General features: G+C 37.3%; 5 protein-coding genes and 1 long non-coding RNA gene across 7 annotated transcripts; 3 read left to right on the top strand and 3 right to left on the bottom strand.

Moving 5' to 3' along the window:
* Positions 1–9,277: 9,277 nt before the first annotated feature.
* On the bottom strand, positions 9,278–23,591 carry LOC115919147. The gene is made up of 3 exons (XR_004061719.1): positions 23,463–23,591; positions 12,574–12,745; positions 9,278–11,574 (listed from the first exon to the last, which is right to left on the bottom strand). It is a non-coding gene; the product is annotated as an uncharacterized LOC115919147 (long non-coding RNA).
* Positions 23,592–26,253: 2,662 nt separating this feature from the next.
* LOC115918235 (cathepsin L1-like) lies at positions 26,254–36,034 on the top strand. The gene is made up of 7 exons (XM_031000553.1): positions 26,254–26,414; positions 28,955–29,233; positions 31,923–32,075; positions 32,556–32,780; positions 33,313–33,478; positions 33,739–33,844; positions 34,299–36,034. The coding sequence occupies exons 2-7, from the start codon at positions 28,973–28,975 to the stop codon at positions 34,396–34,398; spliced, it is 1,011 nt and encodes a 336-aa protein (XP_030856413.1). The 5' UTR covers positions 26,254–26,414; positions 28,955–28,972; the 3' UTR covers positions 34,399–36,034.
* Positions 36,035–41,848: 5,814 nt separating this feature from the next.
* LOC115919311 lies at positions 41,849–46,958 on the top strand. The gene is made up of 2 exons (XM_030972781.1): positions 41,849–41,875; positions 44,616–46,958. Exon 2 carries the CDS (start codon positions 44,647–44,649, stop codon positions 46,504–46,506), a length of 1,860 nt encoding a protein of 619 aa, XP_030828641.1. The 5' UTR covers positions 41,849–41,875; positions 44,616–44,646; the 3' UTR covers positions 46,507–46,958.
* A 2,146-nt stretch (positions 46,959–49,104) lies between these two features.
* LOC591101 (sodium-dependent multivitamin transporter-like) lies at positions 49,105–68,286 on the bottom strand. Its single transcript, XM_031000063.1, has 13 exons — positions 68,132–68,286; positions 66,676–66,895; positions 59,237–59,354; positions 58,473–58,540; positions 57,361–57,515; positions 56,805–56,882; positions 54,181–54,266; positions 53,170–53,216; positions 51,825–51,913; positions 51,095–51,252; positions 50,501–50,654; positions 49,593–49,689; positions 49,105–49,265 (listed from the first exon to the last, which is right to left on the bottom strand). Exons 1-13 carry the CDS (start codon positions 68,284–68,286, stop codon positions 49,122–49,124), a joined length of 1,569 nt encoding a protein of 522 aa, XP_030855923.1. The 3' UTR covers positions 49,105–49,121.
* A 3,683-nt stretch (positions 68,287–71,969) lies between these two features.
* LOC584092 (cold shock domain-containing protein E1) lies at positions 71,970–97,497 on the top strand. Of its 2 annotated transcripts, XM_783972.5 has the most exons (22): positions 71,970–72,051; positions 74,899–75,218; positions 77,813–77,939; positions 79,786–79,834; positions 80,209–80,305; positions 80,993–81,153; positions 81,565–81,612; positions 82,180–82,277; positions 83,155–83,281; positions 83,831–83,917; positions 84,341–84,513; positions 85,071–85,245; positions 85,947–86,042; positions 87,077–87,121; positions 87,823–87,948; positions 88,193–88,333; positions 88,801–88,973; positions 89,499–89,625; positions 89,935–90,037; positions 90,545–90,732; positions 91,462–91,622; positions 92,017–97,497. In XM_783972.5, exons 4-22 carry the CDS (start codon positions 79,829–79,831, stop codon positions 92,147–92,149), a joined length of 2,265 nt encoding a protein of 754 aa, XP_789065.4. In that variant the 5' UTR covers positions 71,970–72,051; positions 74,899–75,218; positions 77,813–77,939; positions 79,786–79,828; the 3' UTR covers positions 92,150–97,497. The 2 variants fall into 2 exon arrangements, with proteins under 2 accessions (XP_789065.4, XP_030856207.1); XM_031000347.1 differs by lacking the exons at positions 71,970–72,051; positions 74,899–75,218 and adding an exon at positions 80,910–80,926 and having other exon boundaries at positions 77,902–77,939; positions 81,010–81,153.
* Positions 97,498–98,899: 1,402 nt separating this feature from the next.
* LOC593945 (tax1-binding protein 1 homolog B) lies at positions 98,900–120,354 on the bottom strand. Its single transcript, XM_031000425.1, has 18 exons — positions 120,211–120,354; positions 118,210–118,436; positions 115,185–115,364; positions 112,874–113,043; positions 112,124–112,276; positions 111,413–111,652; positions 110,350–110,526; positions 109,715–109,831; positions 109,146–109,316; positions 108,358–108,501; positions 107,616–107,856; positions 106,786–106,947; positions 105,790–106,058; positions 105,197–105,259; positions 104,606–104,796; positions 103,798–104,027; positions 103,234–103,303; positions 98,900–102,812 (listed from the first exon to the last, which is right to left on the bottom strand). Exons 2-18 carry the CDS (start codon positions 118,388–118,390, stop codon positions 102,512–102,514), a joined length of 3,060 nt encoding a protein of 1,019 aa, XP_030856285.1. The 5' UTR covers positions 118,391–118,436; positions 120,211–120,354; the 3' UTR covers positions 98,900–102,511.
* Positions 120,355–144,179: the final 23,825 nt, after the last annotated feature.

The raw sequence follows: 144,179 nt of genomic DNA, 5'->3' as shown, positions 1-144,179 counted from the left end.
CTATAAGGAGAATGCAGCCAAGGCTAAGCAGCAGGAACCAGTTTGGGCTTCACTCAAGACACAATATAGTTTTTGCAATGAGCTGTTAAATACTGGGTCTTTTCCTTGCAGAGTAATAAGGGAGCAAGAGAAAGACCATCACCATGTATACACGTAGCAGAAACACAAAGCAAATAAATTTGAGACATTTTATGATTAATTATGTAGGAAGCCAAATCTAATTTCAAACGTCACTTGTCATCTTTTATGTGATAGATCTACAATTATCATAACAGTAATGTTTGTAGCCTTAAAAAGAAATTGCAAGAGGAATGTCAATAAATAAAGTCTACACCATTCACAAGATGCTAATTTGCATTTAACACCATTCCAACAACTTTCAAATCAACTCCGGCAATTATGTTCTGATTCTATAATACATCTTTGTAAATACATCTTTGTAATGTTTGCAAGTTTCAGAAGATGAACCCTGCAAGGCCATCAAAATTACGACAAGAGTTCCATATGTACACGTAACCACCACTAAAATTGAAGGAAAAAATATGGGTATGCTGGGTTAGGATTAGGATGAGAGTGAGGGTAGGCTATACAGCTGTGCATCGATTTTAGTGGGGTTATATATATGGAACTCTTTCCGAAATTGCCTGTAGTTGATTTTTTTTCCTTTCTCTTTAGGTAGTTGCAGACATGTTGTTTTGGTCATTGAGTTTTTTGTCTGTAGTTTTTCTGCTTTTCTCAAAACCATCATTATATCAAGGTAGACTTCCCCTTTGATAACCAAGTTTCATCAGTGTGTGTAGTGAACATTCCCTCTTTTTCCAATACACTTTCGCAATATAATTAAATAGTTATAGATTAATTGTAATGCATCTTTGCAAGTTCATATTTTCATGTTTTCATGATTTGATTTATAACTGTTTTAATGCTAACCCTGATGAACAGTACTGTAATTATTATGTACCTACATGTAATATACACTCACCCATAAACTTTATCATATTCAGGAGGATATCCTGCAAATCTATGATCATGGTTCTATTAAACTATACAATTTTCAATTAAACCTCCTTTACAGAAAGGGGAAATCAACAAGTGGCACCATTCATGTTTTTTTTATAACTTATATGTGTAGATAGAAAAAATGCCTCACAAGGCTTTTCAAGATGATGTGGTCATTACCTCTTAATAGATTATATGTCAAAGTGGTTACAGTATGAGAGAACCTTTTCCACGTATGTAGGAGGATAGCCTTTAGATATATATTTAAAATTGAATTTCCAATCATTCTCTCTATAGATAAATGTACAGTATATAAAGAATGATATCTAGGGACTTGATAATGACATGTTCGATAATAATCAGTTTGTGTTCTTAATTAGATGCATTCATTCATTCCTAAAAGAAAGGCTTTGGAGCATACATGAATTTAAAAAAGAAGTCTATCCCACTTTATTTGTTACATGGAGGTTAAAGAATTGATATGATTTTAAATTTTTTTATTAGAGACCTTTTGTAAAACCCTGATAGAATCAATTTTGATTTGTTTACGCGATTGTTGTATTTTTACCATTCACGCTATCATTTTCTTCTTTTTCTATGCAGGCTGGAAGTAACACACATGTGCAGTGTTTCAGTCGAAAACGAATACCACCCATCCCATTCAAAATCGGTTATAGGATCTTGTCCATATGTCCATATTTTTGTATGCATGTGAAACATGGACCATGACAGCAGACATTAAAAGAAGGATACAGGCACTGGAGATGAAATGTTTCCGCAAACTCCTCAGTATCTGGTATAGAGATCACATAACCAACGAGGTAGTGAAAATCAGAATTGGAAACACCATAGGGCCGTATGAAGACCTCCTGACTTCAGTGAAAAGATGCAAAGTAAAGTGGTATGGGTATGTCACATGATCATTTGGACTGGCCAAGACTATTCTACATGGAACAGTACAAGGAGGGAGACGAAAAGGCAGGCAGAGGAAACGATGGGAAGACAACATTAACGAGTGACCTTGACTGAAACATCATACTTCGTAAAGCCAAGAACCACGAGGAGTGGAGGAAGCTGGTAGTATAAATCTTCAGTGGTGCCCCAAGGGTCAGCCAGACTGTGGGATAGGTGAAGGTGAAGGTGAAGGAAGCTAAGAATCAGATAGTTAGACATTATATTGGATCATTTATCCTTTCCTTCAAAAGGAATGTTGCTTTATACTGTAGCACATAAACAATGCTTTTTAATTGGCAATATTTCAGTTCAGTACGCTTGTTATTAATTTCATCAAACATTAAAATGTAAAAGGGAGAAACACTGTCATTTGAAAATCAAAATGTAAGTCATAAAAATTTCACTGTCTAACTATCTGAATCTTGTCAGGATCCATGTACGAGTTAGTGCAATTCTTTTCTCTTCACTACAACCGCATTGATTTACTTTAATAGCATGTTACTAGGTACATCAATTGATGAGAAAAAGCAGCAAAACGCTTTAAATTTGTTGTAGTCTTAAAATTAAAGTTGGAAGTTTCCTAAAAAGGGAATTTTAGAACACTCCTTCAACTGACATGCACGGATGTTATACTTATGAATTTCCATACATTAATGTCTTTGTAATGCATGTTACCAAAAAAAAAAAGTATCATCAACCATTCTTGTCATTTCCTGTGCAATTATTTTCACATCCTGGCTTAACAGTACATAAACAGTGCTCTTTTATTTTCAATATTTCAGAAAAATGCATTTGCATTATGATACATGCAGGTATAGTTGGTCAAGTAAGAATATATTTACAGCATGCTCACTATGAATTGATTAAATCGCCATTGAATCTAAAAGGTATGTTATACCTCATTGTATATTCAGAAGGAAAAAGTGTGAGGATAGCTTTAAAAAAAAAAAAATCATGAGTATCCATAATGATGTGAATATGTACATGTTTGTTTGTTGCATATGATTCTTCCTTGGTATCAAAGCTGTAATAATTGCATATTTATGATTCAGCATAATACTTTGTTCATTACAAAAAAAAAATGTCATAATTTTCCAAAACGGTAGTGTAAAGAATAATGTAAGATTGAGGTAAGATTGTTACATATATTCTCTATACGTATCAACTAAAATGTAAGTTTTCAAATGAGATACTATTTTGTCCCCAGATGAAATAAGTAATGGATCTTTTTTGTTAAATGTCAGCAAATGATCTAAATGAACATGTGTTCGGGTATATCAAATCTTGTACATGTAGTTTCTATAGCTAATATAGTTTGGAGGACTTAAAGATAGAAAAACTGCTGATTGATTAATTACCATTGTTTGTATTGTTCACTATAACCAGCAAGTAAAGGGACATTTAGTAGATGCCAAGAAAGTATTTCCAAAGCAATTACATTTCTCTTATCCTGTAATGTATTTTTTGCGTCAATAAAAGCAAATGTGAGGGTTGTCCACATAACATCACAACTACAGAACAGTTTAATTGAAATTAACATACATATTACATGTATATATGTGTATTATGGAATAACTTAGAATATTTCATAATTTGTTATTATTATCCAGTTCATTACATTTTTACCAATGTATTTCTTCAATATTTCTACTTTTCCTCAGAGCATATGCTGTGAACTAATGGATATTCCTTGTCAGTTCCATCATGTTATGTCAATGGGCTTACACTGTATGCGTGTACATGTCCTTTTTGCAATGTACATGTGCTACGAAAATGTCAACAATATTGTTTGAGATATAAAATATAGAGTTAACAAGTGAATTATTCATACTCCTTGTAAATGTGATTTTTGGGGATGCATTTTTTTGTAACTTAAGAATGAAAGGTTGACTGGGTGAATTAGGGCCCTTTTAGAAATAAATGTACATGTAGTTGTAACGTTTTCAAATGGATGAAAGTTTTACGGTGTAATTGTTGAAATCAAGAATTTTAAATTCTGTTTTCATGTTCTCACAATAGTTGTGTTAAAATTACAATAAGAAAGTTAAAACTTGTAAAAATATGCCACCTTGAAAATGGACTAGACTGAATAATTTTGAATTTGTAATATCTATGACAATTATCAACTGCTTCAAATTATGAACCACAGCATTAAGGGTGGTTTGCAGTGGAACTTACATGATTTGCATATTTAATATCAAAATTTAAACTGTAAGCTAACTTTGGCAGACAACACCGAATTCATTGAAAACTTTACTGTGAATAGATGAAGATGATGATGATAATAGTGACGATGTTGGTGGTGATGATGATGATGGGGATAATGATGGTAGTAGTGGGATAATGATGGTAGTAGTGGGGATAATGATGGTAGTAGTGACGACGACGATGATGATGGTGGTGATGATGGTATAGTAATGATGATGGTGGTGGTAATGGTGGTAGTAGTGATGATGATGATAATGATGGTAGTAATGATGGTGGTGATGATGGTGATAATGAAAGTTGTAATGCTGGTGGTGATGATTGTAGTAGTGATGATGATGGTGATGATGATGGTAGTAGTGGTGATGATGATGGTAGTAGTGGTGATGATGATGGTAGTAGTGACGACGATGATGATGGTAGTGATGATAGTATAGTAGTGATGATGGTGGTAGTAGTGATGATAATGATGGTAGTAATGATGGTGGTGATAATGATGATAGTGATCGTAGTAGTGGTGATGATGATGGTAGTAGTGATGATGGTGGTGGTGAAAATGATGGTAGTAGTGATGATGATGGCACCAAGGGTGATGGTGATGATACATGTATAATAATGATATTTATACAATAATATTAAAGCATGTACTAATAATATCCCACTCCTTAAAGCAATTTCCTTTATCAAAAACAAGTAAACTTATACCTTTTAATTGTGCATTTTAAATTCAAATGTTTTGTATGACTAAATCGAAATAAGTACATGTAACTACAGAAAAAAATAAACCTTGTCGTGCAATTCAACAGGGAGAGTCATCATTGTCATCACCAATGTCATCATCACCCCTCCCCTCTTTCTCTCTCTCTCTCTCTCTCCCTCCCCCTCTCTCTCTCTCTCTCTCTCTCTCTCTCCCAAGGCGGTATAAATCACATGAAGATAAATGTTTGTCACATTTTAACAATAAGTTGATCGGCATTGATGACCAAATAATAATCACCATAGTTGTTCAAGCAATCAATGTACGAGAAATTTTGTGAAAAAATAGCTTAATATTCAGGTGGCTTAGTGAAATTACCGTTACTTGCCAGATCAAAAGCACCATTTTTGGTATAGTGCTTCCTTAGGACCTACTGAACGATAGTAGGGTAGGAGCCTCGGCAAAAATATCATTTAAGGGTGTGGGCGGGGGCGTCGCCTCGTAGACCACATAAAATTCATAAGGTATTATAACATTGAGATTTGTAGTACAGTCATCCTTTTTGGTACAGGGCTTCATTAGGACCTGCTGAATCAGTGGTGGATCCAGGGAGTGGGGCCCGGGAGCCCGAACCCCCCCCCTCCCCCTTGAGGTGAAAATTTTTAAATTTTCGACACTCCACCCCCCCCCCCCCCCCCCCCCCCCCACTGAGCGAATTTTCGGCCGGCGCGATTTTCTAATTTTGGGGAGCAAAACAAATTTAAAAATAGTGCTCACTACCCCCCCCCCCCCCCCCCCCTGGATCCGCGCCTGTGCTGAATGATGGTAGGGTAGAAGCCCCCGGCATAATTATTCATATATGTGCGATTGGGGGCCCCATGGGTTTCACAAAAACCCAATGTTATATTATCTTATAAAATATTTGGGGGCTACGAGGCGACGCCCCCACCCACACCCTTATATGATATTTTTGCCGGGGCTCCTTCCCTAATATAGTTCAGAAGGTCCTAAGGGAGCCCTGTACCAAAAATGGCATTTGTACAGCAACAAATCAATGTTGTAAAATTATTTGGGGGCTCCAAAAAGACGCTCCCGCCCCCACACCCTTTAATCGATTTTGTTGCCGGGGGCTCTTAGCCTAATATCGTTTAGTAAGTCCTAACGAAGCCCTGTACCAAAAATTGTGCTTTTATCCAGCAAATAACGATAATCGATAAATTTGACTATATTCGGGTATAGCGGCGACTAAACAGCTTTGTAAAAACTTCTTCCTTTCATTTTGTTGTTGTTTTTCTTGTTCTTTCTTTTCTACACTTTACAATGAATATGTCAAATAACGCTTCATATAGTAAATGAGCCTGAAGAAAGAGACTATGAGCCACTTGCGTAGTTCAATTTCTTTATTTGCGTCGATTGCAAAAGAGTCAATAGAGGGCTTTTTCCACTTTAAACAACGGTACGTAGTCTCATAATTCTGTCGCTGTAAAATTGGAAGTAAAATATCCGAAGTAACTGAGACAAACCCCTATTTTTTTTCTTCAAATTTATCTTTAATTTTGTTTTGCAGATGAAAAATTTCGGGATGGGTCGCATATCATGATTGTTGAATAATAACAACACTCTCTATCATGATATTTCAAAGTGCATGTGTATTTACGTTTTTAATACCAATGGTTTAAAAAAAGGGTACTTTTCCGCTTTTTCTTGTTAGTGTCATAAACTTATCAATTGGCTTCATTTAAAAGAATTTTTTAACAGTTTTGTTTGTTGCATGATGCCTAATCTGCAAATTATTCATCAGGATAATCTTCCATTTAAAGAAAATATTTGTTCTTCTTGTTTTGACATTTGATCGATGGTCGTCTAATCGGACATATACAAAAGGAGCGGGGGTTCATTAATTTTTATTAATAACATCAGCTAAAACGGCCTATAGGGCTTAACTGCAGAATTATCCACCATCCATGATAATGAATTAGGGTTAGGATTAGGGTCAGTGACAGGGGCTGGGTTAGAAGTAGGGTTAAGCTAGGATTGGGGTAAGGTTAAGTGTTATGACAAGGGTTAGGGGTATGACTAGGGTTAGGGCAATTTTAGGACTACGGTTGAGGTTACAATTAGTGTTGCTCTGTTCAACCCATGCAGCTCATTTTGGATTACCTAGAAATCCTTTTTTTAAGCAGGTTAAATTTAAGATTAAATATTTAAAATATTAATTTTGTTTTCCCTGATTATCAAAATTAACTATTTTTCAATCAAAATGCAATTGTTGATGAAAAATTCAAAAAAATATCCATACTGCCCCCCCCCCCCCCCGTAACACGCATCCAACACAAATTATCCCCCCTTCTGAATTTGATCGCCGTAAAGTCGATCGATCGACACAAATAAGGAAGTGGCGGGTAGCATTTTATTTAAAACATCAGGCAAACTGCAGAATAATCCACCATCAATAATAATGATTTTAGGGTTGAGGTTATGGTCAGGGAGAGGGTTGTTACTGGGGTGAGGTTCAGGGTTTAGAGTTAGGGTTAGGACAAGGGTTAGGACTAGGGTAAGGTTACGGGTTAGATCTAGGGTTAAGGATTATATCTAGGTTTAGGACTAGGGTTAATGTTACAATTAGTGTTACAAATTGGTTTACGTTCAACCCGTTCAGCTCGTTTCGGATGATTTATAAATTCAGTTTTTAAATAGGTTCAGCAAGGATGAATTAATTTGCAAATAGTAATCAATGAAGATTGACCGATCTTGTTTCCCCGATTATCAAAATTAACCATCTTTAATTAAATCTATCATCTTTACTTAAATCTAATTGCAACTTTTAATAAAAAAAAGCATACCCACCGTGCCCCCCGTTAATACACATCCAAGCCCATCCAAGCTCATCCAAGACACATAAACGGACACCAATCCCCCCCCCCCCCGAGGCCAACTAGCTATAATGACCATTATTCATAAAGACCGCTATTTATTAGGACCATTATTATAAGAACCGCTATTTATAATTTGAGAAAAGGGTAATTATTCATAAGGATAGCTAATCTTAATCGAAGAGTGTCGATATTTATCATTTGAGAAGAGAGTAGCTATTCATAAAACAGAATGAAGGTCGCTCTTTATAATGCGGAATGGGGGTCGCTATTCATAAAAAAAAATGAATAAGCAACAAAATGACAAGAGAGTTAATTGTTGGCTAGGAGCACCCCTATGGCTGTGGCGTATTTATTATGGAAAGCAACGCTTTTTTCGGATTATGAATATCGACCCTCTTCTCATATTATGAATAGCGACCCTCATTCTGCATTAATTATAAATAGTGCCCCTAAATTTATCTTATGAATAGCGGTCCTAGTGACCCCCAATATAAATTATGAAAAGCGACCCTCATCTCACATTATGAATAACGGTCCTCATGCTTTTATCAATAGTTACCGCCTTCGTGTTTTATATATGCAGTTCGACGTTATGAATAGCGAGATTACCCCCACACCCTCTGGTGTTGAAGATTGGAGGCCTAACCAAATATTGAAAGGGGAAAAGACGGGGGAAAGGGAAAAATCAGAAAATCAAGGAAGATAAGAAGTGGAAGAGAAAGTAAAAAGGAGATGATACGACACCCTACGGGCCCCGTCCGACGCCCTGCAACTCACTCCTACACCCCAAACTCTCACTTTTGCTATGCTACATCATCGCATGCCCTCATTACAACATACAGAGCCACAAACTGACTTATACACACAATCGCTTTCCCTCTGTCGTCTTACTTCCATCATTATTCTTCTTCTCCATGTCTTCACAGTTCATCTGTTCCATTCTTCTCCACCCCCTCCCTCTCTCTCTCTCTCTCTCTCTCTCATGCATTTCTTCCTTCTTTTTTTTTTTCTAACTTAACCCTCTCTCTTTAAATTGTTCTCTCCCTGACACTTTCTCTCTCTTTCAGTATTGTTCAATTATGTTTCTATGATAGATCCTCATATATTGTGTGTGACTGTCATGAATTACATTATAGAATATGAATAGGCAATAAATTTGCATTTTAATATGGTTCAAAATCAAACAAATCTTCACACACTCAATTAATCAGTCTCGATTTCTATTTAAAATATGAATATTCCTCACTTAACAATAATTATAAAAAATAATACTAATGACGAATCTATTCTATTTTTATCATCAATTTGTTTGCAAGTATGGAATAAGTAATAAGTTGTCACCTATTGTACTGTGTATTATTTGTACTTGTCTATATTAAGTTTTGTTGAGAGGCTTTTTAAAACTGAGCTTGTAAAACTAATTCTACTACTACCACTACTACTACTACTACTACTACTACTACTACTACTACTACTACTACTACTACTACAGTCAGAAATATCAACATGCACACCAAACAAAAAATAAAGCACATACAAAACAGACTTTGTTTGGGTATTCCATGATGAATACTTAAGTATAATACCTCCTACAAAATGTGAGGAAAAATTGAGTTTTGTGACACATGCTCCTACTAAAATTGCTTCACAATAGTTCCCAACATTAAATGAATTACTAACTTTAATCCTGGACCAATACTATACCTAACCCTAAATCTTGCTTAAATATTAATCTAACCTTAACCCTAACCCTACAATTTTGTTAAACTAAAGCCCGGAACAATTGTCAACACAGCAATTCTCGAATTGCAGCAAACCAACATCGTGTTCCTGAAATCATATTTACTACATGGTAATTTTTCTTCATTTACACTATTATATTTCAGCATGACCTATGTACAATAAAACCGGTCTGTTTGTATATTTTGAATGGAATGTATAGCACTATTATCCCCACAAAAAATAGCAAATGTTATTGAAATAATGTATATATTTACACAGGTGATATATCAATAGCCTCATACAGAAGCTATGCCGTAAACATGTTTACAACTTTACAATGCTTTCATTTGTTACATATTTAATGTACAAAGAGCAATAGCTGCAGTCAGGTTTAATACGCCCACACAAATATGGATGTGTTGCCCACACCTGAAACATAGCACAAGAGATAATAAGGCCAGTCAAAGTAAATAATAAGAATGAAGTACCGGTAGGCACTTGGTCACCTTTGAATTCAGAAAACTTATGGAGCTTTTAATAACTAGTTTGTGATATTTAACATGGTTACAGAAAAGAAAAGAAGCCATATAGGAATTTAGATGATGACAGGGGACTAATAATTGTCACCTCTTATGTTTTAGTACAGTATTCAACTTTTGCAAGAAATAATTTCAAGGAGCTTGTAGAATGGTAATCATCTTGCTATCTAGCAACACATATCAGAAAAACCTGAACAAATAGTTAGGCAGGGGGTTACCAACTTTTGCATGAGCTATAAGACACTACATGTAATATATGCCTCCGTGGCGCCTTAAAGTGATCTCATTTGGTTCTTGTGTACATACACATCTTTAAAAAATAGTATGGTTGAATGCTCAATATTTTTGCTTGTTTGGGTTTATTTTTTATGTTGAAATCATCTTGTAATACAAGCTTATAAGTGGTATACCATAACCATTCTCATATCCTTTTATCATTATTCTAATCATTTTACAAACTATTTAAATCACATATAAGGTTTATTAGTTGCAAGATGATTGTACACCTGAAGTTGACTTTTCCTGAATGCCATTACGATAATACCATCAAATAAATATTATCTAATGGACTTTACATAAAGTGCTAAATTATTAATGCAGTTTTGGCAGAGATAAGGTGCTCAAAGGATATCTTTCGGCACCCATTTCCTTCATCTGAGGCCTAAAATAAAATAATAATAATAATGATTCCGCTTTTATATAGCGTATGATGTCTCTAAGTGCTTTACAGATATATTATTACCCCGGTCATCAGATTCAGGCTTACCCGCACACTATGTATGCACATTCTCTACTTCCTGGGGATCATTCCAGCCAGGTGTCATTTTTACAAGTGCACACTTGCTCATCTAACCACATTAACTTTCGCATCCTACATACCGGTAGCTCTTTTCCATTTTCGTAAGGAATTTTGTACATCATAGGGCCGGCAGAAATACATCTCACTTTTCAGAATACCTACGCTTATTCTTTAGGGTGAGGTTTTGTGAGGTTTCCTCTAACAATAGTGGATGATCGACCTTTCACAAAAATTTGTAGTATAATGAAACAAATGGATATCCCACATTTATCAAACTACACACCCTATTTGTTTAACTTGTATAATCTTAAATTGTTTGCTCTAATTCAAACCCAAATTAAATATCATCAAAATACAGTGATATTGAGTTCTGTAAACTCTTACAAATTACACTTTTTCAAATTTGTGTAACCTCCAAGAAACTTGCAAATTATTTTAAATAATTAAACCCTTTAGATATAAAGTGTGAAATTTTATAGTCATAGGTTCTGAAACTTCTTTGTAAGAAATCAAAATATAGCGCTCTTTTCGATTGCCACAGCAGGAGCTTTTTTTTCAAATCAACACTAGTGAACACATATTTTTTTACTTGAGACAATTAAATATCTGGAATTAAACATTAAAAAAATATTCACTGAAAAATCTCCATTTAATGTCTCGTTGAATCAACCTTAACCTTAGGCTGATCATACCAAGGGCCATGCTATTAGCCTCTGCCAGGTCCCTCTCAGTGCGTGTGTGAAGCTGCGTAGACCTTGTACTTAAAGGGATCCCATATGAAATCTGTTGGTTTGAAAAAAAAGAACAGAGCTTCCATTTATTTTTTGGTCTCAAGAACAGTGTGAACAGTGCTAACAATAATATATCTTGGAGTACAATTCATTCAAATGTCTACAATTTCTTCCGAGATGAATTTTTTCCCTATCATACCATACCATACTATCATATCATATAATATAATATACAAATATTGTCTAGTATTAAGTATTCTACAATTGTTGTAATCTTGTACCTGTACACTGTATTGCCAATACTAACAAATGGAAAGGTTCACATTGTTTTTCCCCAATAATTATCTATAACATAACAATCTATAAATTGTATTATATGCAATGCTCTACAATTTCTATGTGGATAAGTCACAGTACAGCATATATCAAATGAAATGACTTTCAGGAACAAAACAATAACAAAGTTGAGTTATTATCATATACTAGTATATATTCTAAGTAAAGACAAATATACTCAAGAGTTTGGTTTGATCGGTCATTTTCATACCGTAAATACATTTCATGCAAAAACATCTTCTTTACCTGCCTCTTAATAAATCATTTCATTCTCCTGCTTTGAAAAATTGTATTTCAATAATAAACACTTTCAGAATACCAATACCACACATTACGTGTTGTTAGGTCAGGCAGGCCATAATGTTTACCCAACCTACATGTAGCAACAACTAATCCTCACAATTTGCATTCTGACTACCGGTATTGAGGTACAATAATAGAAAACAGGTGAATGTACATGTACATGTAATAGCTCATCGCAAGGTACACCTACTATTTGAAAATTGTCTACTACATGGGCATATTAGTCAATTATGATCCAAAAGCATCAATTTTTACATCCATTCATTGAAAAACTACATTGTACATGCATGCAGCACTTAATAGCCATCAATAAAAAAAATTGTGAAAAAATGGGGTAGGAGTCTTAAATACATGTACCTTGATCATTGAACACCCCTAAGTTTTTGTTACAATCCATCTACATTGTACATACCTCATAGATTTGCTGCTACTGTTACACTGGATCAACTTGATCTACCACTTTTTTCAAAGGATAATCAAGAGCCCCTTCTCACAATCGGTGGAGTACACATGCCATTTCTCCTTTATCTTGACAGTGACCTTGTGCCTTTGCGTTGATTGTCATCAAGTGTCTACCTGCCCCTCTGAAAAATGAATAAGCATTTTAAGAATTATAAAATTATATCAAATATCTAACATATCATACAGATTACATTACAGGATCAAAAGAAAGTATTCTTATAATATTTCAGTACACTACATACATGTACAGTACTGTATGTGTAGGTGATAGATCAATATGTCTACATGTGTACATGCTAAACCAATTAGAAATTTATTTGACAAAGCCAAAGAAATCCATGTTATGTAAGCAAAGGATATACAAATCTTCCAATAAATATTTGCGAAAAGCATCTCAAGTATACAAAACAGTGATAATTACACAAATCTTGTGTATGTGAATATTGTTGAAGATGTACAGTACATGTACATGTACACCCTGTATAGGAGGCAATTCAAATTTCATAACAATGTGATTCAATCTCTGTATGACCATAGGATTGAATGTACATGTACATGTACAGAGTACTACAAAAAATTGCCACATTAAAGCTAATGTCAAAAGGACTTCACAGAGGATTTGAAAAGACTAAAATGTGATTTAAGTTTCATGAGCTGCTATGTAAAATGATTCAGCAGTGTACTGGAGTACTAGCACTATTCTAAAGGATTTTCTCAGTGTCACATTATAAGACATTATACAAAGCAATATTTTTGAATTTTTAACTAACAATTTCCTACTCGATTTGGTTTTCCTACATTCTTGTATGGCTGGTAGTTTGTCTATCCACAACATGTACTCTCTAGGTGAAATTTTACAGGAACCAGTAGTGAATTTGATCTTTGTTTGCTTTATTACCTTCATGTATACAGTAGCAGGTAATTTTACATGTACATGTACCATGCATTAAAATGCATATTTGCCCGGTCCGCAAACTAACAGTTTTGAGCGGGCAATATTTCCTGATAGTTTCTCTCTTTCGGGTTTCACCATTCACTTTGAGTACAAAGATTGTGTTCCATATTGGACCTTTCAAACAGCTAAAATCGCCGCAAAGTTTGAGCAGACTATCATGCGGCGCGGTAGTAGGGTATAGTGACCGTACGTGATTCACAAATGAATAGGTAATAATTATAATCTTTTGGGAGATACAGTGATATGCATTTATATGTACATGTATTGCCCTTACTGAATCAGTGAAGGCAATACAGGGTGTATTACCTTGTTTCTCCCTCAAGGCCAGTAATATTATGTAAATGACAATCATGTTAAGCTCCAATTAATGACAGGTTATGCCAAACTATACCATTTGAGAACCCTTCATCCCAAATCTTCTACATAGGTGAATTTCACATATCTTGGGGGCAAAGAATGTGATCCATAATAGCTATTCATAACCATGTACAGTATCATCATGATATTCAAACTACATGTATCACATCAAATGTAATACATACCAACATATTTGATTTAGAGAGGCTGTGTTGTTGTGAGGAAAAGTTTTTGCCCTGAATTTTTGTTAACATTTTTATTTACATAAGGGTGGTGTTGATATGCTTACTATTATTTACATAAATAGAAAATGAATTAATGTGACACCTACATGTACAGGGTGTATATCAAGATTTTTTTCTCAAAACTATTGCAGCTACAATGTACCATTTAAAAAAAAGGTAGGCTATTTGCTTAGAAGTCAGGGTCAGCAAGACAACCATTATTGGAAGACATTGGAAGATCACATTACCAAAACAAAGTATTCAGAATTTTGAACCACATTGCTCACTTCATCACTGTATGGAAAGAGAATGACTACCGGTAGTCTGATTTGATTTACATTTCTTTAAATATAGCCCAAAAGAATACTGGTACTATTTACATGTTCAGTGAGATGGAGAAAGGGAATGGCCCATAAATCGTAACTGATACCACTTAAATCTATAATGCAGCCTCACAGCTCACTGAACATTGTATAATAAATTGAAACAGGATTTTCCAAAGATTAGAATTTTATACTACTCAAAATAGTAGGCTTTTGACCACTTCTATTGCAGGTACAGGCCATAGTTCATCCATACTTCAGAGTTGAAGCTGCCAGGAGAGGAATTTAATCTATTTCTTTTTATTAGTATACAAATGTTTTAATTTTCTAATTATACCTCAGATCAAAACCTGTTTTGCTTTAAAAAGTGATTTGAAGAAAGACACTCGCAACCAATTTCAACCAAACTACCCGGTAGTAAATGGAGCTTCAAATTTAGATTGCATGTAAATGTCACAGATATTAAATATTTGAAGGAAATATGCATTTCTGAAACAATCCACCCTGTTTAGAAAGTTGGTTTTTGTTAATATCACTTATGAGAATATAATACTATCCTTTTTTATTCTGTAATACGTGTAGACCTATTTCTCTATGCAATGATACCCAATTGATTGTGGTGCTATTATTGAGAGTTATCATTTTGAGAGTTTCACCAGTTCTTTTGGATAACAAGACATCTGTTTAGGTGCAGAAATCTACAATCACTATGGAAATTAAGGACAAAGAAAGCGGACAAAATATACAGTTCCTCATTCTACCCTCAACAATTGCTATATATGGTAGACAAAGGAACATCCCTTCACTGCTATTATGTAAAAATGTGTAGAACAAAATGCATGTGACACCCGTTCTACAGATTTTTACATAATAGCAGTGAAAGGATGTTCCTTTGTCTACCATAGCAATTGTTGAGGGTAGAATGAGGAAATGTATATTTTGTCCGCTTTCTTTGTCCGTCATGTTCATTGTGAATTTCATTAATGTACATGTATGTATTTTAGAATCAACATTAATATTAAGAGTCACTATTTGTTTTGCAACATTGTCACTTACATGTATCATGTTTCCCATTCAGCAGTATACTGCACATATCAAAGTTACAAAATCCATATTATTTAGGCACCAATGTAAACAGAAATTCATTGGTTAAAGAATGTTATGCAATGCTATGCAAATGATGAATTAACAAACAACAAACTTTTAAAAGTACTCATACAATCATGTTGACAGAAAATTAAAATTAAAATTGCAGAATAGGCAAGGTCCTGAAGTTGGATGTCTTTTGATATTCTTGTCTACTGAAAATAAAGCTACAGGTATTTAAATTCTGTAATACAGCTTTTTGACAAAGCTTTCACAATAAGAGATAACATCATTTCCTACACTGCAAGACATAAACAATAAGGTGTCTTCATTTTTGTTGCCATGCATTAACAAATTGTGTTATGTTTTGAGCCTGAACTCATATCACAGAATGTTTGTTGTATGATTGCTAAATGTTGGTATTTTTATACACTCTACATGTAAAATGGATATTCATTATTCAACATTTGAAAAGTTCTTTAATACAATAATATCTCTAGGGTTGATAAAATGTTACACTTCTATTCAACATTAACCACAAAAACATTTTTAGCTGTTGGGTGAAATATTTGCTCACTGTGTTAAAAAAATTTCTACTAAGAGTTGTTCAGTAATTGAAGTTATGAAAATAATACAGGTAATCACTATTCATTCCATATTGTTGTTTAACCAATTGACCTAGCCAATGACTTTGACTCACTCCATATTTAAAAACATCATTACAATTTTTAAATATTGACTTTTGGATGATGAATGAAGTTTATAATGATGAATTTCATGGCTGTTTGATGAACAACACATCAGCAACAACATCAAAATATAGAGTTGTTATATTCAGTGTACAACTGCATGCTTCTGCTGCAAAGTATCAATAATGTTGTTGGATCATATAATATACCAACCTTTATAACAAGTTGAATCCGTAAATAAAGAAAGATCAGAGAAAAAATTGGTGAGAGTTTAAAAGAAAGAAAAAAAAAGAGAGAAAAGTTCAAAGAAATTGATTTAAAACAAGAAGAACAAAAATTTTAGAAAGTTGTAATCACTTAACATTCACAACCAGCAATGTACAATACCCTGTAAGTCATTCTACTGGGACATAATTGTAAATCTCCATTCGTTTCACACTTTTAAAACAAAGTTTACAGTATACCAGTCCCTTTTCTCTCAGAGCTGTACTAAAAAATATTCAGAGAGCTCAATAGGTCCTCCAAAAATGAAGAGGTTCTATCATAGTCATATTACATGTGCAAGTGTTGAATGATATTGGTCCAACATTACATCACTATACATGCCCAATCATCAATTCAAAAAATTGAAATTCATATACAGACTACAAATTTCAAACATTAAAACCTTACTTATTACTTGTCTGAGTTTGTTCAAACTTTCACCAGCCTGCTTCTAAATTTTTTCTGTTTCCTTCAGAGCATCTTACTTTTAGGGTTACATTTCCCATAAAAAAACTATTACTATCAATACTTGTTAATGGCTCTCATTACCTTTAATATCTTTACTAATTAGATAAAAAAGGGTCACAAAATAAGCATTAAAATTGTAACTTCAAATACTCTTTTGGTGTTGAATAACTTGAACACCAAGTGTCATGTGATGGTTTAAAGGCTTTAACCTTTTTACCAGGCAAGTCTTCAATAATATTCCAATTACCGGTATTTATACAATATCTTTTATTGTCATTAAATTGTTTCTGGAATTAGTGCTGTGAGTTTAGTGTGTAATTTCCATTCAGTGCACACAGCCAGTTTATCTTTGCGTGTACACAGTTATGACATTTACCAAAAACAAAAGCAGTATTTCAGCTAGGTACATTTGTACATGTATAGTATGTTGTACAGTACATTTAAGACCAGCAATCCAGCGCGCATTCACAACAACCATTTTCTCTGTAAAGTTGTTACAGTAGTAACAGTACTGCACACAAAATCATCATGCTCATGGAATAGTCAGACCGCAATGATTGACATATTAGCGAGTTTTCGCTCAGCAACATACAGACCTTCGCGGACGCAGAGCACTCAGGTTTACGGCCGTCGCATACAGACTGCCCTCAATACAATATGTGGTTTTGCTTTTCGGTGAATGCGTACGTATTTCTACGGAGGTATTGCATTTGCAATGCCATTAGGCAATTTTCGTAATGTAACCAAATTTAATGCAAACGTCTTTGTGAAGTGCCTCGATACAAAATATTTCTTTCACCTGATAAGGATAATAGTATTTCAATAGACAGAATCCAAACTGCATACATTAGTTGTTGCCAGTTCGACAAACATTAGGGGTATTTCGCAAGCTAATTGCGGACAGAGAATCTGCGGTTCGTGTGCAAAATCAAGAAGCTACTATAGTAACAGCAGGGTGATCGCTGAGGTACTGAAATCAAGAACGGGTTTTGGCCAAATCTATGGGCGTTCTCAATGACGCCCCAAGTGAATAAACAGCCAATCAGCGAGCTTGTACCAAAGATGGTTATGAGAATTTTGTCGTCTAATAACGAAGGATGACGAATTTTAACGGGCGGATCTAGCTTCTTTTCTATGTTTGGTACAAGCTCGCTGGCGGGGTTGACATTTGAAAAATCGCACCAACCAATATTTTGCTTAGTGGGGGGTAGGGAGCACTAAAATTTGTTTTCAATTTGAAAAAAGTGCCAACCAATATTTCGGGGGGGGGGGAGGTAGAAAGCACCTTGGCCAGCCAAAGGGGGGATTTAAACCTCCTAACCCCCCTAGATCCGCCCCTGGCACAAAGGACTCTTCGGTGAATTTTGTTTCTTCCGATTATTGTTTCTGAACAGTAACAACATGAATATGGATATGAATTGTTTTAAAACTTGATGATAAATTATTGTTGAAATTTGATAAAAAGCCGTTTTGTGGCTTGGTTGAGACAAGTTGTGCTAGTCGTGTAGTCCCGTCTGTACTGTATTGCGTTGAAGGGAACAGGCCATTTTCGTAATGTAATCAAATTTAATACATACTGTACGTCTTTGTGAAGTTCCTCAATACAAATTATTTCATTCACCTGTCTAGGATTCGCAATAGTCAGAATGCAAACTGCATGTATTAAGTGTGGCAACAACTAATGTATGCAGATTGGATTCTGTCTATTTAAATACTATTATTATTATCAGGTGAATGAAATGGTTTGTATCGAGGCACTTGATTCACTTGGGGCGTCATTGAGAACGCCCGTAGATTTGGCCAAAACCCGTTCTAGATTTCAGGGCCTCAGTGGTCATCCAACTGTTACTATAGTATCTTCTCGATTTTGCACACGAACCGCAGATTCTAATTCCGCAATGAGTTTGAAAAAAATTGCCTATTATTATTACCATGACGGCAAGAGAAAAGACTCAATGGCATTGGAAAAGTTGTAACTGTACAGGTGTAGTAACCATACTGCACACAAAACCATTGCGCTCGCTGGAAAGTTAGATCACAATGATTGGCATTGTTTGCATGATGACAAGAGAAGAGACTCAACGGCATTGAATCAAAATCGTACAGTGTATGGAAATGATTATTCAAGGAAGTAGCAGTGGAACTTAAACTTTATTTTTAGACTGATGACATTTTTGTGAAATATTGACTTCAGACTCTTATAATGCTGAAAAACAGGTGATTATTTGTTCTTCGTTTATCTGTTGTGTAGTGGTGGTTCGTGCCTATACACGGTCGCAGCACTATTCTGGATAATAATTTAGTCTGGTTCTGCATAATAATTTATCAAATATCTTCTACACATTCTTACTTTTTTTAAATTATCTTCAGAAGCATTCATAGAATTCATTGCGTATCAACTATCAACCAAACTACATGTAAAGTAACTCAAATGTCATCCAAGAATGGTGGTGTTGTTGTATTTTACAGCTATTTTCAGTTCATTCCTTTTTTCTTTTCAGGAGATTTTTGTACATTGTACAGTACATCAACCTTTAGGGCCAATTAAGTGTCATCATTGATTTGACGGTATTGAAGGACTCAGATGGAGGAGTTATTATGTGGTTACTTAATTGGAAAATTGGAAGTGATCAGTTGCATCACAATAAAGAATACCAGGAGTTATACTGGCACATACATGTACATCATTACATATTAGTAAAGATTTGTTCAATCAGAGATGCAGTCTTGTTTAAAAGTTACCCTGGTATAGAAAATGTGAGTAACTCATACCAACAAAATCATTACCACTATTTGGCATACATGTACATGTACATGTACAAATATAAATATGGTCAATGTTAACATTAATCCTTACCGGTAATCATCTAGTGTATAAGTAAATGTTTGCATGTTTGATTTGGGTTTCTGAATATTTAACTACTATCAGCTTGCCAATTTTATTATTTCAGTAAAAAGAGATTCAATATCATCTGAGTTGAGGAGGCGCAATAGCTCAGTCGGTAGAGCAGTGGTCTCGTAATCCGGTGACCCGGGTTTGAAACCAAGGCGATGTGCTAGTTTGGTAAGGCATTAATCCTCACTACCAGGTTCCTCGGAGAGGACCTAAATCCGTCGGCCGTCTGGTTGCTTACTTACAAACATTTATGCATTCTTAGCAGTCAGATAAAATAACCATCACATTGACCGAGTCATGATGTCATCTCTAACAGTAATGTCAAGAGAATCTGAAATACCGTAAACATGGCATAGTGTAACCTTGTTTATTGAACAATAATGAAGTACTTTCATGAATCCATGTTTCAGAGAAAGCTAGAGAATGAAACCTCAAATACTACCAATATATTCACCAATCTCATTAATTTCTATGGAGGTTCCTTGAGTGAAATAAGGTTATACATGTATGTTAATTTGTCCTAATTAGGAATTAAAAACATCTAAATTAGTAATACAAAATGTATGTTTTCTGCATGCAACAGAAAAACAAAATTAAGTATTCTTTTTTTTATCAAAATTTATCCTCAAACACAACTTTTTTGAAAATCCTTGCAGAAATGTGTTTTAAATGACATCCTTGTCTTTCACATTATGATACAATTTAAGTGAAATTTTGTCATCAAATTTTTGGCAAATTTGGGGCTCCCAACACTTTAGAGGGGCTTTAAACTGCAAGGGAAATGTTCACTATGGTTCATTGTACAAGATATGTACCAGCCAAATATGTAGTTGGGGGTATGTATCTAAATTATCCATTGCAGGCAAATGATCAAGATCTTCTTTGCATGAGATTAGCATTTTTACATTTTTGTTACAATTTATTAAGGGGATGAGTTCAATAACTCATCCTGACTTGTCCTCCCAGTGGTTTAGGATGGGATCTTGTTGCGGATAGCAGACCAGCATTTTTCTTTTGATAGGGTCTTCTTGGATTGATTTTTTCCAGTAAGTTTTCTTCCACTCAAAGACCAATGCACTTTGTATACAAGTTGAATTTAGCTGTAATTGGGCAAGATTTTGTCTCTATACGTACGGGTTAGTGAGGGGAGGCTATGCAATGCAGTTTGTGTGTGATCACCCATCTTAACTCGCACAGAAGCTTCAAGAAAAGCATCAGATAAGCTGAAAGTACATGTAAGTCCTTCTATTTCGATGTTCTACAATTAATGTTATTTTCATAGTACCGGTATAAGAAAATTAGATTCATTTTGTTTTCAATCATTTTTTTTCTATATCATTTTGTCTAGATTCTGGAGTAAATCTCTAATTGACCCCCCCCCCCCCCACCCCCAACCCCCTCCATTGTGCATATGCCAAGGATAACCGTAAATGTGTCGGTGTATGGGGAAGTTTGACAAATGTCAGTTTTATTTCAAAATTCCCCATACCAGACAGTTATTTCTGTCTATTGGCGAGAGAGATGCCAAGGCCAAAGGTCTCAATGACTGCTTTGAGGATGATTGCATCTGTGCCATATTGTTAGCACTTACAATTACATGTACACTGAATTCAGTTCCGTCGTGAGTAATTCTCCTGCTCGTTTGCTTGGAGTGACAAGATTTTGCGTGTATTTGTAGTATCACGTTCTTCAATGGCAGTTTGCATTCTTTCCATTTGTATTTTTTTCATTTGTAGAGGTGTAGATCTATGGACTTATTTTCAGCTTACTGTATCTGTCCAGCTCCAGTTTGTGAAGCTACTGAACTGTGCAGGATGGGTACGGCGCTCATGCACACACAAACTGCATTGCATAACCCAGGGCCGCCAACCCTCCCGCATTTGGAGGGAGTCATATGCCACCACACTCCTTTTCCCGCCGTCCCACCAGCTCGTAGCAGGAGACTCTCGCCAACACGCCCTTCCTCCTGCTCTCCCGCAAGCTCCTGGTTTATGAAAAAACCTCACGCCAGACGTGTAAAATAAACCAGCGTACTTGTATCATATGGATTTTGTTTGCTCATGGGGGGGGGGGGGGGGGTAGTGGGCACTTCTTACCCTTCCCTGTTGAGCTCCCCACAGCCACACTCAGTCAGCTCTGTATAGAGGCAGTCAGTGAATATGGAGGAGCCTGACGTAGTTATTTATCATGTTTAGATCTAGATCTATAGTATAGGCTACATGTAGCTAAGCCGAGTCTAGGCCTAGGCCTAGGCCTACACTGTAGTAATTAGTAGGTCTAGGTCCTATAGCAGAACAACCAGGCAAACCCGGACTTTAGTGCCCCAGCTGAAAATCTCAGTTTATTATGGATTTAATATCAATAATATTAATTATGCTAATATATGCAAATATAAACATACCAAAACTTGATGATTTTTAATCATTTGACGTCATAAAAAGCAATTTTAAGCCAAAAATAGCAGCGAAGTAGGGGATCTCCTCTTTGCTTGATGCGAGATACTAGCGAACTGAAATAACCGAATAAAAACTATGGTGAACTAAAAAAAGAAAAGAAAAAATCAAACCACCTCTGAAATTACCTTTGAAATGTTTATTAATTTTTTCTTCCGATATGCGCACATGATAGGGGCAGGTTGGGATGGGATGGGGGGGGGTGCTCAATAGTCGCCAAATTTGGGGTAAAAGGGCAACTGGCCTTGGGGGCAGAATAAAGAAAAGAGCCACCCCGGAAAAAAATTAGAAAAATGATTACAAAGAAAAATAAGTAAATAATAAATTTAGCCCCCCCCCCAAGGCCAGTTGCCCTTTTACCCCAAATTTGGCGACTATTGAGCACCCCCCCCATCCCATCCCAACCTGCCCCTATCATGTGCGCATATCGGAAGAAAAAATTAATAAACATTTCAAAGGTAATTTCAGAGGTGGTTTGATTTTTTCTTTTCTTTTTTTAGTTCACCATAGTTTTTATTCGGTTATTTCAGTTCGCTAGTATCTCGCATCAAGCAAAGAGGAGATCCCCTACTTCGCTGCTATTTTTGGCTTAAAATTGCTTTTTATGACGTCAAATGATTAAAAATCATCAAGTTTTGGTATGTTTATATTTGCATATATTAGCATAATTAATATTATTGATATTAAATCCATAATAAACTGAGATTTTCAGCTGGGGCACTAAAGTCCGGGTTTGCCGAACAACCATAACCATTGATATCAGACTTTTCAGAGACCAAAGGCAAAGCAAAGGCAAGGCTTTCATCGGTCCAACATCAGGAACATGCAGGCTAGGTTCGCGCTCATCGATTGACGAGTACTTGTACTAAAATGCATTAATTAACTGACTAACGAAGTTATAGTCTCATCTTCTTAGGCCACCGCCGGCAGGCGGCCTGGCAGGCGGCCTGGCGGGCGCAGCCGGGCTCAATTCATTCAACCAATGGTGGTGATTTGGGGCTTTCCCTAGCTCTAGTCTGGATACTGCGTTAGAAGCACACAGTTTCAACTAATGAAGCTATGATAAGATATATATAATCTACTACTCTTATTGACAATTAAGGAAAAACCAAAACAAACCTTACCTTAAAACATCTCGAAAACACCATTTTAGCGGCTTCTGTGGCGTGGTCTGTCTCTGAGGAGGGCATGGGACGACGGATCGACGATGAACTAATAGTAATAGACTAGTCTAGTTCTAAGCACACGCAGACCGCTATTTGTTACATTAAGCTGATCAAGTGTGTCTCATGACTCTCATCTCGACTCCAACTGACCGTCGACCCTACGGCTATCCCCAGTGGCATATCTAAGGGTGGGAGGGGGGGAGAGGGGGTCCCTCCCCCTGGCCAAAAACTGTTTTCAAATCAAAATGAAGACGGGCGTCCTCCCCTGGGGTGGGCACAAAAAAAAGGGGGTGGGGTGTTGATTTAAAAAAAAAAAAAGCAGTGCTCAATACCCCCCCCCCCCCCCCCCCCCCCCTCGTTGCTCGTGTGTCAATCACGGAACTTCCGTGGTGTCCATCAGAAAGATCACATAATGTTGTTGTTTTATAGTTTTTATTGGCGTGTATATTTAGACTGCAATAGTCTTTTCACAAGCTTGACGCAAACATTATTTCCTATAATTTCATCGTCATTTCTCTCCATCATAAACTTTAATAATGTTATATTCCAATCCAACGTCTATTCTGATTAAGAGTATAGCAATTTAGAACAACAGTCTTAGAAAAACATAAAAATTGACCGGTATAATAATAGGCCCAAATTATCCTATTAAAAAAAAAAAGTTTATGGTAATGTTAAGACTTTGGAACTGTTCCTTAGTCTATTTTAGCAGTGTTGAAACCGTCGATACCCATGTACATGTGGCTGTGTTTTAGATGAATGGTCGAAACTAAAATTTATGCTGAACAAATAAAGCGACCAAATAAATGAAATGTTAAGCTTTGCTTATGATTGCGGTCTCCTGCACTTTTCCAACAGAATAGTTCAGATAATACTTTAAATTTATGATAATATGTTATGGAAGTAATAAGTTTCGTTATTATATGTACATATATTATGTACAAAAAACATTTTGACATTAAGAAATTATTGTTTGTTTATGTTGTATTATACCTTACATGTATATTATGTTCTTTGTTATTCAGTTATATTTTATTTGGAAAATATGCAGAAATAAAATCAAATAAAAAATATACGAAATAAAACGGGTGATAATAGTGAGATGCGCCTACAATTTCACATTATTTTATTCTGTTCACCCCACGATCCAATTTGATGTCTGAGAAAATTAGACTAACTTCCGGCAACATGGAAAAAAAAAAATCATTACTGCGTATACTATAGTAGGTAGTCTTTAATAATGAACAGGTTACGACGTTACATGGTTGAATGTTGAAACGAGATGTTGTATATGGTCAATTTCTCTCTCTGACAAAATATACTGCCACATCTTTAGACACACGCAAATATTCCTCATGCTCCCTAGGCCCTGCCGAGGGCTAAGTCAATCAGAGATTATTGAGACTTAATATAATATTTAATTATTTCTGTTTTCAAGACTAGTACCATTTATCAATACATGTGTAGGCCATTTCACAATTATATACTTTCCACTTGAATAGCAACAATAAGCATTATCATAATTTAAGACTAACAAAATATATATTATTACATTAGCAAACCAAGGAATTTGTTTTTTCCAATAAAAATATCCTTATTCCTGTACATGAACTTCAAATTGGCTACTTGCCTGGTTGCTGCAGAAAGAATAGATACGTATGTGGCTAAACGTCATCATAAAGCTTGGCCTTTTCTAAAAACATACTTATAATTGTACTTTGATGATTGTGAATAAGCAAAGAATCAATAACAATAAATAACAAAAGATTGTTATTGATATGTATATTATCAAACAGTATTTATGTCAGTATTTTGAAGGGTACGACATTTAAAACGTGTACCAATATCTAAACAAAAATATAAGATTTACATCAAATTGGCCACATTTAACACCCTTCTGTACACATATAATTACGACTCAATGCTATTGATACAATACCTATCACAAGCTGGATATTTTGTAAAAGCAGTACGATATGCATTGTGCAATTATTCCACAATAGCTCAATATGTCATTGAGAACGCGGATCATATCGCCTGAATTGACGGAAATTCGACTTTGGCAAGACTGTTGGCCACTGTTCATACTTTCATTGTTTTAACATTAAAAAAAGAAGGAAAGAATTGAGGCAAGTGGTGCAAAACACCCAGTCATCTTAGATCCCCCCCCCCCCCCGTTTAGGCATCCCGACCCCTCTCATCATTAGTTCTCTCGCTTTCTCTCCATCCTCTCCCCCTTTCTCTTTCGAAATTCCCCTTCTTTTTCTATTTTAATATTTTTTAGAGATGTTCCCCTGCTTCCAGTAAAAGAATTCTGGACCCGCCACTGTAACGTATAACTCATTCTTATCTTTCTATCGGTCACGACAGTGAATCATAATATATCTTTTTTGTCTGATAGTTGAGACTAGGTATCGAAGAAAAACATACAACGTAGGCCTACGTAGTCTTTATCCATTTATTCGTAATTCATAATTACTCCTGAAGTGGAAAACACTAATACTTCCAGTGATTAAAAAAACATTGAAATATATCTCATATATTATGTTTGGGTTTTTATGCATACCACGCTATTTTTTCACTTTTACATTTCGTCATTATGAGGAAAAGAACATAATGTTATTAACCCGAGTGGTGTAACAAATGTGTCTATATTTAAAGACTACTAGTATTGGTGACGTCACCTGTTTGGTCACATGCTGATGAAAAGTCACGAGACCTCGGCCCCCTTGCTTGCATCATCATGCTTTGCATTGTATTTCTGTGTATCACGGACTTTGAAGCCCAGTCGCTCCACAATTACGGAAGTCACGAGACCATCAACATCGCTTATAAAAACCAGCAGAACAGTGATCATCTCTAGTACTCTTGAAAGTAATTTACAGACGGATTCCTCTTTTCAGCCAGCTGGTGAGTTACGAGTTTCTTTCCTGAAATCATCCGTAGCATTTACGATTAAGTTAGTCAACGTTATTCGTTAATTGTTGTCATCAAATTGAAATTGCTCAACTGTTCAAGAGTCAATAGACAATTCAACAGTCAACAGAATTTAAATGCAACTGCAAGTTAGGTCTATTAGTATCAGTATCATTCATGATAATTAAATTTATTCTAGATCTACAAACAGAAGTGTTCCGAAACTTCAGCCATAATTAAGTCAAAACATAAGTTCAGCCTTTGGCGGTAATTAGGCTAAGTAGACTACTACGTAAGCAGGTAGACTCTTAGACCGAAAGCTTCAGTCTCTATAATCGTCGGTTGTTCCACTGAGACTACGTCTGGCTCCACTAGACCTCCGGTTATAGAGACAGAACGACTGCCTATGCCAGCCTGTGTTGAACTTATTCCGCTAGATTTTAGCCGCTAGGCCCCTCCCACAAACTTGCCACGGCCGTATTGTTATGCCCCCAAAATCCCCCAAAATGTCATTTTACCTCGTCCATATCCAATTTTAAATTAGGCCTAGGCTATAATACATCGGTTCCACTTACTAATTTGATGTAAATAATCCGTTTAATGGTCCCTTTTAAGGAAATTATGGGTCAAAATCGACATCCATGTTGAAAATCTTGCAAGCCGTGTTAAACACTCGTTGCCGTCAATCTCATCCCTTCTAGTCTACGCCGAAGGCAAAATGATTATGAAGGAAAAAACTGTGATAACGCCATTACGAACGTGTAGATGGCGCACAGTTTTTCCTTCATTATCATTTTGCCTTCGGCGTAGACTAGAAGGGATGAGATTGACGGCAGCGAGAGTTTAACGGACGGCTTGCAAGATTTTCAACATGGATGTCGATTTTGACCCATAATTTCCTTAAAAGGGACCATTAAACGGATTATTTACATCAAATTAGTAAGTGGAACCGATGTATTATAGCCTAGGCCTAATTTAAAATTGGATATGGACGAGGTAAAATGACATTTTGGGGGATTTTGGGGGCATCACAATACGGCCGTGGCAAGTTTGTGGGAGGGGCCTAGCGGCTAAAATCTAGCGGAATAAGTTCAACACAGGCTGGCATAGGCAGTCGTTCAGTCTCTATAACCGGAGGTCTAGTGGAGCCAGACGTAGTCTCAGTGGAACAACCGACGGTATAGAGACTGAAGCTTTCGGTCTAGTAGACTCTAAGTTCAGTTTAACTTTAATTTGCTTGGAGTTGGATTTGATTTCTACCAGTATAGTCTAGATCTAGCACAAAATCATGTCTACTTTTTCTAGTTCTTGTTGACTTGATCCATGACCCTCGCTCACATTGTACATTGGCAAACAGTCTGTCAATTTCCGTACCATAACCTTGCCGTGTGAAGTTCACCTAGATTCTAGACTAATTTGTTGAGCATCTACATTGCATTGTACTGTAGTGACGGGGCGGTTATTAGACAGCAGGGCCTACTATTTAACTACGCAATATGCTTAATTACAATACTAAGGGTCAATCCTACCATAGGCTGTAGAAGTAACTGCTTGAAGTAAGTCTCAAGAAGCACCGATGAGTGGAGCTCCACGAAGCTACGTTGAGATCCGAGACTCGGAGGAACACAGCAAACGGCATGTCGCACGGTTACAGTTCCAGTCCAAATCTAACGTTCCCAGTGATAAGCACGCCCGAGGAAACTACCGCGGGTGTCGCCTAATGCGGGACTTACGCGCATATGCCGCCAGAGCCGTAGTGGCTCAGGCTGAATCACTACATTATTCCCCACTTAATGAGTTTAAAGCCTACTTCTAACTAAAACTAAACTAAAACTAACTTAAAAAGATTGGAAATCTATTGGGGTTTCCCCGCGCAGGTTCGAATCCTGCCGATTACGCCATTGTAGTGACGGGGCGGTTATTAGACAGCAGGGCCTACTATTTAACTACGCAATATGCTTAATTACAATACTAAGGGTCAATCCTACCATAGGCTGTAGAAGTAACTGCTTGAAGTAAGTCTCAAGAAGCACCGATGAGTGGAGCTCCACGAAGCTACGTTGAGATCCGAGACTCAGAGGAACACAGCAAACGGCATGTCGCACGGTTACAGTTCCAGTCCAAATCTAACGTTCCCAGTGATAAGCACGCCCGCGGAAACTACCGCGGGTGTCGCCTAATGCGGGACTTACGCGCATATGCCGCCAGAGCCGTAGTGGCTCAGGCTGAATCACTACAGTACTATTTGTACTTGTAGTCCTACTTATCTGTAGGCCTACATCAATAGTCATCATGTCCTTTCCTGTATTCCTGAGGCTGAGGAATGAATGAAGAATTTTAAATTCTTGTGAGAATTCATGTAAACTAGATCTAGATCTGGTCATAATATTAATGTTAGATCGATTGTTTAGGCAGGCCATGTGTATTGCCGTGGCTGAGCTGAGGTACAGTAGTCTACAGTCATTTGATTTGAATGTCAATTTTAATTATGAAATCTTGTTGATTAACTTTTTCTCTTCTTTTCTGTCTTGCAGAAAGCTTCTGTTATCATCATGTCCAATCTAACATTCCTTGTCGCAATGGGCCTTGTTGCCTGTGCCGCTGCTGCCTTCGTGAAGCCCACCAGCCCAGACCTAGACTCCAGGTGGTTGGAGTGGAAGATAGCCCACACCAAGAGCTACACAAATGATATGAATGAGCTGGAGAGGAGACTCGTCTGGGAGGAGAATGTGAAGATGATCAACATGCACAACCTGGACCACAGTCTACACAAGAAGGGATTCAGGCTAGGAATGAACGAATATGGTGATATGGTAAGACACTCCTTGCTCTAGATCTTCGTTCACTAACTATGACTATCATTATCCATTCTAAATTATTATGTCTTAGAGTTTAGTCTACTTCTCGTTCAATCAATGCTCTAGTTCTGAATCATCTTTTGCCTTTTCTGCAGTACGTATTTCATTGGCTACTATGTATAAGTTGCTTTCTAGTTTTTTCCCTCTTCTGAAAATTGAAACGTGTCCAACATTCTATTTTGCCATAAGGACATTAATGCTGCAGTAGGCCTCCATGATCTTTGCATTTTATTTATTGTAATCAGTTTCCTGCTCAGAATATAAAAAGGAAGAGGAAGAAGAAAATTCTGTTCAGAAAAAAAGGGAATTATCAACTTGAACATGTTTGACTGAATAGAAACTCAAGAGTGTGATGTGCATATACATCACAGTGCATGTTGTGGAATGACTAAGCTAAAAAAACCAGTACCTGTAACCCTCGTTTCTTTGTTTGCAGTTATTCCTGTTATCTATAAACTTGATGCAAACTCACGTGCTTATGCTCTTTGTGTGGGTTGTTTAGACGCCCATTGTTCATTTCCAAAGATAAGAGATATGGATGGATAGGTCTTTTCAACTTCTGCCCACACAATATGCTTCATACTCAGTAGTTTTAACCTCAGCCCTTATGCCCCCTCTTTTCCAAATCTGAATGAAATTTAAAAATGATTTAGAAATGTTATGATGATAGTGCATTTTTCTTTTTCATACCCCTCTTGGTTTCTTGCTTCATACTTCCTTTTTATCTGTGAACATTAATTTATTTATTATCTTACCAAGCAATATTAGACCTACATATAAGATTTGTAAATAAAAATACACATACACCTTATTCCCACCCTGCTTTCATTATCTTTTATGTTGTGTAATACAATACATATAACACTGACTAAGTCTCATTTTAGTGAGGGTAGAACCATATCAGGAACCTGATCTACATTGTAGTTGGTACATGTTACAAACCACTGCACTCCACAAAACATTTGATATGTTTTATTGTCTTGAACATTATTTTTGATTTCCTTGAACCAATTATTTTTGATTTCCTTTAACTAATTATTTTTGATTTCCTTATATCAAGGCCTTTCCAATGTAAAATACCAGGATGACTTCTTGATCCTGGGTCCAGTTTTAGTTTCATTTTCAATTGTATTATTCACATCAAACTCCAATGCCCAGGCTAAAGTGTGTAATTCCCCAACACCAACTTACAATGACTTCCTGATCCTCCCATATCCTTTCCGCTATTATCAATATGAGTTTAGGTTTCGGTCACAAGACCTTGCTTTGCCAATTGTTTGTTGAGGCAGTGTCAGGTGATTCTGAACTACCGGTACGTAAATGATCATGTGATGCCTGTAAAATCCATCAGTTTGACGGGTACTGGTATGCCAGTAGGGTGTAAGACAAAGCCTCTTAAAGGAGTTTTATAGGACTGTATTATTAGTCTATCCTATCTTATCATTTGTAAAGACCTGTATCTTATCAAATTGTATCTACACCATATTTTCTTTTCTTGGCATAGATCTAAGGCTTGTTTACAAAGTCTGATAGTGAAATCTCTATTATATAGATATCCTGATACTAATACCCAAGGCCAAGCTGTTGTGTGTCATATTAGATTAGTTTCACAAATATTTACTCTCCAAATAGTACACTATTTTGTGATGAACTAAGACAATCTAACTTGTGACAAAGTCAAATAAGAGATAAGTCACATGATTGGTATCTTCAGAAGGGCATGTAAACTTGTATTGTCTTCCAAATTATTATACGACTATGTCTAGGCCTACATAAGCTTATTGTAAAAATCTGTCAGTCTTGTGACAAAGTTTGACAGCGGCTAAGTCACATGGTTGCGGTAATACTTGATAATCTAAGAATTTGAAATAAAGAGGACCTGGTAGTCTGTATCAACATTGTCTTCTATTCAACAATAAATTTCCAAGATTGATGACTGTAATGGCATCACCTGACTTCCATATACCCTGTGATTATCTGATAGTTTATCTTTCGAGACTGTCAAGACTTGCTATTAGGCTACATCACACAAGTGTCTGAATTAAATAATGGGTCATTTAATGGCAATCAATCATTATTGGTGCTCCTTTATCATTTTACCTTTTCATGTCATTGTCTATTAATTTCAATTCAATTTTCCATCCTCTTTTACAACAATATCAGTTGTAATCTTTTTGTATGCCATGTGAATTACCCCAGATATGAATGGACATCATATATATTTATTTTATTATTTTTATGGATTTTACTGCAGCATAAGAGTCTCTCGAGTGTCCTCTCCTTTTACTTGGCTTTTATCCACACTTGAGGTCAAACTGCTCATTGAATCTTTTTAAGTTTTCCACTGTTTTGTACCTTAAAAGGCCCACATGCTTCCTAATCCCGTGAATGATTGCATTATCTCCAGTGAATATGCAACAGAATGTGGTTCCATGCCAAGATTGTTTATCACAGATTGAAACTAGTCATGGATCCTGATGATTATCTATTTCATTATCCTGCATGTATTGGATTCACAATGTAGGGCATTGATTAGTTTTCAATGACTTTTAAATGGTAGATGCACACATTTGATTTATGTTTTGTTTAGTTCTCGAATTCACAGCTTCCCTTTTCTTTGCATGTTGTTCTCTCTTCTGTGCAGAGACTGCATGAGGTCCGTTCCACCATGAACGGCTACAAGAGCTCCAACGTGACCAAGGTTCAAGGAAGCACCTTCCTGACCCCATCTAACATCCAGGTACCAGACACCGTCGACTGGAGGACCAAGGGATACGTCACTCCCGTCAAGAATCAGGTAATCAGAACCTTCTTTTTAAGATATGAAAAGGGCATTTTTGTGACATTTTCTCACTTGTCAGATCCTAATTCAGTTTAATCTTTTTCTGCTTTATTCAACTAATGGAACAAACAGTGGTTAGCCTTTCCTGAATTATGTCACATATACAATGGACATGCATCGCCACACACTCTAAAACAAAGTGGCAGTCTAGGAATGTGATTTGTAGCAGATATATAGTTAATGTCATGTCATATCTGCCGATCATGGAGGAAAATTGTATTATTTGTTATCAACTTTCTTACAATGTGTGTAGTCATATGTGTCAAACAATTTCTTTACACATTGCAATTGTACATGTTGATGAAGTATTGTCGTTCCATTGTATAACCAGTGCAAATCAGCAATACAGTAATAGAAACTTTGCCTATCACAAAGTACATTTTAGAAAGGTCTGACACCACTTTCCCTTGCTTTTGTTACTGTTGACCATGATAGGGCCAATGCGGATCTTGCTGGGCCTTCAGTACCACTGGATCCCTCGAAGGACAGACCTTCAAGAAGACCTCCAAACTGGTCAGCCTCAGCGAACAGAACCTGGTGGACTGCTCTAGGACTGAAGGAAACATGGGCTGCGAGGGCGGTCTCATGGATCAAGGATTCCAGTACGTCATCGACAATCATGGTATCGACTCTGAGGATTGCTACCCCTACGATGCTGAGGTAAGACATTCCAAGCATACTATAGTCACTGATAAGGATACTTTAATGTCAAATCAGAAGAGGTATACATGTGGCTTGTGTTCCCAATTGCTCAAGTTAAATTTGAGGGGCACGTTTTTCTATCTTTTGTGCCTGTCTGTTTGTCCTCTTTGTTTGGGTAGCCACACCACTAGTTACTAAGATTTTATAACAAAAGAAAAGAAAAAATCTTTCCTACTGAAATATGGGAAAACGCAAGAAAGATCCATTCTCTCCTTTAATAATGCCCACAGGTAATTTGTGAGCTGTTGACTCTGTTGTTGCACCTGAACCCCACTATACCCCACAACATGAACATTTCAAACAGTGGATCTCTCCTGACTGCCCATGGGGTTGGTGGGGATGTTCATTGTGGGATGTTGTTCATTTGATGATGTTGTATTGTTATAGTTTATGTATGCTTTATTTATTTGCTACACAGCAGTGGGCTTCACTTTTCTACATTTGACAAGAATTAATTGTGATATTGTCTCTCCCTCTCTTCTCAATGTAGGACGAGACTTGCCACTACAAAGCATCATGCGATTCTGCCGAGGTCACTGGATTCACCGATGTCACCAGCGGGGATGAACAAGCCTTGATGGAAGCCGTTGCTTCAGTTGGACCCGTCTCTGTTGCCATTGATGCTAGCCACCAGTCATTCCAGCTGTACGAGTCTGGTGAGTCTTGAAATGCCATGCCTAGCTTTACTTCAGCTTGCTGACTAATCAATTCTCTCATTGTCACAGGCTTTTGTTTGGAACAAAAATTCTGTTGACTCATATACTTAAAGTTTTTAAAAGAAAGTTATCGCACTTCTGGCTCTCAACAGACGATTTTGTAACCTTGCATTATTCCATTGGTGTACTAGTACCTTTAACACAGAACCTTATGCCAGCTTCTGTATTTGACTTTCACTCTTGTATTTGATCATTGATAGGTGTGTATGATGAGCCTGAATGCAGTAGCAGTGAGCTTGACCATGGAGTACTCGTTGTTGGCTATGGAACCGATGGAGGAAAGGACTACTGGCTTGTTAAGAACAGGTAAATACTTCTCCTTACTCAAAAAGAAGGTTGATTTGTAAATATGAAACAATTTGGTAGATTTCTTTTTCTTTTTTCCCTTCCATGTTAGTGAATCTCATTAAAGCAATGCCCCACATAGTGTTTTGCTTTTGAAATGCTCTTGAAATGCTTTCATATTCAAAACGGTTTACAATTTGCCACTTTTTCATGTTTTCCCATATACACAATTCTATAACTAGTACTTGACCATGTTTGTGATTTTCCATATAAAAATGGAGGATTAGTTCTAGGAATCCTAGTGTGGAATCATAATGTTAAATATAATATGACAAAATTCACTACTCTTTAGTAAACTCTGTTGATTTCCTAATAAGATAGTTCTCCACAATACAGCAAAAGATATCTCACATCTTTACTTATATGCTAAAATTTGAATCCTCAACGTTTACCTCCTTCCTTTTTACCTTCACAGCTGGGGAGAGACCTGGGGACTCAGCGGTTACATCAAGATGTCTCGAAACAAGAGCAACCAGTGTGGTATCGCTACCTCAGCCAGCTATCCTCTAGTCTAAACACACCCCTCACTACCTGCTGCTTTCACTTTTGATGTTAGTGATCACTTTCACACTAGGACTCAAATAGACATTTTCAGACCGGGCGTAAGAACCAATCGACCTTCTGTGCTTCATGCCTGTAATTTATCACCAAATTATATGTAGTAAGCTACTAGATGTGCTTGGTCTTGTTCATACTTGAAAATCTCTCTGGTTAGATTGGAAATGGATAAGATGCCTCTCCTGTTAATATGAACAATAGTCAGACAAAGCTAAGACTTTCAATGCCCCCCCCCCCCTTTTTACCTTACCACAAATCAAGAGAGCATTTCACTTTCTACATGGCATTACTACATGTGGCATTGACACCTTTCATTTGCATATCGTCTGTTTGTCGCCAGAAGGACGTTAACTCAATGTAAAATCATTTGAGTCAATGCCCTCCTGGCTCCAAACAAGACTGTATTTGTAAATCAGCTTCGAGTTGCGCCTTGTACTTAAACTGAGTCGCATATCAATCGTGCTATAACAATACTTATAAATATTCAAGTGGAACGTGATAATCATAGTTTAAGTTTTCTTCTACATGTATTTCAGAACCCCTCATAAATTAATTTTTAATTGGAAGGCTATGTAAAGTTGAGTATGTTAAAATGTCATGATTTCCAAACTTTTATCAGAACATGCAGATGCATGTATTCAGGTATGTAAACCATATCATTAATTGGACATATTGAAGATATTTATATTCATACTATCATTCATACATGTATTGCACATGACTTCATGTCTCAACCTCTTGTGTCATTGACTGCCTTTTGTTGACTTTCTTTCTTACATTATTGACCAGCTGATGCTAAGAAATGTGTGTGCTGCATGTATGTATTTCTCAACAGTCCTCAAGTACACAAAAACATTGTAAAAGATGGTAGAAAACATTGCTCTAGACATAGATCTATTTTATCTTTATGACTAATTTATTTTCTGCTATCTATGTACTTAGTTCCCTTTATCTATAGTGCCTTGTGTATTTATGATATCTCTTTTTAGCACCAATCTCAGATATCTCAAGACATTCTATTATTGACTATTACCTAATACTTGCTAAAAGCAGCGCAGGCAATGTTTGGTTGAAAGATCCATAAAATAAGAGCTAGATAATAGATATCATACACAGTAACACTGAAGTTTGAAAAACTGAATGTCCTTTGGCAAACACTTCCATTTTTAGTACAGATGTGTATCGTGCAATGGGATTAGGATATTTGCAACTTTGTACCAGTTCATCACTTGAACTTATATTTCAAAGGCTTCCATTTCTTCTGTTGATACTTTTGCTTGCCTTTTACTTTTGTTTGCTTAGGGTCCTAGGTTTTTATTCTTTATTGGGAGAGGGAATAGGTCAATTTTTCTTTTCTCTTTGTGTGGGTTGTTTAGTGATAGATGCAGTTTTATTTATTTAGCTTGAAAGATACATTTAACTTTATTCTAGTTGTGGGAGGGGCCTCTTTGGTTTAAGATTAAAACAGTAGAAGTAGATTTCTGTATCTGTGAATATGTGTAATTTCAGATTTAATGTTTATATAACTTGTTGTTCTGTAAATGACTTTTTATACTGAAAATAATTGAAATAAAGATCATGAATGTTATTGTACAAAGTGGTGTGATGATTATGTACTTTTATCAATTCGTATAGAATAACCGCGACCATGGAATCACTGTGTGTCCTATCAAAGACAGAGAAGGATAAGGAGTGTAAGAAGGGACGAGAGAGAGACGAGAGAGAGAGAGAGAGAGAGAGAGAGAGAGAGAGAGAGAGAGAGAGAGGGAGGGGGAGAGAGAGAGATAGAGAAATAAAGAAATAAAAAAAGAGAGAGATGAATCCATGTAGTGTATATTGGTCTTTGTTGTTTTTTAAAACAAGTGGACAGATAATCGGGAGTAATCTTAACTGGCCTTGAGGAGGAAGGACAGAAAACGATAGACGGCAACAAGCAGATAGTTTTTACATGTATGTTTACTTTGTACAGTAAAGCAAGGGAATTCGCATAGCAATAAAGAGAATATATAGACTTCATTTATTCAAAAAGTATACAAGTAGAACCTGTATATTTCACAATACTATTGCTACAGGTATGATCATCTCTTGGATCCATGACGAATTCTTCATATATTATACATTGAACGTACATGAAACAAAGGATAGGGAGAATGAAATGTACATGTTTTTTATTGAATACAAGATAAAATTGTGACCCCGGCGGCAAAGTTAGACCCCCAAAATCAGCTGAAAATGCAATAACCCCCTTTTTCCATTTTGGATATCAGATTATTTTTTTGACCAACCATTTCCTCAAAAGTTCATATGGAATGTACATGCAATTTAAGTGGGTAGTACATGTCAGAATAACAAGTTTAATAAAATGCAATAACAATGTTGAGAATCGAAATGGACGTAACTGATTGATATATTTTGCAAGGATGTTTTTCTTATACAGTCTAAAAATAAATGAAGTATTCTACATACGGTACTACGTTATACTACCAATTCAATTAGTTCATGATTACAAAATGTTGAGAATACACCAATCAACTACGCCCGCCTCTCTCCACTTCGCTCTCTCTTTCTCCTTCCCTCCTCTTTCTCGTTTTCCGTACCATATCTTCTCTATCTTACTCCTCCCCATCACCACCCACCCCCTCTTGCTCATTTTCTTCTAATTATAATTAGAACAATATGACATCAAACTGATAATACTCAAAAAAATACAAAAACTGTATAAAAAGGAAAAATAGTACAAAAGCTCGACTTTACAGTTCGCCCTAGCAACAAATTTTGCTGCAGAGGTTTCTCAAAACCCACTTAATAGATTTTTTGTAAAATATAAAAAAAGTTCAAGAAATTGCTGTTTAACATTGATATTAGAGGCGTCTGAGAATATTGTACTGATGGTAACAATTACACATATCTGTTAGTTTATTATTCAGTCTCTTGATCCTACCCTCCAACTTCGCCTCCCCATTTTTGTTAACCTACATAGGACCTCCACTTTTAAAGCCCCAGTGGTGCTATTGATTATTTAAGATTTAATTTTTAAACTAGACTCCTTTTTTAACACTATCTCCTTTGTATTCGATCTCATCTGTAATGTCGATGTGTCCTTCTCTTCCATGTTTCTCCTCCTTGGCCTCCAACTCAAATGATGACGCACTATCTGCATGAAACGATTTAGGTCTAGAAAAATAAAGAAAAGAAAAAAAAAATAAGGGGGGGAATATATACATTAATTATCTAGACAGGATGAGCAATAAATTTACAAAGTTTATTATTATTCGTTCTGACCATACATAGAGGCGGCCAGGAAAATATAAGTTCTAGTTTTATAATTAGACCACAACACCGTCACCGTCAGGCGCGGATCCAGGAATTTCTTAGGGGGGGGGGGCCTCAAGTTTGAAATTATGCGAGCCAAATATTGGGACGTTATGGTGACCAGCAGTGGCGTAATGAGCAAAAACGTTTGGCGGGAGGGTGGGGGGGGGGAACTAAAAATCCGCACCACCCCCACTCTTACATGCAGGTCCCACTGAACGTTTTTCAAAGTGCGTGGGGTGGGGGGGGGGGAGGCTATAGAGTATTTATGATCAGATAGAGCGTAGAGTTTAGAGTCATAGCCCGGGGTGGGGGGGGGGGGGTGTGTCAAGAAGCGAAGCGCCCGGAAGCTCAGGGGGTATGGGCATTTAATTACAGTCAGATGAGCATATTTGATACCTTATTCATGACACTGGCAGGTCACTAATTGATGAGGGGTCAAGGGGGCGGAGCCCCAGAAGCTCAGTGGCTTAAGGCATTTATAAAGGTCAGATACGCATACAAGGGCCTGCCTTTAATAGGGCCAGAGCCCCCGGAAGCTCAGGGGTTTTAGGCGTTTAATTACGGTCAGATGAGCATATGTCAATACCTTATTTGTGACACAAGCAGCACACTAATTGGCGTTAGGTCCAAGAGGGCGGAGCCCCCAGAAGCTCAGGGGTTTTAGGCATTTTATAATGGTCAGATGAGCGTGTTTTGATACCTTATTTGTGACACTGGCAGGACACTAATTGGAAGTGAGGTCCAGGGGCGGAGCCCCCAGAAGCTCAGGGGTTGGAGGCATTTTATAACTGTTAATGGAGCATATTCTGACACTAATTAGTGACACTGGCAGGTCACTAATTGGCGTGGGGTCTAGGGGGCAGAGCCACCGGAAGCTCAGGGATTTTAGGCATTTAATTACGGTCAGATGAGCATATTTTGATACCTCATTATTTTGTGACACAGGCATAGGTCACTATTCTTTCTGTCTTTCTATTTCTCTTTATTATACTTTTTCAAAAAAAAAATTATAGGGGGGGGGGGGGGCTCGAGGCCCCCTAGCCCCGCCATTCCGTGGGCCCTGCCATGTAGGCCTCTTAATAAGCATATTTCTTGCCTGACTGTAAATTTAGGAATTTGTCATTTTCCAGCAAACGCATACAAAAAATTATGTCATTTCATGCAGGAACACTTGTAAATCACCGGTATCGGTTGGCGGGAAAAATCGCAACCGACCTCCCCTACCTTCCTTCTTTCTTTCTTTTTTCTTTCCCTTTCTCTTCTTTTTCCCTTTCTCTTTCCTTCCTTCTTTCTCTTTGAGGTTTGCTAGGGGGAGACAAGCGTCTCCCCCCCCCCGATTCACACATTGTTTGCGGGATTAAGAGCAACTGATCTCTCCTTCTTTTCACTCTTTTCTTTCCTACTTCCTCTGTTTTTTCCCCCTTTTAACTCTCCTCTTTCCCTTTTACTTCCTTCGCTCTTTTTTTTTTTGGGCGGTGGGAAAATTTCAACTGATATACTTTTCTTCTTCCTCTTTTTTTCCTTCCCTTAATCTCCTCTTTTCCTTTTTCTTTCCCTTTCATTCCTTTTATCTTATTGTTTTGACGGTGGGGGAGGGAGGGGGGCAGAATACTGGGAGGCAAGGCCCTTTCGTTCCCCCCGATCTCCTTCTTTTCCCCGTTTTCTTTTCTTCTCCTCCTCTTCTTTCTTTCCCTTTCTCTCCACTTTCCCTTTCCCTTCTTTTCCTTCTCTCTCTCTCTCTCCTGTTTTGCGAGGGGGGGGGGGGGGGAGGGGCAAGGCCCACTCGGCCCCCATGGATCCGCGCCTGGTGTCATTATTATGAAGAGGCAGAAAAAGAACTTTCTGGAAATATGATTTTATCTATGAAATAAATTCAGATATTGTTCGCCAATTTTTTTTTTTTGGTACCCTCTCTTCAAATTGTTTTCAATCACTCATGCGTGAAATATGCATGATATAGTGAGTTGCATTAAATGAAAGAAGAGGATTATAAGCTTTACAAATAATTATGTGTCCTCTATTAATTACAATTGTGATTAAGTTATGATAATGCATCGATAATTCTCGGTTTCGTGTTTCTCGGACGCACTCATCTCATTTTGTAATAAAATAAAAATATCCATGTTTTGGTAATTGACGTTAATATAATATTCCGCGTTTAGGGCTTAATACAATGTCTCTAAGCGCTTTACCGATATACTATCTTCCATGGTAAATCTAATCAAGATTTTGGTCAGATTCATTAATGAAACATTATTTTTTGTCCCCATGTAATTTGGTTTTTATCTCGTAACTTCATCCATGTGATTGAAATAATTCGGCAGCCATTTTGAATATATAAAGGGCCGCCATTTTGTACAAAATATGACAATTCTCAAAACTCTAATTCTGTAACTATATGAGGTATTTGAATCAAGTATTTTAAATTTATGACATCTTTGTCCCTTATGTCGTGGAATTGTCCATATTTATTAACATCAATCACATATTCAAAGCGTTATGAATTGCATCACATTACAACTATAATATGCTTCTAATTTGGATTAAATTATACAACAACAAAATCTTAATTAAAACATACACACACAAAAAAGATAATAGTAGCAATATCTATATATCCCTTTAAACCCCTTCTTCCCCGCTTAGCCCCTAACCAACCAGGCTTCATCGCTATGCCCATCCTATTTTCATCATCCAAAAACAATCCTATCCACTGTTACACCAGTGGCGGATCCAGCCGGCGGCGAGCAGGGGGGGGGGGGGGGGGGGGGAGGGTGGGGGGGGGGGGCTCAATTCGTGAAAAAATATTTTGCGATGAATCAGCCGATCAACCGGCCGAGAATAAGCAGGGGGGGGGGGTGGGTAAAGAGCAATACTTTTTTTTTTCATTTGCGGCGAATAAGCGGGGGGGGGGGGGGGAGCACTTAATTTGTTTGTTTTTGAAGGTCATATGGTGGTTAACATCTCCCCCCCCCCCCTTTGGCCAGGGGTGGGGCCTGTCTTTTTTTAACACTTTTTTTTGCCAGTGCTTGTACCCCCTTGTATCACTATGCCCGCCCCCTTCTCATCTACCTCAAACTATCCTATCCACTGTTCATAATTAATAATAAAATTAAAAAAACGAAGTATAGGTATCCCATTAATGCTCCTTCCCGGCACCCCATCACCCTGCCCCTCCACTTCCTTTATATCACATTATTTCTTTATATTCCACTCCTTTATATTACATTACATTATTACTGGAGGAGTTCATCTAACTAATTCTTTAAAAGCTTTACAAGTTGAATGTGGGGGAAATGCCATTGCAACTGGAGAAATATGTTTATTGAACTAGCCCACTACGGCCTAGCAGGAAACGAACGAGCTAATTTGTTGGCAAAACAAGCTTTAAAAAAAACCAAACACAGATATAATAGTAAACCAAAGCAAAAGTGAGTTCATAAGAGAATCAGACATTTACTATAAATCCATGTGATAATTAAAGCAGCTAGAGAAAGGAAGACACCTGTATAATATATAGCATCAATAAAAATGTAAATAATATGTTTTTTCAAATCAAAGGTTTGAACCGAAAGGATGAAAGATTAATCCACCAATTCAGGCTTGGTAAATGTAACCTGAATTACTATAAATATTTAATTAGAAAACACGACACTGGACTATATGTGTAGAATGCCAGACGATAGAAACAATTTAGTTTTATTATCATGCCCAAAATATGAAAGACAAAGAAGGAAAAAAGAAGGGAAATAAGAGGACATATTTTTTTTGTATTTTTGGTCTCAAAAATTTCGCAACGACTCAGCCAGCCGCTGAATAGGGAGGGGGGAGGGGGGGGGGGGGGGGGGGCTGGCGAAAATCATCCAATGACGATGGAAACCTTGGAAACGCCATTAATCGCAACAACAACAATAAGCATTGACCCTCAGAGTCAGAAGTGTCTCCAAAAGGATACCTTGATCCATGTGTCAGTCTGTTGAGTGGGGAAAAGTAAGTTCCAGACTACGGAATCCTGTCCACAAATCTCTCCCCGGAGCTCTAGAGTCTAAACTAGCCCAAATCTGACGCCGAACTGGAGTGTTTCAAGCCGGGGTTTCAAGACACAGTGAGCTGGTATTGGTAAGTGCAGGTTCGCGTTCGGTCCCACATACTGATTTTGAGGAGTGCTCGTACATATATCGATGCTGCGATGCCGATGGCGATGGCGTCGAGTGAGAAACGAGTCTAGCTCACACATGCTTAGATCTAGCCTAGCTGTATTAGTTTATTACTATTAGTATTAGGGTGTCTGAACGATTTTTCAATCTTCAATTTGGGGTCTTTTTTCACCATTTTTGTTTGATAATTGAATAAAAATTGTAATCAGAATAGATCTAGTACATTTCAAATTTCAAGTCTCACTGATGTTTCTATCAAAAGATACAGCCCCTCCAAAACGCTGCAATATTCATAAAATTTTGGTCAGAATCGATGAAAAAGACGTACACACAGAATTATGTTTTTTTTTTAAATTTAGGCAAACGGCTGTATCGCGCGATATGCAAGCGTGTGCAAAGCGTACGCATATGTTGCTAAGCAGAATGCGTAACTTCAGCCACGTTGTCTCTGCGATAGGAGGCCTAGGGGCTTTTCGTTTGTGTGGACGAGGACGGCGTTCCCATCCTCTAATGATGCGAATTAGCGTCAGACACCTGTCCTGTTCACTACCTTATAACCCTTTTCATTTTTTAGTCGACGCCCATTCTCTACACGATGACGTAATGGCCCCCGCACGCGCCTATTCCATTTCTCCTTCTGATCACTTCTTATGTTATTCTCCGTTTATTATTCTATTATTTTCTCTCTCTATTTTCCTTATGATATTCTTTGTTTCTTCCTTCTATCATCTTCTCTTATGTTATTCTTTGTTTCTATCATTCTATCACTTTCACTTTCTCTTTCTGTCTTTCCTTATGTTATTCTTTGTTTTTTTACTATTCATCTTCTCTTCTATCTTTCCATTTTCTTCTATTTTGTATCACTTTCTCTTTCTGTCTTTCCCTATGTTATTCTTTGTTTCTTCCTTCTATCATCTTCTCTTATGTTATTCTTTGTTTTTATCATTCTATCACTTTCTCTTTCTGTCTTTCCTTATATGTTATCCTTTGTTTCGTCCTTCTATCACCTTCTCTTACCTTCTCTTTTGTTATTCTTTGTTCTTTTTTTTTATCATTCTATCACTTTCTCTTTCTGTCTTTCCTTATTGTATTCTTTGTTTCTTTCTTCTAACATCTACTCTTGTGTATTTTTTAATTTTTTTTATTATTCTTTTATTATTCTATTATCTATTATTCTATAACCTTCTCTTTCTGTCAGGGTAGCTAGTTAGGAGGGAGGGGGGCGCGGCAAAACTGTGTTTTGCCACCCCCACTTTTGTAGGACCCCCCCCCCCCCCACTTCCGGCGCCTATGCTACCAATGACGTCATTTAAAGGTAATACAAAGTTTTGGTATGGAGTCATGAATTTGGTTCGAATGAACATGTTGGAAGCATATGCGATCTTACAATATTCAGTGATCGTTGTCGCGGTTAAAATCGAGTCTAAAGTGATGAAATTGTAAATAATTAACTCTTTATGTTGTATAGCTCCCTCTCAAGGTCAAAATATGAATTTAACTATAACACAATGTTTCTTGACTATAATCGACCGATTGGCTATTCCCGTTTGGAAATTATATATCACAACTACATATTCTGAGATTTTCATGGTCGCAGCCACCATTGTATGGCCGTAGGCGCCATTTTGATGCATATGTCACACATGCATGAAGTCTTTCGTCTACGGCTGATTGTCAACGAAACGGAGTTAAGTCTTTTATTAATTCCATTTGTTGCTACGGCAGGCAGCCAGTGAAAATGAATTCGTTTAACAAAATTATGGAAATGCAAGCAAAACTTTAGACAAACAGAACTTTGTTATTCCTGGCTCATTTTTCCTGATTGAGGTGTCATATGAAAGGGCAGAAAATGAACTTTCTAGAAATATTATTTTTTCTTTGAAATTTAGATACCGCCCGCCAAAAGAATTTTTGGTTTGCTCTCTTCAAATTCATTGTTATCATACATGCGTGAAATATGCATTATATGAGTTTCATCAAATGAAAGAGGAGGATCTAAGCTTTAAAAATATGTGTCATTTATCAATTATAATTGTGATTAAGTTATGAAAAAACATCAATAATTCTCGGTTTCGTTTTCCTGGGACGCACTGTATATATATATATATATATATATATAGAATATAAAGATCTATAGTTAATACCTAAATATATGAATACAAGTCATATTTTTAGCTATAGGTCATAGATTTTATAACTAAAAAAAAAAATTCTAAATATAAATTGATGAATATAAATTGATGAATATAAATTTGTAAATCTACAACTACTGGTATCTGTAATCATAATGATCCTTGAAAAGGTAATGGTTGACATGGTTGACTTTGCATATTGTGCGAAGATAGATAGTCTTCAAAACTTGAAAGAGAATTGGATTTGAAAGATGATAGATGAGTAAAGAGAGAGGAAGGGAGAAGTATTCTTTGTTTCATCCTATTAACATAATTAAGGACTACCTGAATTTGTTTATAGAGAGAAGTAGACCTGCAAAGATTTAGAATGAAATGTATTCTGTCATGTATGGGTGATTAAGCCCTGGAGAGAACTTGTAAATCAGATTTAAACTGCTCTTATCAGGTTTACTAGTACTATTCAGGACTACCACTTCTTACATGGTAAATGTAGAACAAAAAATCTAGTAAATGTCTGTACGGTAATCAATTATATTGTGTTTTTTGGTCTGTTATTGTTTTCCATTGTAGATTTGCTGTCGAGTGAAACTTTTGACGGAAAATGGCATCAGTCAACCAGGACCAGCAACCATTCAACTTGGCTTCAAGAATGGAATTGCCTAATCCAGTGAGTCTTAATGACATGAAAGGAATATTTGCGTCCCAAAATGTTGATCTGGATGCTAGAGACGAACGTGGTTGGTCGCCTCTGATGATCGCTTGTGGTAAAAATAAGAAGAAAATGGTCCAGTTCCTCCTTGATCATGGAGCTGACCCCAATGCAAAAGGCTCCAAAGATGGAAACACACCAATGCACTTTGCTTCCATTGGCAACAACTGTACGAAACTTCCACCATTAGATTATTTTTATTCCCGTCAGGGCTGGGACATGCAGTCAAGAAAGGAGATCCTTGGACTTCTCATCAATCATGGCGCAACACTGACCTGTAACTTAAATGGACTCGATCCTCCTTGCATGGCAGCAATTTACAATTTCCAAGACATCGTTGAATTTTTTGTGCAGGGAAAAACCCATGAATTGCGATTGTCCAATGCAGAAAAGGCAAGAGTTTATGAAATTCTTGGAGTGGCAGTGGGCCTTAATGCTAACCTCAACGCACCCACTTGCAGAGGTGAGGAGCACCCATGTACACATTTCTGCAGAGCTCTGTCTATTCACAAGGAAAATAGTATTAAACCCTATGGGAATCATGGAAAGTCTGAAGTAGCTGCTTCTTTCTCTCTTTTCTCTGAAACAAAGGAATGTAAGACTCAAGAAGACTGGGAAAACATCAAGTCAGATCAGTGGTCTTTAAAGAACCAGTGCTTCTTGGTTGCAGAAAGAGTGCTCCCAGAAGAAATAAAAGATAGCTACATCTTTCGAAGAGTTTTCGAGCATGGGCTTGATGGCGTGATGTTTCACAAGGGAAGGAACCAGGAAACACTGTCACAATGCTCTCAGATCTGTAGAGAATCAATACAGTTGGAGCTGGAATCAAAACTTGAGCTTGGATCAGTCCTTGTCTACCTAATGACAGGTATCCGTTACGGAGGAGAACTTGAAGATGAAGAAGTTGATGAGTGTTACAAGTTGCTAGACCTTTGTCTGCAGGTGTTTAGTAAAGACTCCCAGGACCTTAAACTCGACGTTAAATTGGTGGATGAAGTTGGCGATTTATTGTTCGATTTTGCTCTAGTTTTTGACTCTGCCAAGTCTAAGAAAATGTTTGAACCACTGCTTCAGTTTGGTGAAGGAATGGTAAGAGTTATAAGAATGCAAATTGGTGAAAAATCTTGTGTATCAATCTCTCACCGTATCTTGGAACGCGTTAAGGAATTGTATTGGGGGTTTTCCGAAGATAGGGTAAAAAAGGATGAGTACCGTCGAAGGCAACTGAAAGAGAATCGTATGAGGCGTTTGATCTTAAGGATGATGCGATGTGAAGATGCAACTCAAATTGACTCTAACGGGAACTCAATGTTGCATTCGTTACTCTGTCTTGATGGCCATGCCAGACATCAGTTCACAAAGGAAATTGCTCTGATCCTTATCCGCAATGGGTGTGATATTGAAGCACGAGATGCTGATGGTTTGACAGTGAAAGAGAATATCTGTAACAGTAGACGTTATGAATTTGATCCAGATGCACCAGAAAATGAAGAGCTAATGACCCTGCTGTCCCCACCAAGAACAACGTTACCTCTTCAAGAAATAGCAGCAAGAACAATCCTTCGCTGCAAGATCCCGCATGAGGGCATAGTACCAAGACATCTGTCTGTTCTTCTTACAGGGGAAGTTGAATATTCAGACTCAGAACTTTATCTATCTCCTAGTGACTGTGAGTCAAGTGCAAGTGAGCAAGGTGAATGGGGTTATTCCAGTCCTGATGGTAGTGTATCTGATGGTGTTATGTCTGATTGACATGATACTCCCTGGTCTCATTAAACTTAAACTAAACGCTCTGTCACTAGTAATACACTTGCCCTCCAGGACCAGTACCAGACCCAGTAAACAAATAGGTGATAGGGCTTTTTAAGTTATTGCCCCAAAACCCTGAATGCCTAACCCCCTGTCTTGCAATGCGTGTCTTCAAACACATCTTTTCCAATTTCTGTAAATATTCATTTGTTCTTTATCAATTTATGCTTTGTATAATAATGTTCTCTTGCTTTGTTTGTAATTATTTTCTTTTTATGCGCTTTGTATTTTATGAAAAGGCACTTTATAAATGAAGTTGAAATTTTAATAACTCTTCCACTGTATTTTATTATTATGGTACTATTTTGTGATATCATTTTCATGAAAGATAAATTAAGTCTGTTTTCTGTTCTCAAATTATACTGGTGTATACTGGACGCTAATTATGATTTAGATTTTCATTGTATTTGTGATCTTGTTTGTGTATTTGTCATTATTCATACCGAAATCACAACTTATACAATAAAGAGAAAAAGAGAGGGGATGAGAGAGAGAGAGAGAAATGTAAACATAAAGTTGTGATGAGAGAGAAAGGGAGAAGAGGGAAGATGGAAAAAAGGGAGAAAGACGATATAGTGAAAGGCGAGGAGGGGGGGGGGGGGGGGGGGCAATATACATTACTGAAAGAAGCGAAAGTGGACATAGAAGAGGAGAATGAGAGGGGAAAAAAGTGAAGGTGAGATAAGAAAGAGAGGGGATTACGAAAGAAGAGAAGGTGAGAAAAGAAAGAGAGAGTTAGAAACGTAAGGTCAGATAGAGACGGTGAAAAGGGGGATGATTCTATAAAGAAAGTCAGATTTTCGTTAGCTTAAACAAAAATTATAATAGTGATTTAGAATCATTGAGAAGTAGCCCCAACAGAACACAAACATATAGCCTAAATTTATAAGAAGGCATAAACTCTTACAAGAAAATAATTGCGCTCTCAATCCTGCCTTCTTTACACAGAACGCAGAAGGAAATAACGGAAACTAGCATAAACAGCATTTAGGAGCACTGTCCTGTTCGTAATGAGAAACAGACTAGCGCCATCTATCAGAAATCGGTGACATTCGCTGTCATTTAAAAAAAAAAATGGTGTATAGCGCCATCTCTGTAACGGTACAGAACAGCAATAACTCGTATTATTATAGTCGGTTGGTGGGTGACCAAATTGATAAAGAGTAAGAACTAGGAAAGAATAGACAATCGTAATGCAATCAAATTTAATGCACAAATCTTTGTTCCATGACTCGTTACATCTTACCTCAATCACTTGTTACACACTTGCTACGAATGATTGCATTTCAATACTTAGTTTGTGAATTGCATACACTAATAGTTGCTAGGTAAGTAAAATATGATGGTTTGTCTTGTGTAAAAACACGTAATAAATATGCAATTCGGATTCTGAATATTTAAATAAAATTTTAAATAACCCACTCTTACATACAGGCCCCGCTGAACGTTTTTCTAAGTAGTTGGGGGGGGGGGTATTAACGATCAGGTATAGAGCGTTGCGTAAATTGGCGTGGGGTCTAGGGGCGAAGCCCCTGCGAGGGTCCAGGGGTGGGGACCCCAGAAGCTCAGGGGGTATAGGCATTTAATTAGGGTTATATGAGCATATGTTGATACCTTATTTGTGACACTGGCAGGACACAAATTGGTGTGGGATCCAAGGGCGGAGCCCCAGAAGCTCAAGGGTTTTATACATTAAATTACCGTCAGATGAGCATCCAGTTGCCGCCCTAGGTGGAATCCAGGGGGCAGAGCCCCCGGAAGTTCAGGGGTTTTAGGCATTTAATCACGGTCAGATGAGCAAATTTTGACACCTTATTATTTTGTGACAAAGGCAGGTCACTATTCTTTCTTTTATTACGAATTTGCCATTTTCCATCAAACGCATAAAAAAAGTATAATTTACTAAAACATTGAGGAAAAATCTCAGAAAATGATCTAATTTCAGCGACATTTGTGAATCACCAGTATCGAATTAGAAATAAACCACGTTTGAATTATATTTGGGGGCATCTGTCACCCCCCCCCCCTCCCCCCCCCCCCCCCCCCCCCCCCCCCCCCCCCCCCTCCCCCTCAATCTAAACCTTGTTGGCGGGGAAAATCGTAACTGATCTCCCCTACCTTTCTTCTTTCTCTTTTTTCTTTCCCCTTCTCTCCTCTTTTCCTTTCATTTCCCTTCCTTCTCTCTGTCTTAGGTTTGCTTGGGGGAGGCAAGGACCCCCCCCCCCCCCGATCCACAATTTGTTGGCGAGAAAATTGTAACTGATATCCCCTTCTTTTCTTTTCTTCTTCCTCTCTTTTCCTTCCCCTTGTCTCCTCTTTTCCTTTTTCTTTCTCTTTCCTTCCTTGTCTCTTATTTTTTGATGGGGGGGGGGGGGGGGGGAGGGGAGCTAACAGCTGGGAGGCAAGGCCCGCTCGCCCCCCCCCCCCCTAGATCCGCGCCTGCACACCGTCGTGTTGAAAAATCTAATTGGATTCAAAGACGAATCTTTGGGTCACCAAATACTGGCACAAGAAGGCACTATGCACGTTTATATCACATACCGTTTATGTACATGTACTCACCGGAGAAATGTCGCCAACAGTAGCGGGTCAACCTGACGACTCCTCTCCTTGTCGCTGAACAGACGTACGACCTCGCTGACAAGAACGGCGACGATGATCGTTGTGAAACAGGATATCATGGTGTACCACATGAATGATACCTGCATAATAAATGTTTTGAGAGCAAGGGATGATCAGCCTATGATTCAGAAGCGGTGCGACTCTATTATAGAGGCCTATATATTTTTTTAAATATTTATTTATTTATTTATTTATTTATTTATTTATTTATTTATTTATTTATTTATTTATTTATATATATATAATATATATATATATATAGGCCTCTATATATATATATATATATATATATTTTTTTTTGGGGGGGGGGGGGGTGTCTTGTGGGTTCCTGCATTATTTTTCTACATGTGCCTCGCGAAAAAAAAATGGGGAGGGGACTGTTTTCCCTTAAGCTTCTAATTTCTTACTTTTAAGATCCACAAGTCCGAGTCCGGGTTAACAGCTGATCCAACGGACATCCCGATACCAAAGACAGATCCCACAACTAGACCGGCGATGGCTCCTCTAAAAGGGAGAAAGAATGAAAGAAAGAAAGAAAGAAAGAAAAAAGGAAAGAAAGAAAGAAAGAAAGAAAGAAAGAAATAATGAAAGAAAGAATGAAATAAAGAAAGAAATTAAAGATGTTTGTAGTGGTAATAAGGTTGTACAACACTTTCTCATGCGACAAATTATTATAGATCCTGTCATCATCGTAACTGGCCCGTGTTCCCCCTTGTTGTCTCGTGATTTAGAGGGGTGCGGGAAATGTCGATTTAATTTGCTTTTGTGCAATACTGAAAGGGAAACTGATATAAAGTTGTATTTTCATCGGACAGGGTCTTAATAGACTTCATTCTTGTGGAGTCAACACCAGACCAAACATTATACACAACTCTTACATTAAATCTAACCTAAACCAAATTTCAGCCCTGGTGTTTACCTGTTATAATTTTGACAAAATAGAGCACGGAGCAGTTGTTACCAGAGTAAATATTAAACCACCTTCGGCACGATTTTTATTTTTTCCAATTTAGAAACTCTCAGTAGTTCAAGATATTCGGTATATGAGACCAAAATAATCACAGCCTCCATTGTTTGTTCCTTACCATTTCCTTAACCTCCTAACATAATATCATGTAATATATACATGCTAAAATCATCTCAAAGTTAAAGAATCAAAGTCCTTTTGTATTATCGTATTTACATCAAAAACCGTTAATAAGCACTTTCTGATTTTATGCTGTCCTTCATCAGCCTAACAGGCCATTGTTGTGTAAAATATCCTACCCCGTTTTTAAAAGTCAAACAGAAAGGAAATTAAATACTACGGATTTACCCTGAGTTTGCTCTCTTGTAGAGCATACCGACCGAGAAGACACCGACAATTGGTCCACCGATTGGCCCCAATACGGAGTTTGACATCTGTATCAGTGACCCCAACTTGGTGGCGACGAAAGCCAGGCCGAGCGTAATACAACCGTAGACAACGGCTACATGAGAGAATAAACAGAAAGAGACATTGAATAGATAACTTTCTTCTCTATATTTTATCATTATGATCAAGAAAAATGTCCAAATATTCTCTAAGAATCAAGGGGAAATAAATACATTTTACCGGTAGTAACAAATTAAACGATTTACAGTTACTGGATTACTTGATGGGCGCATTTTGAGATATCAAATATCGATTCAATATTGAAATACGATGTTTGTTTTCTTTTCACATTTTCAGTATCTTTCTCTTTCTAAATTCTGCTTCTCTCCTTCTGTCTCTGTCTCTCTCTCTCTCTCTCTCTCTCTCTCTCTCTCTTTCTCTTAATATATATCCCTCTCTTTCTCTTTCTCTCCACCATCCCCATCTCTCTCTCTCTCTCTCTCTCTCACTAATCTCTCTCTCTCTCTCTCTCCCCTTTCTTCCCCAATTCCTTACTGTATATTTTGGAGAACCATGTATCGCGATGATCTTGCTCTACCGTCTCTTCGGGCTCTACGACCTCCCCTCGACGTCTTGACCTCCACCTCCTCCATGGTTTTACGATGTCGACAAGGGTCACGGCAGCCAGTGAATTTAACCCCGAGGTCACCGTGCTGTCAAACGTATGTGTGCAGATCAGATATGAAGATAGATAGATAGATAGATAGATTTTCAAGCCCTTTCGTTTTGAGGGAAGTTCTAAGTTAGTATTGTCTTTCAAAATGTCGTTGGAATTTAACCTTTTCATTGTTTTGCCCTGCAAATGGGGCATAGTATGCCTACCTTTAATGAGATGCTTGTAGCAAGCATTGCTTTCGCGCGTTTTGGCGGGAATTCGTAAAGGCCTGGAAAAACTGTCTCTGGAACATGCCATCGTGATGATTAGCAGTTAACTTTGATAGACTCGAGAGAAGGATAGACAGACAGACAGACATGCCCATGCACGCATTACCAATTAGAAAAAGAGATGGCGATAGACAGAGATTAAGATAATAAAGAGGTGTAGACAAAATTCTTTTTCCAGCTTCGAAAAGAAGATGAGCAAATCTTATGTATTATAAATAAGGAGACAAATAATTCATCCTATCGTAATTGCATACGCGATGCGTATATTTTCCTTTATAATATTCATCTTATAACGCGCAACCAAACATATCCACAACATCTGTCTTAATGTTTGTTATACCTAATCGTTCCAGCATACAGCGCTGCGATAAAGAGCCCTTGAATCCCCGGAATCTTTCCAAACTCTTGACTTACAAAGTATATCAAGATCTGTTGAAGGAAGAAAAAAAAATCGAATATTAAAGCGTACACTTACTCATCCTTGACTTTCTAGATAAATTGTGTCCAGTTCTAGCGGCAGATGACTGATCAAACAGCGACCTCTATCTTAATCACGTTTTATACATACCGAAAACGCTCCATCCACTCGATGTACAGCAGGGTATCTTCCCCTTTTTTCAGATCCCCTTTCGTCATACTGGTCTTCCTACTCAATTGTTGCCCATAGTTTCAGTATTATATATCGGCGGAGCGTCTCTCAAAGTGTGGGGGAGGGAAGGGGGTGGGGATGAGGGCACCAACAAGAAAGGGTTTTTTTTTTTTTTAAAGGGGCACCTACAAAGCGAAACCTTAAAGCGAAAATATACAATTTTTAGACATTGGTATATACCCCTACATTGTGATAACATTATCAGGGATGATTTCAATGTTTGTTTCTCTCTTTACATGGTCCAAGATACCACTTAAGCATCATTATTGTGCAGCTGGGTGTGATGTCTGAATATTTATTTGCGAGCAAGCGAAGCGAGTGAGCAAAAATTTAAGATTTGTGGGGTTGCAGTGTGAACAATTACATCTTGCAAAGAGAAATACAAACAATCCTGATGGGGTTTTCAGCACAACCTTATCATGAAAGACTGAAAAGATCTCATTTATGAAACATAATCATATCAACTTTAAATGCGAGAGAGCTTTGGGTGAAATTAAAGAAAAATTTGCTCTTAGTAGCTTTAAATTAGGAGCACATTTTACGGTGAAAGAAAAAGGGGGCACATATCCAAAGGGAAAAGATGAAAAGGGGCACTTATCAGAATGGGAAAAGGTACTTATCAGAATGGGAAAAAGCACTTTTACAAAAGAAAAGGGCACTTGTTAAAATAAAATCAGCACCTCTCAGATTAGAATTATCATCGGTGAAGGGGGCACTTATCAGAGGTGGCAAGAGGTACTTATAAGAATGGGAAGGGTGCTGTGCTCCTCCCCCCCCCCCACTCCCTGCTCCACCGCCTCTGGTGATGGATTATGTTTAATTCAAAGGTATTTATATAACCCTCAAACATTAATTTTTAACCATAATCATAAGAACTAGTCATGCCACTAGAAGGATTTAAAAAGTAAAGATCATGCATTATCATTGATTTTCGTCAATATATCTTTGTGTACGCCAGTAAATGATCACTATCGACCCATACTGCCATACATTGTAAAACAATGTTATTCTAAATAATCCATGTCGGGCCCATTACCTGATCAGACTTTGGGAAATTCGGTTCACCTCTCCCATTTTCGTCATCTAAAATAATTGGATAAGTAAAAGTCAGTCAAAAGAAAAGAAAATAAATATATAAGGCATATATTGTTCAAGTTCAGAAATAGCCTGATGGTGTAATCAAACTCTCAAGAGGCATCAGCATTTTATGTTCAGTGATGTCTTCTTCTTTTTTCCGTTATAGATGATTCTCTACATTCCTTTAAATTATAGTATATTTTCTGATCACGCGCCCTTTTAACATGCCACTGCAGTAGACATTAATATGAGTGCAGTGTCTCTAAAATCCTCAGGCATTTTGCTTAGAATAACTTTGACACAAATTGATGAGGTACGTTTTAGTCGGCCTCTCATTACTGATATTTTGAAAGTACCGATTTTAAGATTCATTTTGATATATTAACCATAATTCCGTTTTAATATAATGTTGTCATAATATAAACGAATAGGCTACATACGAAAAGTGAACCACGAAGAGAAATAAATGAAATATCAAATAAAATTGAAAAACGATCGGAAACCAATAATAGTGCTGAAGTATTCTTTTTTTTTTTTCCTTCTGCCTTATTTTCTACATTATTCCATTTGGTGTATATGTTCTGGTCATATGGACATAAGCATCGACATAAGCACTGTTTCTATCTTCGGGTATTTTAATCCTCGGGTATTTGCATAGAACAATTTTTGAGACGAATGGAGTTTACTGATATTTGAAAGCACTTATTTTATGCATAAATGATTGAGTGCCGTCATACCGATGAGATCAAAAACAGATTGAAAAATAAGATGTTGTAGGTTACCGATCGGTTTGGAGTCGGTCAGACGAGTATGACAGATACCTCTGTCACACAACCAAAACGATTTCAAACAGAATCCGAAACCGACAGATTCTTTGCCATTCGCGGTAATGTAGATTTATCGGTCGGTCTATTTTCGGTTTGATATCGGTCTCGACGGTGTGTCTGGGGTATGAGGTATTAATACTTACTGTTGTAGTAAGCATATATGACAAGGCCGCTGAGTGACACCAACGTTACCATGAACCAGGAACATGGTATACCATACAATAGTGACCTGTAAGAACAGAGATGATATAGGGATAGCTCCATTTATGTCCTGATCTTTCAGAAACTTCAGTGAGCGACATCAATCCCCAAACTTCTAGTATTATTTGTATTTTATACAAAACATAACTATAGCAATATACACTGGTGAAAAATCGTCACCGTAATTACAGCTAGAACCACAATCGACACTGTAATGATAAACTAATATCACTTATGCATACATTTTACCATCAATATATATACGATCGTCACCATCATCACCACCAACTGTTATCATCTTCAACATTATCACAACCAATATGACCGTTATCACCGTCATTTTGTACCAATCATTGGCATTATCGTAATCATTAATAGGAATAGCCCAATAATTTCCATAGTCACCATCGTTACCACAAATTTCCACCATCGTCACATTCATTACCACTAGTTATTGTATCGTCATCGTCATTACCAACAATTATCACCGTCGTCACCATCTTCACCATCATTACATTACTATCGTCACTACTATTACCGAAATATTCATCGTCATCATTACCACCAATTATTGGTATTGGGGTCGCCATTACAAGCAATATCACATCGTCATCGTCGTCGCCATCAGTTATTATCATCTATAAACAATATTATCCCCGCCAATATAACTATCGTCACCCGATTTTTACCACCGGAGTAACCCTAATTGCAGTGACATTCATAACAGCCAGTATTACCATCGTCACCCTATTTTTACCACCGGAATCACCCTAACTGCTGTGACATTCGTCACCACCAATATTACCATCGTCACGCTATTTTTTAACCCCGGAATCACCCTAACTGCTGTGACATTCATCACTGCCAATATTACCATCACCAGTTCCAGCAACTCTACAGTGTAACGTCAATAACCATCATTAACACCCAGGCGCGGATCCAGGATTTCTTAGGGGAGGGGGCCCACCTTTTTTTTATTTTTTGCTCCCGAAAATTTGAAAATCGCGCCGGCCGAAAAGTCGCTCAGTGGGGGGGGGGGGGGGGGGGGGGGGGGGGGGGGGGGGGGGGGTAGTGAGCACATTTTTTTTTTTTTTTTTGGTCCTCGAAAATTTTAAAATTTGCACCCCCCCCCTTGAGCGCCAGGGGGGGGCCCAACCCCCAAAAAGGTAAAAATCGCGTGATTTTACATGATTTTTTTCTCAAGGGGGGGGGGGGGGGCCGGGCCCCCGGGCCCCGCCCCCCCTGGATCCGCCACTGTTAACACCATACTCGAAGGGATCGTTGCCTTTTCCAATACTACCTTTATAAGCATCCCAACACTACCATGTCAACATCCCACAACAGTCAATCAAATCAAGGTTTACATGGAAGTTATCATTAATGGTAAAGTGACAATCAATGCCACCAATATTCATCCAACGGAGCACAGTGGCGGATCATGTCGGGGCGGAAATTTATAAAACCGCGCAGACAGTTAATTTCGCTCAATAATATTGAGGGGGTAGTGAGCACTAAAAATATATTTTTTCCCCCAAATATTTGTTACCCCTTAAACGAAAAAAAAGACAAAGGTTAATTTGTGGTTAACATCTTTTAAACAACTTCTTTTTTTGGCAGGGGGCTCGTTGCCCCCCCCCCCCCATGGATCCGCGCCTGACGAAGCTCAGGAGCGGCAATAAAAGTTGCCTATAAAAGAAAATTGCCAACAAAGATTTTCTATTTCAAACGAGACAAATGCAAGTTTACAGACAGAAACAGTGATTGCAGTTAGGGGTATCAGCGAGTTATTTACGGATGCTTGCGATTGACTACGAGTTGGCGATCCATGAGGACTCGTAAGATACGTGTATGTGAAGGGGCTATTAAGGAGTTCAAAGGTGATAGAACACAGTACAAACATAGCAGCTTGCCACCTGTCTTTGATTGCCATTTTATACTGAACTCTTTTATTCATTCATGTGCTACAATAAATGCAAGTAGTTTCCATATACCCATAGCTAAGACTTTTTTTTTTTTTTACAAAAAACGGATACCCTTCAATGGACTTATGTTATGGAGTCATCATCCACCTGACTTCAAAAATTGTTCTTCATTGTATTCATTTAAGGCTAAGTTAAGATTATTCCTTATAAGTAATCAATCCTACAACATTCACATAAAGGTAGATGCACCCCCCCCCCTGTCTTTGATATTTTCTCCCTCTTCTTTCTCGTTATTGGTACCACCTCATCATTTTACCTTATATTTACTTTTAAGTTTTAATTGTATAATTTTTTTTGTATTATTGGGGGTAGTCCTCGACAAATCATTTTTGATTTTTGACTACCCCTTCCACATTTGCTGATTTTTTTCTTCTTTTTAAAACATACATTGCTCCAAACGGAGTCGTTTTATATATGATGTACATGTTCTATTATTGTATGTATGTATTTTATTTTATGTATCTCCCTATGTTTTGCATTTGTGGAGAAATACATTGAATTGAAAAATTGAATTAAACAACGCCCCCCCCCCTCCCCTCCCCGTAGTGACACTAACCACCGATAATTAACCCTTCCACTCTCACCTGCGAGCAAGCCTGACAGACTTGGCAGTGAGGAAACGTTGGACTGCTATCTGACCGACGGCATATTGGGCCAGTCCGCTGAATCCTGCCCCAATCGTAGCACCCAGAAAGTGATACGTACGGTCGGATCAGGAGAAAACCTGTAGAGGGAAAGGTAAAAGAGATATTCAATATATTACAGTCAACAATTAAATTATTCATAATTATAAATTTGATGTTTTTCTGTTTTTCGTAACTCAAGAATCAAAGGTGGACTGGTATAATAAATAATAATTAACATAATAATAGTGTGTTCTTATAATAGCGCCCTTGTCTATCAGACTTGACACTCCTGGTGCTCTGTAATTAAAATAAAGACCTTTTTAAATTACTTTTACATGTCACATTCTCAAGAAACACAAATCGTAACAAATCAATTTGTTCACATGCTTAATAAAATTACAAAACTTGGTAAGTGTATAAATAATTTTGGTTAAGTTAGGAAATCGACCGCGGACTCGGAGCAATTGCAACTTGAGCGTGTGTCGTAGAACCCTATGCAGGCCTAGATACTTACCACAAGAAGTTCAGGTGATCATTTTGTTTATTGTACTCCCAGACGTAGTCAATTCCTCCAGCACGGATGCATCCGAGGACGACAACGAGGACGAAAGAAACGAAGAGGACGAGGAACTGGAGAACGTCAGCCCAAATGACACCCTTGATTCCACCCTATATTGGTAAAAGTGTTTCAGGGAGTTCTCCGTAAATGGAGATTAAGCTATTTTTAATCATGGTCTTGAAAAACAACAGGGCTTTCAAAAATACGTGTAGTTTCATTAAGACATTTTCTCTTAAAGATTCAGGCTGATCTGTGAAGTGTGTATTGTAACGGTGTGGTTGTTTTTTTGTTGAAATTCTTTTCTTCCTCCTACTTCTTTGCATGTCTCCTGCTTTTCTTTTCTTCTTTTTCTTGTTTTCATTTTCTTGCCTTTTTTCTTCTTTTCTTTCGAGACAGCGTTGACGTCATTTTGTATCGGGCAGTAATTTAATTCTTCTTTATAACGTTCGGCCTCTCTGCTACCACATATATTTCTACATAATATCCCACTGTCAGCAATGAAGCACAATGTCAACATCATTTCAATACATTACAGCCAAGCTATTTTCGTTTCAAATTTCACCTTAAGATTTTCTTTTGAGGCCGCAATCCTAGTCAAGCATAGTCAAGCATCGTTTACGATTGCGGTCTCCTGCACTTTTTTCACAGATAATTCGGATAATACTTTAAATTTATATTAATATATTATAGAAATATTAAGTTCGTTATGTACAAATGTAAATAACATTTTGACATGAAGTTATTATTGTTTGTATATTTTGTATTATACCTTATACGTTTATGTGTTCTTTGTTATTAAGTTATTGTATTTGGAAAAATGCAGAAATAAAGTCAAATCAAATCAAATCAAAATTACACCAGTATATACTGCCACACAGCCTAAAACCCTAACAGGCGCAAGAATGGGATACATTATTGGATTGCGTTTCCAAAGTACGGCACCGTTACGGCGCGTACACGATAAAAGGGTTTATGATAAAAGGATAATCTCCACAGAATGTCAAGGTAACATGCATTTAAAATTTGAGAGTCTAGAAGAAAGAAGTCAGGACTAGAATTGACCTTACCAATGCTGTGTAGATGATACATACAGCTCCACTTAGAAGGATGGTTGCATAAACCGGCAGGTCAGTCACTGAAAACAGATGGCAAATACAATCATTCTGGCCTGAATTCACAAAGGAGGTTTGTCGACCGATTTACTAACATTTTCAAATGTTATGCATACTTATGAAACAAAGGTTGTTGCAAACCCTAAAGCTTTTCGTAGGCTTGTCCGACATAGCAACAAGTAATATATATATATATATATATATATATATATATATATATATATATATATACACTGTTGGTCATAAAATTCACAAAACTTTATAGACTCACTCCTTTTGGTCCTATAGGTGCATGGTTTAGCCTCGGTCGATCCAAATTTGAATAATTATGTTAGTAACCGGTCTATTGGTAACGATGCCTTCAGAGTATCGGACGAAATTTCAAAGTGGTGTGTTAATGTCGGTCTAACATTCATGAAATTCTTCGAAATGTTTACGAATCAAGTTCGGTTAACAGGGATAAACTTAAAAACGAGAGAAAGGCTTCAAGGAAATCAATACTCATATGTTTGTTTAATAAACAAAAATGGGCTATTTGTTGTCTTCGAGTAATTGCCATATAATATCTTAAACTGGTGGTACTGGTACGTGCATTGTGTAAAAGTTATCGTCGTATAACTTCACCAAAGTATTGATACCTCACCCCCCCCCATTCCTCCTTCTCCCCATTATCTCCACAATCCACCCCCTCTTCCAAAAAATACTAATATTAATTTTACCTGCTTGAATTGCTAATGAAGGGGCGTATATTACTATAGCCATGTAAACCTCTGTCTGCAATATGAACAAGATGGTCCCAGCAATTCGTACTGTCATACCGAACCGGAGATGGAGGTACTGAAAGAAAACATCATTTCAATATGATTTCAATCAATTTCACTCTTGTTTCTAAAAATATTTATTCGTACTTGAGTTTAATTCAGAATTACATCGTTTCATTCCTTAAAGTTTGAAGGCAATAGCTGTTCACATTCGGAGCCTCAACCCCTCATTGAAAATTTATTATATTGATATATACCAGCACGAGTTGTTAATTCTCAATTATATCTTTTGTAATGTCATAAAAGTATACTGTATAGTCTTACAACAAACAATGCAGGGAAATAAAAAGCACTCATTATGATACTTATTATTCATGTGACTGTTATTGTGATGTATCCAGTCGACACAGATCATGGAAGTTTGATCGCAAATGAACTTTGGGTATAATTATTGAGTGTTTGTTCATGATGTCCGAATGCCTAAAGGTATATATCCCGCATATAGGCCTACTAAGAATCTTGCAATCTGATTGGTCTAAACGAGGTCACATGAACAATGATAGATTTACCATCACTTCATGGCTGTAAGCTAGGGGTGTGATAGTACTTTTTACAGTACAAACTACCATCCCTCGTTGGTCTCTAGTGTACATATACACTGTAGACATGTATGATATGTTATGTGTTGACAAGTTCATCGTTCTTTCGGATTTCTACCAGTTTTATTGGCTTAATTGAAATACAATGTGGGATATCTCGGCGATGATAGTTTGTACCATTACCCTCGTAGTCGATTAATATTTGCTTACTACAATGAACAAATATTTTCTACTAGGATCATCATTTCATTACGATTATTTTTTATTAGATGACGACCTACTCCTCTATAGCTTGTTCTTTTCCGTTTAAATGAAAAGAAGGAATATTGACAAAAGTATCGGATTATTACTCCGTTTTATTGAACATAAAGCAAACACATAGGCCCGAATTCACAAAGTAGATTTAAATTTAACCCATGGTTTAAATCTTCATTTACATGAACCATGGTCTAAAATTAGCGCAAAATAAGCGCGACACAATCACATTTACCTTTTTTTTGTGGGGGGGGGGGGGATTTCCTTACGATTCTGATGATACTTTTAATGTTTTGTTTGTTTAATTTGAATGTATTCCATTCAACTTGCGAATATGTCGGATAAATTAAACCTTAGTTAGTTTCTGCTAAAAGCTGGATGCGTTTGCATAGAATTAAAGGGCCATCTCCAAAAGAACAAATGATTAGTATTGATGACAATTAACATCGTTTTCCTTTACATGAAATACAAGTTTTCAGAATCTACCCCTTTTACTCTTTTGAGATTATGCGAGGGAGGGAGATATTTTGTATTTTCTTAGGGCCTTGTCTTATACAGAATTACAATTGATCTGTATTGATTAAAAGTCCTCCAGTCAACCATAAAATTACTTCACAATTGCGATTGATATGAAGTTGCAATCAATTTGAATCATTCGTAATTCTTTATAGGATGAAGCTCTCATATATATATATATTATATAAAAATCTTTTGTGTTAGTTTCCCTTTTATTTCAATCTCTTGATTTATTTTCAAACTACTTTGTACCACTTCACCCTTTCACAATTCTCATATTCAAGTACCGTGATCATCATTTCATATTCATACTACTCTATTTCCAAAACATGAAACCACAAATACTAAGATTGTTTCAGAAAGAAATTTATTTTCTCCTTGTAAACATAAATCTAAAAATAATCATGTTCCAAACTTTTCATATTTTTGAATGCGCGCTTAAGCCATGCTATTTACGCTGGGCCGCAGTAATAAACCTTATTGCACTACCTGTACACAAAAGTCATGTATAGTATACATTGGATTTCCGTATGTTGGATTTCTTTTAGCGTTGGATATTTGAAATTGTTTTGAGCTTCAAAAGACTGTAAATATAGTACTGAATGCGATGAGCATATACTCTTGATATTGGATTTATTGTCTAGACCTATTCATGAATCAATGAAAAGGATGAGGTATATACAAACAAATTAATATGGACTGTTCTGTAATTTTTCAGTTCAGTTCATTTATTTCAATCATAAAACCATAACATAATATATATACAAAAGTAACATGAAACAATCATAATCTTATAATATTGGAATTAAGAAATTGGAGACTAAAAAGGAAGTTTGAAAAACTTGTAAGTAAAATAGTCCCCTGACATAAATAATAAATAACGAGATTACATGGTTGTAATACGTTACGACAATAATAACAATATATAAATAATATACTACACATTATAGATACACACACGCACACACACACACACGCACACACATGCATGGTACATTGCAAGAAAAAGAAAGAGTTAAGGGAAATAAGAAGAGACCAACTGTCTCTTCAATAGAACTTTAAAGGGTAATCGGATGGTGGAGGAAATTGTCACTCCCTCGGTAGTGCTGAGCATATAGACTCTTGATATTGGATTCATTTTCTAGACCTATTCATGAATTTAACCTCATATTTAATAACCGTACGAATAAAAGAGGTGGGGGCGTTGCAATGTATGTTCCAGATCATCTGAATGTTAAAGTTCTTTCGGATATAAACACAATGAATCTGACAATGGAAGTGGTCTTTCTCAAATAGTTTTACAAAACAAGAAAAATATCGTAGTTGGTACTATTTATCGCCCCCTTCTTCAAATCACAACGAATTCTTGGTTGAAATGCAGCATTTCCCAATAAACAAAATCACGTGAAAATCACGTCAATATCAAGGTATCGTCTTGAGGAGAGTTACGTTCTTCAAACACCGGACATTTACGTAAATGTGTTAATACGTTTATTGCATTAAGTAACCTAAAACACACGTACACTAAATCACGCAATTGTCACTGCAATATCACCATTATAATAACGTGATTATCCCTACCTTGGAGACCATGGTTTGTAAACCTAATACTCCCGTGTTTGTTGGTTATGAAATTACATCTTCATACACAAAATTATCGCGTCACAGAAACACGTGAAGCGTTAGTGATAGTTTTAGTCAAAATATCTGCGTGAAATTCACGTGAATATTACGAGGCTGACTTGAGATGAATCATGTTCTTCATTCACGTGAAATTTACGTCGAAGAGGAAGGATGTTACTGTAACCCGCGTTCAACCCAATAATTACGCAAATGTTACACAATAAATGAACCAAAATAATGACGTTCTCATCCCGTTTCTGAACATCGTGTCTTGGATCTTTCATAATTACCTCCAGGCGCGCCGGAAGCAGTTTGGGATTAGAGGGGGTTGGGTGGGGGGGGGGGGGGGGGGGGGGGTGGGTGCAAACATCCTAGAAGAGAAAGCTAGTTGCAACTGGTCCAGTTGATGAACCATTTAATGCCAACTGGTAACCCTGGAAATTGAAATGGGCTAAATGATCCAGTTGATCCAGGCCAGTTATAATTCAACTGGTCTAGCTGAGCCATTAGAACCATTTGGTAAAACTTCCAACCAGTTGAACAGCAACAATACTTCAATACTGGTACGTCTGTATTTCCAATGTAAGGGCATTGGTAATAAATAGACTTACATAATTGAATTATTCGAAAAAATTTCGTATACTTGTACTTTATTGAAATTATTTTAGTTCACAGTTAATGTTTCCCTTATTCATGTTTAACTAAATGTAATTTATACGAAGTAGCGAAATGTCCTAATAACTGGTAATTTATATTTGTAGTATTTTCGAAATGAATTGCAAATAACTAAATCATCAGTAATTAAGAAATATGCTGTAAATTCAGATAAATTGTTTAAAACACATAGATCTGTCACGAGTCACGAGATCATCACCGCGGAACTTATGGCAACTTTGACTTCCATTTAAATAGGTGTTTTAAGACACCTAATAATGACTAATTTTTCACACCTAAAAGCCACGTATGCCCTGCTTAGATTAATATTCCGTTTGAGTCACGAGATCATCACCGCGGAACTGCTGGCAACTTTGACTACCATTTAAATAGGTGTTTTAAGACACCTAATAATTACTAATTTTTCACACCTAAATATCACGGATTCACAGCTTAGATTGGTAATCAGTTTTAACTACGTGATCATCACCAAGAAAGTCATGGTAACTTTGAAACCATTTAAATAGGTGTTTTAAGACACCTAATAATGACTAATTTTTCACACCTAAAAGTCACGTATGACCAGCTTAGATCAATAATCCGTTTGAGTCACGAGATCATCACCGCGGAACTTATGGCAACGTTGACTACCATTTAAAAAGGTGTTTTAAAACACTTAATAATTACTAATTTTCACACCTACATATCACGTTTTCACAGCTTAGATTAGTAATCAGCTTGAGCGACGTGATCATAACCAAGAAATTTATGGTAACTTTGAAACCTTTTAAAGAGGTGTGTAAGACACCTCAGAATTACTAGTTGAATATAACCAGAGATTCACGGACAGAACAATAAGACGTTTAGCCGGTGTAAGTAACGTGATTACTACCATCAACTTTGGATAACCTGTGAAACCAATCAATAAAGGTGCTTACAAGACCAAATAATTACGTATTTATCGCCACCATCGGTTAACTGACAAAAAACTCGTTGCTTGGTCAAGTGGTTATTTGGTTAAAATGTAATGATAATCAGTTCTCTCATGATTTTCTGAAAACATTGCTTTCGTATTCTTTGTTCCAGTAATATCAAAAACCCACGCGGTTATCCACTCTCGTGTACTCTCATCGATAATATATTTGTAAATGTTGATCATTTACATACTGAATCTGGCATCATACTGTCTGACATATCAGATCACTGTCCAGTTTATTGCAAATTTCAAAGTTTATTTAATCTTACTAAATCACCTACCCCTCAAAAATAGTAAGGAAATTTACAGCCTCCAAAATTGATAAATTAAAGGGAAAGGTGCATGGGATCGATTGATTGGGCAGAAGTTTGGCTCATACTGATGTAACTGTGTCTTACAACAATTTACCCACGTTCTAAAAATAGCTCTTGATGAATGTATTCCTCTAGAGAGATGCAAATTTTTTAGTTATAGACATTAACCACGTAACCCTAATCTCTATTAAGATCAATTAATAGGAAGAAAAAAAACTTGTATTATAAATTTCGTGCGAATCCCAAACCAAAACTTCGTGAAAAATATGTTAAATATAAAAACACATCGACAAAGATTATGCGATTAGAGAAACAGAGATATTATTGTATCCAGTTTGAACAAAAGAAATCCAACATAAAGGAAACATGGGGAGTTATTAATAAGGCATTGAACAAAAAAAGTGGGAAAAAAAATCCGAGCGGGTAATAAGACCATCAATGATGAAGAATCTATTGCTAATCACTTTAATGATTACTTCTCAAACATTGGACCCAATCTTGCCAAAAAAATTCCTGTAGTCGAAAACCCCTTTCATTCTTTTTTGAAGAACAAAAATCAGAATTCTATATTTTTTAGTCCAACCAACTCATCTGAAACTCTAAAACTTGTTAAAAATTTCAAAGAAAAGAAAAGTGCGGGTCATGATGAAGTCAGTAACTTTTGTTGAAAAATATTATACACGAAATAGTTGTTCCCTAGAACACATTTTATTCTTTCCATGTCCCAGGGTGCGGTTCCCGACGTCATGAAACTGGCAAAAGTTGTTCTGTTTTTTAAAAAGGGTGACCCCTTAAGATTTATGTAATTACAGGCCCATATCTCTCCTGTCTTCCATCTCTAAAGTGTTAGAAAGTGTTAAAAAAAACAAATGTGGACTGCTCTGTAATTGGATGGTGGGGTAAATTATCACTCCCTCGGTTGTGTTCATACCGGCCCTTCTATCACCCCTCGGCTTCGCCTCGGGGGTGATAGAAGGGCTGGTATGAACACCACCTTGGGAGTGATAATTCCTACCATCATCTTCATGAGCAGTCAATATTAATTTTGTATATTATATCGCTTAAAGTATACAGACCAATGGTGTCGTTCATGGATGTGTGGTGTTGGAAACTGGAAAGAAATAGATTTTGCACCCCTCTCATGTAGTTAAATCCCTAATTGAAATTGAAATTGAAATTGAAATTGAAATTGAAATTGAAATTGAAATTGAAATTGAAATTGAAATTGAAATTGAAATTGAAAAGGTTTTATTGATTGCACTTCGCAGCCAGATGGCTGAATTATGAACAATTTACATTGGCAATGAATTATAATACATACAAATGTGGTTGACATTGTCACAAAGTATAATATACAGTATATAACAAAATTCATAACAAAGTTCGTAACTAATATGACTAAGGCAATAACAGGCAAATTAATTCACGTTTAAAATATATTTTGTGAGGTGACACAAGAGTAGGTCAAAGGATGAGCAAGCAGGCCCTTTGCTCTTCAATACACGCTCTCATTCCTATACACGCTCCTATTCTCACTCCTGTACCTTGGACACTCTCATAAACACTCCCATTTACACTCTTATACACACTCCATTCACACTCCCATACACTAGCTAACGGTCTGCTCGCTCATCCCTGGACCTCTCTTGTGTCAAGGAGTGTCGGGTATTTAAAAAAACAAAACAAAAAAAACAAGTAAGCTCCTTCCCGACTTTCGTAAATTGGGATAAATAAGCAAATGAATTAAAAACTTGAACACCATTAAGATTCTAGCGTGGATGAAGGGGTATCATGATAAAAATATTTGAAATAAGATGAAAAAGAACTTAATTGTTATACTATTATGAATAAGAATGCAAATAGGGCATGTCTATATAAAGCAAATCAGAATATACGCGGTATTAGATTATCCTTGGAATTATTCTGTAAGAACGTTAAGATTTCTTGTGATTTTACAAGTTGTGTTTTAATATTTAAAAATCCACAATATCTTATCAATCAAAACTTGACCATGCGCTTAAAAGCCTGTTAGAAGTAAAAACATTGACACAATAATGTTCGATTGAATTCTATGACAACAAAATCCTGGATTAACTAACTCCACTAACTGTATCCCCAGAAAACTACACTTGGGACAACTCCCCCAGACAAGTACCCACTCTGACAACAACCCCAATACAATAACCATCGAACAGCTACTTTCTAGGCCACTTATACTTTCCTGGGACAGTTTTCGCTGGACAACTAACCCGGACAACTAAACCTGTTCAACGACACAAAGCAGACATTTGAAACTACCCCCTATAATTATTATAGCAGTATATATCATAATCATTGCTGATGCAAGGTGGGCATTATTGTCCTAGATGTTGTTTTTGGGGTAGCTGTTTGAGTGTAAATTATTGTCCTCGAAGTTAGACTTTCTTGCGGTTGTTATGATGTTGGTTTCATGATACTCACTTCATACGCAGTTGTTAGACCAAGCCCGTAGTAGACAGGAATGAAAATGATGGCCGTTAAAGACATCATGATGAGGCAGGAAAAACTAGTCCACCAGTACTGGACACCATGGGTGTAGATCTCGGCAGGGATACCGAGGAGAGTGATGGCGGACAGAAACGAAACGACGGTCGACAAGGCAATGGGTAAACTGTTCATGCTACGATCAGCGAGCAGGTAACTTGCGTGGTAAAGATGTAACAAAAAAAATGTATAAGTAAAAATGGTTACATCATGCTTGATTGATAATCACATAAAACGTATACGTAGAGACCACTCAAAGTTTGAAGAATAGAAAAGAGGTCTTTTGTATATAATAGGCAGGTAGCCGTTGTGTACAGGTTCCTTTAGTTTGATGCACATTCCAATCCAATGTATAAAATAAATACTGCACGAGAGAGAAGAAAAAAACTTTCTACAACCAATCGGTCTTTCAATACATGTGGTCGCTGATTAAGGCAAGGTATCTGTATTTATACATGTATAATTATAAAACAATATTATTATGCCACAGTTTTCTTTTCATTTGTATTCCGAGCTTCGTACTCTGGTAAATTTCATCGACTTAATTACTGCTCTACTTCCCGCATGCTTACTTATTCAATAATTGGTCCACCAATATAACGTTAAATATTTCAATTCTAGCAAAAGTAGACGATAATCAGGGAGCTCGTTAAGTTTATTGTATCGACATTTTAAAGGTTATGTCCCATTTGCAGGCCAAACAAAATGAAAAGATTAATTTCCAACGTACGTATTTGAAAGACAATGCTAATTCAGAACTTCCCTCAAACCGAAAGGGCTTGAAAACGTCTTTAAGTATAGGAAAATAACGACCATTAGTAATGTTGTCGAATCGACTTAAGTGATTGCAATAGTAAGTTATGATGTAGACAAAATTGTTCATGTACATGTATAGAGCTCATTTTATGTATGTTATTATACCAAAGAAAAAAAAAAGATGTCGGTCAGTCACTCAATAGTCTCTGACAGTGATCTAGAAGGTAAACGGGTTTCCTTGCATAATTTGAATAGGACACTGCTAATGTTTAAATTTCACAGATAATTACACGACAATGACATATTCATAATTCCTGCAGAGTTTTACAGAATTTGATGTCGGTTGCAAAAGGGACATAGTATCTTTAAGCATTAATAAGATGTTTAACTTTTTCAAATATGCCTATTGTGCCATGGTGAATTGCTTTTCAAAGTTTTGAAAGATAGAAAAAGAGAGAGAGAACGTTTCAAGCAAAAATCAGCATTAAAATTAGTTATCATCAAACACCATGCTATTGTATCATACTAGTTGCATCCTCTTTTAAAGCAATAATTGCATGTATAAAGTGGATGGAAAAGAGAGAAAGGCTATCATTAGACATGGTACTTTTACGTTGAATCCCTTCGTTTGGCTCACCTCGAAGTTGTTTTCTGTCCTCCCCCGGCGAAAGCGTGATAGAGTCCCGTGATGATCGAAGCTAACATTATACCAAGGAAGACCACATAGTCGACGGCCGTAAAGGGCTGCGTATCCAGAGTCGATGAGGAATTCATTGAAGTGTTCGAATCCATGATTATGAATAATAAATCTGATACAATGGATGTTTTCTGAAGTACAGTGGAAAGTGAGTCACGGATCAAAGAGCCTACAAATTAATACAGTACTAATAATTGCGCTGCAGCCTTCTATCAAAGTCCGTTCCAAAGACTCAGTTCACAAACTTGCTTTGGATACGATTTGATGTATTTCCACTACGAACGATTCTAGCTTGGTAAAAAATGTCAGGATCCCACTTTTATTGAAAATATTAATTGTGCTGAAAAAGCAATATTGAAATTCCGCACGGGAAAATTTGGCTCTTGGAATCACAAAGTGGCGCAACCGACATCCGGCGAGTTAACCTTGTCAAAATTATTATGTACATGCCAGTCCAAACAAAAAATAATATAAGCTAGCTGTGGATTGTCCTTGGCTTGAACTTCAGTCAAATCAAACTCATAGTTTGCCAAGTCACCGTAGATGGAGTTATCAACGAACTCGTGTACGCCCAGCCTACTGAACTAGAGTCAGTGGCTCAGCCTAAGATTTTTTATTTAAAAAAAATTGGCCAGATTCTGGACTTGGTGAGCGGCTGTTGGAGGGTTGGATTGAGGTGGAAGCTAGGTCAAGTCGCCCTTCTGCTAGGATAAAGGGGTGGGGTTGCAGAGGAAAGGGGTGCATACAGTCTAGTCAACGAAAACAGTCATGTTCCTTAAGCATCGCCTAATTACATAGCTATAAATCGTCATTTCATTTGAATGTATACTACCCCTTGTGCTTTGCCAATCATGAGTGCAAATCCAAAAACGGGGGACTTTCATCCCAATAAATTGATCATATTTTGTACATGCCAGTGTGATGGTTCTTGTGAAGTTTTCAATCCCTTTCTTTTTGTTTACTCTTGTTTTCATTGTGTGTTGGGGCGGTCTACAATCATGAAAGCTTTACATTTTGCGTGATGTAAAACGTACATCTTCTTTATTGTGCTGATTCTTGATAAATGATTTTCTCATGCAAATATTGGGAGAGACAGTAAACGCGGAGGAAAGGGGGGGGGGGGAGGGTGATTATGTTATATGCGTGAGGGGAATTAGGGTTTTGGCAAGGTTCCAGGGACAAAGTCCCCTTCCCCACTGTTTCGATTGCTCTCGATCCTCCTCTATATAGAGTCACAATCTTCAGGGTTAAATGGACAGGTCAAGTCGCAGTCGTAAACATGACCTCTTTAACCTTGTTTACAAACGTGATTGGTGTGCCATGCAACGGTCGCGACATAATATAGTTGATATGATAGTGGTGGTGCACATCCTGCATTAACAAAAAAGTTTTTGATTGTTTGAAATGTTTGTAAATCAAGTCCGTTTGCTCTCCCCCTGTTATAATTCTCTGTTTTTTCCATAGTTAATGTCAAACTTCTCTTCTCCATTTTCGTATTATATTTCACGAATAGGTTTGCAACTTTCAGGCACTTCCTGGAGTAATATGACGTAAAATTGCTTTCTCCTACCTCCAAGAGTAGGGATCTTTTGCAATTTGAGATTTTTTGGAGCATTAATGTTCACCGGCACTTCCTGGAAAAAAACTTCTGATTGGTTAGAAGTATACTTATAAGAGAAAAGTGATCTGTCACGTCACGAGACGTTGTATAATTATGCTTCGTTGCTGCAAAATGCACAGAGACGTTGGTCTGGTACTTCACCGGTAGTACTTGCATAAAAGTATAAACTGTTTTGTTATCAGGGGCGTCGTTAGACCTTTTTCGGTGTAAGGAAGGGGGGGGGGGGTGTAGAGTATATAGAGGCCACCAATTTACCGAAAAAACTAGCTATAATTACCGACAAATATATACATGCCAAGATCAATGTCTACACATTTAACCCTATAAACCCGGGGCCAGGAACTAATTTATTTTTCTGTTTTTCCCCTCCCGTGCGAAGCGCGAAAGCTTTGACACTTTATTAAATTATTAGAAAAAGAAGACGATTCGCTGTACCGTTCCCGACTCTTACTTCTTGTTTCGCCCTCCCACGTGAAGCGCAGAAGTTATGACGTTTCATTAAATATAGAGAAAGAAGACGATTCGTTGTACCGACTCTTAATCATTGTCTGAATTTATAAAAAAGTGTTTCTTATTTCCGATAAAAAAGTCACAGTTCGTTGGGGGGGGGGGTGCAAGACCTCCCCCCCCCCCACGACCTTCTTTAGCGACGACCCTGGATGTTATCCCATTATTATTTTAAAACAGATGCAATTCCTTATGCTCTGGTACCTCTCTTCTATCGTTGTTTAATTATCTTTCATTTCCCTCCTTTCTTCTTTAATTCACAACAAATTCTCCCCCCCCTTTCCATCTCTTCTTTTGTGTTCTTCTTGTGCTTTTTTTTTGGGGGGGGGGCTACACGCCTAGCAAGAGGGTCCCCATATAATGCACACTGCAAACTTACGTGCTCCCGCCCCTTTCCCGATAATACTTTACTCATCCCCTTCTTTTTTTTTCCAGGCTGGCTTTTCATTATTCTCCTTTTACGCCTTTTCTCTCCTCTCTCTTCCCCTTTCTTCGTTTCCTCCTTTTCTCCCCTCCCCTTTTCTCTCCTACCTAATTTCTTCTTCTTTCTCTCTTCCCTTTTCTATTTTCCCCTCCTATTATCCTTTTCACCCTTTCTCTTTCCCCTTCCCCCTTTATTTACCGGGGGGGAGGGGCAGTGCATGCTCCCCTGTGCCCCCTGAATCCGTCACTGTTATTAATTGTCTTCATTATAAAACCCGAGGAGAGAGAGAAATAATAGTTATGGGGGAACAGGCTCACTATTTTGCCTGAGCGAAAATCTTGACTATTCAAAAATGCAATTTCATATTCATAAGAGCTGAACATTACACTTAAATAGACAATCGACCTTGTTGCTCAACGATGACCCCAACCTACTCTCACCAACTACCATCATCCTCCCCCATCCTCCCCGAAAAAAAATGCTTTCTTTCAGTAAGGTTTTTCCTTTTTGTTTATTTATTACATTGTTATAATTCGGGGGTCAAGATCTATTTTCGTTGACGGTCTGTTTGCTTTAATTTATTTGTTTTGTGCTGTTTCCAGCTTCAACGTAATAACCTCCAGTTAAAACTCAGACGAGTATTTTGGAGGACCAACCAACCAACCAAGAACCAAGCAGGCGCGGATCCAGGATTTCTTAGGGGAGGGGGCCCAACTTTTTTTTTTTTTGGCTCCCGAAAATTTGAAAATCGCGCCGGCCGAAAAGTCGCTCAGTGGGGGGGGGGGGGGGTAGTGAGCAAATTTTTTTTTTTTTTGACCCTCAATTTTTTTTTTTTTTTTTTTTTTTTTTTTGCTCCCGAAAATTTGAAAAACGCGCCGGCCAAAAATTCGCTCAGTGGGGGGGGGGGGGGGGGGGGGGGGGGGGGGGGGGGGGGGGGGTAGTGATCGCATTTTTTTTTTTGATCCTCAAATTTTTTCAATTTGCACCCCCCCCTTGAGCGCCAGGGGGGGGGGCCCCAACCCCCAAAAAAGGTAAAAATCACGTGATTTTACATGATTTTTTTTCTCAAGGGGGGGGGGGGGGCCCGGGCCCCCCGGGGCCCCCCCCCCTGGATCCGCCACTGGAACCAAGAACAAGAACTGTGTTTCTGTTTCTGCTTTTTCCTCTAATGTAAAGGTCTATTTTTCTTCTTCAAGCTTTTTCCAACTAGCGCGCGCGCAGCGCACTGATTCAGGCCGCGCGCGCGTACTTAGTAAGTTGCTTGTGAAACTATGGCGGAGGGCAGAAGTGCTGTTGTGCGGTGTTGAGGTGAGAATTTCTATATCTTCTTTTTATTTGGTAAATGTCTTTTTTACATAAAGAATTGCATTTTGAGTGATTTTTATATCGAAGCTATTGATATGATCTCAAATATCTCACATGTAATCAATCATTCGTCAGTTTATGATGTTTTATTCACCTCTCGAACAAAGAGTCGACGGCACTTGCTCTGCCTACAGTCAATGAATGAATGAAAGAGAGCTTGCATAGCACAATGTGGACTGTGTATGTTACATGTGAGAATGACTCAGTAATGATGACTGCCTGTGAGTAATTAGTGTGACTGTGTTTGCTTGGCCTTGGCCATGACATGGGTAGACAGAAATAACTGTTTGGCATGGGGAATTCTTTTATAAAACTTACATTTATCAACCTTCCCCATATCAATAGGGGCGCTGGTCTGAGAATGAGAATGAGGATCATCCTCATAAACGCGGACAAAATGCGTCCTCAAAAATAAGGGCGCTTGTTCAGAAGCCTATCCAAAATTTGACCCGTAACTCCGGCGTGGAGATACCCTACTAAAACATACCCAAAATGAAGTAAATATCATTAAATGTCCAAATAAACTTAAAGATCATGAGTTAAAAGTCGTTATGTTTATTACCTGTTTCGTGTAAAGTTTCTTGTTATTTTTAGAGTATTTTTCGAATAAACATTGATATAGTATACACTTTTTCACAGGTTTCACAGCGAACCGCTGCACAATACAAGTGCATACGCTTGTGTGAAGTTATCTACCGTAATATCTCAGATCCTCATTACGGTAGATAACTTCACACAGGAGCGCACCTGCCCGCAACCCACCATCGGCGCTCTGCGGGTTTCGGGTTACCAAATCGCCCACTGGCGATGCAAAAAATGGATTCGGCATAAGTTCAACGTCTACTTTTATGGGTTGTCCGAGGTGCTGATCGAAAATATGGAACGTCTGCGAAAATACGGACTATCCTTATTTTTGAAGACGCATCGGTCCGCGTTTACGAAGAGGATCCTCGTTTATGCAGACAATCTTTATCTCGGACCAGCGCCCTACTGTATACAGACGGAATCCTTGGTTTTAAGGGGGGAGAATAATATCAGTTTTTGCCGAAAATATGGTGAAAACCTCTTCCCTGTTTTACTTTAGCAAGACTTAACACTTTGGTCTTTAAAAAAATGATTCGAAAGAAAATAGATCTAATATTCATATACCATCAAAATACCATCCAAAACCATTGTAAAACATCAAAATATAGCGACTTATTTTCAGCTAATCTGCCCGTTTTCTTGAAAAAGTTTGCTTTGAGAGCAAAACCTTCCGTCATGGGTGATCATAATAATATTATATTGATATCACCTTCATGTATCCTTAATTGGCACCCGTACCCCTGCGTGAAGAGTACTGTAAATAAAACCAAATATATATGTTAGTAATCAAATCTTCCCGTACCCGACAAACCGTGCACACTGGCTTCAGAGTTCGACTGAGTATATTGACTCTTCTTTCTTCTTATAAAAAGCACTTTCAAATCAGTCAAGAATTCAACCAAAAATTGGAAAATTTGATACAGTAGTGATAATGATTTGCTTACCTTCTACATGTTCCTTATGATAATGAGCTAACGACGTAATATGCGATTTAACATATCCGGACACCTACCCCTGGAAATCCACCCCCGGATTACCACCCCCAGTCAACTACCCCCTAGGACAACTACCCCCAGGACCACTACCCCGGGACAAATACCCCCCAGACAACTACCCCACAGGACAACTACCCCCCGTACAAATACCCCCCAGAAAACTACCCCTATTACAACCATCCTCTAGAACGACTACCCCCGGACAACTATCCCAGGGGATTGTTGTCTGAGGGGTAGTTGTTCGGGGGGTAGTTGTCGGAGGGGGTACTTGTCCTAGGTGTTTTGCGTTGCCAATTTGATACTTGCATTACGATAATAACGATTTGTGTAAAAAGTCATGAGTGCAGTGAACTTTGTAAACTTCACTTGTGTGCCTTATTCTACTAAACTAACCACTATTATCTAAGGCTGTGCATAACCGTATAATGAGGTACTCGAGTACACTCCCAGGCTTACAGGCCAATACTTGAATACTCGGACACTATGTTTTTTCTTATAATTCTTTTAATTAATTTGTTTTTGTTGTTTTGTTGTTGTTGCCACCACCATACTACGGATGAAGTATCCCAGGTCCATCTCTAAAAACAATTGCAATTGAAGGCGCCGATTTAATAATAATAATAATACATGTAGTAAACAATGCAGTTTTTAAAACGAAAGATGACAGATAATTCATTTTCTTCCGAGTCCAAACAAATATAAGGACATTTGGTCCCAGTTTCTGAGTGGTGAGTTGACAGTGATTGAGCTGGGAAACATTTTTTAACCCATGGTACCATGCCGGCGGCCGGCGCTCTCCCTGGCATGGGTAAGTGTCGGCCTGGACAGTGCCAGGCGCGGGCAAAAAAAAGAAGAAAAAATGGCGGCTGACTATTCCAGTACGAGAAAATTGTACTTGAGTAGTTGTCAACAGTGCGAGTACTCGAGTATTCGACTTCTCGTCGCAGCCTTACTATTATCATAAAGTAAGTAACAAATTGGCAATGGGATCACATTTTTTTGGCGTACACCGTGTGTATTGCATTTCAGGCAGAACTAACATGGCAAACTATCGAAAGAGGTTAGAGTTTGTTGGAATGTAATATTTGATTACTTGTTAAATTTGAAAATAGTGCTGTCATAATCATACCCGGTCATAATTATTCATTTTGTTCAGGATTTTCCACGAACTCATGATGATGAGGCTCTTCTCTTTTTCTTCTTTTGACAGTTCCCTATCTTCATTCAAGCTACCCCATGAGATGCAATACTTGCTGAAAAGTCTTCTATCCGTCACCTCAACCCAGCTCAACACAGCACCTTGAATACTAAGATCTGCAAGTCGAGTCAACTAACGTTACACTTGAACTTTAGAAAAACAGCACTTTGCCAACTGAAGACTTATTGAAATACCAACTTGACTTTCCGCTTTCTGTTAAAGAGACCTTTCAACTCCACTGTTCAATTTTAAAAGTTGTATCAATCTCAGATAGAATTTGTCAGAAACAAGGATTTTACAAAATGGCGAGTCCTCAGCAGTGGAAGATCCAGGTAAGTTTGATTTTTGTTCTCCATTACAGTCATTTCAGGTGGCAACATATTATGAAGAGTTTGTGTCAGTAATCATTGATATTGGGGATTGAATTAGCATTTTAAAAGGCACTATGTATTATGTAACATTATAACACGGCAATCAAAAACATGAATTGAATATTTATATAATATTGGATGGCTTTGAGTGTGATACAAGAATATATTGCTTGAGCTACGACAGTATTGGACGAGTCAAAGACAAGTCTAATATTAGATGCTGCTTGTAAGTCTAATATTGTCTTAGAGAGCAATATCTATTTTGTATCATACAAAAACAAAGCCATACAATATTCTTAATATTATCTATATTAGTCTGACTAGTGAAATAACAAAATTTGACTTACCTCAGTAAATATTGCTTTATTTTTGTGTGATATCAATCATCATGATATCGATATCGATAGTTGAAGTTCCTGGATGACTGAGCAATATGAAAACAATATTGGTCAGTCCTCAGGGTACTGCGCTAAAGATATTGAATACACTGATTTATTGTACCACTTGGAAGCCTTTTATAGATAATAAATATATATATTGTATCTAGTTGTCTGACAATGTGATTGATAACATCCCTGAAGTTTAAAGAAAAATGGCCTACATGTACTTTACCTGTATGCTATTAAAGAAAGTGAAAGTTAGTTTTAGATTTTCAATTAGAACATTAACAATTCCATAACTCTGAAATCATAGTTATACATGTAATTGCAGGAGTACTTTCACCACCCATAATCTTGCTTCCCCTATTTTAGTCTGATTTTTCAACAATGAAGTTACACGGTACCTGAACACTTATCATCCCATGGAATACCAACCGGCTAGAAATCTATTATCAACACAAAACAAAGCAAAATGAAATTAACAAACAAACACAAATTGAGATCAACCCTTAATTGGCCTAATGCTGCAGGCATTTTGTACTGCCAAAATTTATATTCCCAGATAAAGATACAACAACCGCAACATAATATCACTATTTTGTGACATGCATGACATGTACACAAACTACACATACAGGTGTACACAATCACTTCACATGCTTGTATCAATCCTGTATTTATTGTTATGAGGCTCTACCTGGGGTAGTTTGTAAGACACAGCAGCATGCGAGTTAACCCAGATCACGTGCTTGTGATGTAGGTTTCACATTACCGCATTCCTTCATGCTTGTCACGTCTGTGTGTGAATATGTGATGACATTATCTTTGTAGAGCATGATCAACTGTGGTAGTCTAAATGTCTGTTTGCATGATTTCCCGTCTGCTGTTTGCATGGCACGTACATCTGTCGGAGCCAACCAATGATGTTGTGCATGTTTCGTATTTGAGTGGCAAAAGGCTTCTCAAGTAATGAGAAACAAACAGATGTAGATCTACACCATAGCTTTTCATATCATCACATACTCACATTTTGAAGATGTGTCACACGGATCCAATCTAATTGCAAGAACCAGTACAGAGTTTAATAAAAGAAATGAGGAAATAAATTAGTGAATGTTTTGAGGATTATCTTAATTGATGTTGTGCATTTTCCAAGCAGACAGATTTAGGAAACAGAGAGAAACCAGTCTTTTCTGAAGAATTAATTCTAGGAATGTACCCTTAGCCTGTATAGTAAGCATGATTCATCTTTTTGTCATCTTTTATGAAAACAAAAATCCACATTATTTTTAATGCTACATGTACATTACAAGTCAAATTGTAATGTAGTGCATGGAGTTCATACATGTACTGCATGTAACAACAACATAGACAATGTGCATGCATATAGTTAAGCATTTGGATGCCATCTTACATTCTTCAATGTGCATCTTCGTCTCGAACCGCTCAAGCCATAATTAAGTCTGAGGCCATACTTGGCAATGGTCTTGGCATGGACACAATTGTGATGATGTAATGCAAGCCAGGTTGTGTACATGTATCAGGTTCTTAACATGACATTTTAGACAGTCCTTGTGTAGTCTCTTAATATGCTGCTTTATGAAGTTAATGCTTTTTTCCCCTTTTAAATGCGTAAAATATACAGTAGTTTTCTTTAAAATGTGTAATGGTAAATTGTAGTTTGTGTGTCTTGAGTTATGAAAGAAAATGCTTTTATGCTTGATGAGAGACTTGATTGATTCCCGGCCCTTTTGTAATGAAATCATTTGCTTCAGGGGAGTTCTTTCGGTTTCAATATGATACAGGTGAATGAGGCGATCTATAATTAGTTTTTTTAATGTAACCCAATGACTTCTTTTTTTAATTTATTGTATTAAGTTAAATGACATGATAATGATGTATTTTTATTAGATAATTCTATGGGTTTTAATGTAAACATGACAAGATTACTGGTAATCTCTGATCAGACTCCAGGGGTTGGATTACCAGTACTCAGATATCTGGATCAATCACTGTGCCTTTTCCAGCATTACTCCCACTTGTATAAAAACACATTTGAATGAAGAATACCCTTCTATTTATGTTGCATGTTGTATATTGATTTCTATCCTCTTTATGACATGTTGCTTCTGCCCTCCTTATGATATGATGTATATTGATTTTTGTCCTTTTCAGCGCTGTAACTCCCAAGACCAATCAAACAATTCCAACTACAACAAGCAGAGCTTCTCCCCTAATGGTGGCAGCCTAACTTTTCACGATCCACAAGTTACCCAGGACCAGGCCCACAAATCAACAATGGGTAAGTTCTAGAGTTTGCTTCTTTATTTTCAGCCAAAGATTTTTTAGTCATGTTTGGTAGTTTTTGTATCTACGGTAATTAGTTTTCCATTTATTTTTTATAGTTTTAGATTTAAAGTAGCTAAGAGAGGCTTAGAGAAGCTCTGAAAGCTGCCTTGAAAATATATCAAAATAGCCTTCCTGAGAAGATTTTGTCCCCCTTTGAATGCGAAAAGGCTCCTGTGAATGTGCATGTTCATTTTGTTAATTCAAATTTACAATAACTCACAAGCAATATGATGATGTATTCTTTTTTTCCTTTGAGCAGAGCACCATGGTTAACCATCAATTTTTTTTATAGTTGACTCCATGTAAAATATTGTGTGGATTGTGGAATATAAACACTGGTAGATCTGAATAGAGCTTTTTTTTCTCAACATGTTCCTCTTGTTATTTTGGCAATGATCAGAAGTAACGCTGTGTTTGAAATAAATGGATCATTCAATTATTTTGAAAAAGATTGTTGTGTCCGCTGAAACACTGTCTATGCAGTTGATATAATGAATATGAATATCTAGCCAAACCTCAGGGTAATTGTTATGCCTCCGCCACCGAAGGTGGTGCCGGAGGCATCATGTTTTCGGGTTGTCCGTCCGTACGTCCGTACGTCCGTCCGTCCGTACGTCCGTCCGTCCGTACGTCCGTCCGTCCGTACGTCCCGTTTGACCGTTATCACAATATCTCAAGAACCATTTAAGATTTAAACTTAAGACTCGGGAATAGTATTTATCACCATAGGAAGACGATCTGATTAGATTTTGGAGTACGTAGGTCAAAGGTCACAGGTCACAGAGGTCAACTTATGAAATTCCTTGTATTGAGTTTGTTAGCGCGATATCTCAAGAACCATTTGAGATTTAAACTTCAAACTTAAGGATAGTATGTATCACCATAGGAAGACGATCTGATTAGATTTTGGAGCACGTATGTCAAAGGTCGAAGGTCACAGAGGTCAACTTATGAAATTCCATACATTGAGATTGTTATCATGATATCTCAAGAACCACTGGAGATTTAAACTTCAAACTTAGTGATAGTGTGTATCACTATAGGAAAACAATCTGATTACATTTTGGAGCACGTAGGTCAAAGGTCAAGGGTCATAGAGGTCAACTTATGAAATTCCATACATTGAGATTGTTATCATGATATCTCAAGAACCACTGGAGATTTAAACTTCAAACTTAGTGATAGTATGTATCACCATAGGAAGATGATCTGATTAGATTTTGGAGCACGTAGGTCAAAGGTCAAGGGTCACAGAGGTCAACTTATGAAATTCCATACATTGAGATTGTTATCATAATATCTCAAGAACCACTGGAGATTTAAACTTCAAACTTAATGATAGTGTGTATCACCATAGGAAGACAATCTGATTAGATTTTGGAGCACGTAGGTCAAAGGTCAAGGGTCACAGAGGTCAACTTATGAAATTCCATACATTGAGATCGTTATCGCGATATCTCAAGAACCACTGGAGAATTTTCACTTCAAACTTAATGATAGTATGTATCACCATATCATAATATCTCAAGAACCACTGGAGATTTAAACTTCAAACTTAATGATAGTGTGTATCACCATAGGAAGACAATCTGAATAGATTTTGGAGCACGTAGGTCAAAGGTCAAGGGTCACAGAGGTCAACTTATGAAATTCCATACATTGAGATTGTTATCATGATATCTCAAGAACCACTGGAGATTTAAACTCCAAACTTGTTTAAATTGCTCTATGGCGGAGGCATCATTTTCGACTGCGCGCAGTCAAAATTCCATCTAGTTCTTCTTGTTACTTGATTGCAGCATTGCACCTGTGGCTGTCAGAGAAACTGGAATCATTGAAAAAATGCTTGTAAGTATCAAGAATGTCAGTAGCTTTAATCTGATAATCTCTGCTGTCAGTTCCCTTTCTTGCCTACCCGACATACAGTAGTTGAATATAAGCTTGCATCTGCTTGATTTTTATTTCTTTAAAATAAAAAAACATCTAGTCAAACTATCTAAAAAGAAAGAACATGGAACTCCATTTTTTTTTAAGGTTAATTTTTTAGGTAATTTCTGCATTGAAGTTGTTTCATGGTACATCAGTATTAGCTAAGATACCTCACATATCATATTGTTTTGTATTTTCAGAATAGCCCTAAATTGCAATAAACCTGAAAAGTACACAACTGTAACTACTACATTCATACGGTAACTTGTCTTTTCCTCATTGTTTTATTGCAGTCTTCTTATGGCTTTCTTCAGTGTTGTGACCGAGATGGAAGACTATTCTTTCATTACAGCCACTTTGAAGGGCCCATTGATACCCTACACATTGGAGGTAAGTTGACGGTCATCCTGAAAACAGCCTACTGCTGTTTGTTAGTGAGAATAGCAAATAACTATAGTAGAAGCAGTAGCTTAAGAAATGATAACGAGAAGTAGTAGCAGTAGTATAAAAACTATTCTTTATTATTTTATCGGAATCAAGAAAATATTTTGGAGAAAATTCATCCTAAAAACACTCTTCTAATGTATTTAATGAGTAAAAACAAATTTCAATATTAGAACCAGTACTGTGATTTAACAGCAGTAGTATCAACAATATTCTCAGTAATATTACTAGGAGCAATGAAAGACTGCTTTGATAATAGCATAGTAGAAGACAAAAAACAGTAAAAAGAATATTTTGAAGAAGAAAAAAATGTAATAAATTGAAGCTTACTCCATGCCATGTAATTTCAAATGCAACAAAAAGTAGGTCAAAAACAGAGATGTGTAATTCATTATCTTTTTCACTATTCATTTTTTTTATATCAATTAACATTGTGCAAGTGGAATCCTTTACTGTTTTAATTATTTTGGGTAAAATTACAATCAGAAATTTATGTTCTTGTCAGGATGTGTCAGTTTATTTGTTAAGAATTCCTCTTTATGTCTTGTATACCCTGTAGAGTTTGAGATGATTCATTACCATGTCAATTTCTCCTGCCACCTTCTACTAAAAATTCCTCTTTTTTGTTTGTAGACCCTGTAGAGTTTGAAATGATCAGTGACCGTCGTACAGGCAAACCCATCGCCAGCAGGATCATGAGGTTACCACCGGGTTTGGTCAGTACAGAGATCCTAGCCCCTGAACAGCTGCAGGGGATCATCGTCACCGAGGCTAAACCACCTAGTACCAAAGGAGTGAGTAAACATAAAGTTGTTTTCTTTCTTTCTCTTGGGTGCCGCACAGTGGCGACCTTCAGTGGTTTTTCTGTCAAGATGAATTTCCATGGACATTTGTTATTGATAAATTTTTCGCAAGTCCTTATGACATGGTTTTCTATTCTATTTTTATTGGATGACATTAAAAATATGTGATAAACAATATATCCTTGTGCGTTTCTTAGATTTGATGTCACGTGATGCTTTATCCTCGATGCAGTATCTGGCGTGTCATTGTGGAGACTAGAAAATAAAACTATTGCTGAAATTAGAATCCATAAAATATTCAGTGTCATAGACAGTATTTGAACTCTTAACAATTCAGGCTCATCTCTCGAGTAGGTAAAAGGTTTGTCTATTGATATCTTGTTCTTTTTCATTTCTTTATAGCATGCCGGACCAGCTGAATTTGGACAAGTGGCATATGAGATCAGTGGGGTAAGTTGTTTTCCCAACCTCCTTCCATTTTTTGTTTTTTCATGTTTTTGTATGTTTGAATTTACCCATTGGTCAGAATGTATGTCAGAATGTAGTTGGTTAAATTGGTTTGCAGATCATAAACAGGATAGTTGGAATGAGAAAAAAAATGGGATTGTACCCAAGGTTTGTACCCAAGGTTTGTACCCAAGGTTTGTATTTCTCGATCATTACATTTGACTTTTGATTATTGACACTAACGTCACTGAGCCAAGGTCAGTCAGCCAGTCGATGTCTCGTCTTACCCCATAACCTTCAGCATCACCTGTAAAGTCAACAGTCTCTAGAGCATTCTAAAAATGTTGAATAATGTATGCCGTTCTAGATATACAGATAATTTTACCCAAGTTATATCATTTAAATAAAACAAAAACACCAAACTATTGAAACATGTTGTCAAATTTTGCATTAGTTGAAGTAGTTTTTTACAGTCCCAACATATTTGACTTATGCAGAGTTTATATCGAGTAGTTTGCATATACAATGTGAAGTGCCGTGATGTAATATCATTTCTATCTTTGTCCAAAGGAGAGTTTCTTCTTGATGTACAGCTATGAGGATGCACCTGAGGTACCTGCTATCAAGAAGGGTGACAAGGTTGCCTTCCAAGTTGCAACGGACAAGAGGTGAGTGAGTCCCTAGTCCTTTGCTCCATCTTACAAGAAATTGCAGCATTATCTGAATCGATTGTGACTTATGTAATGAATCAGTGCTACAATTGCCTTGTATAGAGTTGGGATCGATATGAAAGTCAAGTTGAGTTGTGCTTGCTTCAGATCATTTGCAACTCTGTGTTTTCTAAGACAGGGCCCATATCTAAATCTCATACAAGAATATCTTTGTTGGGTATCTCCTAACTCATGGCCCATGCTCCCCTCCTCCTTATGAAGCCTAATTGACATCTGAAGTACACGGCAACAATTTATCTCTCTTAATTGTTAAAAGTTTTTACATCCCCCCTCCCTTTTATGTGAGTAAAATCTGTGATCTACTCTGGTGTTTTAGTCCAGGAGGCATTCTCAAGTAACACTATGTGAAATAGATTTAGGGTAAACCATGAAGGTCATGAAGGAAGTAGGGTATGTTTACTTCATTTCCTGACTTTGGGGATGCACCTTTTTCAAAAGGACATTGTTCAAGGGTAGTTCAGAAGGGCTGTGATATACTTTTTGCACAAATACCTTTTATTTAAACAAAACTAGATTCAAGTGAATTTCTATTACAACTTGTATTCATATCTGAATTAAGATAACCCTTTCAATATTAGTGACAAAAACAAAAACAAATAAAAAAGAAAATTAAAGAATTAAAATTAAAACATAGAACAAAAACAAAATAAAATAATATAAATAGGAGAAAGGGTGTTACCGGGTAAACCTTAAAAAAAAATTCTTAAATCAGTCACCTACTTAACTTATGTAATAACTTATATGTTTTGCAAGTGCTTTCATGATCATTGATAAAAACTCACTTGCTGTGATAATCTTTGCTGTCCCTGTTTAGGAATGGTAACATGCAAGCCAGGAATCTAAGGCTCCTGGAGTCTGCTCAAGTGCCCCGCTACCAAGGCGTCGTCTGCTCCATGAAGGAATCTTTCGGCTTCATTGAGCGGGCTGATGCAGTCAAAGAGGTAGGCTACATGTACACCCAAGCTCTTTTATCCGACAAATATCACTTTGATGACATCCTTTATAACAATGGTTCGTGTTAAGTCAGATTATGTAAATACCATCACCCAAGCTAACAGAATCTCAATCTGATGAGCTATAGCTCAACATTTCTGATGGAATAAAACAAGTTGGACTGGGTGTGCGCATGAAATAATGCTATTGCAAATGCTATTGCATATGAGCCTGGAATACCTCTTGATCTTGAATGTTAAGAAGAATGTGATTGAAACATGTAACATCTGTGAAAGATGTTGTCACATGTGTGATTTACAGTGGCTTCAAGTATGTGAAAGGAGCTCAATATCTAATTGATGATGCATGCGTATGAGTTCTGACAATAAGATTAGAAAAACATAGTTCATTTTGATATCTTGTGTGCTAATACAGCAAAACTTTGCTTTCATTCTTAGCCTGGGCACTAAGCTACAGGAGTCACGAGTGGTGTATTCTAGTTTCATCCATATTACTATGTGCTTGAATATCAATTACTTTTTATATCTACCTTTTAGATCTTCTTCCACTACAGTGAGTTTACTGGTGACGTCAGTGATCTTATTCTTGGTGATGATGTCGAGTTTGAAATTGGAAATCGCAATGTAAGTCAACGTTTTAGATAACCAGAGCTCATTTTTCTCAGAACAGCTTTCTAGTACAGAATTTTGCATAGTTCTATTCAAGTAACCACATTTCAATGACCCTCTTGCAGATAATGCATATATGCATGCACTGTACTTGTTGGATCCCTAAATTCTTCCACAGATGCAACACTGTGCATAAACCTAACTCCAAATCTATACCCAATCAAAATCCTAACTCTAACCATTTTTTTTGTCACTGGAGGATAAGTCAAATATCCTGCACATAATTGTGCATTAATCTGCAAATCCTTAGACATTAAATTATAATCTTACCTTAAGTATTCATTGTAGGAGAAAACGCAGGAGCTTGAATCCATTATGAATATAACAATTTTGATAAAGTAGAATAAACAAATCGAACAATCTTTTTTTTTTTACCAGGAGAAAGAGGTTGCCACCCAGATCAAGAAGCTGCTATCTGGGACTGTAGTCTTTGAAGATATCAGCCAGGAGGTCTACCAAGGAGTGATCAACAAAGTCATTCCCCGCTTCACCAACAAGAAGACTGCTGAGCCGTTCCCAGGCAGACTGATCTACAACACAAAGGATGGAGGGTGAGCATCGTTTATAACAAGATACATTCAAAGGAAAACCTGTTATTGTTTTCATCAATGATTTCTTTTATGTCAGGGAACTTCTTTTTTTGTTTTGGATAATGTACACCAAAACCTTGTTGCAGTTTGGACTTGAACAGCATTTACCATTTCAAAGCAGAGAGTATATTTTTCAGTATACCCACGTGCACAAGGTTATTCATACTTTGGTTCTTTCCGATGAATGCTGCAACTAAATGAACTTGGGTTAGCTGTTGACACTACAAATATTCATAATCCTAACCTCCTTTGTGAAAGCGGTAATATGCATCACCTATCAGATCAAAGTACACCTTTCATGGTGAGGGGGAAAGAAGAGAAAACTATCGGCATTCTCTCCTCCAGAAATGCCGGCATTTACAGAATAAGCATCTTTTCTGAAAAAGTAGAAGGTCAGGCTAAACTAACATGCTCTATGAAAGAGAACTAGATATCCTACTTGGAAAATTAGCACAGATGATATTTTTATCATTCCATTATTAAATTTGTAATTTGCCTCTGATATGTCATACCTGTAGGAAACGTGAGCTCTCCTTTGGAGACAAGGACACACTGCGTTCATACACATTCCTGGTAGCTGACATCGTTCATTTCTACGTTGCAACGGACAGGAGAGACCACCTACAGAGGGCCACTAACATCAGTCTGGCTGCGGCAGAGACCTTCACCTGTGGCACAGAGAAACGAGAAACAGTGAGTGAAGCGAGAAGAAGAATTTATTAGACGATTCAATCCTTGTATAGAATGCAATGTCCTAGTAAATCATTTGTTGAACCCATCTGTGGCTGTCAGCAAAGCAAATCTGACGGAAACAAAAGTATATTGCTGCTGTTATGTCAGGGTTCTCAGCGATTCTGGAAATCAAGTAAAACTTTGACAATTTGTTCTCTTCTTTCCAATCATGGGAAAGTAAGGAAGTTTGAGCAAAATCAATCGAATTAGTGAAAATTTAGGGTATTTCATTGACCCCCAAAAGAAATTAGTCAGTCTCTTACATTTTGCCTTGTGTCTAAATAGGGTAACCACTAAACGTTTGGATGTAATGGCTGTTTAATGTGTTAAATGTCTCCTTTGATGATGAAGCAGTGTCGAAACTCTATCAGGGAAAAATCAGTGAAATTTTGTTTCCATGAAATCCTGGGCCGTGTTTCATAAAACTGCTGATCAATAACAAATGCTAAAATTCTATGACAAATTTTCTCTTGGCCAATCAAATGCAATTATTTCAGTAGCTTATAACAATCAATGAAACAGGGCCCTGTAAACCCTGTAGATCATTTATCTTAGGTAACAAGGAAATATAATAGCAGTATGTCATGTCTAGATGGGCAATAGAGAAATAGTAATGTTTGAGATGAGTCGTCATCGTGCCTGATATTTCTCTTCCTTGACAGGGTACTGTAGCTGCCGTCAAGGATGGGTTTGGATTCATCAAGTGTGCTTGCAGGGAAGCTAGGATGTTCTTTCACTTCAGTGAGATGCTCCAAGCTGTAAGTTGTATCAGTTTTCCTCATTCATTTATATATTCACGAATTTTGACTTTTCCAGCGGATATAAAGGGGATTACAAAGAGATGGCTTCTGTACTTCATCGTTTGTCTTAAGACATTAGAATAAAGATTTGTTTGTGAATTTCATTTTTTTCTTCTTAATTATGCTTTGTGTGTGATAAGACTTTGAAGAAGGAGAAATATATGATAATTTTTTATCCAGAATGAAGGGACAGTGGAATATCACTAGGGCACTTTAGCAACGAGACGGTACGCACAGGAGACGGTAACGCGAGCGAAAAATGCGCGAACCTGAAATCTCTCCGTCCCGTCGACTTTCGGAACGGTACTGGGCCAACATAGCGTTCGTTCCCTAAACACGACATAAGAGAGAGAGCTGACAAATAATTTTTATCTAGATCTAACAATGCAGGGCACTACCATGACTACTGAAGATAAAAACAGGGAATCTACTAGTGTTACTACTTTGGGGCCCTTTTTCATCGTTATGCATGACGTGCCTGCCCGCTGTGCACTACAGCCCACCGCCGCGGGTCCATTACCCCGGCGCTCCGCCCAAGCCTCACGGCTCTCGAGCACTAGCACCAAAAGGCAGCAGGTGTGCCGTTCAGCGCGGGAATTGGATACCCGTCCCCGTCGCCTTAAGCAGACAGCGAAAGCGCTTAAATATCACGACGGTAACAAGAGTGCGAGACCCGTCTCGTTGCTAAAGCGCCCTAATATCATGTTTGAGAATGAGTTAACTGCACTGTGATGATGTGTTTACCATAGAGCCTCTAAATATTCCATAGATATGATGGGGGTTGTTCAGAAAATTGCAAGTGGAAATCCTTCAGTGGCATCCTTTATCATAAATCAAAAGCAACATTCTCCTGTAGTAATATTTGTTGAAAACCAGTGGATATGTTGCAAGTTTGCTGTCATTTATGTATTTCTATACCAGTATTCTGCATGATACTTCTCTCTATGCTTCATTTTCATACTATTTTATTTTTTCTCTTTTATCTCCTACAGGGTGATATATGTGTGTCTGATGAAACAGAATTCTCAGTGATACCTGTGAGTATACAACATGGTTTGACACTGAACACTGAATTTTCACTCCCATAGATTTAGTACAGGAACCATCCAATACTAATAGGTAATGGGTGTATTCATTGAGGAGCAGTTAACACATAAACTATCGTGCAAAACAGGGAAAAGATTAGCCCTTTAAAATCGGAATACTGTTCTGACTTTCATCTAAGCCAGAAATTACCCTGAATCAAGTGTTCTCTGGGTAATGAAAGGGCTTCATTGAGTTCAACTGTTTCACACCATGATTTCCTCAAGTGCATAATTTGGATTTATTTAGGAAAAGGCTGATACTAAGAAAGATGAAAGATATTGGTCCAACCATTTACAGATCGTTTAAGGAGTTGTCTTCTGTACAAATTATTGTGATTCTATACGAAAATGAATTAAAGAAATGAAGCCTTTCAGAGAATGAAAATGAGAGATTTATTCATGAGATCATGATTATTTTTTGTTCACATAGTTAAAGAATCGTGATAATTTTTCTATGGAATGAAGATATTGACACTTGGCTTTTTCATAAATCAGTGGAGGAAATGTACCCCGGTATACTCTACTAAAGTTAGTAAGCTTCATGAATGCTAACTACTCGGAATAACTTCTGTGGCAGATGAATGGCTGTGTATTCTTTGAGGGCTGAGCTACCTGACTCATGAATAATTTGATGCCTTTGACTCTTACTACAGGATCCAACCTCTCCTCAACGCCAGATAGCCATTCGTATCAAACGCCTACCAAAGGGTAGCGTATCCTTTGAGACTGTTCTTCCTGATCGTGTCCAGGGTCTTGTCGACAAAGTGCCTGCTAACCTGGTGAGTTGAACTAGACGTTTGCAAACTTGAGGTTTTTCATGCCTATTTAATAACATACAAACTGAATAGTGCTGTGAATAAATTTTATGAACTGAATTTGGCAGTTTAAAAGGCTAATTGCCTCTAGCAGACTAATTATAGTTAATCCCAAGTATGATTTTTATGCCATGTTGATAATGCTTGTGATGTGGAATCGTACTTGTCAGCCGCTAACAATGTTCATATGATGTTTCCATGGTTTCAGTGGGGTCGTAGCCCCGGTAAGAACCGAGACAAGGAGCTTGATATAGGTTTCATCACCTACGGTCAGAATGGAAGTCGAGTTAACATTGCATTCCATGCCAAGGACACTGATGTCAAAGTACCACCGGCCATCGGTGACTTGGTCAGTATATTTTCTTTCACTACCCTGTTCCGTAAAGCTTGTTTTGAATCAAAAGCATCACAATTCTTTAACAAATTGTAATAATTCCAAGGCTTGGGCAAAAGATAATTAGATGACAAATTATATATCCCATAATTTACAGACCAGGATGTATGGACTGGGCCTTTAGGGACAATTATACCCTCCCCCCCCCCCCTCCCATAAAATTGCCTTTTCCAGTGTATTTACACTTTAAGTTGTCTGTATTTTGCTGTGGCTGTTTCTTTTTAGGCATTTTCTCTTGTCATTTCTGTTACCTCAGTCACTATACCGAACTGACTGATAACCTACAAAATCTTGGCCATTTAGAGTACTGTAATTTGTTTAGTCTATTGTCTGTCTAGTGTGGGCCTCGATATTGTGTCTGAGGTGTAAACAATGCTTCCAAGACTACTATATTTATTGTTGTTGTTGTTGTTATTAAACAGGTTGAATTCAATGTGGCTGAGATCAAGAAAGATGGTTCCCGCATGGCAGTCAATATCAATGTCCTCAACAGGAGCTCTGACTCTCGTAAGATAGGAGTCATCTCGGTCATGAAGGAGAACTTTGGATTCATCGAGAGCGACAAGCGAGACAAAGAAATCTTCTTCCATTTTAGGTATAATCTTTGATTCTTCAACCATCTTATGTAGAGGAAATCATTAATCATTAAGTTTATCTTAGGCACTGTAAATGATATCCATACCTTGTGATTACATGAAAGTATACTTCAGAAAAAGAGGAAACAAATTTAACACAATTGTCCTACACTTATACATATGTGGGAAGATGTAAAAAAATCATTCAATTGGTGTTCATGTATTTCATGTAATTTATTACCATGCTTCATTACTGCTAGACTTCTATTTGATGTTTATATACATAACCTATACATATTTTGTCCTATATACTACACACTTAGCATAGTTAGTTGGTACATAAGACATATTGTATGTCCTATACATGCATATAGTTCATTGTACTACTGTAATAGTCTTTGAAAGCATACCAGTACTTTTCTTCCCATTGCATAGTTATACCGTATTCTTACAGAAATATTTGTAGTTTCTCAAATACATCTCTTAGTAAACCATTGCCTATTTATTGTTCATATCGACATCCTTTCACATTATTTCCAATGAAGTGAATTCCACGGAGACCTGAATGATCTAGATGTAGGTTATGAGGTCTCTTACATCGCGGTGCGCAAAGGACCAAAACTAAGTGCCGAAGAAGTCAAGAAAGTACAAGCCGGAGTCATCCCACCAAAGGTAGGCCAAACTCTGAATATCTTTCATCATTCTCTCAGCTTCTAAAGAAGGGTAAATGCTCAAATATATCATGATGCCAAGCAGAGACATATTTGGGACAGAATGAATTCCTCTCCTACTCCTGGAATACGTGTTATTACAAGGTTGTTTGCTCTCTATCTTTAAATGTTCATCGTTGTGTGCTATTATTGTACAACAATCATGTTTTAAAGTGAATTGTTTGCATGGTCCTAGGGACTTTGTTATAATGAGACGTTCATCCCTGAAAAACTTATTTCTAATATTTGATGTTATTGATTGTATTACCAGGATGTTAAACCAGGCCAACACAATGGAACTGTCATCCGTCCACTACGTAACGTAGACCCTAACCAAGAGGAATACACTGGACTTGTAGCCGTAGTCAATGAAGGTAGGTCTTCAAAGTAGGAGCAGAATCTTATTTAAATAGTTTTTTCATTTACAAGGCAAAAGCAATAAGATCGAATACTGGATGTCCATAAGGCCTTTTTAATTTTATTTTTTAAAGCAAAAAAATGTGGTTCATTCAAAGTGATATGTTTACATGCATGTTTGAAAGCTGTGATATCAGATTCTTGTTCAGATTCATGAAACATATTGACCAATTGAAAAAGACAGAGGTGAAACAAATATATAAAAAGACTTATGATATTATGGTACCTTCAGTGTCCAAATTGAATGAGAGATATTTATTTGTCCTGGAAGTCTGCAAGTTCTGGCACCATCTACCCCTACACTATCTCCACTTCTATTCATACTTTGATAATCCACAACTTTTTGAGTCATAACTTCAGATCCAGAACCTCAATATATTTTTGATTAGAGTGCAATGAAAAATGACATGACCTCCAAGGCAAGTCTTCATACCAATAAATGGGTGTTGATTTGTTCTTGATAGATGGAACTACCGGTATCACCTACCCCTACTCAATCACCAGCCTGCTGAACAAGCATGAGTTCCTTCAGAAGGCTGACAACGTGTGCTTCCAACTCTGTACCTGGCCTGACTCTGACAAGCTCTGGGCCTGTAGCGTGGCTGCAGTACGCAGTCTGCTCAGGACCAGGGTGGACTCTATCAAAGGACAGGTAGGTCTTTGTCTTTGTGTCATGTGAAGATGCCGTAGTATTGGGTTCTTGAGATTGTTTGTACATCCTATTAGCATGGGAAATAATCCTCCTGGCCCATGGGCAGATGTTGATGACCCTGATGTGTTGGATTGGAAGATCTTGAGTTCTGGTAATGATTAAAAACACATTCAAGCAGAATCTGACGCAATCGTTAACTGAATAATTTGCATTTGCCAAATGTTTCTGGAAGAAAATTTGTAAATGCTGAGTGATTAGCTAAAATTAGAAAGTCACTTTGTAATGTGAAGAATACTAGTATGTGCAGGCCAAGTCGATTTGCACCTATCTTATGTGTTTGTATCTATGTTGCTAGTTATCAGCAACTTTTCATTTTTGGGGGGTACATTTTAGTCTGGCCGTAATTATACCACAACTTCCAATTATGCCCACCACGATTTTTTAACATTTCAACTTAAGATTTAATCAGCACTAAACCCAGAACACATGTAGATTTGCATATGTTTAGGAGTCACATGATTGCCTATTTAAGGTTTTATAGCTTTGTATTAAAGTTTCATCGATCTGTAAGATACAAACTTTAGAGATATCAAGCTGGAAGTATGGAACTCACTTCATCTCTGTGTTGAATATCATGAACTCAATTAGAATATATTTTAGAAGAGGAATGTAGCCATAATGGTGGTCATGAACTCATTCTATCTCTTTCTCTTCCTTTGTCCCTTTCAGTATGGTTTCCTTGATTACGACACTGGTGATGGCAAGAAGCTGTTCTTTCACATGAGTGAAGTGATCAACGGGGATGTCCACACTGGAGATGATGTAGAGTTTGTCCTGATCACTAATCAGAGAACCAGCCGCCAGAGTGCCGTCAATGTTCGCAAAGTCACGTGAGTTGGACCTTTCCTCCGTTTCTAGTGTGTGCGATAGGAAGATCTTAGTTGGGTTAAAGACACCTTGAATGAAATGTACAAGGGGGAAAGGCCAGAACTGTTTCGTCCTATGTTCAATTCTAAAGACAATGTGAATGATTCAATAAAGCATTTCTACAATTAATTGAAATCAAAGCACAAAGTTGTATAGAAAATGGTAAGTATTCTTACACATGTTTTAGCTCTTGATCTAAAGCATATATAGAAATATAAATCAATGATATATATTTCAATCATACCTGTGTTTCTCTTTGTGCAAGGGGGTATTATATTAATCCAATGAGAATATCCTGTAGGAATAGTCACTGACTCTTTCTTTCTTTCCTTGACTCCTCCTCTTGTACATGCACAGAAGCACCCCACGCCCTGAGCGTCTGCGCCGCCTGCAGAGTCTACCCAACGATGAGAAAGGTCTTCGTCTGATTGTCCTCCGCCAGCCCATCGGACCCAAGAGTGCTGAATATGGATTCAAAATTGAGCGTTAGGTTAGCCTGGGTGAATGAAGGATTCACGTGCCAAAGTAGGCCCTATATGTACCTGTAAATTGATACATCTCACTTGAATTTCATTCAATATTTCTATTTTTCATGCTATTTCTTCTTCTTTTCTTATTCATGAAGTTATTTGTTTATTTTCACACTGTTTCTATTTCTCTTTTCATGATTTATCTTGACAAAGAAGGAATTGTAAAATTTGAATTGCATTTTTGTTTATTTTTATTACTTACTTTTTGAAAGGACAAGAGTTCTCTATTAAATGTTCATAAATGTTTATGGTACATTACAAATACCTCATTTACAGGTAACTTGTTTCTTTCTTTTAGCCGCCAAATGAAAGGCTGCTTCATTACATTTTATGTTTTGTGTTTGAATTCTTCATTTACTGTAAAGAAACAATGAAACAAGTAAGAAAGTAAGTGAAATTAAGTTTTGCATTCTATGCACTATTGGAGCAATCACATTTGCTCCAACATGAAATGAATATGTTTGGTATTATATGAACTTTAACGTGCAGGTATTGTCAAAACGTCTTATGTTGCTGAGATGATGTGAGTTTTTTCTGTTCTAAAAGTGGTTCTTGTATCCAAAGGTCACACTAATGAGACCGTCAACAGACCGACAAAGAAATACATTAACTAAAATGTCAAAGACGAGGTCGGTTTGGATTCGGCTTAGAGTTGGTGTATGGGTGTGATTAAGGTATGACTGGAGTATTTGAAATATTGACTGATATGGGAAGTTAGTTGATATAATGTCAAAATTGCACAATTTACACTAACGGTAGTTTTTCTTATGCTGTGGTATGAACGGATCCTCGAACGAGTGACTATACTGGTCAGGTGTCTGAATATTTATATTGATGTCTGCAAGAAAGAATATGAATTGAATCAAGATATATTCCATCATTTGAAGATTTCAACTTGAGCCATAGAACTTGAATTTGGACTGTACTAGTTTGAAATCAGAAGAGATATGTCAGTGTGGTACTTTGTTTTCACACTGCTGCATATTATTCATTGCCTTACGCTGCTATTATGCAAGATTAATGTGTTCGTATTACCTGGATAAATGTGAAGAAACATGTTTCTGAAACTACCAGATATTAGTCAAACAGAAGTTTCCTGTAGGTCGTGAACATATTGACTGCTTTAAGGAGTCAAAGTTAATAGAAAGTTTGACTACAAAGCGTCGATATGAATAGAAAGATTGCCTTCATTAAGGAGTCAAATTGAATAGATTGATTGGCTACTTCAAGGAGTCAAACTGAATGAAAATATATTGACTACTACAAGGAGTTAAGCTGAAAAGAAGAGACATTTGTGGAACAAAAACTGTGTTGTCTTGTCCAGTTTTGAACTTGATTTTCTGTAACCTGTTTGTAAACTAAATTTCTCAATCTGCTTACACGCATGAGCATATTGGTAAGTGTAAATCTTTAGATGTGCTATTGCTAAGAATAGATATAAATTTGAAGAGTCAAACTGAAAAGATGAGAAGAAAAACACCTTTTTAAATAGTCACACTGACTAGAAGAGGTCACCATTTTATAGAGTCTAACTAAATAGAGAAGATGACAATTTCATGTAGGTAGTCAAAGTGAATAGCATAGATGTCTATTTCATTGAGTTAAACTGACGTAGTATAGATGATTATTTCACAGTGTCAAATTTGATAGAATAGAAAGCGTGAATATTTCAGTGCCAAGTTCAAAACTTGATTTGTTATACTGGATGTACCATGGCTGATTTTATATGGGATGTGCAGCTTGTGTGTGGGTGCAGGAATTACTTGTGTGTTCTCAGACATAAACCTCAAGCCACTTATTGTAAGTTTGTAAATATTCATACATATGTTTCTATTTCTATTATCCCTTTCTCTTTATGTCACTTCCTCTAATTCTTCTCATTCTTGCTCTTTCCTTCTCTGTCTATCTTCTTCTTTCCTCCCTAACTTTCAAATTTGCAAGTAAAAGAAAAAAAAGAGTAATTACAAGAATAACTTTGATTAATAGTATTCAGGTCTATTGTAAAAAGAATTTACATGTTCGGAATGTTAAGAATGTTTCTGAGTGGACTGACAATCCATGAAATCAATTTAATTATAACTCCTTATGGTGCTCTCATAAAATGGTCCAAGTTTACTTCTGAAAAAAGGACTAATTTGTCAGATAATCGCTTTATTTGTACATTATTTTTAATTCAAAATACTCCAATAGATTTAGATAAATGTAAATTTGAAAATTAATGATCAGTGATGATAAGTCATTCCTATTGATGCAAATGCCTCCAGCATTATATTGGTTGTGGGTTAACTCAACAATTGCCCCGATAACAATTTCTGTGAGCTTTATTTCAAGGTTAGGGTTAGGGTTGAAGGTTTGACTTTGGTTAAGTGAAGGAAATCATCATGGAGCAATTGTCTCAGGAGCATGGTGTCTCGTACATCTGGGTTATCAACTTATCATATCTAAATGTTTTGCCATAGCTGATAGTCAGACTGGCATGAGAACTTAAAGAACTGGTGATTTACTTTGATCAATCTTGTAGATTTGAGTCTCTGGTGGACAACATTTTGTATTGAGATGATTTGGGTGACAAACAACCAGTTAATGTGCCTTTTTACTATCCTAAAAGTATGAAAAGTGTTGTTTATAATTCAAATTACCATTTATTGTTTATGTGGATGTTAAATAGGGAGACTATGGGAACAACAAATCTTGCCAAACTAGGATTCTGTGCTGTCAATGATTTAGTATTCACAAATAGATTAGATTTATGATGTCTTGACCCAGTGAGGGATCGAACCCATGACCTTAGCATTTCCAGTCAGTGCTTAAACCAAAACAAGGTACAGATTTCTGATGAAATGTTTATGCTTGGGTCCTTTGGATATACCTTTGATTCAGTTACATACTATCAGATCTTACACAATTGTATACAGACAGCCAACTTATTTTGATTCAAGCTGAGAATAGTCACACATTCAGGTATGTGATTTTTCAGAATGGTTTTGACTGAAAATGTTCTGACACCGGGTCAGTTTTGTAGTATGAAACCACAACCTGGTTCAATTTAATTTGTTTATTTTTTATTTTTTACAAAATGTCATGATGTCACATGACAGAAATTGCATCTCACCTAAAAATTTGCATTGAATTTAAATCTAAAATTCTATGTACATGTGTGATAGTGGGAGAAACATGAACGGTATCATACAAACATTGTTTTAAAAATTCTGTATGTGGTGTATCTTTTGACAAAATTTAGCCATCCTGCATGAATTAGATTGATACAAGTTAAAACGGACATGTGTTATATAATCCAAAGCTATTGTGCCAACCGGTAAAGTTTATTCCTTTGTTGGTTTTGTCCTTATACATGGAATATACTCTGTGAAATATAACTTACCAAGCAATAATTTCATGAACACTCCCCTTTTCATCTAGAGCTTGATATTTCTAGATTTGTTGCTTATTACATTCATGGAGATGAACAGTATTTTGGTGCTATGATTTCTGCAATGCTTGTCAAAGAGAGATGTTTTTGTTTTGATAAACTTTTAGGGCACAATCATTATTGTTTTCTACAATCTTTGTCCAAATGCATTCATTGTCATATATTTTCTGTATTGCAAAAGTATTTAAAAAGAGAATCAATTATTCATTAGACTGTCTCTGAATGAACTTTCATATTGCTATGAAGAATGATAAATCAGTATTAGATGAATTATCATTCAAACCGTTCCGATATTGGTAATATTATAATAGCAGATGTTTGTTGTAAAAGGCATAATTGCAGAGATATTTACAAAGATCATTTATTTCTTATCAAATGTTGCAATGCTGCAGTAATTTTCAATGCTGATCCATATTTCCTTCATGTATTTTCAGACTTAATTTATTCTGTAAGTAAATTTCTGATCAATTTTTAGGGGTCATTCATTACGTGGTGATAAACAGCTGTGAAGAATGTGACATGGTCATCAAAAATACATTTTGAAATTGGCTCTTTTGTAACCAATGTATATTTCACTGTAGTCGAGTACCCATTATCACCTAGTGAAAACTATGCCTTGAACTTTGTGACAAGATATTGTTTTGTAAGTCATGTGAGTTGGAACACAGTTGGTTTCACAGTATTGTTTAAAACATGTAATATACATTCTGGTGTTCCTTTTTTTTTCTTCAATGTCTAACTTTTATGTAAAGTGACATTTTATTTCTTTACTCTACTTTTTCTTGACTTTTTTTTCTTCAAAATTGGCTTCATTCAGTTTTTTCTTGACAGGTGTTGACTTTCCAAATTTTTGTTTGTTGCTGACATTTTTGCATTAACTGTGCCTTAGAAATTTTGTTTTGTCAATGGACACTTTGAGTTGTAAAGTGTCATTTTGGTTTTTGATTTACATGACTGATGATCAGGGTTTTAGGTTAAAATGTACATGGATGTCGTTTTATATCACTTCTTCTTATTTTTTCTCTTTATAATTCTTTCAAATAGGAGGCTGTTTCTAATTTAATTTTTCTTTAAAAAATGCTCAGAAAGTAATTGATTTTTCAATGTTCACTGTAAGTCATGTTTCTGTGTCCAGCAGCACAAACAAACAAACAAAGAAGTGAGCTCATGTTCAATATGTTGGTGATAAAGCCTTGCTTTTGTATACTTGTAGTTAGTAGTTTTGTATGCCCATGACAGTGTAAAAATTCAAGTTTCTCATCAAGCTTGGGGATAATTCAAATGGATTTGCTTTTGTACAAATGTATGCTCTATGCAACTCTTCTTTCCTCTTCGTACTTAAATGAATATTTGAAAAACAAAAATGTCATGAACTTGCATTGAATTTGAATTTGTTGGCAGTAGATTTACTCCAACTCTGCAATATTATTATTGAGAGATAGAAAATTAGAAATGAATATTGGATAAATGTTTTACAAGAATTTGATTATTCATTCAGCATTGTGTGTCAAAGTTGAAAAGAAAACGATGTACGTTGGTATATAGATGATCCAATGTCCATGCGTGCGAACTGTATATGCTCTCCACATTATTGCCATTTCTTGTTTTCTAACAATCTTTGAAATATTTTGACCACAAATGTGATGTGTGTATGACAATTGCTATATCTCATTTAAGATGGTACTATAAACCTTTGTATTACTGAAACTTTATATAAGTTATAGAAACAACTATTCAGAAACGAAATGTGCATGGTTGTGCAATAAAGGTAACCAGTAACAAAACAAGTTAACAAACAACAAGTATTTTGTAAGATGCAATTATCAAGGTAACAAAGTGAACAAGACGAAAAAGAATAAAAAGATACATTCAAGAAAAGAAATTGTGAGTTTTTTTGTTTTTTGTTCATGAAAAAAAGAAGAAACATCTTTGATTTTCATGGATGTATATTTTCATTTTTGTGAGATATTCTGTCATTTTTCAAAGGAAAATATACAAAAATATGCAATGTATGCTACCGGTAATTATAGAACAAGTTCATGAAAAGACCTTAACACAAAAACCATTGGTCTAAGTGTGAGACTGAATTTGGAATGAAAATGTTAAAAGATAAAGTCCAGTTCTGGTCATGTGATTGCATTGTGAAAGAAACGTGGAATCAATCAAAAAAGGTTGATCATCTAGCATATAAGTATTGGTGTGTACTGCAAGGTTCTGGAATCATCAAAATGATATGAAATTGGCCCAGTCTTGGTAAAGTTACAAGCACTGTACACAGAAAGGTGTGTATGGGACAACGCAACACGGACCCCAACACGTTCGTGATATCTATCAGGTCCAAATAGATAAAATAATTTACCAACTATATCAATTAGGATGCGGTTTCTCATACACACTATCATTAAGTTTGAAGTTTAAATCTCCAGTGGTTCTTGAGATATCATGATAACAATCTCAATGTATGGAATTTCATAAGTTGACCTCTGTGACCCTTGACCTTTGACCTACGTGCTCCAAAATCTAATCAGATTGTTTTCCTATAGTGATACACACTATCACTAAGTTTGAAGTTTAAATCTCCAGTGGTTCTTGAGATATCATGATAACAATCTCAATGTATGGAATTTCATAAGTTGACCTCTGTGACCCTTGACCTTTGACATACGTGCTCCAAAATCTAATCAGATTGTTTTCCTATAGTGATACACACTATCACTAAGTTTGAAGTTTAAATCTCCAGTGGTTCTTGAGATATCATGATAACAATCTCAATGTATGGAATTTCATAAGTTGACCTCTGTGACCCTTGACCTTTGACATACGTGCTCCAAAATCTAATCAGATCGTCTTCCTATGGTGATACATACTATCCTTAAGTTTGAAGTTTAAATCTCAAATGGTTCTTGAGATATCGCGCTAACAAACTCAATACAAGGAATTTCATAAGTTGACCTCTGTGACCTGTGACCTTTGACCTACGTACTCCAAAATCTAATCAGATCGTCTTCCTATGGTGATAAATACTATTCCCGAGTCTTAAGTTTAAATCTTAAATGGTTCTTGAGATATTGTGATAATGGTCAAACGGGACGGACGTACGGACGGACAACCCGAAAACATGATGCCTCCGGCACCACCTTCGGTGGCGGAGGCATAAAAACAATCAACTAAAGTAGGGGATATATATGTAGGGATATGGAGAGCGGAGAGCGGAGGCCTAGGGGAAGGGGTGACAGGAAGAGGATAAGATAAGAGTTCAACAGATAAAAGTCACATCAAGTCTGTTTTTCAAATTACAGCATACATATGTACCTGTTTGCATTTATTTCTCACTAAGATATAACACAATTCTGAATAGCAATTTTACAATTTCGCATGATAAGAGAAGTTTATTCCAACATAATATTGTGCCCCAAATAAAAATGTATACAATATATTTTTTTTCTATTAGGTAAAAGATACTTTTAAATCTAATTGTTGCAGTAGGTACCATTAATGAGTCATTGGAAACCATCTTCCACACCTAAGCAAGCCTGACAGATGAAAGAAATCAACAGTAGGTTAAGGGTCATCTGTGGATGGATACAGCTGACCCATGCAGTTTTCCAGTTAGCATGCAAACTATTTCTTTCAACTGGAATTTCATAAACAGAATTTCTTTTAAATGGAATCAGTTCATGACTTTTCACCACAAGCTGGCAGAGGCCTACATGAAAAAGATACAGAACTCGGTTACATTCAAATGCATTAAATGGATTTAAAGTAATCCGCAAGTGTTGGTTAAGTTTATGTATATTTTTAAGTATGAATTTCTTTGACCATTTAAACAGTCCCAGATAACAATGATAACATTTTGTTGAAACCATTCATCTAAATTGCCCTTCCAACTTTATGGAGGTCCAAATGAGTAGAATACATCTTTCTGACTCGTTTCCCTTTTAATTCCTGTGTTAAATCTAGTGCAATTTCCATTTTAAAACCATCAACAGTTTGAGCTTCGTTAACAATATTACCTGTGGTATGCAGTATCAAGTGAATTAATAGAGGTGACAGACCCCCCTCCCCCACCCTACAATAAAACAAGTGTTCCAAAGCAAATTTGTTGTGTTTAACCACAAAACAGTAACTTCACAACTTGATCCCTTTTAATTTTACCAACACTGCGAGTTACCTTAAAACAAAGACGTAGGCCCATACATTGACATTTAAGTACGGAAATAAGAACATAACTAATGGTGCATTCCAACATACCACAAATAGATGGACTTACAGGTACTATAAACTACAAAAGGCACTCAACAATAACATTGGGTGATGGTTTAACTACATGCACATACAGCCACTGCAAATATGCAATGCATAATGGTTATATATCTGAAGTCAGAAATGTCTTGGTTATTCTACAGAACTTTTCGGAGATGATGCACGTAATCATATGATCCCATGTGACTTGACATTCAATGCATGAATGCACAAGCCACATAAATCAAGGAAATGAAAACATTTACATCTATTTATTGTCAGAAGACATTTGACAAAAGATTTTCGTTGAGGATATTTAAAAAATGTTGATGCAGTTTCAATTTTCAAACTGATATAAGAACATGTATATTTCACACAAACAGAGTAAACAGCACACTGTTGTTACTTCTTACAAATTAAGATTGGTTCAGGCATTATGACACTACAAACATATAAAGTATGTGTAATATTATATTTTAGTCACTTTCACATAAATGCTATCTTAAATCTTGCTTTACTTTACAGACATATTTATATATTCATGAGCACTGTACAATTTAATCTCTTAAATTACAATTCATAAAAAAAACAAGTTCAATCCTTTCTTCTTCCATTCACATTTTTGGCACTCGGTCACAAGCTTCTCAACGGCCAAGTTATTTCCCTCCGTTTTGGTCTCCATGGTTACATGTTTGCCTTTGATGGTAACATTTGAGATTATTTATGATCTATAATGATAGTCAATCAATCTTTCATTTGAATTTCTACAACTTTGAACAAAAAATTCACAAAATGTTCTTGTAATTTTGTTAAATGATCCAGAGCAAGGACAAATTTAAATAATTTGTTGATCCACCACCCCTCCCCCCCATAAATCTAGACCTTGAAAACATCTGCCTTGCATGAATCTATAGCAGGGAGGCATTAATCAAGGCCCCATCCTATCATTTGTGGCATGTTATCTGGTATCATGTTTGAGTGCAGCAATGGAACTGAATACCACATATACATGAATATTAATTAATACTAAAAAAAAATTATATTAATGTCTTTTTTCCCCTCGTTCTTTTCATTTGTTGGCTGTTACCTGCAAATGGCTCTATCATAACTCACTCTCGCCTCTCATTCACAAACTCAATTCAAGCTCCTCATACAAACAATATTCAGAAATTCACTCATCAAGATAAAATTAACAATGATACATTAAAATATACCTATATCTAGTTTTTCCTCCACTGTTTGCTTTTATATCTTTGTTTAATATAAATGTTATGCATACTAAGGATTGCTTAAAGAGATACATGAATATATCGATAGAGGAAGATGAAGTTCATAAAATTATAAGAGAAATGACAAATTCATTTAAAACAAACAAAACCAAAATGATATCACAAATGCAATATATATATATATAGGTATGTATATTGTCACAGACTTGTTTTATCCGTTGTGCAGAAAAAAATCTAGCTGTCAAAATGAAACATGCATGATTATGTTCTCCTAATTTCATGATGATTTGAAATTTTTGCTGAAATGCAATAATCTGTAAACAAACGTAAGAAGTCCGAGGCTAGATATCCTCTTTACAAGGAAAGGTTTGCTTCGGCAGACTACAAAAGAAATTCATCTTAAATTTTGCTACCGTAATTTTTTTTCTTTTTCAATGTACAGCAGTGAATGAAACATATATTAACATGTACTCATAAACAAGTGTAAAGAAGAAAAGCATGATGATAGAAGATAAAGTATTCTATTCATTCTTGATAATAAGAATCATTAATATACTGTAACATTATAACTTCATTACTTCATTATACAAAACGTTTTCCTTTAACGAAAAATCAGAAGATTGTTGGGTGCTTCAGAGACTGCACTATTGGTAACATATAGGAGCTATCAATTTTAATACACAATGAATTTTCTCAGACACTAAGCTTCACTATTAAAATGTAGTCAATCTATTGCAGTTGGAGCTACAGCTCAAATATTACAGAGGCCAGTACATAAGTCTGGATGCTAGATATTGCAAAGTTATTAAGTATTTCTAGTATTTCAAACATTACTTAAATCTAACTTGTGATGGGAGAAATTTCATGAGATCGGTAAAAGGGAACAGGAAAAGTAAAGCGTCGCCATTATCATTGGTATAACTATAATGGCAATACTGGTTGAGTTACAGGATGCTGTACGTTCAACGGGGAACGGGAGTCTAATACAGCCATACCTTGACAAGCCCTGGAGGAAATCTGAAAGTACAGATGTCATCAACAGGGGTGTCATGCCCCATTTAATAGGGTGTAGAACAAGGGGACAGGTTATGTTCCTGGGAGAAAGAACTTCTTGGTATTCCATAATGAGGTTAGGGGCCCCAGTATTAGTTTCAGAAAAGGATGTGTTAGATTCTTCGAAGTAAGAATCTCTTTGCCTTTCATACTAGAGTTAGGGGACTGATTTTAGTCTCAGCAAAAGGCAAATTAAATTCTGTGAGAAAAAGAATAAGTTGCTCTTCAAAAATGGGGTTGAAACTTTGGTCATAGCAAGAGATAAGTCAAGTTTGGGGGAAAAGAATCTCTTGCTCATCCACACTGGGGTTAGGGATTTCACTGTGGTTTCAGGAGGGGCGGGTCAAGTTCCTTGAGGAAGTGACCTCTCAGTTGCGTGTCATGAGGCAGCATTCCACATGCTTCTGGAAGTCAATCTGGCTGATCTGTGGATCTAGGAGACCCTGGCAGACAGGACACAGCTTGGCAAAGTGCCTCTGCACATGCCTCACAAAGTCCTCCTCGGGGTAGTTTGGCGGGAACTCAATCACGCACTCCGGACACTTCTTGGGATCCAGGGCGGGTGGGGGAGGGGGAGGGCAGGTCGGCATGGGAGGAGCGCTTGGGTCACGATTGGGGCTGCTGGTTGCTTCTGGGAATTCCTGGGCATCTACGAACTGTGCATCCTCCCTGTGGAGTCATTGGAATGGTAGAAAGTACAGTTTAACAACTATATTACTCATATACCCTTACCAAGATTTGTGATTTTTGAAGTATGAACAAAAAGTGATTTGTCCTGATTTACGTTTCTTGAGAATGTGAGATATTACAGCTTACATCACAAAGTATTCTCACCAAACCTGATTTTATAATGCTGGGGACTGTGGTTTTATGAGGAACACTGTTTACGAAATCAGATTAAACAGATTAAACAGGACTTAGGCTTAGATTATATGAGAAGCAGGACTTACCAAGCCCGCTTTAATAGGGCCTGGACTATAAGAGTCTTAGGTCTGGGTTGCATTAGAAACAGTTCTTCCAAAGCTTGATTTAATAGGGCATAGGACTATTTGAGGCTTGAGATTAGTTTGAACAAGGAACTGGTCTTTACCTATCATCATCGGTCTGTTCATTCTTCCCTTCCATCTGTGAGGACATCATCTTGATGGCTGCTATCTTCCCTACAATCAACAAAACATATAGGCAGTACACGTTACTGTAGGAAGAAGTCTGTATTTCAATCTCAGAACTTCAGTCAACAAACAAACGACGGTCATGCAAGGTTCACATGCTTATGCTCATGAAACAAATACAGTGTGCACAACAAACCATGCTTGTAGGATATAGGTGCATTATGATATGATAGTATCTGCATTGTCAAACAGTTGTTTTCTGCCACATTTGATTACGGTACTACATTTAAAATGAAAATCTCTTATCTGCTATAAATATGGATATGGATATATGTTTGCCATCAGAAGTATTAAGAACCTACAGTCCTTTTTCGTATTTTTAGATATACTGTAGTATACAGTTTGAATAGCCGCAGAGTCCTGCAGCTACGAGTTCATGTTGCCAAATGCTTGCTACATGTTCATTCACTCTAGTCCTATAACTATTGCTTTCGTGTTGGCTACTGCAGGTATGCTACTGTATGCTTGAAGACGACAAGTACCTTCTTGTAGGACATCCGGTTGGAGGGGCTCTGGCAGCAAGGCCGGGGGGATAGAGTCTGAAGCATCGGACAAGACCGCATCTTCCACCATATCTGGAGGGTAGCGGATGCTGCCCATGTCCAGGCTATCGATGGAAACTTCCATTAGGGCGGAGGGTAATCCCCTTTCGGACGTGGCGTAGGGATTGCCATAGAGAGAGTTTAGTGGATCAGGGCTACCATTCTCCATTCTAGGGAGGGAGTGAGGGAGATGATGAAGATGGTTAATAGTGAAGAAATCTCGAGCATGGAGGACGAGGAGAAGGAGGATTCTAATGATACCGGTGTACGAATGGCACTTCAAAAACAAAATAAACTTGAACCATGCATTAGTGATTTCACAGTTGCTGTTAGAAACAATGTCACAATCAAAATGCAACAACCAACAGATAGAAATTCACAAATGTATTCAAGAAGAAATATGATACTTGTTCCTTGTATATTTCAAGTCCCTGTTTTCGCAGAAATGTGACCCTTACTTTGATCAGAGTACGTCCAAAATCATGAATGTCATCAATAGTACAATGAAAGCATGGCAAGTTAAATAATTGTTATGAAGAAACCTCACTTGCATTAAACATGAAAGGTAACAAGTCTTCTTTCATTTAGACAAGTTAAAAGGGTAATGATGTTATGGTAATCTTGTCTGAAACATTTCCCCTCCAAAACAACACTGCAATACAAAGATTCATTTAGCCAGTCAGATTCTAAGATATACAAATTCTACTTGAATACATCTGGAATATACATAAACTCTAGTTGAACTTACTGAGTGGGGCTAGCTGGCTCAGCGTAGGGGTTAACATACTGCTTTGGTCGGTCACTAGGCTCAGGGGCCGCTGGAGCTGCCCTGCGCTGCTGGGAATCCATGTCAAACTTGAGACTCTCGTAGCTGTGCTTCATGTTGGTGTAGTCATTGAGCATCTTGTTGTGCTTGTCATGAAACTCTGTGTTCTTACTCTGAAAGAGGATGCAAGATGGATTGGTTACTTTATAATGATACTAGATGGAGAGAGGGGAGAGGAAGAGGGGGAGGAAGAGGGAGAGGGAGGGGGAGAGGGAGGGGGAAAGGAAGGGGGAGAGGGAGGGGGAGAGGGAGGGGAAAATGGAGGGGGAGAGGAAGAGGGAGGGAGAGAGAGAGAGAGAGAGAAAGAAAAAGAGAGGGGAGTGTAGATGAGGAAATACATTGATTAATGACTTTAGAGAGTGAAAATAGGAGAAAAAGGATAAGCTTCTTAATGATGTCAGTATAATCTAATTGAAAAACCTCACTTAAGGTAGGTGGAAAAATACATGGCATGTATTGAGAGATGTGGAGAAGACCAAGATGAACATGCATTAGAAAAAGAAGATATTTTACCTCTAGAGACTGGTATTTCAGCTGCCATACACGCTCCAATTGTGCAGACTTCTCTCTCTCCTCCTACATAAAGTAACAACACATACAATTAAACAGGATATTCTCAAGATGTCTTATAGAGTGTTATAAATAAATGATACCACTGCAATCAATGTTTGCCAAAGTTCATACTATATTGGGTGCTTCAGAAAATATAAGTACACCTTAAGGGATGGAGCTGAATTTTATTTGTCTAACATCTTACATAATTGCTACATTTTCATCTATTAATATAACTGTTCCATATTCTCAAAAACCAATTAGCTTACCCCCCCCCCTCCCCCACCCAAGTGCTTAAATAAAGTTCTCTGATTTATAGTGTGCCATGTCAACCTTTTCATTGTGTTCGAATCCACAATGTCAATATGAACTTCATTTCTCATTTTAATTTTATGACAAAATCAAGGTTACTTGTTCATCTTGTGACATAATTACAGTAATTCATATGATATTCAAGGGTTGATGCTTGGCCTTCAATAAATCAGTGGAAAAACTTAAACGGGTTTTAACATTGGCAACCACTATGAGCCATCATGTCTGCTTTGTCAACTGACCTGATACAAGCGCTTGAAACCATCGGACTCCTTCTTCCTCTCATCCAGCGCCTTGGACAGAGAGCACATCTGAACATGCATCTCCTTCAGATCGAAGGTGTCGTCTCGAGACCCAGGCCTCTGGAGAGCTCCCTCCATCTTCGTCGCTACGGCAGGCAGGCCAGACTGAGTGCTCTTCTCTTTGTTAGTGCCTACAACCTGGCTGCCCTGTGTGGCTTGGTTGGTTGTCGCCTGAATGGCTTGAGTAGACAAGTTAGAGACTTGGATCCCTGGTTCAACAACAACAATAAATGTACCATTAGTGTAACAAAAATGTTTCTCAAAAGCAATATTAGAATTTTGACTCAGGATGAGAAAAAAAAGGTGATATTTTGTACATATGTGTGAAAAACCAAAGAGTGTTTTACAAGATAAAACAGTTTGTTTTTGTGTTACAATTGGAAAGAGAGATGACAAGGGACTGTGTTGGATGATGTTCAATGGGTAAGTGATATAATTATACAACATCAATCTCAATGAAGCATTGTAGGTAGCACAGCAGCTACTTAACAACAGGTGTTACAAGTGACAGTGCAATGATAAGGATGAAATGGAAGTAATGATGATGGAGGAGCAGTCTAGCTGATCCTTGGAATGGAATGAACAGATGAGATGGTATCATTCCTGAGGGGTGTTTCACAAAGACTAAGATCAACTTTAAGTTGGACTTAACTATGGCTGGCCGTTCATGCCACTATTTGCTCTCACCATTTACTGGCATTGGTCTCTCAAGGGACGTACCAATTGTGGTCACAAATCTACAGAATTTTTTATTGTTCATTATTGAAGGAAAAAATATTATCTAAAGATCATAATTGAGAGACCAATGGTGAAAGCAACTAGTGGCATGAGCGCCCTACCATAGTTAAGTTCAACTTAAAGTCAATTGTAGTCTTTGTGAAACCCTCCCCTGTTCATCACAGAGCCTACAATGACCTTGATCTATGACCAACATACCTGTGGTAGCTTGAATGGCTTGTGATGCCTGGTTGGTGATCTGACTACCTTGGCTAGCCTGGCTACTCATAGCCTGTACTCCTTGGGATGTCTGCTCTGAAGTCACCTGACTGCCTTGACTGTTACTCACTACCTCTAGAGTACCTCCATTGCCCTCTCCACCTATGCACACAATAACATGGACATCTTTAGAAATCTCTTTGGTTTCTAAGTTTATGAGTTGCTACATTGTTGTATGCCCATATATTAGTATTTGAAGTTTTATTTTGGGAAATAAAGTACCCATCACAGATCCAGAGGGCAAAAAACAAAATGGATACCTGCAAGTTAAGTTTCAGCCTTTGTTCATGGTAGATAAACCTGAATATGCTCAGAGCATACTAATTGAAACATTGACAGAGATAAAGGGAGAGAGAGACGGGAGGGGGGGGGGGAGGAGGTAGGAAGAGAGAAAGAGAGAGAAAAAGACTTGATAGAAATTAGAGCTTCTAGAAGAGCTCATCAGCCCTTTCAGTGCTTTTATTCCTTTGAAAGTTTGGAAGATTACATGGTGTAATCCTGAAAATTTTGTATGGGAAAATATAATATTTTGGGAAAAATGAAAAGTTTTAGACTCTGTGCAAAACCAATTATTCTTCTTCAGATTTTCCACAAATTTCAAAGATTTATTTCTTTCCTTTTCTCCTTCATTTTTTTAAAACCAGCTTGCTGTTGATATAGACTTCCCCTTTGAAGCATCGGTATTGCAACTCATACTCTTTATCAACGTCTCATAAGCACTCGGGACATTTGCCTTCACAATATATTGCTTCAATAATCTCAGCACTCACTCTTGGCGATCGACAGGGTCTTCTCAGCGTCCTTCCATGAGGTTGAACTGTCCGTTGATGAGGACATTGTCTGAGTTGATTCCTTCATAACCTTTCTCTTCTCCATCTTTGCCTCCAGCTGGCGGCACTCGCTGTACACCTTCTTGTACTCTTCAGCACCCATCTGCAGACGGAGCCGCAGGTCCTCCACCTCCCGCTTCAACTCCTTGCTTTCGTCACGGAAAGAGGTCTCCATGGCAAGCTGGAATGGAACAGGGAAATAATAGATATTAAAGATATCACGTCTCATTCCCACGTGTCACAATAAACTGCAGTAGCAGTAAAACAACTCTTTTATGTGTAAATAAAGAGGGGATGAGAATAGAGTATTTATGTGTGACAAGGCCCCAAATAGACTGTAGTGTTATCAAAACCGTTAGGAAAACAGAAAATTTGATTTCGAATTCCAATTAAAAATATCTTTATAATCAGACAGGCGATCGGCTTGTGAAATTCATGGGGTTCCTGACTGACCTAAAAGTTTATAATTAACATTGCAGCATGAGCTAAATCCAGGATTTTGTTTCAGAATCTGAGACGATGTTACCGAGTCACTTTAAGTGAAAATCAGCATTAAGATACAAGAATAAAAACATAATGTATGTAATATAATACAATAATGATAGCAAGTTTGATTATCATGAAAAAGAAATGCTGTCGATCTCCAAATGCATGTATAATTATCTTTCAGGACTGTGCCTACCATTTTCTTCTGGAGCTCTGAACGCCTGCGGACCTCCTCCTTGCAGTGGAACTGGGTACGTCTGACCTTGTCCTTCAGGTCCTTGGTGGCAATCTGCTGGGCCTCCTGGGAGCCTTTGGTGCCCTTGCAGGCCATCTCCTTCTCCTATGGGATAACAGAGCATCCTCAAGTATGAAACATCATGCAAGGTAACGGCAAATGATGCAATAATAAGGAAATTTTGTGATCTTGGTTATGTCTTGTATACAAGTCCATTCCTGTATTTAAGAAAAAAAGAACTATGCTCTCCTTTTTTTTTGCTAGACTGTTGTGCTGTGAATGAATGGACCTCACTGCAATGCTGGGAATAAGTGTTTCAAAGTAGAATTCAGGGAAGTAAATCAAACTGCTTTAGAGACTTTGGAGACATACACTATACATCTTACCGGTATTTAAATTTAATAATAATAAGAATTTATATTCTCAATTTATGGCCATCCCCTATGCAAACCTACCAATTGCTTTCCTCCCCTAAAAGTAACTTCACTTCAAATTCCTTCAACTAAATCATATTGAATATTCACTTGTAAAGGCTTGTTCGTGTATGCGACTATAAACCAACAGCTTACCACAGGTTTGCTTATTGTATCTAATAACACACAGATAACTGATTTCAGATAGGAACATTGTTGCACTCCACTACTGTTTTATCATCCTCTTGCCATTTATTTAGTACACAAACAGCTGCCACGGATTACAGCAGATTGTATGAACTAGCCTAAGGCTTGAATTCGGTTTCATAGTCCCACCTGTGCAAGTTGCTGTATACCATCCTTGAGGGCACTGATCTGTTCCACAAGAAGGGCTTGTTTCTCTCTACTTTGATGGCTTTGTAGCTGTACTTTCTTCTTTTCTTCCTTCATCTCCTTAGTCTGACGATCCAAAGCCATCTTCAAGGATTCCTTCTGAGTCTTTGCAGCCTTTAAAGATGAAAAGAATCAGACATATTTGAGAGAAAGATTTCCCATCAACAATTTTCTGTGAATGTTTGTGTATCTGAAAGGAACACCAGATTGCATCTATAAGCCCTATGCTAGGATGCTTCTTCACCCATGGGTTCCAAAAATAAAAAAAATGAACTCAGAGTCTCCTTGAAAGCACAGGCACACAGCTTGCTCGTGGTTCCCATGAGTCTGTTGTTTTATATTGATGTAATGGTTATTGATGCAATGGTTATTTACTTGCCTGGAATGTTTTATTTCTCATTAAAACATTATTCCAGTTGAGGAGAAAACTTCAAAATATCTTCTTAGTTTAGCCATCTTGGCCCATTTTGAATGGACCTACACACTGAAAAACAATCTGTGAATGGACTTACCACAAGATCTTTGGAGAGCTTTTCCTGGACCATCTTGAGCGAGTCCAGCTCCTTGGCCAGGATGACACGGCTCGATTCAGCAGACGAAAACCGACATTCCATCATCTGCAATTGCTCCTGGTAATAGAAAAATACAAATGCACAGTTTAATATGATAACTGAATGCAGGAATGTACTAAATGCTAGTTCTTTAATAGAAGTCTAGATACTTTTTCCAGTGAAATACACAAATACTGCCTCAGCTACCAGTATTAGTGGGCTCAAGCTGTATAATGATTATGAAATACATGTAGTTGCAATATTGTAACAGTTCCACTAATCTGAACTTACATATACCACTTTCATTCTAACTTCACTGTATTCAGAATTATTGTGATTACATTCAACATTCAACATTTGACATTTAAACACTCTTGGATATTCACACCATAATTTGTGTACCTTTCTGACAATCACTTATAACCATCCACATGTATTAACAAATGGCATTCTCATTCAATTTCAATTATCCCTTTTAGAACTCCATATATCTTCCACTGCATATATACTTTAAAGAAGATCTGGCTATTAATCTATATTTCAAGTTTGTCTATGCGGATGACCTCTACTTGACCTCTATTTGACCTTCTACTAACCTTCTCCACGCTGGCTTGCTGTAGGTCCTGCTGCATCTTGAGGTACTGTTCCTTCACGCGGACCTCACTCTCTCTCACCTCCTGGTGAGTCTCATTGCTATGGGACAACAGCTGCTTTAGGTTATCAATCTCCTCGCACATCTCCGTGTTGTTCTTATTTGTCGATTCCAACTGGGTCTACACATAACAATCACAGGCATGTACAGTTTGAATAGTAACCCCTTTGAAATTTCACATTTAGGTAACTTAAGTTGAGTCATATGCAATTCATACATGAAAATTATTATCATCCCTGATTATCATCTCAATTAACTTATCCCATTCTGTTTTGTATTGTCATCAGGTTTCTTTTTGAAAACTTTTTGTCTATATCAAAAAGAATGAACAGAATTACAGACCATTTTCGTCCAATTGTCACATGATTATAATTCACGGAACCAACTCCCTCTTTATACTAAGTAGTACTTTATACCTAATTTTTGTTTAATTTCTTAAAACAGCAGGTCTTCGCTTGATCTGTATGAAGTTTACTTTCACCCTATTTTATCATGATTTACACGGTATAGCTACAATGTACTTTTCTTTAATTATGTATAAGTCTTAAAGCTTATCTGCCGTAGTTTATAGGAGGGATTAGACTGCCCTGCAAGGTCATTGGACAGGTGGTTATCTCATCAACTCAGCTCTCAGTTAACATAAGAAAGAGAGGATCATGGGGGACCAATGGTCACCGATTAGGCATTGTTTGTTATTATAGAGGGCGCAAGTAGCTACAGATAGTGCAGTGGGCCTTTAATGTCAAATTGTATCATATTTACTTTGTATTGCATTTATTTGAATTTGTTATGATATAAATTCCACTCAATTTAACTGTTGAGCTGCCATGTGGTTTTTAATAAATACCTTTTCAAATCAAATCAAATCAAATCAAATCAAATCAAATCAAACCCTAGCCAATGAGGTTTCCATGTTTTCAGAATGATGATTTCTTAGTCTTTTTAATGCTTCCTATTACATTTTGGAAATTGTTATAAATGGAAACAACCCAAATGAAAACACCTACCTTTAGACTAGTCCTATCTGACACGACTTGAGTGTATCGCTTCTCCAGCTCATCCAGCTTGTTTCGAAGGGCAAGCTCTCGGTTGACGACCTCCATGAAAGCGCCCTCTGTCTGCTGGAGGGAGCTCTCGTAATTTCCTGCTTCCTCAGAAAGATTTGCTACCCTCTCTCTTGCTTCAGCCAGCTCACAGGTCATGCTCTCCAGCTTCTCCTCCATCGACTTGTTGCCAAGAGTGCGAGACTGGGAATTTTTTAATAAACAGCGGTTGGTTTTGGGGGGAATTGCTTCATAGATTTGATTGAAAGTTTTTATATATAGGTAGTAAAGGTTCTTACATGTTAATAAATTTATGCAAGAATGTAGAAACAAACAAAAATAGAAAAAATAGAAAAATGATCAATACTGGGGAAAGATTAACACTGATTTAAACATAAACTGTAAATTTAGAGATATGATGGTAAGTAAAGGAGTTATTTCAAACATATACCAAATATTTTTTCAACCAGATAATACTGATTGTTATAACCTTTCAAGCTGATTTTCCAAAATGTATTTTCCATACAGAAACAGTGCCCTTCACTTGTGCGCTATACAAGTAGCCATTATTATTATTATTATTATAATGTGTCTCTCAACTCCTATCATAAATGTTATCAATGTCACAGTAAAAACAAAAGTTTTTGCTATCTTCTGCTAGCCCAGTCTCCTTACCTCATATTCCTGTGTGATGCTGTCCAGTTGGTCCTTGGCTTCCTGGAGCTCTGTTTCCATGGCGATCACCTTCTCTTTGAGTGACTTGCACTCCTCTTCAATCTCAAGCTTCTCCTCCTGGACTCGTTTCAGCTCCCCCACACAATATTCACTCTGAAAGTGCAAGAGAGAGAGAGAGTCATAGGCTTGAAACATCTGCACACATGTATATTATTCTCAATAAATCTTGATTGTTTTTCAACTTCAAATCCACATCAGTTTCTTGCACAGAAAATCAAATCCAAGCCAATAATTTATGAGGGATGTTTATGAACAGTTTAGTCTTCTACATACATATTTTCTGAGCCTCCAGAAGATATACACTAACTACTCAATTAAATCATTTTAATGACACTTTTAGGATGATTACAGAGTCCTCTGCTGAGTCAAATCTGACTAATCATAGAAACAAAAAATGTGATTTACATCTAATTTCTACACACATTTTTTTCTTCTCAATCACTGCTTTAGGAATCAAAAATAATAAGTGGAACAAATATTATCTAACCCTCCTAATCCTAACCATAAACCTACTATAAACCCAAATGCAACCACAATGATTAGCCTATCACAATATAAAGCCTGTAGCAAAAGTCAGCACACATTTATAAAGGATTGGGAAAAAGTGCATAAAGGGGCAGGTGGAGGGGGAGGGGGGGGGGGGGGTGGTCCCTTCAGACAGGTAGTTCCTGAAACAGGTTTGGTATGTACCTTGTTGTGTATCATGAGGATATCCATGGAATCATCAAGCACCTGGACAAAGTCTTCAGCTGACTGCTCCAGGAACTGGAAGGGGGTGCTGGCTCCCCGCATCTTACCAGCGGAATCAATGTAGCACAGCTGGTAGTACTCACCGTCTTCATCCTTGGGTAGATAGTATGCTGCATGAAGAGGTCAAAGGTCACTCAAAAATTAATTTCAGATGTTCAATTGCAACCACAGGAAATGTTGTATATTTCTATACATTTACCTTTTTTAAAATTAATAAATGTTAATGTACCTGCATTATAATGTATTGATATGGTTTTTCATGAGGAAAGGAGATTTAAACAAATGTAATATAATTTCTTGTTTGGATCAAAACGTTCCTGAAAGTTGTGGAAACGAGGAGGTCAAACAATTGGTAAGTTAAAATATTGGTTAATACATGTATTATCAGTTTTCACTAGGCCTGAGTCATTACGGGTTTTGCCAACCCAGGTTTGACTTGAAAATTTTGGAGCGGTACCGGGTCCCATAACGGTAATTTTCCCCACACCAAAAATTGTGCGCATGCAGCGGTGATAGTTATGATTATTTATTGCTTTCAAATCAAATAAAACTCAATTCTGTGGGAAACATCATTTTTTGGAAGAAAATAAAATTCTGTAGATGGACAGCTACAATTTTTTGAGTACCTGGTATATTTCTAATGTAGGCACTACTATAATCTAATGATATCTTCTTTTCATATAATCTAGGAGTAACTAATAAGTGTATTCAAATCATATGAAATACTTTATTGCTCTAGTGGGTTAAATGAGGGTCTAACTTGTTTACAGAAGTAGATGTAACGTCCGATTAAAAAAAAATAGTACCATATACATGTACAAGTGTACCAGGTGAGAAGCATGCTACAGTAAGGAGCACGCAACATGAATGCATGTACATGTACATGTATGTATGATAGGGTTTTGAAAGTGAATCCCATTTAAAAGTGATTAATCCTCTATCTAGATTGAGGCATCAATTGTGTGGTTTCCCTCTTGGTTTAGAATGTTCAAAACATGCAACATATACATACATGGGCAATGTTCATGTTCATGAATAGTCTTCACTGTAGTAGCTCAATTCTTGAACTATCAGATTCTCTTTTATATTTTCCCATACATGTACATGCTCATGGTTGCATTTAAAACAAGGTTTCCTCAAAAAGTGTCACAATCATTTTGGGCATGGGGTATTTGACCTATATAAACTCAATCCCCCTGCTATCAAGTTATCTTCCATTGGTCTAGCTACTACATGCTCTTGTTGGCAATGATTTAAGCTACTGCTCATTAAACGAGTCATGTTACGAATCTCAATCCTCAGTTTGGATTAGGGCGGTTAAACACTACTTCCTCATCAATAACAGTGAAGGACATGCGAACAATGAGAACATTTCAGACTTTGGCTGAACTTTGAACCAAACTTTTTGCTTTCAATAAATACAATAGTAACAGAATCATGTCATAGTAAAATACTCTGCTTCGTATTACAAACAACTGATTTCATATCTTGTAGTGAACTTTGTATTGCAGTGTTTGGTAATAAAGTTCAGGTATGGAAGAATATGGGAACATTAAAAATGATTTATTAATGGGCTAAAAAAGTTTCATATAGGGAAGTAGTACATGTAGATATATCTAAAAAGAATCTAGTCTGAAATTATGCACTCTTTTCTTGTAATGAAATATAATACCAATTACAAAAAAATCATGTACCTGTAAATGTATTGTATACAATCCCAAGATGCGCATTTACTTTGTACATCTAGATAAAATTTGTAAACAAATATCAACTGACATACATGTACTTCTGATTTACAAAAGCAAATCAAATGTTCATTATTCCCTGATGTCAGGTACTACTTAACTTTACTTAATATCCATTCAAATGTAAGAAAGCATACATGTTTACATTTAAAGTTCTATTTAAATTAGTCTTCTGAAATATACTAGCCCAGAATCAAATTGAAGTTATCCTTCTTTGAAAGAAATAATTAAAATTGATAAATTCCTAAATTCAACATACAAAATGTGTATCATTAAAAAGGGAGGCATTCTAGATTTTGTAAAGATTGGTTGAAGTTCATGTATATAAGTGTATCTAATTACTTGAAAATGGCAGGAATCTGTTTCTGAACCCCTTTGACTTTTTACAAAGACTGCATAACCTTCACCCTAAAATTCTAGTGTCTGATTAATTTTAACTATCAGACTCCAAAGGTTTGATCATCTTAGGAGAAATATTCTTTAAAATCTGAGGATCTTATTCCTACCTTTGAACGTGATATCCTGGGTCCATTCGTCGCTATCAGTCAGCTGGGTGGGGGTGGGGGCCCACTCAAATGCTCGATACTGACGGGTGGATGTCCAGCCTACTTTGAAGACTCCGATCCAGTCACGTGACTGGGGCCTGATGGCCGAAGTCAGGGTATAGTTGCACTGTAGATCGGTCCCTGGTGAAGAAAATAGGTGAAGAAAATAGGTGAAGAAAATAGGGGAAGAAAATGAAGAAGAAAATAGGATGTTTCAATGAATCCATCTCTAGCCTCAGTGACTTCTCCGACATAAACATGTATGAATTGAAAGTGTTCAGGACTGCATGACACATGCTACAGCAAAAACTTCCTCTCTGGTGGATTGCACAGTTCACCTAATCCTATTTAACACTAACTCAAATCCTAGCCTAAAACCAAAAATTTGCAACATAATGTTAGATAAAATCAATCCTGGAGACCAGAGCTATTGTCGCCCGAACACATATATCAAAGCACTGTGTTAAGACCTAAAGTTATTACCAAATGTTGAGCATACAAATATAACCACACTATAAAGAATTAATATACATGTACATGGAAATCAGCATTGACTGAAAAGCCTATTCAAAGCCTTGCCTATTACACTGTATGTTTTGCATAAAACAGAACCAACTGCTTTTCTTGTTCGGTCATATTTATCAAGATACTATTGAAAAGCTGTGAAGTTTTCTCTTTCAGATGACACTGATTCAAAGATACTGTAAATGTCAATAGTCATTCAAAGTTATCCGTTTACTGAAACACCCTGTACAATTATCTGGGATTCCCCAACAGGCCGTTGCCATTGAGAAGAAACGGTTGATATACAACTACGAAGCCTCCACTGTACACAGATGCCATTTCTTGCTCATTGTCTCCTACTACTTGTACTGTACATGTACAAACTGTACGTTACTGGATTCAATGTCTGCCATACACAAGGGCAAAGCTTGAATCTGGGACTTTCTGATTTTGGGAAATCCTTTTATTTTAAACTGAGCAAACTATTTCTTAATACTTATCATTTCTTTGTTTTATCCAGTCTTGAAATAAATGTTATGAGAGAATTACAGACAAACGCATAGTCTGTGACACTACCTTTGGAGTAGCAGGTATATGAAAAATTAATGTAAGTGTAATACAGCAACTTACCATAACTTAAGATATCACAGATTTCTATTAATTATCTGTTTAAACATTCTGACCAAACATGGGAGCACATGTTTTCAATTTTTGGGGGGTTAAAGTTACATTCAAAGATAGAAATCAATAATTAATTGAAGTTATCTCTTTACTAAAACACCCTGTACAATTATGTGGAATTATCCAATAAACATGAACCTTTGAATCAGTGTCATCTAAAAGTATTTACATTTGAAGATTGTAAAACTAACGCTGTCTAGTACAATATGATGTTGCCAATATTAATCCATGCATGTTAATGTGTATAATTTGCAAAACAGCTTGTGTAATTGGACATTGCCATCAATACAAAACACAGGAACATAAAAATACATGATGCAGACGCCATTTACAATGTACTGAACTACTTATAAATAATGATCCACATGAAGAGAACATTAATATAATGTACATTGTATTACAGAATACAGACGAACTACAATCTGCAATATTATTTTTCTGGCAAAGACTGAGTAGAACTGCTTACTGGATTGTGCAATACAATGACTAATATCCTTGATGTAGATTACTGTAAATCCTGCCAGAGATATTTCAATCTAAAGAGGTATGGTTCAAATAGTGCTCTATGTGTGTCCATTTTGTTGTGATATTTTTAATTTAGGGGGGTTACTCATGAGGAAGAAGCAATACACTTCAATATTGGTATCGTATCAATGGAATGATCATTAACACAAAGTTACACCCCCAAAACTGAAGATTGTACCATGTAAATGTGAACTGAAGTGAAGTGAATGAAACACTTTGATTTATTACGGTTGGAATGTGAGAAATATTCCTTCTTTACATCCCGAGCATTTTGGGGCCAGCAAAGCAATACAATATGATACCCAGGTACCATCATTTAGAAAATTGTGTCAGCTTTTATAGTTTTGGTAATTAAAGTACATCCATACCTCTTTCTCATGAAAAAATTTGGTCACAGGGCTTACAGGGGAAGAAAAAAATTGCCCCTATTTCAGGGGGTGTCTGACAACCCATGGTTAAGTCACACTTACCCCCTGTCCACACACAACATTTTCCGTGATTAGCTATACCGTTTCGCGATAGTTTTACAATGAAATTGTGTGTGTGGACGCTCACTAACGATACGTCGTATAACGAAACTAGTCTAACGAAACGCAGGTTTGGGCATCGTTTCAAACTGAAACTCAATAAAGAATCACGCCTAATCACGCCTAATCACAGAAAATGTTGTGTGTGGACAGGGGGAGTGTAACTAGTGTAACTAACTGGGCGGGGCTTAACGTGACCTCGAGCGAAAGGAGACCAGACTGTAGAGTTTCAGGATTACTTTCTTCTGTTTATGGACATCCTTGAATTTATACGATGATTATTTATATGACGTTTCTTGTGTGTGGACACTTTGAAATTTATACTATGATTCTTTATACGTTTTGTTATGGAGTTTCGGGATAAATTGTTTTGTGTGTGGACACGCTGTTAGTCAAATCTTAAGGGGTGAAATAGGGGGACTATTTTGGGACAAGCTTTTAGACTATCAAGTATCAATACAATAACAAATGTGATATTAAAATGCTTTGAAGGGATAACCCTTCCGGTTAGATAACGCCGCCGAGTTTGTGAGTGATAAGAAATAAAGAGTAGCTTTAATTGCTTGGATACAAATACGCGATACCAATGGAGTTGAGATTTTTTTTATGATCATAGAGAATTTGTGAATCCAGAAGTTTTTGCAAAAATGTCCTCAGACTTTCTTGAAGCTTCTTATTTTGTTTGGATTCACATCTAAAACAACCTGACATCAGGACATGTTTCACTCAGCCATACTAAAAGGACTCACCTGGTACATAGCACTCCTGTACATTGTTGAAGATGACCTGGGCAAACTCTGACACATTGGTGCTGATTTCTTCAAAGTCATCCAGATGGGTTGAGGGCCCACTCTCAATGACGGGGCTAATATCAGTCTCAACCCCACTCTGAATGACGGGGCTTGTATCAGTATCTCTCAACTCTGCCATTTTGGTTTATATTAGATAGTTTCCTCTATTGATTCTAGTTGTTTTCCTGTAGGAATAGAGAAAAAATATTAATGTTATGCCAGGAACAAAAAATGCAAGAATTGAATACCTAAGTGCATTTTAGAATATGTGAAAAATATGTACATGTAGTATCTGACTCCTCATAGTACTGTGTTCATATCATAAAATTGCTAATTAAGTTATTTTTACAATAGATGATACCAGAGGGTCTAATTCAGTCTCTGAATAATGGTATAATTATTTTTAAATTGTAGTTGTCACTATGAGCAGATCAATACATTTACAACTGTAGATCCAAAACCATGAAAATAAAATATATAAATTTACAAGTAAATGATATTTTAAGTTTAACAATCAGTCTTGTGCCTTTATCTTGCATATTTTCCACGGTTTTGCCTGTGTGAAGTTATCTACTACATAATGAGGATCTGATACTGCTTTCAAACTGGCTTCTATCGGAGTCAAACCGATGAAAATACCGATTGAATTTTCCTTATGTAAACAAAGGTGAAACTGCAGTTTTCTTCGTCGCTTTCTAACTGCCGATGAAATTTGCTCAATGTGGCGAGCCCATGCCGGAAGTGAAGAATTATTGCGTAATTATTAAGCCTGCGCTCCATCTAGCTAGCATGCAGCATGTTCAACCATAAGTCAACAAACAAAGCTGGTTACGAAAAAAGCGCGCGTACATTGCGACCTTTGACCATTTTAATTGCTGTTTTAATCACCTTTTTCTCCTGAACGCTTTCATACTGGCCGTTTCATCGGTGTCACACCGATAGAATGAGAATTTAATCGCCTAGTTCTCTTCTTTTCATAGGCTATTTAATCGCCTTTTTCTCCTCTGTTGCTTTCATACTGGCCGTTTCATCGGATGCGTCCGGATGCATCCGATGAAAATCAGTGCTGTTAGAAAAGGGTACGAGACATTACTGTAGATAACTTCACACAGGCATGCGCCCGCGCCCGCCCGCAACCCACCATCGGTATGCAATTGTAATTGTGCAGCGGTTTGCTGTGAAACCTGTGAAAAAGTGTATACTAATATCAATGTTTTTCCGAAAAATACTCAAAAAATACCAAGAAAATTGACACGAAACAGGTAATTAACATAACGACTTTTAACTCATAATCTTTATTTAAACATCTGATGAATATTCACTTCATTTTGGGTATGTTTAAGTGGGGTATCTCCACGCCGGAGTTACGGGTCAAATTTTGGATAGGCTTCTGAACTAGCGCTGAATTTTTTTAACAAGGACTTACAAATCATTGATAGCTAAGATTGCTGTTTACTGTATAACTCGTCTACACGCAGCTACTCTCTGTCTCAGTCAGTGTCTATTAAAAAAATATTGTCAACTGAAGTTATTTAACTTAGGACTCGATGTTAATTGAGTAGTCTATATTTGCAAAAAATAAAAGGTTGGAATAAAAAATCGGGGTCTATCAATATCAGTATCATAGATCTAGACCTAGATCCATTTTCAAATTCAAACAAAGTTATTTACAAACTGATGGAATGTTAAAGTTTCAAAGCCTTTCAAAGTATAAGCTCAGGCACATTGCATGAAAAACATCAACGTCATTCTCACATTCATAAACTTCATCACGGGTGCACACGTATTTATCGAAGGTTTCAATGCAATGCACAGCACTGGCCACTGGACTGTAAAATGTCAATCATTCACACGCAATAACAACATGCACGGAAGCCACAAATGACACAGCACAGCTGCACAGGATCTAATTTTCATTCTCTTTAGAAAAATGCATAACTAAACTATTCAAATGTATACCTGAAATTGCACCACAAACTTGAGAACGTATCTGCAGCTAAGATACATAGATATAACTTGTCAGTCACTTCATATTTGTAAAGCAGAATATAGATCTAGTTAGAGACACCTATCCGTCGCCTTGAAAGTCTATGTATTGTTGTGGAAATAACATATGACGAAACATGCCCTCTGACCTTTGTTTTTAGTCTGTAAATGGGCTTTCAAACAAAATACTTCTGTCATAAATTGTTTTATTCTAAAATAAAGTGCATGTAATTAACATTCTATTTAATGAAAGGAAATTGACTCCTTAACAAAATAGTATGATCTTGTATTTAAGCAATAAACACCTAAATTAGTCAATGTTATTAAAATAAATGCATACAAAGTTGCGCAATAAAGACTAATCGGATTGCCAAATCTTTACCAGTTCCGTTTGTTCTGATTGGGGAATACCAAGTTTCCATGTTTTTTTCAGATGGTGAATTCTACTTATGTAATAACGATACATTTTCCTTCTTTTGTTTTTAATTTCCCTTTTCATCAACAGAGGCAGCAGCACCACCACCACCATCATTACCATCACCATTACCATAATCACCATCATAATTATCATCATCATCATCATCATCATCATCATCATCATCATCATCATCATCATCATCATCATCATCATCATCATCTTCATAATAACTAATTCATCGGTACATTGTTCAGATAAATTTCGGTCATCACGCTCAGCCGAGGATGTTTGTTCAGATTTTAAGCTTTTGACTTTTCTTCACTTTCAAATTATTAGGCCTATATCTCCACAGCCTACAGCTATATAGGAGATGTTTCAGGGCTGTTTTTTAATTTTATTATTTTAGTTTGAGATTTATTTTGATTTTGACTTTGATTTCTGTTTTGTTTCTGTTATTGACTTGTTTTGTGTTTTGTTTTAAACATTATTGTTGTTCTGTTTTGTTTTGTTCTTTGTTTTTTATTTCTTTATTTTGTTTTTTGGTGAATATATGGCCCGATTTCTTGCTGGGAAATATGCAGTAGTTTCTTTCTGATGAGGAAAAAAGCAGCCCCGTAAAGTCCTACGCCGAAGCTGTTTCTGGGAGATCTTTGGATTTCAGTGCAGTCAAACAGAGGTCACGACTGAAACCAGCCTTCAGACCATCCAAGGTGGACATGAAAGACTGGGCGAATTATCTTCAATTTGTAAGAAGGGTATTGAATTAAGTGAAAGTTTGACAAAATCTAGTGATGATCCGAAAATTATAGTTGACGGTCGAAAATATAAGTTCCCTTGTGGGAACTGTGATAAGCCAGTCAAATGTAATCAACACGGCCTTCTGTGTTCTTATTGTAAAAAATGGTTTCACACTAATTTTCAAGCTATCAGTTTTTCAGAGTACCGCAGGTTATATTATGAATGCCCTGATGAGAAGTGGAATTGTTTAACATGTTGTCTGCCATCTTTTTGTGAATCAATATTTACTGACGATTGTTTAGAGAAAGAAAGCCAAAACGAGGATAGACTAAAAAGAAAACTATTTTAAGGTAACGCGCGTTACACCTGAAAAGCAAGCGATAGCAAGAATAATTCAGCCAAACCTCAAAGATGAAAACACTTCTCTTTTTCAAGAATTTGAAGAAAAGTTTAAAATTAAAGGTCTTCATTTTTTACACCTCAATGTGAGGTCTATTCTAAACAAGATATCGGAACTTAGAATTCTTTTTAAAAGAAAAAGGCTGTCTATTATTGCTTTCACTGAAACATGGTTAAACAATTCCATAAATGATGAAGAAATTGAAATAGACGGATATAAAATCATACGCCATGATCGATCCTCTGGCTCTGGAGGTGGTGTATGTTTCTATATCAAAAATGATATTGCATTTAATATTATGGATGCTATAAGTACTGGAGATACGGAATCCCTGTGGATAAATTTGCTTATACCAAGATCAAAACCAATTGTTGTTGGCGTTCTGTATCGACCTCCGAAAAACAATTTGTTTATCGAGAAATTGTCCAATATTCTTGATACATTAAAAAAGGATGACGAAATAATTCTTTTAGGAGACATGAATATTTGTCTTCTTCGCAAATCGCCACTGGCTAAAAAATATATTGACTTGTTGAGTCTTCATGGGTTTAGTCAACTCATTAAAGAGGCAACACGCGTTACACCTACATGTTCTTCTCTATTGGATCATATTGGTTGTACCAAAGAAAATAAAATAAGTCAAAGTGGTGTCATTGATCTAGGTATTAGCGACCATTATTTTACTTTCTGTACACGGAAAAATGTTAGACTGGCTATAGGTCATCACAGGACTAATGATATCAGATCCATGAAAAAATATACAGAAGAGTCTTTCAATCTTCAACTATCTGTTGTTGATTGGTCACGAATAACTGACTGTACAGATGTAAATGAGGCATGGTCAATATTTCAACATGTTTTTATCTCAAATTTGAATATGATAGCGCCACTGAAACGGATAAGAATAAAACAAAGATCAGAAACTTGGGTGACTAAAGATATTCTTTCCCTAATTCAAGAGAGAAACATAGTATACAAAAAATGGAGGAAAAGAGCAAAAGATGAGAAGCTCTATAAAAGATACAGAGTATTAAGAAATATGGTCCAAAGAGAGGTGAAAAGGGCTAAACTCGTTTACTTACAAAACAAGATAGAAGAAAATAAACAAGATTCGAAAAAACTTTGGCAGAATCTAAAAAGCTTAGGATTGAAAAATAAGAAGCGAAAAGAACAAGAATCTGTCATTAAAATTGATGGGGAATTATGTCATGATAAGATGGCCATCGCTGATGAATTCAATTCTCATTTCACAAATGTGGCTGCCAAATTAGTAGACAAACTCCCCCCTTCCAAAGACTTTTTCAGCGCAGACAATGATTGTATTCGTGACTTTTACGAAAGAAAAGGTGTACGTGAAAACAGCTTCGAGTTATTACCAATCAGTGAACAATTTGTTTTCAAAGAGTTACGTAAGTTGAATGTATCAAAAAGTACTGGGTTAGACTTGATTCCAGCTAAATTTCTAAAAGATGGTGCGAAGGTTTTATTTAAGCCTCTAAGTTACTTAATGAACCTATCTATCTTGACGAGTACTTTTCCAGAGGATATGAAAATAGCAAAAGTGACTCCACTTTATAAAAAGAAAGATAAAACTGATGTTAGCAACTATAGACCTATTAGTGTTTTAAGCGTAGCATCAAAGATTCTAGAAAAATCGGTCTGTGTTCAAATTGAAAGATACTTCAAAGAAAATGATATAATTTATGAATTTCAATCTGGTTTTCGACATGATTATTCGACTGAAACATGTCTAATTCATTTGACTGATTATTTGAGGAGAGAAACTTCCCAAGGGCGCTTTGTTGGTATGGTGCTCCTTGATCTGCAAAAAGCTTTTGATACAGTTGCGTCTTATTGAAGAAGTTACAACTAATGGGTTTTGATAAGGCAAGTTTAGATTGGTTTAGATCCTACTTATCTAATCGGCACCAAGTAGTGGCCATTCATGATATTCGTTCCAAACTAATGCCTATAACTTGCGGTGTTCCTCAGGGAAGCATTTTAGGCCCAATTCTATTTTCAAGTTATATAAATGATATGTGTATTTGTATAAAAGACTTCAAACTATTATTGTACGCAGATGACAGCGTACTACTCTATTCAAATCCTGATCCTAAATATATTGAGGAAAAGCTCAGTGAACAGCTGTCTACGTGTGTCGATTGGATGACTGATAATAAGCTTTCTTTACACTTGGGAAAAACAGAAAGCATTTTATTTTGTTCTAAAAGTAGTTCTAAAAAGTCATTTGAATTCAAAGTGACACACAATAATCAAGCAATCAAGAGAAAAGAGTCTGTGAAGTATTTAGGCATTGAGTTGGCTAGCGCAATTTCATTTTCATCTTTAGTAGAATCAGTTGTAAAAAAAGCAAATTCTCGTCTGAAATTTGTGTACAGATATCAAAGTTGTATGGATTTAAAAGCAAGACGTACACTCTGTTTTGCTCTTATTCAATGTTTATTTGACTATGCTAACCCTGCATGGTATAGTAACATAAACAAGTCAGATCAAAAGAAGTTGAAGATTATACAGAACAAAATGGTGAGATTTATCAACTGTTCTGGTCCAAGAACTCATGTTGGCTACAGCGAACTTTCTAAAGCTGGTTTTCTTGAAGTCGACCAAAGATCAAAACAACTCGTATTGCATCATGTGCATAAAATATACCATACTAGGTCGAATCATTATATTCGATCCAACTTCGATCTTGTTACTGACGTACATGATTATAATACAAGAAATAGACGATTCAACTTTAACTTACCTGAAAGAGTAGGTAGTATTGGAAATTCGTTTTATTACAATGCCATAAAACATTGGAATTCCCTTCCCAATGGTGTAAAAGAAATAGGAAACTATGATCATTTTAAGAGGAAATTAAAGGAATACCTAATACTTGACAGTCAGAGAAGAGAAGTGAATGACATGTTATATGATTGAAATTTTTATTCTTCTGTCGGTTCATACTTTTTCATGTTGTATATACTTATGTTTTCGTACGTTATAGAATTTCTACAAATTCATCATTATTTTCCTCTTCTTCCTTCTCCTCTTTTTCTTCTTCTCCTTCTTCTTTTTCTTCTTGTATTTAATATCATTTCTATCATCAGTTTAAATGTTGTTATTATTATCTTTAATAAGTAGTTCTTTTAATTTTCTTATCTGTCTGTAAATATTACTATTTTAACTTATTAATTTTATACATGTCTGTAAGGGACCCCACTGGAAATAAGCTCTCGAGCTTTCGTGGGTTATCCTGTTCAAGCTGACTTTTTTTGATCTGTTATTATTGTATATTGTTGTATGTTGGAAGCTTGTCGAATAAAAATCAATCAATCAATTTATCATAGCTTGCTGGCAAACAAGGAAAATATAGTTCATTCACCTCTTCTTATTATGAAACCTCGATCGAACTTTCAAAACATCATAGGCCTATAATATTTTTTTTAAATACATGACCAATGATACGATTTCTGTCTCATTGCAGTGCCTTGACAGGGCCTATACAGATTTTGATCAGTAAAAACTTGAACATGATATTTTTCATAAGGTACGGGGAAATCCACCCTGATATTAATTTGGTTTTAATAGAAGCAGAAAACGAGAGAAACACGTCAGTGAAAGTTTGAGGAGAATCTGAATGAAGTATATGAAAATTATGATTTTTTTTTTGAAGGTGCAATCTATCAGACACAAATTGGCAACTCTGTGACGTATCTTGTGAGCTTCCTTCCCATTTGCCTAGCTGTACTAAAAAAACTTCAAATACATATATTTATATTTTTCCCTAAGAATTTTTAAAATCATACCTAAATATAATTATTGCAAATACTATATCGTCACCAATATTTATGAACAATTGAATTTATGAATTTTCAGTACAGAGCGAATTGGAGAGGAGCTCGCAAAATACGTCACAGTGCTTCCAAGTCAATTGACAGCTTCAAAAATTCACAACTTACCTATTTTTAGTTGGATATTGCTCAAACTTTCACTAATTTCAGTGTCTCATTTTTTCTGCTTTTAGTTAATATTAGGGTACGCGTATAGGGCAGGCCCCCCCCCCCCCCCCATTCAGTGTTATTTAGGGTACGCATAGTGTTCCCTCCTTTTGAAAACACCCCTTAAGACCGGAGTGTAAAGTCAATACGGGCTGGATTTTTATGTAATACGAGCCGGACTTTGGTGCGTGAAAAGTACCCCTTTACCGGACATTTTGGGAACACGCATGGTAACCACTCCGTTCACGGAGTGGGGGGGGGGGGGGGGGGGGGCGAGGTGTAGGCCTATTCTGAAGAAACAAAATCTTGCTCAATGCTATGTTTTATGCAGGTTTTGAAATAATCACATAATATCCATTTAGATTACGATTTAGCCCGTTTTCCACAGACATAAAGACCTACATTATTTTAATTTGTAGTGAACATAACAATTTGGACCCGTGCATGCAAGATGCTTCTCCATAACTACTGTATTTCGTGATAGCGGGCGCTCTTCAATTATTCCATCTCGTGACTCCTCTATTGACCTTTGTTGAAGCAAGCACTTTTAACTAGCCCTTACTGGAAATACTTGCGGCAAAAATTATCAATATAGGCCTACAACAAACCGACATAACAATAATTTTTTTTTTTTAAATACAAATGAATATGCATCTTTTCTTAAGCAATCCTAGAATTTAGAAGACGTGAGGAACCGGCATGTGCTTGTTTTTACGTTGTGCTTTGTGTTAAACTTAATTTAGTAACGATATTTGTCTGTTGATGAAGAAAAGAAATTGAGATTTGATGTGCAAGTAAATAATTCTTTACTCATTTTTGTAGTCTTCTGCGGTTTGCTATAATAAGCATCACCGCATGCTTATGAAGCCCAGATAATTTTGAGCATTTCCGACGCTTTTTCAAAACAGCGAGCAGCGGAACGGTTTTACACAATCATTATTGTCTTACGTTAAAAAAAATAAAAATAAATAAATAAATGAAAGAATTATTTTCGCGGGATTTCTAGCAGTTGCCCGCCTGCGGACCCGATAATAAAGCAGGGGTGCATTGCGAATGGTGAATTCACCCCCGACATCATTTTGACATCATCATTCACACAAAATTGTCATTGTTTTTCCGCTTGACTTGCTTGTCAGAGATATTAATAAACATAAAAAATAAAACTAACAAAACTAAACAACAATAACAACTATGACCGCTCAGATACGTTTGAACCGCAAGCAGTCCATGTCTATCGCCATTCACATTCTCCTGCATGACATCCGTGTGAACCTACTTTCCACTGGCGTATCGATCTTAATCGACTAAAGAAGGGGCAAAATATCAGATTCAGCGATATTGATTATTAGAGATAATGGATCGCGTATCCTCATCGCCCCAATGACTTTTTAAAATGTGTTAATTCATGATGCTTGCTTTATCACTCAGATGAAACAATAACTTTTATTGCAGCATTGTCCCTATTTCTTACTAATAATATGTATTTTTTGTTTTCATGTTGGGGGAATTTTTCAGGAGGAGGCAAATAAGGCCGAAGTCTTTGCCCACCCCACCCCTTCCCATCCACACGTCACTACCCCATACTCTCCAGAGTAAATAAATCCATATGAAATATAAAAACCCTTTGATTCAGAAATAACTTACAAAAGGTAGACCAATGACGATATTATAAGTCTAGCCACTTTCATGACGCATACTTCCTACAGACCGACGAGAAGGAGAGCTAAGAACTCGCTGGGAAGAGAAGAAGGGGGGGGGGGCATTTAGACGGATCCACTTAATCTACGCTACATAATCATTCTTTTCGAAAAGCTGGAGGATATTCGCCCCCCCCCCCCGTCACTCGATCAGGATATCCTGGAACTACAGTTTGAGTTGGGTGATATCTGTGATGTTTCCATTAGGGGGGGGGGGGGTTGTAAATATATGGACAGTCTCACGTGCTTGAACAGGCTTGTCACAACTAGTATTGATTTTATTTTTGGAAGGGGGGAGGGCTTCAAAAGTGTTCTTTCCTCTATACCCTACGACTGTAGTGGTATATTGCCGCCTTCTCATTCACGTTAACCAATTTCGCAATCTGACCACCTCCATCGATTTGCGTGGATGGTTTGACCCCGAGAACTAATATTCGATATAGTTTTTATTCTCGGTGAATAAAATTGTAAAGCTCAGATTTGGGGGGATATTATTATGTCAGACAAGCTCAATTCTTGAGAACCATTTTGAGAAAATAACCTTTCAACTATAGACCAATCAGTTAGTGGTGACCATGGCCCTGTCTTATAAACAGTTGCGATTAATCGCAATTTGTTTGCGATTGGTTTCAATTGCAACTATGTATATTTTAATAGCGATTTATCATTATAGAGGACCTTCGATTGATTGGATCGATCGCAACTCTTCATAATGCCTGGATTACATTTGGCCTGCGATTAGTCTACGGAGCCCGTATCCTGCCCGTATCCCCTTTTCCGTGCGGCCTCTGTGCGGAGGCAGGAGGCGGCCGTGAGATTTTCGTACGGATTCACGGTCTCCGCAGCCTTTACGATTTTGTTTTGCGAGAAGTTAAACAAATTTGAAAATATCGTAAGCCCGTAGCCCGTATACATGTCGTAGGTGGCATTGCACAATCCCCGCACGGGCACCGCCCGGAGGCCTCGCACTGATTGTGCAGCAAACGTACGATTTTTCGGTGAAAATATGGGGGCAAAAAAAATCGTACAGAGATTGTAGACTCGTGGGGCATTCGCACGGCCATTGCACAGCTATCGCAAGGTTGCTGCTCGCTGCCCGTGCAGTATCCGTGATATCGAGCAGTCATCTCCGCGCAACCTTTGCACGGAAGCTGCACGGTCTCCGTACGATTTCCGTGCGGAGGCTGCCGAGACTGCACGGCTACTGCATTCAAATTGCACGATTTCCGTACAATCTCCGAGCAGCCTCTGTACGGATTTGCCCCGGCCTGCCCCCGAGGGCCAATATTCAATAAATGGCACGATGCTCGTTGATAATGTAAACACAAACATCGTAGCCCGTAGCCTCCTACGATGTCTACGACAAATCGCAGACTAATATATTTTTCGTACGGCGCTCGGGGCAAATGTAATCCTGGCATTAAAGACAGGGACTCTGTAATCTCATCTTGCGGAGGGGGGGGGGGGGGGGGGGGGGAGAGTATAACCCTATACCAGGGTTTGCCAAAGATAACCCTGTATGCCTTGTAGACCTATTAGGATCCAAAAGAGGGGGGGGGGGGGGGGGGACGACAGGACGGTCTCCCGTTCAGAAAAAGCTCAGTTTTGTGACGGTGGCCGATGACCGTGCAGGCTTTCGTAATCTCGGGAGGGTTTAAGATTTTCACAGATGACGCTCTTGAATAAGGTTAGAAATTTGGACAACTAGAGAAGGCTGGCGACGGAAATATTTTGGCCGCCCTTTCGGCCATTTCCGGATTCATCCCCTCCCCCCGTAGAGTGTAGGGCCACTGCTAGTTCTATCATTTTTAAATATTGTTGTCATGGACTTCCAGAAATATAAAGGTTAGTGTAAACTGCACGGCTCGAGGCCCTGTTGGATACCCCTATGGTGACTAGAAGTGGAACACAATGGGTTTTCTAGTCCAGAAAATGATTGTTTTCGGGGGGGGGGGGGGTGGTAAATGAATAATGAACAGTGCATGCCTGACTGCCGCATGTAAACTTAATTGGGATAGTTTAATTCTGCCTTTCCATGCAGAAGTTTGAAGCAATAAATTGAGCCATGATTTTAATGGAGTATGTCCGGCTGCCGCGACCCATGGTTGAAATCATAAGGTAACACTAATATTGGAGATTACCCCCCCCCCCCTCCCCTCTTCTGATGGTCTGCTGTCTGCAAACGCGGGGTGATAGCCAGGGTGGGGGCTATGCCAGCTCTATACTCTATACTTGCATGATACGACCCTGCATTGACTCCAAATTCTTTTTGAAGGTTTCCTCTAAATTAACAAATAAATACAAACAAAACAAAACATGACCACGGTCACTTGGAGGGCAGGATTAAAATCAAATCAAATCAAATCAACTTTTCAAGGCGTACGTCGGGGACTTACCCGGTCCTTTGTTTACAAAACAACTTTGACATCCGGGACATCGATCTACTAAACGAGTCGAGTGCAGTGACTACAGTATCGATATCAGCTAGCTAGCTCGACGCTCGTGTAATTTGCATAGCAGCCATATTGACCGTTCCTACACTGTACTCAGGCGGCCGAGATAGCCGAAGTCGACGCGGCGCGAAAATAGGGGCATATCTCGGTAAAATCGAAGGCTAATGACACTGCTTAGTTAACCATCTGCCAGTGATATATTTGTATTATTTAATTCAACAGGGAACATCATTATTTATCTTTCATCAACAGTATTCAGGGTGTATGTTCTACCTCTTCTTTCTGAACGCTGTCCAGCTAGCTAGCAGCACCCTCCGGATTGTTTATCTTTACGGGCACGGGAAATAAAACCGAGAAGGACGTGGCCGTGGAGCTGAATGCGAATTTTCGTAAGCGGCAAGGCTTTAGCAAGAAAGCGTGGACAAGACACTTTGGCCTTCGTGTTGACTTGTCTTTTATTTTGCACTAGCATCAGCTTGGGCCCTATCGGAGTGATATAGCCATATCTGGATCGAGAATGGCTGGGAAGGATCCTCTTATCAGACTCTGCGAGCTGTTTTTATTTCTGTCCATCGCAGGTGAGTGAAAAAATTCTACACAGGACTTCACTCCACACCACAGAGCCTGCATCCCTGTGCATTTATGCATAGGATTAGGAAAACGACTCAACGGCGGGTTGGGTCACATTTTTTCGAAATGTAAAGAAGCTGAAGTAGTAATAACAATTTTGACTTACATTGTTTGTTAATCCTCTAGGAATCTGATCAACCACTTAAAATTATAATTTGAAGAAGTCTTTGAGTTTGATGGGGAAAAAGGGTGATTCCTCGTCCTAACCCAATTCATCCCATGTTCTTCTTTAGGGGCGATGGTCCGAGAATAAAGATCCTCCGTACAAACGAGGATCATTTTTGTGTAATAAAACACGGACAAATTCGTCCACAAAAATAAGGATTGTCCGCATTTTGGCTGACGATTCTGATTTCCGATCTGCTCGTTGGCGATGCAAAATATGGGTTCCGCAATGATTTTCTTGATGCATTTTACATTGACTTTGTAGATCTACAGAGACTTTCACGTTATGAGCGATAAATCCTCGGGAAGACTGACAACCCATTAAAGTAGACAGTGAACTTTTTTTTTTTTTTCTTATGCGGAATCTGTTTTTGATATCGCGAGCGGCGAGGTTCAGCGACCCTAAACCTGCAGAGCACCGATGAAGGAAAAAAATCCTTATTTTTTGGGCACATTTTGTTTATGCGGACGATCCTCATTCTCGGCCAGCGCCCCTACTGATGTTGTATATCGTCGATTCCACATTGCGAAAAGAAAGTACGCATACGAAACACATACCGCGCATGGTACTTTCTCTTCAAATTATAATTTTAAGTGGTACTGGTAGAACGGATGCCCAGAGGAGTAAAAAAACATTGAAGTCAAAATTGTAATTACTACTTTTTTACATTTAAAAAAACTGTGACCAAAACTGCTGTTTGACTTTGAATCGTTTTCCTATGCAGGCTCTGGAGCTACACAGGACTTACTTACAATACATGGCGCATAGTCGCCGCATGAGTTGTGAGCTGAGTCTAGGCTCTCTAGCACAAAAATGTAGCAGCATGCTTGCTTACAGTAGTAATTGCTAGACTCTCAACACAGCAAGGGGAGGGGTCTGTATAATTCTTTGGTAAAGTTCGCAGTTGTCAACCCTCTCCATTCACAGACAGTAATAGCTTGAAGGGCTAGGTGATACTATTGATATGAAATATGATATTGATACCATCTATTTGGCACCCATACCCATGTAAACAAAACCTAAAATGCATTGGTTATCACCCATTCCTGCACTAGATGACCTTGCACACTGGATTTGGAGTTTGGTAGGGGACTCCACTTTCCTCTCATTCAAAGCATTTTGAAATTAGTCAAGAATTAAACCCCAAAAGTGAAAAATTAACACCAGAATGAGAGCATATTTGCTTACTTTCAGGAATACGTGCAATATACATGTACATGTGTGTGCTGATAATAGCTAACATGTAATTTTAATAGTGGATTTACATTACAAAAATGCTGACCTTTTACAAGAGTTGGTGGTTCTGCATGAAATGCAAATCCAATTTGATACTGATTTTACAATGACAGCAATTAGTTTATATACAAATGCGCACACAAGGAGTCCGCTGAATTTATTTAGTACAATCTCAGCACACACGCTTTTTTACACTAATCACTATCATCGCAAATTAAGTATCATATTGGCAACATGAAAACAGTTTTTCTTTGTACACCGTGTGGCTTTGCATTTTAGGAAGAACCAACATTGCAAACTCTTGTATGAGGTTCTGTGTTTCACAATTTGGGCTGCAATGCAAGTAAGAAATTAAACAACCTTGAAGTCCTTGATGTCCTTGACCGTTCTCTGCCGCTCGTGTAATGTAGATGTCAATAAATCCTGTAAACTCTATTTTTAGAGAATATGTCATTATGGTTTTCTTTCAAGTCCAGTGGTGATGTCAGTTTGTGGTAGGGCTATTGTTGTTTATTTCTTCAAAGGAAAAACTGGATCTATGTACATACAGGGTATGTCAGTTTAATAAAGTGAGAATTATTTTACTGTTACCTTTACTGCAAATACTGGAAGAATGCTGAAGCAGCAGCTGAACTTCCACGTCTATTTTCTTGTCACTTTTGGTACCAATAACTACATGTATAGTTTACGTAATAAAACATGTTAGGGAGGCAGGGGGACAAGAGGAACATGTAGCATCTTGACTGCATGTGTCTCAGGAGTAAAGGAATTAATATGAGACAGCATTATAATTTGACGGGCTTCGATTTCAATGCCATGATTCAACAGACAAGCTGACCCTCTCTAGGACTAATTGGAATAGGATTTCATTAGTGCACTAGATTTTTAAAAGTTTGTACCCCAAATTCACATCGGTCATTTCCCAATTACAAATATGAATTTACATGTAAATTGATAGTACCGGTAGGTTTAGGATTTATTTTAGGGCTGCGACGTGTAGTCGAATGCTCGAGTACCCGTACGGTTGACAACTACTCGAGTATTCGGCAGCAAAAAAAAAAAAAAAATCACTTTCCAGGCCGACGCTTACCCGTTCCAGGGAGAGAGACAGCCACTGGCATGGTTCCGTCTGTAAAAATGTTTCCCAACTCAGGCACTGTCACCTTTCAGAAACTGTGACCAAATGTCCGGATTTCTGTTTGGACTCGGAGGAAAATGGATTATTTGGTTTTTAAAACAGCATTATTTACTGTTATAAATAATTATTATTAAATCGGCGCCTTCAACTGCAACTGAAAGTAAAATTGCATGCGTTTTCGGCGATGGACTTGGCATACTGCTCCAGTGGTATGGTGGTGGCAAAAAAAAAAAATTAAAAAAAAAAAAATTAAAAAATAAAAAAAATAATAAAAAAAATATGGCGTCCGAATATTCAAGCAATTGCTTGTAAGCCTGGGAGTGTACTCGGTTACCTCATTACACTGTTGTGCACAGCCTTAATTTATTTCATGTTAGGGTGAAAGGTCATGAATCCCAAGGGTATACCCACAAAGCTTATTTGAAATTAGAAAACTTTAAATTTGTGTACATACATGTACATGTAGAGGATTGTTCCATTGATTCTCAGTCTGGTTTGACTGACCGTCTCTACTTGGATATATTGTAAGGGGAAGGTTGAATTGTAGTAAAGGATTCCCTGTACCAGATGTTAAAAGCTTGTACCCCTGCATCACTATACATCTACATTAGGTTTTGTGTGCATTAGCGGTATTTGACCAAGGGTAGATCATACATACATGTACATGTAAGATAGGGGAATATCCCAAATTTAATATTTAATTTGTATCAGAGTGTAATCCCTGAATCTGGTCACCTGTCTGTAGCAAAGGTATACAGTACTCCTGATTCCATCGATTTTGGTGTTTATTTTAAAATTCATGTAGTGCAGCAGTTAATTCACAACACAGTCCCACATACATGTACAGTAGGTTTGGGTCTTTGAATGGGTACAACCAGTGAAACATGTTTATAACCAAGGAATAATAAGTGTGGCCACTATGAACGGTTTCTACAATGCCCATTTTTCCCATTGCAGGGAAATTAAACTCAAAGAGGTACATGTGGGGCCTATCTTTTCGCCCTTTGTGAAACCATAGAATTAGCCACTGTAGGAAGGGGATCTTTATAGGGGTAGCCACCACAACAGGTCTGATTGTATGTGTACATGTGTGCTAACTGGAAATTAGCACTTGACTAACCTTTGATTGTACCTTGTTAATTTTTAAAAGCAGTATTTTATTATTGTGCAATCATGAATCACCTGAATACATGTTCATGTACGTGTATTTCTTGCCAACACTGGTTAATGACCCAGTATGCAGGTTGACGAGAAAAATTCATGGAAAAATGTAATTAAGGATCAGCAAATTAGGAAACTGCTTTTTGCAGTATTTACAAACAACAAGTACTGTTGGGGACTTGCCACCATAAGGTGTAAATTTGCTTTTCATGCCTGCAGCTGCATACAAAAATGAATAGCATACTGTACATGTACATATAGCCTGCAATATTGTGTGCAATGTATATGTCTTCTATACTGTACTTACATACATGTATGTAATACACAACATGTACGTTCAAAAAGAATTATTACATTTATATGAAAGCTGTGTAAGGCAGTGTTAGTTTGCCTGCATAGCTTTTCTTTTCCATTTTAAAAACAATTTGAAGATTATAAAGGAAGGGAATGTACTGTAATATTAATATCAAAGCAAAATATCACAAGCACACTTGACTGTGTATGCTTACATGTACATTGTACATGTACATCATCCAGTGGATGTGTTGTGAGGCTTGTAGTACATGTACAGTGTTGTATGTGTATTGTATGCATGAGTCAGAGCCAGAAGGAACATCATTGTCTTGTTAGCTTTTGAAGCCGTGCTTAGTCTGGCCAACGTGATTGCAGATGTTTGGAGATGAGTAATTGTCAGATTCCAGGCAGGTTTATTACTTCTACTCACTGATTTCAAGAAGTACATGTAGAAGCATTTTACATACACTGTATCTTTATTTTCAAGTTTGTTTTCTTTTTAAATAAATCACCATCTGCAGTGTTTGATGTACAATGTACATATAAAGTTATATTGCCTACCTACTTGTACATGTACAACTGTACAGTATTTGATTTGAAACATGTTGATCATCTGAAATTCTGACAACAGAATTAAAATTAGTGTACCCTGTAGGCATACATTGTACAGTGTACATGTACATGTACATCATTTGAGAAAGAGGCCAAGTCCAAAATTTGTTTCTGTGTTTGCATTTACAATGTAGGTTGCACTTACCTACAGTATTGCTCGAAATAAAGTAGACACCGTACCGCCGTGTACCGCGCGGGAGCAAATTACCACGGTAATTTATTGAGTACCGCCACCAAACTGGTTACCGCGGTACTCCCACCTACCATAATGTCCCGCGGTAATGTACCACATTTGGGAGTCCGCAGTCTCGTAGAACCCGAGATTCTTGTATGTTTAGTCTATCCTCAAAACATAAATAAAAATGTGTGTGTTAATGTGAGTGAGAGATGTATGGGGATTTCAATTTTTTGATCTGTAATGAATGGAAATTGCCGATTGACTGACTTGATTCTACAAGTTCGCACGTACTGCACATGATGGTTGTTAGCCAACTAGGCATCGTTTGTAATTAGCTGAAAAAAATGTTCATTGATAATGAGAATAAACGAGTTTGGGTAGGATTTCACCATACCATCATTATTTCAGAACAATTGTTGAATATTTGAATAACGAAGAGCCTTTATTTCAAGAGGTAAAAGCAGCCACAAATACATTGAACATTATAATGGTCTGATAAACTTAAACTACCCCAGCGTGTAACCTAGTAACCAAACACAATGAAACAAAGGGATGAATGTAGGTCAATTCATTCATCGACACGCGAGGCACGCAAGTTTGATAACTACATAGGACATGAGTTATAAAGTATTCCCACATCGCTTTGCTCATTCTGGTTTGAAAATACAAACGACTTAACTAAGCATAATCACGTAGCTGCAATTTGTTTAGTTACAGATTGATCAATGATTGCATACTTACCTGATTCTATGACGTGTCCCACTTTTAAAATATCCATGTTTAACTATAAATCCGAAAATCAGATGAAAGTTATCCCAGGGACATCCATGGTTATCCGAAAGATGAATTCCCTTACACACGTTGTTGGAACCACCGATGGTATAAAAGCTAAGTCTAGTTTCGGACACAATAATTCCATTTTTAAAACCACTACAACAACGATTCGTACAATCTCGTTCTATCTCTAAATGGTGATTTTCAGATGAAAAGTTAACTCTTCTCATTGGCTAAATAATAATTTGCAACTTTATTTTTTAAAAGCAAATAATTATTTGCTCGTTTTCAGTTGTCATTTATGGTATGGCGTCTGAATTGGCAGACTATGCAAGCCCTTTCAGTTTCAGCTGGCTGGGGCGTGTCATATTTCTTAGATAAGAACTGTCAAAACATGTCTGGGAAATGTAATCACGTGCAGGAGGGTGAGAGAGATAGAGAGAGAGAGGGGGAGAGGGCAGAGAGGGAAGTAGAAAGACGGGGTTAGGTAGAGGTGTGGAGGACAGTGACCTCATGTCATTTACTTGTTAATCAATCAATGTTTGACGGGACTTGTAAACATCCATGAAGGGTGATGTCTTCAGATGACGAATCAAAGAATAAAGGATAAAAGGAAGGGAAATACATGTAGATATTAAAGATTAAATGATATCAGAGATAGGAAATATATGGAACGAAGAGGCGACTGTAAAGGAATAAAGTATACAAGGAAATAGATGGGAAGAATCAGAAACTGGATAAGAATAAAGGATTCGTGGGAGAGGAAATCTACATGGGAGGAAGAGGAGACTTGATATAAATAAAAGGGTTATAGGACGAACACCCCCGGCCAAGGCAATTATCCCCTCCCCCTCGGAAAATTACCCCCTTTGATTTTCAGCCCCCCCAAAAAAAAATGCAAATTATCATCAGGGTGGACTTCCCCTTCAATGAACGGGGGGGGGGGGGGCGGGCGTATATTTGTCCTTGGGGCATATTTGTCCTAGGGGAGCTAATTCTCCTCCGTGGATATTCGTTCCCGGGGGGGGGGGGATATTTGTCCTCGGATGTTAAAGCCCACGGGGGTTATCGTTCCTGGGGGGGGGGGGGGTGGTGGTTGTCCGAAGGTTCGTATTTCCGAAAAATGCTATAGGGTTCATAATCCGAAAATGAAATAGGGTCCATAATTCCGAAACTGGAAAAAGGTACCTAAAAAGAAACGAACGTTAAAATGAATTCAGGAGGCCGAGACGGCCTCCCCCCCCCCCCCATAAGACTTAAGAGATCCTAAATAACTGTAGAGAGGGACATAGACGGGGAGAAATAGTAGAAGACAACAAAAGATAATAGAAAAGTATAAAGGACAAATAAAAATAGGAAAGGAAGGAATGAAGGAAGAGAGGAATATTAGAAAAGGAGGGATAAGAGCGCAATCGGTGATATAGACTGAAAGATAGAAGGGGGTATCATTATTGATTGATTAATAAGGTGATAATTGGAGGTCCGAGGCCATCTCACCGATTTCGTAATATTTTCTGATTCATTTATTGTTTGTTCGTTTGTTGCTATTTATTTGGTATTTGTTATTGGCTCCCCTCCACCCTCTTTCTTGTATTCATGGGATTAACCGTCTCCCGTTATTATGGGAACAAAATGTACATCATATTAACCCCCCCCCCCCCCCCCTCCCGCTGGATCTAGTGTTTACAAATAAACTTGATTAATTTTAAAACAAACAAAACGGAACAGGTCAATATATTTCACGAGTTGTATAAACAAAAATAGTTACAATAGAGGATCTCCTTCCCCCTTTCTTTCTTCTTCCTCTCTTCTTTATTTCCCTTATTCTCATTCTCTCTTTCTCTTTTATTTTGGCGGGGAGGGGAGGGGGCCAAGCACGCTCCTTCCCCTGGATCCGCGCCTGTATTTCAGGCTTTTCTTGAGCGTTTTTAAATAAACCACGTCCGCCTTCTAATGTCAGCTAGTGCTTTGAATCTTGCCTAAACATTGAAAATGGATAATTTTGTTAATATTTTCTCTACATGTGTAGCCCGATAACCCAGGCAATACCTCATTTGCACTCAGCCATTAGAAAGAGAAGACGATAGAAATAAAGCAACATAACATATGGAAAGAATTATCTTGCGGCCGCCAAATAATCTAGCTATATTTCCTCACGTTATGATGCAGATAGAAAGAGACATAAAACAAAGAATAACACTAGAAATGCAATCGTGTCAGAACGATGTGCGTGCAATGACGCCGTGTTTCTACGTGTCAAACGAAAGAGCTTCTCTCGGACTATCCAGAGCAATTTGCACGAAGTCTGTAGCTTCTGTGATATTGGAGATAGGTAGGGCGAAAGAAAGGCATCAACAGTGACCTTGATGGGATGGTACTACGCCTACGAAGTTTGAAAAAAATTGGGATAGGGGAAAGAACCTAGAAAGGGCTCGCAAGCACTGCGTGCACAAACCAATGGGATTTGGTGCATGTTTGACATTGCAATCAAGTTCGTTGTGGGGGCCAAAAGCGTGAACCCGATATGCCCCATAGACAATGCGTGTAATGAATGGGCGGAAAACGTGCAGGATCTGTATTATGGCCGAGTTAAATTGTTTTTTCTCTCTCTCTTTACGTCTCTTTATGGGCCGTATTTGGTATCATTAGAAAGAGAATTTCATGGTTGTTATTGTAAACCACTCTCTTTTTTTCTATGATAATCCTATCGAAACACGTGATGTAAAATAGATGTATAGGACAAAATGGCGTCTTAAATGGCCCCCTTGACCAATTTCAAAAATCCGGCCAAGAGGTGCCCTGCGTATTGGAACTCGGCATGTCACTGCAAATTTTCAAGGAAAAAAAAGGACGTTTAAGGGGCGAAAAGCAGTCTGAAAAAATGACGTCATAGCCGAAACGTGTTAGGTTCGGGCGGAAACTCGGCGGAATTCGTGTAGTGATCTTTCTTCAAATGCGATTTACTCACAATTTTCTGTGTGAACATATATAATACTTGGTATCATCCGAAAGGGCACTTCATTGCGGTCAGTTTGACACCATTGTTAACTGCGCACAATGTATTGCGCGCATTGAACACGCTATTACGTAATCCATAGTAAATTCATAATTTTTGGCGATAACTTTGCGCTGACATATTCGAATTTTACCAAACTTGGTAAACAGTTGTCACGTATATGAATACATATGTCTGCAAAGTTTCATTGATGTAGGTATAACGATCGCCATTTTAGAGCAAGTTGAAGTTATTTCTCAATTTTCTTGAAAATGGCGCATTTGGAGGGCAATTTTCTCAAATTTGGTCAGTGATAGGGTATATAATTTTGTATATGGCTGGAAAGGGCATATCTTCAAGTATCTAAATCCAAAAAAGGGTACGGGTTTGCCAAGCCATTATGGAGATACGGCCACAGACAGAAAGCCAATTCCCAGAACTTTAGAGGGCGCTATTTATGTTGTGCAAAGCCATTGGAGCGTGAAATTTGGCATGGCTATGTGCAATTATCAAATAAAGATACTGTGATATTTAAATACAAAACGGAATTTATATGAGAAAGTTATGGCAGTTTTAGATTATTTAGGGGTCCATTTTTCAAGAACTTGAGAGATTTTTGACGGAGTCGGTTTTAGATTTGAATTTCGAGTGTGAAGATGGCATTTTGAAGGTCAAGTCATCCATCGCAGATGAAAGAACATCTCTCAGACTATCTAGAGGAATTTGTTAGAAGTTTGTAGGATCTAGGATAGTGGAGATAGGAAGAAAGATATAAAGGCCTTAAAATGGACCAGAAACGGACAAAATGGCGCCTGGACGGTCATGCATGAGTGATTTCGAAAATCGAAAAAGTAGGTGACCTTGATGAGATGCTAGAGATGATGCCTACGAAATTTGAAAGGAAAAGGACTTGAGGAAAGGACCTGGATAGGAATAACAAGCACTACGTGCAAAGCGAATGGGATTCCGGACGACAAGAAGAAGAAGTAAGCATATTAATAATGTGAACGAAAACAAGGCAATGACGAAGGTTCGTCATTGCAATGAGAGATAGAAAGAGAAGATAGAAAGATAGAAACAAAGAATAATAACAGGAAAGAACAGAAGATAGAAAGGAAAACAAAGAATTTCAAAATGAAAATAGAAAGAGGAAATGATAGAAGTATAAAAGCAAAGAGTAACATACAGAAAATAGAAAGAGAAGAAGGTGGTAGGATAAAAACAAAGAATACCATAAGGAAAGGTTGAAAGTGAAGAAGATAGAAGGAAAATAACATAATCATGATAAGGAAAGATAGAATTATCTGGCGGCCGCCAGACAATTATGACTTGGTTCGTAAGTATATGTAAATTGTATTGGAATGGGAACAATACAGTTCAGTTCATCTGAAGAGAGAGAGAGAGAACCCCTTACACATCAAAATGTGAGCTGAGCCTGAAAGAAACCGGACTTCAAGAAATCTTTTATGAACAAATTCTAAAGGTCCCCTTATTTCAAAGAGCCCGCTGACGAGGGCGCTGGCTGGGAGATTAGAGAAACAATACACCTTTTATGAACCAATTCTAAAGGTCCCCTTAATGGTATTTAATGGCATTAACCGATTAAATACTGATTGCATATAGTGCTCGATAAAATCTTGGGTTTGGGCACATTTTCTGATGCAAGTTTCACGTCAATTATAGGACAGGAAGCAATGTGTTTGGACGTGTCGTATGTTTATCATGACGCCGAGAAAATATCGATTGGGAAATTGAGAGAAAACTTCATGTACATCGTTGATTTATCCTTTGTGTTACGATGTAAATCCTACTAACATCGTTTGCCATTATGGATTATTTCGGATATGAGAGGTGGTGAAAAGAGTAGAAGAAAGATTGGGAAAGAATGAAGTAAACATTTTGCATGAAAAAGCGGGTGAAATAGATGATCAAAATTAGAGGAAGAAAGAGGATGCAAGAGAGAGATGGAGGCTGTTGAAAGATCAGAGGACTGAGTAAATGATACGTTGAATGAGAGAGGATATATGAGAATTGGTGAAAATAGTAAAGCAAGCAGTGGCGGATCCAGGGTTTTCCAATTGAATGAGAGAGGATATATGAGAGATGGTGAAAATAGTAAAGCAAGCAGTGGCGGATCCAGGGTTTTCCAATTGAGTTGGGGGGGGGGGGCGAAAATTTAAACATTTTTTTCTCGTTGCTCGAGGGGGGGGGGGGGGGTAGTGTGAGCACTACAACTATAATCATGTTTTTACTCAACAGCCCCTCCCTCCCCCCTTCTTGAGAAAAAAGTAACTTTGTGGTTACCATGTTATTTTAAAACTTGTTTGGGCAGGGGTGGGGGCCGTCAGTGTTTTTTGCCAGGGAGGAAAGGCCCCCGTTGCCCCCCCCCCCACCCCTCTATTGGAAAATCCTGAATCCGCCAATGCTTCCTAAATTTTGTTAATTTCCAATCTAAATGGTCCGTACGCTCTAATAATTGAACAATGATGTTCTCATGCCACGTGGCATTACTCTGTATCGTTATCCAGTCACAACAAACGGCTTGTAAAATAATGACATATTTATTACATTCCCGCCATGTCCCGAGTCGGCGCTCTCGGAACAAAGGTGCGTAACACTTCGCGGTGTTTTAGAACTTTGGTGTTGATTGACATGACACCACATTTAAGATACGCAATCGGCCTATACAGTGCCTCCCAGGAAAAAAAACACGAAACCGACAATTGTCAATGTTTTATCATAACACTATGAACGTGACTGACAAAGAAAGCGGACAAAATATACAGTTCCTCAGGTAGACAAAAGAACATCCCTCCACTGCTATTATGTAAAAATGTGTAGAACAGGTGCCACATGCATATTCACCTGTTCTACACATTTTTACATAATAGCAGTGAGGGATGTTCCTTTGTCTACCTGAGAAACTGTATATTTTGTCCGCTTTCTTTGTCAGTCACGTTCATAGTGTAACTTAATCACAATTATAAGAGGAGAATGGGTATGAATAAAGGACACTATAGAGAGAGGAAAAAGATGGATAGAAGAAGAGACTGGATAAAGGATACTAAATAGAAGGAAATAGATGGAGAGAAGAAGAGACTGGGTAAGAATAAAGGATACTAAAGAGAGAGGAAATACATGGAGAGAAGAAGAGACTGGGTAGGAATAAAGGATACTAGAGAGAAGGAAATAGATCGGGATGAGAAGAGACTGGGTAGGAATAAATGATACTATAGAGAGGGGAAATAGATGGGGAGAAGAGGAGACCCGGGGAAGAATAACTAGAGAGAGGAAATAGATGGGGAGAAGAGGAGACTCGTTAAGAATAAAAGATACTAGAGGAAATAGATGGGGAGAAGAGGAGACTCGTTCAGAGTAAAGGATAATAGAGAGAGGAAGTAGATGGGGGGAAGAGGAGACATTGACGTTGTTATTTTTATGCTTCTACTTCTTTCTCTTGTTTCTCACACCGCAACTATCTTATTTTTAGTATGTTTGAATATTTACACACATTCGTTCTCATGATTTACCCTTGACATCACTTGGAAATCGATAAAAAAAACCTACGATTTCAGCTCTGCATAGCAGTTTTTTCAGCATGTCCGTACTCATCAATATTCATGAGCGCATAATCACGCACGCTGTTATGTTGGCAAGGCTCCAAGAAGTCATGTCATATCGTGGGAACCAAAACTTTCTCCCTGCCTGGGTACGTAGAGACCGTACATCGAGTAACATGCACTTTCTCTGTCATCAAGTCACACAGAAGAGATTGAGATAAGAGTCGAGTTGTTAAATGATTTAATTATGTCAAGAAGATAAGAGATAAATTTGTTTCTCTGGGGACTTGCTGGTTGAAGACTGGTGGAATGTGACATGGGCCACGGGGTAGATCCAGGATTTTCCAATAGAGGAGGTTGAAATATGAAAATCGCGCCGATCGATATTTCGGGGGAGGGGGGAGGGGGATGAGCACTAATTTTTTTTCTTTCTTTTTGGGGGGTAGTGAGCCTTATTTTAGGAGAGTTCGTTGTGCTTTGGCATGCGAAGAAATTGAAGTGGCTTATCGGCAATCTTTACAAATCATTTTTTTTTTTTTTTAAAGAAACATGATTTTCAATGCAAACTCATGGACAGTGCTATCAAGAAATGACAAAGGCCGTTTGAGACCATGAAAGATAGAGCATTTCGGAGTGCGATCATGTTATGACCTACGGACGGTTATGCTTCTCCAACTCCAACATTAGTAACTGAGCTGATCGAGGCGATTGGAGACGCCGCCCGCCGGCGAGCATCAACTGGTCAGCTAATTTTTATAAGCCCACGTTTTCGCGCGGCGCGATCACAACCTTAGCCGTCGACAGAAATATAAGGAATGAAAGCATTTCTCCCGGCGTCATTCATCGTTTAAGTGATTAAACAATTATGGTAAAGCGACGTGCGAATCCTTTCCGTTTGATACATGACAAAGGGAGTGACGTACGTGATGGTTCATTACGAGATTTTCTTGAAAATCTCGTGGTACATTTTCGTGGTAATTACCGCCATTTGTGTACCGCACAGGGAAGAGTTACCGCGGGAGTACCGCGGGACTCAATCTTGGATTGATTCCCGCGAGACCCGGCGGTAATCTGTCTACTTTATTTCGAGCAATACTGTACACTAAAGAAAATTTTGAAAGCCAAAATCAGGAACCTGAAATAATGATCAAAATCAAGCAGTAATGTCTTGGATTTTATAGTGACAGTCGATGTAACATGTGATTTGGTTATCAATTCGGCTCACTTGATTCATTATTTCAAGTCACTCATTATTGTTTGTAGAATGTGTAGTTGTGTACGCTTCACAAAAGATTGAGTTTTTAAAATCTTGCATGGCCTACTTATGCAAGCTCCAAATTGCATCAACCCTGCATAAATTTTGTGGTCTGGTGGCAGACAATGTATCATGTTAATGTACAGTACAGTGTACTTCATGGTGCACTTTTTAGACCTGCAATAATGTACTTTGTATGCTCGAATTGGGGACTGCGTTCAAGTATTCAAGTG

The sequence above is a fragment of the Strongylocentrotus purpuratus genome, unplaced genomic scaffold (genome assembly GCF_000002235.5).
Source record: "Strongylocentrotus purpuratus isolate Spur 01 unplaced genomic scaffold, Spur_5.0 spur5_scaffold_6, whole genome shotgun sequence".
NCBI classification, from domain to species: domain Eukaryota; kingdom Metazoa; phylum Echinodermata; class Echinoidea; order Camarodonta; family Strongylocentrotidae; genus Strongylocentrotus; species Strongylocentrotus purpuratus.
The sequence above is the reverse complement of the archived record's forward strand: the minus strand, read 5'-3'. Positions and strand labels throughout refer to the sequence as shown.

Bases quoted from the DNA above. Each gene is read 5' to 3' on its own strand.
- LOC115918235 (XM_031000553.1), top strand. From the start codon at position 28,973: ATGTCCAATCTAACATTCCTTGTCGCAATGGGCCTTGTTGCCTGTGCC. The intron at 32,781-33,312 runs GTAAGACATTCC...TTCTCAATGTAG, and splicing joins GCTACCCCTACGATGCTGAG to GACGAGACTTGCCACTACAA. The intron at 33,479-33,738 runs GTGAGTCTTGAA...GATCATTGATAG, and splicing joins ATTCCAGCTGTACGAGTCTG to GTGTGTATGATGAGCCTGAA.
- LOC591101 (XM_031000063.1), bottom strand. From the start codon at position 68,286: ATGGATTCGAACACTTCAATGAATTCCTCATCGACTCTGGATACGCAG. The intron at 59,355-66,675 runs GTGAGTATCATG...GTTTTCTTTCAG, and splicing joins GTCTAACAACTGCGTATGAA to TACCTCCATCTCCGGTTCGG. The intron at 58,541-59,236 runs GTAAAATTAATA...ATCTGTTTTCAG, and splicing joins TTCATTAGCAATTCAAGCAG to TGACTGACCTGCCGGTTTAT.
- LOC115919311 (XM_030972781.1), top strand. From the start codon at position 44,647: ATGGCATCAGTCAACCAGGACCAGCAACCATTCAACTTGGCTTCAAGA.
- LOC593945 (XM_031000425.1), bottom strand. From the start codon at position 118,390: ATGGCAGAGTTGAGAGATACTGATACAAGCCCCGTCATTCAGAGTGGG. The intron at 112,277-112,873 runs GTACATACCAAA...TTGCACTTTCAG, and splicing joins TCCTCATGATACACAACAAG to AGTGAATATTGTGTGGGGGA. The intron at 107,857-108,357 runs GTAGGCACAGTC...GTTCCATTCCAG, and splicing joins CAGAGCTCCAGAAGAAAATG to CTTGCCATGGAGACCTCTTT.
- LOC584092 (XM_783972.5), top strand. The intron at 81,613-82,179 runs GTAAGTTGTTTT...CTTTGTCCAAAG, and splicing joins TGGCATATGAGATCAGTGGG to GAGAGTTTCTTCTTGATGTA. The intron at 90,038-90,544 runs GTAGGTCTTCAA...TGTTCTTGATAG, and splicing joins TGTAGCCGTAGTCAATGAAG to ATGGAACTACCGGTATCACC.